Source organism: Oncorhynchus gorbuscha, linkage group LG04 (genome assembly GCF_021184085.1).
Source record: "Oncorhynchus gorbuscha isolate QuinsamMale2020 ecotype Even-year linkage group LG04, OgorEven_v1.0, whole genome shotgun sequence".
NCBI classification, from domain to species: Eukaryota; Metazoa; Chordata; class Actinopteri; order Salmoniformes; family Salmonidae; genus Oncorhynchus; species Oncorhynchus gorbuscha.
Genome location: NC_060176.1, coordinates 45,312,009 through 45,419,806, shown reverse-complemented (window position 1 = coordinate 45,419,806; position 107,798 = coordinate 45,312,009). Strand labels below are relative to the sequence as shown.

Sequence of the window (107,798 nt, the reverse complement as noted above, 5' to 3'; positions counted from 1 at the left end):
ACTTCAATTTGTACACGAACTGTATGATAATCTGTAATAGAAATTATATCTGTAAATGTACATATTCACGTCTTCTTTTGGGACAGCACATTCGACTGAGGTTGGCCCTCTTCATCAATCCAATAGTAGCATGGATGCACAAGCACTGGTTTCACACAGCCTGTGTGTGTGTACTGATGTCTGGTCAGAGTGGGTTTTTTTAGAGGGAAAAGTTGCAACTTTAGGGGCTTGAAAAACAGGACTTCCCAGAAAGCTGCTTTCAGTTCCAGGTAATATATTCTCTTGTCCACAAGATTTATAGAGGAGGACCAGCCTGACTAAATCTCCCAGAAAGTGGTAGTATTTCTCACCGTTAAACTAAATATTCCCAGAAAAAGTCATTCTGGGTATAACTAAGGAGGTGAAGCAATTTCGAGTAAGATTGGACAAAGGGACACAGTCAGCATCCCAAACAGCACCCTATTTCCTTTGTAAGCCTATGCTCCGGTCAAATGTACTGCACTACATAGGGAATAGGGTGCCATTTAGGATGCTGGCACAGAGATAGGACTTTCCCATGAACTCTGAGGTTACTCTTGACCGTAAGAGAAATTCGACCCAATCACCTGTTCTGGTTCCCTGTCCTCTCTCAGGCCGAGCCTGAGAAATACACTGCTGAACCATCCCCTTCAGTTTTAGCACGCACAGAATCTATTCAGCCAAGCCTCGCATAATTCACCTTTTATCACATGAATGCAGCTCTTTGTTACCTCATAGAGCAGAAGGAGATTTTCCCCTGGCCCACGTGTGTCTAGTCAACCGAATGTCTGTCGTTACCCACTGAACTCCGTCTCAAGTTACCTGTGACATTCCCCCTCCTGGTGGCACAGCACGGTAGGTGGTCCTTCCTCCCTGGTTACAAAACAAGCCAGACGTGTGTGTGTGTGTGTGTGTCACAAACGTGTGGTTGTTGCGTGCATGTCTAGTGTGTGTATTTACTTGGTGGAGACATTCTGGTTTGGGGTTTCCGGTCTTCAGATGGCTCTTGCTACCATTATCCGCCCTGGTGGGAAGACGTGGATTAATAGAGAGACTAGCTACAGTATATCAGGGTAATGGGTGGTCTTGGTAGATGGTAAGGGATTAAACAACCACTTGGATATGTCGCCTGCCTTCGCCTCTAACATCTAATCAGTCTGGAGGACTAAAAACTAAAAGTGTCAGAGGGGGTGTTAGGTGTGTAATTGATGGTCCTGGCTGAATCCCATCTTCCAGGGTAGCAGGCAATGAATTGCTGAGGCTAGCTGCTACATCTATATGTGTGTCCCAAATGGCACCCTATTCCCTTTCTAGTGCACTAGGCAACTTTGACCAGGGCCCATACTGCTCTTGTCAAAGGTAGTCTACTATATGTGGAATAGGGTGCCATCCGGTACACAGGCTCTGCTTTAGACCTGGAGCATTTGTCTTAACCAGAAAAGCTGCTTCACAGTCTTCTTAACAGCAGCCCGGTTTCCTGGGGCTGCTGGCGATGAACCTTTATTAGTCCTGCTGCTGAGTAATACAGGGCTGCTTACATTAGCACAGGAGACAGTCCAAACAAAGAGCAATGAGGCCTGGATTTACTCCAACCAATGACAACAGGAAGTCCATCTCTAGTTTTCACTGAACACCAGTTACTCAAGTGAACAGCTCCAATTTAAGTGCATACAATGCTCTTATAAAGCTGTTTTAGTGCAGAAAGTCAAAAACTATTGTAGTACTTCAAACTCATTCTGACATTTGCCTTAAGGACTATTATGTCCGTTGTGGTTCAGTTGATAGGGCATGGCACTTGCGAACGTAAATGTAGAGTAACTGTATTGCTCACCTCTTTAGGTATAGCACAATGCATAATTCCCTAACAAAAGGCATGGATACATACATGATAGAGTTAAACTAGTTGTGAGAATGTTGCTGATGCCACACAGAAACAAAATGTCACTCCTGTTGAACTACTGCAATGTAGATGTTAAAGGACATCCCTTGGCCATACTGTAGGAGTGATAGGAACGTCAGCAGAGCAATGAAGAACAAACTGTAGTGTGTGTAAATGTGACAGTACTCTTCTTGCGTTGTGTACAATCATCGACACGAACTCCAACTTGTAGCACCAGTCATGGAGCTTTATTCTGATAGAAGCAGCACAAAATTGCAAGTCATGCAATGCACAGCTCACCATCCAACTCTGCACGTGATGCACTGTACAAAATAAACCCCCCCCCCCCCACACACACACAGTAATTTGCTAACTAGTATTAGCTGGAATTCTCTACAACAAAATGCATAACAAATATGCACCAAAAACCGCTGCATCTGATGTGTGATGTTCGAATAACATTTACAAATAAATTGATATAAATTGTACATTTAAATCATCACTTGGGAGTATAGAAATCACTTTTGACATGCAGTGCTTTTGCAACCAACAAATTACCGCTGGTTTGGTGCTTGTTCACTGGGACGATTCTAATGAAACATCCTCCCTGGCAAGCAAGCTACGCAAACCAGCCAATAAGATGCCATGTTGAGTAGGTGAAGGCAAGACAAAACTAAAACCAAAAACCCATTGGCTTAACAATAAAGTGGCAAGGGGAATCACCACCTTATTACATACACTCCCCCCTACTGAATTCCACTTGCAAACAAAAATAATAAAAATACCAAACTGCACTGTGCAAACATATCAGGAACAAAGACACAACATATGTACCGAATAATCCAGAGGGAGAATAAAAATAAAGTATAGATATATTTTCATACCTAATAGAGAGAACTAAAAGGTGTGTATGTCGAGGATGCAGACCTTGCTTTAAAACAGTCACTAAATATTCCAGTCATTAGACTATTCTCCTTGAGAATTAGAGTGAAAAGTGGTGGATCAATCCCCTTAGTCCTCATAGGTAAACATGCCTGTTACATGTTTCTCCCCTCTCTCCAGATTAAATCTCACGTCTTGTGACGGCCGGCCGCCCAACAACCTGCCCGCTCGACCCTATCCCCCCTCCTCTCTTCTCCAGACCATTTCCGGAGACCTTCTCCCTTACCTCACCTCGCTCATCAACTTATCCCTGACCGCTGGCTACGTCCCTTCCGTCTTCAAGAGAGCGAGAGTTGCACCCCTTCTGAAAAAACCTACACTCGATCCCTCCGATGTCAACAACTACAGACCAGTATCCCTTCTTTCTTTTCTCTCCAAAACTCTTGAACGTGCCGTCCTTGGTCAGCTCTCCCGCTATCTCTCTCAGAATGACCTTCTTGATCCAAATCAGTCAGGTTTCAAGACTAGTCATTCAACTGAGACTGCTCTTCTCTGTATCACGGAGGCGCTCCGCACTGCTAAAGCTAACTCTCTCTCCTCTGCTCTCATCCTTCTAGACCTATCGGCTGCCTTCGATACTGTGAACCATCAGATCCTCCTCTCCACCCTCTCCGAGTTGGGCATCTCCGGCGCGGCCCACGCTTGGATTGCGTCCTACCTGACAGGTCGCTCCTACCAGGTGGCGTGGCGAGAATCTGTCTCCTCACCACGCGCTCTCACCACTGGTGTCCCCAGGGCTCTGTTCTAGGCCCTCTCCTATTCTCGCTATACACCAAGTCACTTGGCTCTGTCATAACCTCACATGGTCTCTCCTATCATTGCTATGTAGACGACACACAATTAATCTTCTCCTTTCCCCCTTCTGATGACCAGGTGGCGAATCGCATCTCTGCATGTCTGGCAGACATATCAGTGTGGATGACGGATCACCACCTCAAGCTGAACTTCGGCAAGACGGAGCTGCTCTTCCTCCCGGGGAAGGACTGCCCGTTCCATGATCTCGCCATCACGGTTGACAACTCCATTGTGTCCTCCTCCCAGAGCGCTAAGAACCTTGGCGTGATCCTGGACAACACCCTGTCGTTCTAAACTAACATCAAGGCGGTGGCCCGTTCCTGTAGGTTCATGCTCTACAACATCCGCAGAGTACAACCCTGCCTCACACAGGAAGCGGCGCAGGTCCTAATCCAGGCACTTGTCATCTCCCGTCTGGATTACTGCAACTCGCTGTTGGCTGGGCTCCCTGCCTGTGCCATTAAACCCCTACAACTCATCCAGAACGCCGCAGCCCGTCTAGTGTTCAACCTTCCCAAGTTCTCTCACGTCACCCCGCTCCTCCGCTCTCTCCACTGGCTTCCAGTTGAAGCTCGCATCCGCTACAAAACCATGGTGCTTGCCTACGGAGCTGTGAGGGGAACGGCACCTCAGTACCTCCAGGCTCTGATCAGGCCCTACACCCAAATAAGGGCACTGCGTTCATCCACCTCTGGCCTGCTCGCCTCCCTACCACTGAGGAAGTACAGTTCCCGCTCAGCCCAGTCAAAACTGTTCGCTGCTCTGGCTCCCCAATGGTGGAACAAACTCCCTCACGACGCCAGGACAGCGGAGTCAATCACCACCTTCCGGAGACACCTGAAACCCCACCTCTTTAAGGAATACCTAGGATAGGATAAAGTAATCCTTCTCACACCCCCCCCCTTAAAATATTTAGATGCACTATTGTAAAGTGGCTGTTCCACTGGATGTCATAAGGTGAATGCACCAATTTGTAAGTCGCTCTGGATAAGAGCGTCTGCTAAATGACTTAAATGTAATGTAATGTAAATGTACATGTTAAGTACACTCAGTGACTTTTTAAAACATCCAAGTATTAAAATAAACGACCATAAGAGACTATCATATCCGTCACATTACCATCCTGCAACCTCTAATTATGGTCACAATGATGTAAAAGCAAAACAAATAAAAGATGTCAATACCATTGACCCTCTATTCACATATTTAACCTTCAAGAGCGAACTTTCTGCTGATTCATCATCTCAATCAAGTCTTGACACTGATTTAAATAGTCTTCCTGCCCTTGACCTAATACGACCCCGACTACCTTCAACTGCATAAGGGGTAACAGTGTTGTGTACTGTTGCAATAGTGGGTCTGTCAACACAGTCAGTGCGTAACTGATCAGGTAAGGAATGGTCTGTGTTTGGTAGGTCAGTATGGATATCGTAAGCAGACTGGTCAATTAGCTCACTCACTACACTGTTACGGTCTCGGTCAGATTCTTGAAGACTCTCTGATCGAGGCAGACCTTCCAGCTGCAGTATATCATCCACAGAATCCAAAGGTGTAATATCCTGAGCATCCAAGGATCGCACATCACCCTCCAGGCTTGTGTCACCTGTTCCTTCAGAAGGCAACTCAGACACCCACACTTTTGTTCTGTACTCAGCCCCATAATCCACTGCAGTGTCCATGGCAGCTGAGACCAAAAGGCTGTCATTCATGTCCACAGACTCTGTTAATCCAGACATGTCTGTTCCATCATCAACGGCAGCATGGGGAAGAGGAAGACAGTTTACTGGCATTATCAGGTTGCGATGTACCGTCTTCTCCTGTCCAGTGGAGCTGTTCTGAATCTTTAAAGTGTGACTGTCAGCATTCAATCCAGTGACAAGGTAGACAGTATCCTCCCAACGGTCAACGAGCTTCCGCTTTCCCCGCTCCCCCTTGTTCCCCAATCTCCACTGGTGCTCCTCTGACTCTTCTGTCATAAAGGTCAGCATGCCTCTTCAACTGCTTCGCTGCAGATGCCTGTGCTGCATTCATGGCTTCTTTCAGATCTCTCCTCAAAGACTGAACAAACTGGTCATAGTCGACAACTTCTGGGTTCTCTATGACAGAGCCAAAGACTATGTCAACAAGCAGTCCTGGCGTCCTCCCAAACATTAGCAGGAAAGGGGCAAAGCCTGTGGTCTCGTGGATTGTCCAATTGCACGCAAACGTGAGGGACTTCAGCACCTGAGGCCATCTGTGCCTTGCTCTCGTCGGCAGGACCCGGATCATGTTTCCCAACTTCCTATTCATCCTTTCGCAGGACCCGTTCCCCTTCGGATGGTACTGTGTGAGACTTCTGAACACCTGCAACACTCAACAGTTCGGCTATTAAAGCGCCCTCAAAGTTGACTCCTTGGTCTGAGTGTATACGGTGAGGCATCCCGTAGACACAGAAATAGTTGTTCCACAACTGATGAGCTACTGACTGGCTCGGACACAAGAAGGCATGAGCCAATTTGGTAAAGTGGTCAGTAACAACGAGCACATCCAAGGACTTGTTTGAAGAATCGTCTGCATGCACACTATGCACACTAGTTCAAGAGGCTCAGTTGTTATTATGCTCTCAAGAGGAGTTCTTGCTTCCGGATCAGGAGTCTTGCTCACGACGCATCTCCTGCAGCACTTCACATAAGCTTTTACCTCCCTCTTCAGGCCGTGCCAGAAGAACCTCTGTCTTGTCAGGTAGACTGTTCTCTGTTGGCCCTGGTGGCCAGCTACATCATGGACACCCTTCAACACCATTGCGTTCACGGAGGCTGGAACCACATACAGATATGTTTTCCACTTTGTAACCACATTCTCCGAAACACAATACAGTTGTTAAGGGATTTTTTAATCAATAATGACTAATTATGTATACATTTCAATCAGGATGTACTAATCAGAATATTACTGTATATGTATGAATTTTATTTTTAATCCTAGTTAATTAGTACTGAATATAATGAGTGTAAATATAATCAAGAATTAGAGCAATGACTGTCTGTTCCTTGGTAGAAATTAATGAACTTATCGTCAGACTGGCTAGAATGCTTATGTACACAGGAAGACCTTGGCTCAGTCATAAATTATATTAAATTGGTAGGGAGACGATGTGGGAAGGCTTGAGATACTGCCTTTGTACCAGGGTAGGAGAAGAGACGGGACAGTTCGAAAACTAATGACGTCATTTTCAGTTTATAACCTGTGGTAAACTGTATCGTGTTGAGTACTCTCGTGAATAAAATCTGCTGTTTGACTTTAAGACTGGGCTCTGTCCATTACTATAAAATAAGGGTCTTCCAAATCCTTATGAATTGACAGTGTTTAATTTTAATTGGGTGTTAGAGCAATTTAATTCCTGCAACAACAGTACACACATCTTCATGGTCAACTTGTCCCAACTTCTGAGAAGAGCCAAAACCTCAACACTCATGGGCACACTCTCTCCGAGATGGTCTTCTCCCCCTCTCCACAAAGAAGATGACTCCTGCTCATCACGTTGTCATCACACTGCTTACTCATCAGTAGGTCTTGTGGCAGAACATCGCCATCGGTCTGCTCTGAAGGCATAACAGCCTGTGGAAGCTGTGGCAGCAGCAGTGCATGTGAGCCCACTTCACCCACCCAGCACCTGTGTGAATGAAGAACAGCTGCAACTTCATGTCTTGATAAAGCAGGTGGGGGGGGGGGTCAGTCAACAGTAGTCTGACAGCTAATGACCACTTCTTCGGAGTCAGAGGCTTTGTCAAAGGGGTGGCTGGACCAGCGAAACACATCTTGCACTGTCTGTGCGCACAGCGTTAGCTTCAGCTAGTACGGTCTCGTACGGGACCCTTGTCAGGCGATGGAGTGCACTGGGTCATACGAAGGGCTCTCTGCTCAAAGCATCTGCAACAACATTTATTTTTCCAGGGATGTACTTGATGTCAAACTCGTACGGTGCCAGCTTGGCGACCCATCTCTGTTCACAAGCATCAAGCTTTGCTTTGGTCAGAATGGGCCCTTTCCATAACCTCAACTGCTTGGTCCATCATAGATACGCCCCTCTTACGCATGTAAACCATGACCATATCCTCCCACTCATATCCTCCCACTCACTTTTCAGAGCCATCCCCCCGAAAGTATACCGGTTCCCTGATATGACTTCAATACCAGGTTCAGGCCTGACACATCCATACCCCTAGAGCTGCATGCATTCCCCATAACATTGTCCCCAACATGTCCAACAATTGCCTTTGACCCAAAACAGGAGGAAATGTTCTCCCCAATGGAATGACCAATCTGCTGTACTATGTCTGCTATGAAACCCATGGAGACCTCCCCACTCCCTGTATTCGGCAAAACTCTTTCATATATATCCTTGGGCGTTTCCGTGGGTAAACTATCATTAAAACCCTCCAGTTTAGGCATAGGTGTAGAAGAAACTGGAATTTTGGCTGAACCCCTACCAACAGATGGTGACAGATTAAATGTTAGGAAACCCCTACCTCTCCCAACACCTTCCATCTTAACAATGGGAAATCGACACACTAATAAAAATAAAAAAATAGCAAAGAATGTATATATATTTTTTAACCTCATTTCAAAATCTAACCTATATCTAGTACACTGGTAAAACTCACCCTACTTATATCAGATATACGTTAGAATTGCAAGTAAACAAGTAACACAAGTTATATCGTTTATCTGTGGAGAGTTTCAGCCAGAGAAATCATACATTTCGATAATTAAAACGCTGCAGTAGCGCCCTCCTGTGGCAAAATACGATATCGCCATTCCCTGCACCAGCAACGTCTTATTGGATTCTTCAACGGCAACCACGGCGAAGTTCTGGGATGGAAATACAGCGACGGATGATCCGATCCAGAAGAACGGTCACGGCACCACTGTAACAGTACTCTTCTTGCGTTGTGTACAATCAATCATCGACACGAGCTGCAACTTGTAGCACCAGTCATGGAGCTTTAAAGAGCACAGAATTGCACGTCATGCAATGCACTGTTCACCATCCAACTCTGCACGTGACGCACGCTGGTTTGGTGCTTGTCCACTGGGCAATGTAGTTAACAAAATAATATAACAATTACAATATACAATATAATATTTCGAACAATGTACCTGATAGAAACAGCACAAAATTGCACGTCATGTACATTTGTGCAAAATTGCACGTTCCAACTAGTATTAGCTGGAATTCTCTACAACAAAATGCATAACAAATATGCACCAAAAAACTGGGGGATTTTTCCCGTTGGTTCCAGGATTCAAACTGGCAACCCTCCAGTTGCTGGCTCGGCTCTCTAGCCTGCCGCCCCCTGACATGTGTGATGAAGGTGTCATTAGGCCTAATTTAAATGTATAGATCTGAAAATACAACTGACAACTTAGATTTGTTTGCTCATTAAATCTTACCTTTTAATATAGTTAACAAAGAAAATTATGGATTTAAACACTCCAATCAAGTATACAGTTAGCATACATAACATACTTTAGCGATTCAGCTGTCACTGTACTGTACCCTCATAAAACAGAGGATGACAGTTGGGTAGCACCATTATAAAAAGTACAACAAAATAATGAGTCACTCGCACACACATTATTGTAAAAGAAGAAAAAACAAAGAAAAGAAAATCGATTTAAAATCCCTGACTTTTACAACAATAAGTTACTTATGATGTTTGCCGGAAAATATGAGATTGTTCATGAACGTCGAAAAGGAAACAAACAAAAAAACATGTATTTTCTCACTATAAGGCACTGAGGGGGATTAGTTGTATCCCTCCATTTTAACTACCGTACCACCACCACTCTGTTGTGGTGTGGAGCAGACTAATGTCTGCTATTTGGTCACAGTTTTTACAATGGAAAAGGAACTTTTCAGGCACTTGGGACTGGTACTGGTTTTATTACAGGTGTCAGAGTGAGAGAGCGCCACAGAATAACTTCAAATAGAGCATGTTGAGCATACTGATGACATCTGAGGGAGTACCCTGTACCACAGCTGAAAAGATTGGTGAGGGTAACAACACTGCACTTCAAAATGATGTTGTCTAAATTTCCCAAGGAAGAGGAAATCGAATAAATTATTAAATCAACTTGCTGCACAATTCTAAGTGAGAAAAAAGGCACAGGTCATCTCTTGGAATAAGACTGTTTGTTAAACATTTCCCAACAGCAATGCACTTACTGGCAGTTAGTTATTGCATCCTATTATGGTATTGTACTGTACTGTATCCTCAATAAGCATCTTCATTAAGCTACTCAGAGAGTAGCCTACATGAGGCACCTACTGCATAAAGCCATTACAAACTATTATTAGCTAATGATCAATAAAGTCTGTAGTGTTCCCAAATATGCCTTTGTTCATAGTCCAAGAGAGATAATTATTTGTCAGAGATATCCAAACTCCGGGAAAATGACCTTTTGAATTAACGTTTTATCATATTTAAAAAAAAAAAAGTTTTTTAAATAAAGTTCCCAGAATTCCCTTTTATAATGCACTAATTTTGTCCAGGGCCCAAACATAGTGCACTATATAGGGAATAGGGTGCCATATGAGTCTCATCATCACCTCTAGTGGGGAGCAGTGGGGGATGTACATTTCATGTCTCCAACCCAAGCGTGACAGAGAAACTCTCAGTCCCGTATTGACCTCAACCAGAGAGCTGGGACTGGGAGAGGCTACCTGGCTACCCGGGAAGACACAAGGATACATCAAATGGTCTGCCTAAGAAGGAGAGGGGATGTCTGCAAGAGGTGGGCAGTGGGTTGCTTCTTTAGGCATAACCAATGAGTGCTGTCTATACACTGTGGCACTCCCCACTAGGAGGGTTCATAACAGCTGTAGGCGTGTATTGGCAACACAATAAAACAGTTATCCTGGATTGCTGACTGGGAGGAAAAGACAGGGGGAGAGAGAGAGGGGTTTGGGGGCTTTTTGGCAGTCTCTCTGTGGTGGTGATGATTCTGTTCTCCTCTTTCATCCTTTTATCTGTGTATAACCTGGTTGTTCAGTAGCCCAGGGAAGGACTCCTCAGTCTCAGTGCTTAACGAACCACCTGGACACAGGAAAGGAGACAAATGTTCACCCAGTGTTACAATTCCAAATGTCACAACACTCTTAACGCCTTACCCTTTCAAACCAAAGTTCGTCAGACGTCTAAATGTCAAGATGAACGCAAGTCCCACTGTTGTATCTAGCTTAGCTGTAAAAGAACGCACGTCGGCGCGGTTTCACATTGTACGCTTTGTGACATGTGCCACTCATTCTGACAACCCATTCATACGTAAAGCAGCACACGGTCTTAAACCATAACAACCCACACTCTGACGTGCGGCACGTCGTACCAGACATAACAATTCCCCCTCCCCCTCTTTCCAAAACCAGGGACTGGTACCGACGAAAAATGTCCATAGAACCTAGAGTGATACCTGTAAGAAAGAAACATTAACCCTTAAAACGGAAGAGGTAAACAACGACTCTCCAAACTAGACACTTCAGTCCATTAACCTGGAGGTTGGCGAAGACACCGAATGGAGCCTAAGAGGGAATGGAGGTTAAGTAGCCCTCCAGATGAGCGGGGCGAGTTCGTGCCCGCATAGGCCGTTCTTCAGCCGCCACCGCTTGTGGCTCTGGCCCTTCGGGAGCCCACAGAGGCTGGGAATCAGGTGGTAGTAGTGGAGGTCCATTAGGTGGTGTCTCTGTTTGCCTTGTTGAAACCCTGTTTCATTGTTCTTTGGTACCTGCCTGCTTTGCTTGGATGCGCCTAGTCGCCGGTGCTGCTACGCTCTGTGTTCTGAGTCTGTCCAGTGTCAGTTCCATCTCACGACCAAGCATGAGAGATCCCGGGGAGTCCTGTGTTGTTGTGTGTTTGGTTGCTCTGTAGCGCATGAGAGATTGGGTCAAGGCAGTAGAGAACGTGCACCCCTAGACCAGGTGCGCTCTGATGCCGTTCTACAGCGTTTGGTTGAAACATTCCACCCCTTCTTTAGCTTGTTGGTTGTAGTAGGCCGTGCAGATGTGTTTGATTCCCTTATCATATTGCGGAGATAGGAGGAGAACTCGACAGTTAGTTGGAGCCCATTGTCCTTGGTGAGGGTGAGGGGTAGGCCCCACCTTGTGAACAGGCTGTCTAGGATGTCCATGATGGCCTGTGCTGTGACAGTTCCGACAGGAAGCACTTCTGGCCACTGAGTTCATACGCCACCACCAGGAAGCGCTGATGGTGAGGGACTGTGTGCCCATGGACCTCGCAACAGATGTCCAGGGGCGGGGAGGCCATGCGAGAGGCTGCAGGGGGGGGGGGGTTGGGCGGACCTTCCTGTTTTCCCACTGAGGAGGCATGCAGCACAATCCCTAAACAGGGCTTCAATGTCGTGGTCAATGCCTGGCCACCACTCAAGGTCTCGACTCCTTCACTATGCCCAAGTGACCTTTGTGGGCTATGGATAGAACACGCGCATGCAGGCTACTCGGGACCACAATGCACAACCCTCGAGAGCCACAGACGTCTTCCCAGCAAGAAGGTTTGTGCTTCACCCTGGCAAAAGGCACCAGCTCTTCCGGCACACGTGCTGGCCATCCAGTGCGTATGTAGGTGTGCAGGGTAGACAGTGTGAGGTCCTGTTCCGATGCTTGCTTCAGTTCCTCCAGTTCAGTTCTCAGTTCCTGACACGGCTGGCTGAAGGGGAGCGTAGAGCATTTGTACGAGCTCTGACAATCGGAGTAGGAGTGTCAATTGAGCGTCAGAGGAGGTCTGCAACCATGTTATCCCTCCCCAGAGAGAACTTCAGCTGATAGTCATACTGTCTGAGGCGGTTGGCCCATCTGTGCAGCCGAAGTGGCTTGTGGCCAGTTCCTGAGGCTCACAGTAGCGCCGTGAGAGACTGGAGGTCAGTTCGGAGGGTGAACAGCCGGACGTATAGGTAGAGGTACCACCTTGCGCACGCCCAGACACAGGCCAGTGCTTCTCGTTTGACCACAGAGTACCGTTACTTAGTGGGGCTCAGGGCCCTCGAAGCAAAGGCGATGGGCCTCTCAATGCCATTCTGCAGCTGTGTGAGGACAGCTCCTAGTGCTCCAGCTGAGGCTTCACAGGTGGCAATGGTGGGGCAGACAGGGTCAAAGTGAGCTAAGACTGGGGCTGTGGTGAGCTGGCTCTTCAGTGAGCGGACCGCGTCTGAGCAGGCCCGTGTTCAGTCCCATGGCTCGTCCTTCTTGAGGAGCTGGCGAAGGGGCGCTGTGGTCTGAGAGTAGTGGGGCAGAAACCGGAGGTACTAGGCTGTCATGACCAAGAATGAGGCCACCTGAGAGGCTGAGGTAGGTTCTGAGAGGCTGAGGTAGGTTCTGAGAGGCTGAGGTAGGTTCTGAGAGGCTGAGGTAGGTTCTGAGAGGCTGAGGTAGGTTCTGAGAGGCTGAGGTAGGTTCTGAGAGGCTGAGGTAGGTTCTGAGAGGCTGAGGTAGGTTCTGGGATGCAGTGGACGACTTCAATGTTCGATATGAGTGGGCCAATGCCTTTGGCCGACAGGCGGACTCCCACAAACTCAACGGCTGGAGCTGTAAAGGTGCACTTTTCGCCGTTCAGGGCCAGGTTGTTTCACAGTAGAGGACTGAATACATCACTCTGACATTTTATGACAAGTGCCACTCATTCTGACAACCCATTCATACCGAAAGCAGCACACTGTGGTAAGCCATTACAACATACAGTAACATACATAACACCCACGACAGCAGTTGTGTAGATCCAACAACTGCGTATGCCTCCACCAAAAATGAATGGCATATAGCTGGGTCAATATATCTTGACATTAGTCTACTTCTGAAAACATCTAACTTTCATTTATGAGTGAAATGATCTTTTAATTCAAGCAGGGTGGTGGAACAATGCAGTAACACAGAATGTCTGATGTAAGACAGTCGCTCTAGCAATGCTTGGTGCACCATTGCCTCACCATTATGACAGCTGTACATCCATATACGGTGGCCGTCGTATCTGCATCTGCACTTCATGAAGTTATTGGAGTAGTCGGACTCAGGCACCTCATAGTTAGGGTTGATAACAACCTGTGGGACAGAGGCAAATGCTGTGAGTGGCCATATTGACAATCTAAAAAGTGTCTGGCAGAGACAACAAGTCCAACATGGAGATGACGAGGAAGCCAATCCAACTCTACAACTAACAAAATACATAGTTTGCATACTACATGAAAACCTCAATCGATAACATAGAATAATAGTGGTGGCATGACTTTGGTTACGGCCAAAATGGCACCCTATTCCCTGTAGTGCACTACTTTTGACCAGAGCCCTATCAAAAGTAGTGCACTATATGGGGAATAGGTTGCCATTTGGGAGTTTTACAGCATGTAACCAGCAAAGTCACTTACCTGGAATATGTAATCTCCGGGCTTAATGTCTGTGATGTCGATCCACTGGCAGTCAATATCATGTCTGTACGTATCCCAGCAGCCCACAGTGATGCCTTGTTCCCCAAAGTTGGCACACTCATATCTTTTCTCAATACCTGCCAAAGTTATAATCAATCAAAGACAAACAGGTAAGCACATACTTTTGCACGATGGATGCTTTTGTGAGTGACAGTTGGGCTATTGCTCAGAGTTGGATGGATATAGACTGTATTATATTCCGCTTGGAGTGAGGAACACCGAGTAGACGAGGGCTTTCCACACTACTGAGCTGAACAGAGCGTAGCCAAACCTACTGAAAATGCCTATTTATACACATCTGCCATAGTTACTGGAACCAGGCTGAAAGGAACGACACAGTTTGGTTCAGGTTGGCATAATAGTGTAAAAAAGGGTCAAAGGTTGCCGGAGGGTGGCATGAATGGGGAAGTTGCATGGCCTCTGTCAAAATTAGTGCACTGGGGAATAGGGTGCCATTTGGGATGCACACCTGTCTCTCCAAGCTCTTACCCTCTTCACATTCGGTGTCCTCCAGACAGAAGCTGGCCTTGTGTCCCTCTGCCACCTTGGTGCCGTTGAGGCTGAGCAGGTCGTAGTGGGTGAACACCTCCATGCTGTGATAATGGCTGGACACAGAGAGAGACACGTTTATTCAACTAACCTCTAGTTTGCAATCGCCGAGCAATCGCCGAGCAATCACAGTGAGGCGCCTAGTATATTCTCTCTGGAGCAGATAGGTTTTCATACAAGAGCTCGAGACACTGTTGAAACACATGGCACCAAGGCCAAAGAAACCAAAAATAAACATTTATTTTAAAAATGGTATATATTTAGTGATTCTATGTACAATCCCACAGGGCCGTTGGCAGGAGGCTGATTGGAGCGCCACTGCATGCTGTCATGTTTTGGCCACCTGAGGATAAACCAAGGGTTTGATGTGTGCAGAGCTGGTGACTGTGTGAAGCTGCCAACATTGCACAGTTCATCCAATGCCTTGACCACAAGCATCTGAGACGTTTCAGTCCCTGGTCCAATTACAGGGCAGAGAACTTATGGAAATGGAAAACGTTCAGTGGAACTTTCTCTAAACATATGTTTTTTTTGTTGTTGCTTCTGACAGTTATTTCCAAACAGTGTTAAAATAACCAATCCTGTCGAGCGACACAACTGTGAGGTTAATAAATCACCAATTTAAACAAAAAAAAAAAAAAGGAAATGATCGTACAATTTCACAGACAGACAAACAGACAGGAAAATCCATGGAGCTACTTGCCTGTGGCAGTCATGCCACACCCAGGAGTGGCGTTCAGCCTTGGGACGGAAGTCAGACTGCCCGTTGTTGTGGATCTGAGAGGAGAAGCGCAGCAGGCGGCGGTGAGAGGCGGCAGGGGTCTCACTGGAGGTGGTGGATAGGCAGTTCTCCTCATAGGCACACTGCAGCATGAACATGGGCCTGTCCTCCATATAGGTGGTCTGCTCCACTATCTGGGGGTTCAGCACCAGGTCAGGGGCAGCTGAGGGGAGAGCAGGGAGTTGTGGCAGTTACAGGTTCGAAATCAGACCATACTTTATCCTCACAATTTACTGTAACGTGTCGTCCTGCTGACTACGGAAATTACAATGTTACAGATCCGCACTCACAAGATTGAAAGATGAGATTGCAGGTAGGATGAGCCTGAAGGATGCTTATAATAGCCATTAAGTCATAGTAGGCCAGGCGGGACAAATGCATGTTTAAGCATGCAAGCAATCATCCTCTTTCAATGCAAGACATCTAGTCCAGGCAGACGACTGTCTGTGAGGAAAAGACAGTATGAGTTCCCTCTTACTCTCTGAGCAGGAGACTCCGGCAGCATTGCGTCCCCCTCCTTTAGGACAGGTAAGATGAGCTCCATGGTGCAGGCACTGGGAAAGGGACATCTCAGTGCCAGAACATCGCACTCCACTCATCACCACAGGGTCAGCACTCACCTCCCCTGGCCAGTACCACGTCTCCTACAGGACGGGAACACAGCATGATAGCAGTCATTGAGTGATTGAGATCAGACAGAGAATTTGTGGAATTTTGTCATAGGTTGTGTTTGCTATGCTAATATATTATTATATTTATATGTTCAAATAAGTCGTTGGATAATTCAAGAGTACATGTATGTAGATACCAGTAAGTGTAAATGAGTTGAAAAATGTACCGGTAGTATTCACATTCACTATGGATTCAACATTAAAGCTGATCTACCCCCTAAATTAAAAACTTGTTTTTTTATATATAAATATATATTTATTTTTGTACCACAAGAGGGGGCAACCTGTTCATTATCTCTCTAGCTATGCATTAGTGGCACTGTTCCTTGGCTTAGTTCTTCATTTATCCCTGAAGTGTAGCCATCACAAACATTAAAACCAACTACAGACTACAAAGTAGACAAGGTCTAATTGTATTCATACGTTGTGTTATATTGTCATTCAGGAGTAAACAGTAATCATTCCTCATAAATCTCTGTTCTATAGCAACCATCATTACCACCATTCCAAGGTTTACAGAGATTTTCCAAACCCACTATTACTGTTATCAAGCAGTCTAGTAAAAATCCATTTGACACAACAAATACTGTGCTGTCTGATGGGAAGGTCTGCGTCATGCTTCTCAGGTGCAAACAGTTAAGAGATGACGGTCCTACAACACCAGAGGAGGTATTTGTCACCCGTAGCAACTAGAGACATACACACACAGTTTTAGAAGACTGAATGAGGGCCCTAATTTGGGAAAGCTGTCATTTGGAACAGAATTGATGTCAAAAGGACAGATTACAAGGAACTTTTTTGATTCACAACAGGCTGATGATCTTTTTCAGTAGGGTAACTGTACAGTGCTGTAATGCTGCGGAGAGCACTGCTGCATGTTCGGACAGGTCGTCAGAATTGGGAATTTGTTCTTAATTGATTTACCTGTATAAATAAAAGGTTCAATAAATAGACATAAAAAAAAAAACGTTTCTCACCTGGAAGGCATTGCTGGCGAAGCCGAGGTCAAGCTGTCTGCACACGACCATAGCCTCGATGGTGCCCCAGCCATCACTGCACACCGTGCCCCATACCTGGGAGCCGTTCCTCTCCACCAGCACCTCCACACGCCCCTCGTTTGGGTTACGTCCCCCACTCAGACGCAGCTGCACAGAGAGACACATGAGAGGTATTTAGCTACAAACACACAGATAGCAGCAATAGGAATACTACTTTGTCCATTACTGCACTATACAAGAAATGTAATGTAGGAACATTTTCAATCTTATTGACTATAGTGATGAGAACAGCACATACAGTGGGGAGAACAAGTATATGATACACTGCCGATTTTGCAGGTTGTCCTACTTACAAAGCATGTAGAGGTCTGTAATTTTTATCATAGTTAGACTTCAACTGTGAGAGACGGAATCTAAAACAAAAATCCAGAAAATCACATTGTATGATTTCTAAGTAATTAATGTGCATTTCATTGCATGACATAAGTATTTGATCACCTACCAACCAGTAAGAATTCCGGCTCTCACAGACCTGTTAGTTTTTCTTTAAGAAGCCCTCCTGTTCTCCACTCATTACCTGTATTAACTGCACCTGTTTGAACTCGTTACCTATATAAAAGACACCTGTCCACACACTCAATCAAACAGACTCCAACCTCTCCACAATGGCCAAGACCAGAGAGCTGTGTAAGGACATCAGGGATAAAATTGTAGATCTGCACAAGGCTGGGATGGGCTACAGGACAATAGGCAAGCAGCTTGGTGAGAAGGTAACAACTGTTGGCGCAATTATTAGAACATGGAAGAAGTTCAAGATGACGGTCAATCACCCTCAGTCTGGGGCTCCATGCAAGATCTCACGTCGTGGGGCATCAATGATCATGAGGAAGGTGAGGGATCAGCCCAGAACTACACGGCAGGACCTGGTCAATGACCTAAAGAGAGCTGGAATCAGTCTCAAAGAAAACCATTAGTAACACACTACGCCGTCATGGATTAAAATCCTGCAGCCCACGCAAGGTCCCCCTGCTCAAGCCAGCGCATGTCCAGGCCTGTCTGAAGTTTGCCAATGACCATCTGGATGATCCAGAGGAGGAATGGGAGAAGGTCATGTGGTCTGATGAGACAAAAATAGAGCTTTTTGGTCTAAACTCCACTCGCCGTGTTTGGAGGAAGAAGAAGGATGAGTACAACCCCAAGAACACCATCCCAACCGTGAAGCATGGAGGTGGAAACATCATTCTTTGGGGATGCTTTTCTGCAAAGGGGACAGGACGACTGCACCGTATTGAGGGGAGGATGGATGGGGACATGTATCGCAAGATCTTGGCCAACAACCTCCTTCCATCAGTAAGAGCAGTAAAGATGGGTCGTGGCTGGGTCTTCCAGCATGACAACGACCCGAAACACACAGCCAGGGCAACTAAGGAGTGGCTCCGTAAGAAGCATCTCAAGGTGCTGGAGTGGCCTAGCCAGTCTCCAGACCTGAACCCAATAGAAAATCTTTGGAGGGAGCTGAAAGTCCGTATTGCCCAGTGACAGCCCCGAAACCTGAAGGATCTGGAGAAGGTCTGTATGGAGGAGTGGGCCAAAATCCCTGCTGCATTGTGTGAAAACCTGGTCAAGAACTACAGGAAACGTATTATCTCTGTAATTGCAAACAAAGGTTTCTGTACCAAATATTAAGTTCTGCATTTCTGATGTATCAAATACTTATGTCATGCAATAAAATGCAAATGAATTACTTAAAAATCATTCAATGTGATTTTCGGGATTTTTGTTTTAGATTCCGTCTCTCACAGTTGAAGTGTACCTAAAAATTACATCCCTCTACATGCTTTGTAAGTAGGAAAACCTGCAAGATCGGCAGTGTATCAAATACTTGTTCTCCCCATTGTAAAGTGTCCGTTAAAGATAGTCAGGTAAAGAGCACAGGCTAACACACAGACACACGCACACAGACACTCACCCTCTCCTGGAAGCCCATTGCTGGGACGTTACACCTCACGGCTGCATCCTCCTCATGGCTGCAGCCCAGCGACTCTTTGTTGAAGAAGCACTCTGTGATGGACTTCTCAAAGCCAGAGCACTCAATCTCATTCATATGGACTGGGCCCATGCCTGGGAAACACACAAAGGAGAATAATACTGGTAAGAGATGGGGCAGAGACTCATGGAGTTGACTCTTTCCCAGATGTTCAGGGAAGCTAAAACAACAGTTGAGTGTGGCCAAAAAAACGGGGTGGTTCCACGTTGACAGGTAAATGGAACTGCGGTGAATCGAAGTCAAAGTCCAAGACTTGGTGTTTCAGTCAACAAGCTCATAGGAGACCACGCATTTGAATGCATTGCAGGATTGCAGGGTCTTGTCAACACTTCATTAGATGAGTTTCATTATTGAAGGTTAAAGAGAATGTTTTCATGTCTGTTCTAGCTGGTCTGCTATTAAGACGTGTCTTTCTGTAACTTATTTTCCTGGAGGCCTTAGATACAGAGATGGTGTTCCTTTCTCCTTGACAGGAGTAAATCATGTGGGGAAAATATTTTTTTTCCAAAAGGAACAACCAGTCCAGAATTCTCTCTGGATGCTTCTCAAATGGCACCCATATCGTCACTGTCTGATGAAAACCGTGTAATAAAATGTTTGGCGATTTAATTTACTTTTATACATTTATTGAAAGCAGTAACTCCCTTCAATGAACATGTCAGGACTCCAGGACCCCCAAAAAATGTATAAAAAGAAACTCCAAACGTTTCAGAAATGTTTGTTTTGTCAATGGGAAAATTGTATGTTTTGAAAAGTTCCTGTTTTGGAGATAAGAGGTTTTCATCAGACAGCAACGATATAGTGTACTACTTTTTGTCAAAGGTAGGGACTATGTAAGGGATAGGGTGCCATTTGAAACTTAGCCCATCTGCTGTTTCCATGTTCCATAATGTGCCATTATTCTGTAATTTACTACTCCTTTTTTCAGTCTCATGCCTGTGTGGACGAGCTCAGAGATAAAATTAATAATAGCTGTACCTATTCGGAAAACAGCAGTGTGCAATTCCTTTCAACCCTGTTATAGTGTCCCGTGTAGCTCAGCATGGCCCTTCACTTCAGCCTCACTGAAAATAGGTGAATTATTTAAAGACACAGTTAAATCAAATGTAGGTAGGGGTGAAGTGACTATGCATAGATAATAAACAGTGGGTTGCAGAAGTGTACAAAACAAATGGGGGGGGGGGATGATGTACATAGTCCAGTGGGCATTTGATTAGTTGTTCAGCAGACTTATGGCTTGGGGGTAGAAGCTGTTAAGGAGCCTTTTGGTCCCAGACTTGGCGCTCCTTTACCGCTTGCCGTGTGGTAGCAGAGAAAACAGTCTATGACTTGGGTGACTGGATTCTCTGACAATTTTATGGGCTTTCCTCTGACACTGCCTATTATATCAATCCTGGATGGCAGGAAGTTTGGCCCCAGTGATGTACTGGGCCATACGCACTACCCTCTGTAGCACCTTACGGCCAGATGCCGAGCAGTTGCCATACCAGGCAGTGATATAACCTGTCAGGATGCTCTCAATGGTGAAGCTGTAGAACTTTGAGGATCTGGGGACCCATGCCAAATCTTTTCAGTCCCCTGAGGCCTGAGGGGGAAAAGGTTTTGTTGTGCCCTCTTCACGACTGTCTTGGTGTGTTTGGACCATGATAGTTCGATGGTGATGTGGACACCAAGGAGCGTGAAACTCTCGACCCGCTCCACTACAGCCCTGTCGATGTTAACGATTACAGTTACTGTAAGATCTGTTGAATACCTCATGTTGACTGTGAGTCAGCGATACCTACTGTATATGGGGAGGGTCCATGCCTTTATGCCTCCGTTATTGGTCTGCCTCTGCAGATAAAAAACATATCCATGGTAACTAATATCCCCGCAGGTAACACTGAGTGAGAGAAAACTGGTCAATAAATAGTATGTCCTCGTTTTGGCAGGGCCCATGTCCCTGGAGGGAAAGACGAGGTCTAGAATAAGGGAGTGGATACATGATGTACTCTTTAAATATAGTATTTCTCTCCACTACAGCCTTTCAATTACAGTCCTGGAATATGGCCAGTATGGCCTTGCATTGTTCAGCTCACTGTGACTCAGTGAGCCTGTATTCACAAAGAATCAGAGTAGGAATGCTGATCGAGGAACAGGTCCCCCTTTTTCATGTTATCTCAGTCTTTATGATCCAAAAGGCCAAACTTATCCTAGATCAGCACTGCTACTCTGTGAAGCGTTATGAATATGGGCTCCGAACTGCAGAGAACAAATAACAAGTTTAACTGATCCATTCCATTTCTATAACCCAGCCTGATCCGGTCCTCCAGCAGACTTCCTGTTTTTCAGGTCAGGGTTAGTGACGGCTCAAAAAGTCGGCAAATAAGGGATAGTATTACAGACTGTTAGATCTTTTGGACATTTTCCCTTTGCAACATTTGGTGAACACATGTAGTTCTAAATCTACAGTACACAATGAAGCTGTTCATGTAGATGTTTCTTTGTATTCCAGGAATTCAAGTGGTTATCTCAGATTTCTACTCAGACTTTGCGCAGTTAGGCCAATGTTGTTTGATTGACTGTTGATTGAAAATGGTGAAACAAACCCAATACTCTTGGACAGCTACTCTAAAAATGACCAGACAAACTTGCATGACCTCTAATCTAATAACAAAGGTGTGTTTTTAATCTATTCAAGGCCTTTTACATAGATCAAACATTATAATAGTCAACTTCATCTTCAGCCCAGTCCACTGCTAGTCTGACCAATATGTTGGAATGCCCATCATGTACTTGGCCAGATGTAATGTTGTGATTGGCACTGTTATTGTAAGTAGGACTGAGTTCCAACCCCTACCCTGTCCAAGCCGACCACCAGACAGGGCCTCCTTGGCACTCCCGAAGCCCAGCTCTCGACACACCACCGTGGCTGACAGGAGGCTCCAATTATCATCGCAGATGGTTCCCCACTCGCCGTTCTTTAGCACCTCCACACGACCTTCCCCTACGATGGCCCCACCTCGCAGACGCACCAACGTTTGCTGCAGGAACAAGAGGGAGATCAGACCCATAGTAGGCTGAGTTATTCGAACACTCAAAGCAAGGCATATGCATTAAGTCACATGAACACATATTGAAATATGAAAGACAACAGAAGGTACAGAAAAGCGGAATTACAGAGTTCAACTTTCCATAAATGAATGAATCCTTGTAGAGAAATAAATAACTGTCTAGAGGTTGCCATCTATAAAGAGTTACAAAACCTCCGTTTTGAATTGGCTCTTTCCCAGACTTTCTGAGAAGCTAGAAGAATGATTGAGTGAGGGCTGTGAGGCTACAGACTGGGTGGCTCCAAGTTTACACAGTGGTACATGTTACTCCCATTTACAGTTTTGGCAAATTGGAAGTGGACACATTAGTAGCATAACCGTATCTTATTTACTCCGATTTGCAATTACAGACAGCAATGCACTGACACTGATTTGTGGTTTGTGTTCCCATACCAAAAAAGGAAACTCTAACCTATGTTTATTCCCAGTATACATATAATATTCTAAATAGGTATCTGAAAAACATAAAATACCAAAGCCATCATAGAATGTTTACATATTCGAAAGCAGTAAGTATTTGAGTGATGCCTGAATATTTCTTAGGTGAACCTGTGGCAGGGAAAGAGGGAAATATGGTTTTGAAAATGGGATTGACAATTTGAACCAAAGCAGGGACAGGAATAGCATTCTCAAATGTAGAGAATTAGCTTATTAGCAGTGTGCCATATTAGCAGTGTGCCCAAACAACTCTGGCATCACAGCAAAGTCTTATTCTGCTTTGCCACTTGGAACAAACTGGTTGAATCAATGTTGTTTCAACATAATTTTTCAATATATTGTGACGTGGAATCTACATAGAAAATACATTGGATTGATTTGGAAAAAGTAATAAATGTAAACTGTGGTTTTGAGGGTGAAATTTCAACCATACGATTATGTCATCATGGTAACCAAATTTCAGCATAGACAAACCTTGTATAAAATAAGTTGAATTCGTACCTTTAAAACAACGTCAGATCATCAACATTATATCCACTATCAGAAAAATAGACTGAGCAGCACCTCCTACTGGAGAATGTATCTATCTACAGCTACCCTTTGGTCTCCCAAAGGGTTTTAACTAAACCCAGTGCTGTTTATCTTTGATATTTGTCACAGACTATTAAAACCGGTTTTAAAACTTCTTACGGCTGAAATCCAATTTGTAAGTCGCTCTGGATAAGAGCGTCTGCTAAATGACTTAAATGTAAATGTAAAAAATCCCGTTAACAGGATCGATTTGACAACAGCCAGTGAAAGTGCAGGACGCCAAATACAAACAACAGAAATCTCACAATTAAAATTCCTCAAACATACAAGTATTATACACCATTTTAAAGATAAACTTGTTGTTAATCCCACCACGGTGTCCGATGTCAACAAGGCTTTACAGCGAAAGCACACCATATGATTATGTTAGGTCAGCACCTAGTCACAGAAAAACACAGCCATTTTTCCAGCCAGAGAGGAGTCACAAAAAGCAGAAATAGAGATAAAAATTCATCACTAACCTTTGATTATCTTCATCAGATGACACTCATAGGACTTCATGTTACACAATACATGTATGTTTTGTTCGATAAAGTTCATATTTATATCCAAAAATCTCAGTTTACATTGGCTCGTTATGTTCAGTAATGTTTTGCTTCCAAAACATCTGGTGATTTTTCAGAGAGCCACATCAATTTACAGAAATACTCATCATAAATGTTGATGAAAATACAAATGTTATACATGAAATTAAAGATATACTTCTCCTTAATGCAACCGCTGTGTCAGATTTCAAAAAAGCTTTACGGAAAAAGCACACCATTCAATAATCTGAGTACAGCACTCAAAGACCAAAACAAGCCATACAGAAAACCCGCCATGTTGTGAAGTCAACAGAAGTCAGAAATAGCATTATAAATATTCACTTACCTTTGATGATCTTCATCGGAATGCACTCCCAGGAATCCCAGTTCCACAATAAATGTTTATTTTGTTCGATAAAGTCTATAATGTATGTCCAAATACCTCATTTTTGTTGCATGTTTAGTTCACAAATCCAAATTCATGAGGTGCAGGCACTTAGTTCAGATGACAGTTCCATTACAGTTCGTAGAAACATGTCAAACGATGTATAGATTCAATCTTTATGATGTTTTTAACATAAATCTTCAATAATATTCCAACTGGACAATTCCTTTGTCTTTAGAAAGGAAAAGGAACGCAGCTAGCACTCACGGGCACGTGCGACACTGAGCTCATGGCAACTCAAACAGCTCTTATTCTCTCCCCCTTCACAGTAGAATCCTGAAACAAGGTTCTAGAGACTGTTGACATCTAGTGGAAGCCTTAGGAAGTACAATCGGACCAAATTTAACACTGTATATTGGATAGGCAAAGACTTGAAAACCTACAAACCTCAGATTTCCCACTTCCTGGTTGGATTTTTTCTCAGGTTTTTGCCTGCCATATGAGTTCTGTTCTACTCAGACATCATTCAAACAGTTTTAGAAACTTCAGAGTGTTTTCTATCCAAATATACTAATAATATGCATATCTTAGCTTCTGGGTCTGAGTAGCAGGCAGTTTACACTGGGCACCGTATTCATCCAAGCTACTCAATACTGCCCCCCCAGCCATAAGAAGTTAAAACAAAAAACACTCAGAGTAGGTTTTAGGGTGATGCTAAGACACTGCCCAGACAAACTCTGAACCAGGAGTAAAATCAACTCATAAATGTTTATTTCACCTGGTAATCACGACAGTTTGAGGTACAGCAAAGGAAAGATAGTGATGACGGTCAATGACATTGTTGCAAATGATGGGGAATAACCAATTGCAATGAGGCATCGCAAGCTGGGAACTCTATAGCATGCTTCAGACAATCACGGTGAATGTGACTGTACATATTAATGCTGCAAGGGTAAAACGTTTGATATAATTTCGCTTGACACAATCACTTCTCTTAATTATCGCCTAATGTGTTGGCTTGCATAACCTTTTTTTGAGATTTTCTGGTTGTTAAAAGCTGAATTTTGACAGTTTTACCATTATATCAACACACTCATCACTACCGTTTAACCAATGAGGTATATAAACCCTGGATTGCTATTGCTATATATTGGCCATTGAGAGGCTTTGAAGCCACCGGTCAGCCATATGCGACTCATTTCAGGAAACTAGACTTATGTCGCACGTCACTACTTCACAGGAGAGCCATTTGAACGTAAACAGGTTTTTTTTAATGCATTTTTTGGCAGAAATGCCTTCTGGAACATGTGAACTTTCATGTGCCGTAATGACATCGTATGCAATCTATAAATACGAATACAATTGTTAAATTACGAGCCTAGTTGGTTTAGCCGCAGAAAAATACACGATTGGCTGAGATAATGGGTGGGCTGGACATGCCGAGAGATGAGTTCGGATTGGTCTGCCATGTAGCATGCTTCTGTCTATAACATGAGCTGGTCAGTATGTGTAGGTAATCCTTTCTAACGCGGCTTGTTGAAAGATATAACGTAGTAGAACTGCAAAGCTCTCCACTTTCTGGAGGACTGAGTTTTGAAATCAGTGGAATGCACAGTGGAATTAGAGTATGATAGCTTAGTTTGAATGCAAATATGCAGACGGAGTCAAAAAACGAACACCTGTATAAAACTTACATCTTCAAACTAAGGCAACCATGGCATCCATGACAGAGAGGGAGAAATATCCATCCATGTATACGGGCTAGTCCAGCTAGCCTCATTTTCAGATATTACACATTTCTAATTTTGTAAGAAAGTCGTTTTCATTCATTCATTAAAGCGTACTGTTAGCTATCTATCTAACGCTAGCTGGCTGGCTCCCTAGCTAACATTACGTGTATGATTTGTGTAGTAATATTATTTGTATGTCAGAGCCATTTGCATTGCTAGTTATAGCTAACACTGAACCTGGTTGATTAGCTATTTGGGGCGGCAGGTAGCCTAATAATAGTTTTTTTAAAATTCAGTCCAAATTACGGTGTGCCGTGTAAAGGCACGGGGACGAAGGCCAAACAAACACGTACACAAAACACAGGGTTGAAACCCAAACAAAAGTGAATACACACGCGCACAATAATTAACACACAGGACGAGACCTGTAATCATCTGCGCAATCCACAAGGGCACAGAAACACAAAACACACAGCACAGGTACTCACACGCACCAACGGCCATTGTAACAATAATCGATTACAATAATCAATTATTCTCTGCAGATCATTTCAAGCTCTGCCAGGTTGGATGGGGAGTGCCACTGCACAGCTATTTTCAGGTCTCTCCAGAGATGTTATATCCGGGCTCTGGTTGGGCCACTCAAAGACATTCAGAGACATGTCCCAAAGCCACTCCTGTATTGTCTTGGTTGTGTTCTTAAGGTCGTTGTCCTGTTGGAAGGTGAACCTTCACCCTAGCCTGAGGTCCTGAATGCTCTGGAGCAGGTTTTCATGAAGGATCTCTTTTTTCTCTGTTCATCTTTCCTTGATCCTGACTAGTCTCCCATTTCCTCCAGACATGACACTGGGCATTGAGGCCAAAGAGCTCCTTCTTGGTTTCATCAGACCAGACAATCTTGTTTCTTAAGGTCTGAGAATCTTTTAGGTTCCTTTCGGCAAACTCCAAGTGGGCTATCATGTGCCTTTTACTGAGGAGTGGCTTCCGTCTGGCAATTCTACCATAAAGGCCTCATTGGCCTTTAGTGCTGCAGAGATGGTTGTCCTTCTGGAAGGTTCTCCCATCTCCACAGAGGAATTCTGGAGCTCCGTCAGAGTGACCATGGGGTTCTTGGTCACCTCCCTAACCAAGGCTCTTCTCCCCTGTTTGCTTAGTTTGGCTGGGCGGACAGCTCTAGGAAGATTCTTGGTTGTTCCAAACTTCTTCCATTGAAGAATGATGGGGGCCACTGTGTTCTTGGGGACCTTTAATGCTGTAGAAATGTTTCATACCTCTCCCCAGATCTGTTCCTCAACACAATCCTGTCTCGGAGCTCAATTCCTTCGACCTCATGGCTTGGTTTTTGCTCTGACTGTCGACTGTGGGAACATATATAGACAGGTGTATGCCTTTCCATATAATGTTCAATCTATTGCATTTACCAAAGGTAAATTAGGTTGTAGAAACATCTCACGGATGATCAATGGGAAACAGGATGCACCTGAGCTCAATTTTGAGTCTCATAGCAAAGGGTCTGAATACTTAAAAAAAAAAAAAAATGTTTACCCCTTTTTCTCCCCAATTTCGTGGTATCCAATTGTTAGTAGCTACTATTTTGTCTCATCGCTACAACTCCCGTATGGGCTCGGGAGAGTCGAAGCTTGAAAGTCATGCGTCCTCCGATACACAACCCAACCAAGCCGCGCTGCTTCTTAACACAGCGCGCATCCAAACGGGAAGCCAGCCCAATGCGTTAGAGGAAACACTGTGCACCTGGCAACCTTGGTTAGCGCGCACTGTGCCCGGCCCGCAACAGGAGTCGCTGGTGCGCGATGAGACAAGGATATCCCTACTGGCCAAGCCCTCCCTAACCCGGACGAGGATAGGCAAATTGTGCGTCGCCCCAAGGACCTCCCGGTCGCGGCCGGTTACGACAGAGCCTGGGCACGAACCCAGAGTCTCCGATGGCACAGCTGGCGCTGCAGTACAGCACCCTTAACCACTGCGCCACTCAGAGGGCCCTATTTGTAATACGTTTGCAAACATTTCGAAAAACCCGTTTGAGGAAATTGATTGATGAGGACTTTTTTTTATATAAAAAAATATATTTAAAAAATATTTAAAATATTTTTAAAAATCAGGGGATGTAGGGGACGCCATGTGCGACTGACGTGTTTCCCGTTTGCTCCCGTGGTATTCTTAAAGTTTATGTGAATTCTGCAGCAGAACCGTATTTATTTTCAAATATTAATTTGGTGATCTCTTTCTGTAAAAACCAAGACTACTTTGCTTCCGAATGTAAGCATGTCGACCAAACATAAGGCCAAAAGCATAACTTTGAGAAAACCCGGCCTACAAGACCCGCTCTCATCACTGCCCTCTCCTGAGTCTCCTGAGTCTGTGGATAGTAAGTAACCCACTTGTGGTACAATTATGTTTAGATATAACAGGCTAGTCTTGTATAGTTGGTGAAACTATTCAGGCTTATTTGATGTGATCTAATGTTTTGATCATCTAGTGTGCGTGCCTTATCTCGCTCACCTATTTAGTTTGTTTACACATTGTCTCAGTGACCCAAAATATTTTTGGTTATTTGTTTACTGCATCCGTTTGCATTGACCCAGTAAACAGTAAATGTCTCCCGAGGCTACACGGTTTTTGGGGCCTCAATTTAATTTTAAAAGTTTTGAGCGGCATTTATGCCCAGCAAACGTTCAACGTTGTGCACACATAGTTTTTGGTGTCTCAGCTTCAACTAGACTACTAATATAATTACTATTATTCTTGATTGTCTTACTACGATTTCCTTACTTCAAATTAGATTTTTGGCTGAGAGCCTTTATACATTGTATTTATTTTCTCTCTCAATGCCTGTTATAAGACTGGGAATGCAATTATATACATCTACAAGTGGTGCTTTTGTCATTCCGTTTGCACAGGGGATTCGCCTTTTTTAAATTTGAAATACAAATCTTTCTTTTTGCTGCTTGATCCACAAACAAAACGCGACTTTAAAGAGCGGGACTGTGGGTTTAGGTTTAAGACCGCAACCTCACAGACATACTGTGCGAAGAGAACATGTTCTATTTAGGCTTGTACCTCGTTTGGGGAGGTATTGTCTGGGATGGGGGGAGGGGGGGGCAGGTTGAATTGTTCAGCTCTAATGTTGTCATTCTGTCTTTTTAGATTTTTTTCCTGTTTTTTTTCTGTACTTTTTCCAAACATTTACCACCGTACATTATTACTCTGAGACAAGTTATTCTGGGGGTTTTGGGCGCTCATTGCTTTTCCATTCTATGCTCTAATGACAGGGTTGAATAACGGGAATGCCCAGAGGGGCGAAATAATACAATCAAGTACATTTCTTGGAATACCAAAGGGGTTAACAACCCGGTGAAGCGTAAGAGGGTGTTGACACACTTAAAGGGTTTGAATGCAAATATTGCATTTCTACAAGAGACTCACTTGAGGACTGGTGAGCATTTTAGGATGCGTAAGGACTGGGTTGGTCAAGTGTTCCACTCAAACTTTCATAGTAAATCAAGAGGTGCTGCTATTCTGGTTGATACTCCCTTTGTAGCTTCTGAGGTTATTGCTGATCCTAAGGGACGATACGTCATAGTAAGCGGTGAACTGTTTTCTACCCCTCTTGTTTTGGCTAGTGTTTATGCTCCCAATTGGGATGACACAAGTTTAATTTCTGTCTGCTATTCCCAATTTAGATCCTCATTTGTTGATTTTAGGGGGGGATTTCAACTGTAAAATGTCCCCAGTTCTTGACAAGTCCTCACAAACAAATATAGGCCCATCTAAATGTGCCCTACTTATTCAATCCTTTCTTCAGAAATATGCTATGTTTGAGGCCTGGCGTTTCCTACATCCTACAGATAGACAGTATCCCTTTTATTCTAATGTTCATCAAACATACTCCCGGATTGATTACTTCTTTTTGGACAAAAAACTTCTGCCTAACCTTCGGCAGTGTACTTACGAGAGTATTGTTATCTCTGACCATTCACCATTAGTGCTTGAACTAGAGTTTCCCCAGCGACCTCGTATGTGTTATCAATGGCGTCTTAACCCCATTTTACTCTGAGATAAGGAGTTTGTCAATTTCATTTCTTCTGAAATCACCTTATTCCTAGAAACTAATTCAACACCAGGTATGTCCTGCTCTACCATATGGGAGTCTCTCAAAGCATACCTACGTGGCCAAATGATTTCTTATACAGCCAACCAAAACAGAGTTCGCTCCCAGCGACTTCTGGACCTGAGCGAGTCCAATAGCCACACTGGATGAGAAGTATGCTACGGATCCTTCCTCTGATCTGCATAAAGAGCGCCAACTACTCCAATCTGAATTTGATGAGCTTTCTACCAGGCAAGCTGAACAGTTACTCTTGCGAGCTCGATACAAAGTCTATAAACAAGGCGACAAGGCCAGTAAACTCCTTGCGCATCAGATCTGTAAATCTGAGGCCTCACGTTTAATCCCACAAATAAGAATCCTGTCTGGTGCCACCACAGTTATACATAAAGAGATCAATGATCAATTTAAACAATTTTACTCTGCGCTATATACCTCTGAATCCCCTCAAGGCCCCTTGCTGATTGACTCCTTTTTAATGCCTTGAATATGCCTTTAATTGATACAGACTCCCATGACTGTCTAGAAGAAGAATTTACGCTTGAGGAGATTGTTGGACGGTTTTCCAACCGAATTTTACAGGACGTTTTCTGGTCTGCTTTGCCCATTCTTGTCTCGACTATTTGCAGAGTGCCTCAATACTTCAAAGCTACCACCTAGTCTTTATCAGGCTTCAATTTCATTACTACTAAAGAAAAACAAAGACCCCCTGGAATGTGGATCCTATCACCCAATCTCGCTTTTAAACTGTGATTACAAAATCCTAGCTAAGCTTTTAGCCATCCGTATGGAAGGCTTGCTGCACCAAGTAATACACTCTGACCAGACTGGCTTTGCGAGAAATAGGCATTTATTTTTCAATATTAGGCGCCTTATGAATATACTGTACTCCCCAGCGTCGGAGGACCCGGAGGTGGTGGTCTCACTTGATGCCGAAAAAGCTTTTGACCGCATTGAGTGGGATTACCTAACGGCTGCCCTTTATAGATTTGGCTTTGGCCCCAAATTCATTGCGTGGATAAAGATTCTTTATTTTTCCCCCATGGCTTCGGTACGAACTAATAACTTGTCCTCTGACTATTTTCCCTTGCACCGCGGATCCAGACAGGGTTGCCCACTCTCCCCCTTGTTGTTTGCTTTGGCAATCGAGCCTCTCGCCATTGCACTACGCTCTAATGATGCCATTCAAGGCATAATCAGCGCGGGCTGGGAGCAGAAAGTCTCGCTATATGCTGACAACCTCCTTTTGTTTATTTTACATTTACATTTAAGTCATTTAGCAGACGCTCTTATCCAGAGCCAACCCCGATACCTCATTGCCACGTGCCCGATCTGTTCTTAAAAAGTTTGGATCAATCTCAGTGTACAAGCTGAATCTAGGCAAGAGTGAGCTTTTTCCGGTAAACAAGGCTGCTTTAAAGTGCTCTTTTACAAGTTCTCAGTTTAGGATTGTCCGGGATCAATTCACTTACTTGGGAGTAAAAGTGACAAGGAAATATTCAAATTTGTTTCAGGAAAACTTTGTTGCTCTAGCAGACAGATTGAAATAATATTTTACTTTTTGGAATTCGCTACCCCTTTCTCTTATTGGAAGGATTAATGTCATTAAAATGAATGTGTTGCCCAAATTTTTATATTTATTTAAATGTTTACCCATTTTTATTCCAAAATCTTTTTTTATTTCACTGGATCAAACATTCATGCATTTTATTTGGGATGGCAAGGTACCACGGATTGGTAGAAAACATTTACAGAAGCCTAGGTCATTGGGGGGTTTAGCTCTACCAAATTTTCAGACATTCTACTGGGCTGCAAATTTCAGAGCCGTTCTGTACTGGCTGCAGACTGATCCTACTGGCCATAGACCACTCTGGGTCCAGATGGAGTCTGAATCGTGTAAACCTGCAGCACTTTCCTCTGTGCTGTGCTCGTCTCTCCCAGTGTCCCTAGGCAAAAGGTGTGTCAACCCAATTGTAAAGCAGTCTCTTAAAATTTGGAATCAGTTCCGTTTAGCCTTTAACCTCCGAGGCTTTTCTCTATCAGGCCCAATCAATCAGAACATTTTATTTCCTCCATCTTTGAATGATGGGGCTTTTGGCATTTGGCACTCACTAGGCCTCTCCTCGCTAGCCCAATTATTCTTTGATGATACATTTGCCTCTTTTTCTCAGCTGCAGGAAAAGTTCAATCTCCCCCAATTCCACTTTTTCCGCTATCTCCAGACTAGAAACTTTGTCAGGGCTAACACACCTGGATTTCCCAATAGGCCTGCGAATACAGCTATAGAGAGCATCTTGGAGCTGAACAAGCTTCCTAGGGGCGCAATTTCAGACGTATATGCAATCATTCATGACTTACAGAACCTTTCTTTTGTGCCTTTAAAGACTCGATGGGAAAAGGATTTGGGGGAGGAACTTGGGGAAGACACCTGGGAATCTGTGCTGCACAGGGTACACTCGTCGTCTTTTAGCACTAGACACAGCCTCATTCAATTCAAGGTGGTTCACCGTATCCACTGGTCGGGGGCCAAACTTGGAAGAATATTCTCTGATTTTGATTCTACCTGTGTCAGATGTAAAGTGGAACCAGCCACACTGTTGCATATGTTTTGGGGCTGTCATAAACTGTCAGGTTTCTGGGAATTAATATTTAAATGTTTATCTGATATATATGACACTGTTATAGATCCGTCTCCCCTTACAGCCCTTTTTGGAGTACTGCCCATGGGTACCCCCCTATCAAGAATCCAGTCGGACACTGTTGCTTATACAACTCTTTTAGCTAGACGGCTAATACTACAGAACTGGAAGATGGCAGCTCCCCCATCTTATAAATAGTGGGTGAGGGATGTGTTGTGCTCTCTGAAACTATAATTTTTTAAATTAAATTCACATGGGAACCCCAAACTGTTTAATGAGGCTTGGGCTCCATTCTGGTCTTACTTTAAACAGTCCATCCTCTGATGGCATTCCAATTAATACTAAAATAAGTCTGTGACTTAAGGGTTGGAGGAGCTTCTCTCTGTGTTTTTGCTGGGGGGAGGCATTAAGGTCCATGTGCTTATTGATTGTGATCCGCAGATGCCTTGTTCATCTTGCCCAGGCAGAGACTGAAGTGTGAGCTTGTTTTTCCCAGTTATTTGTACATTTTGTTCACGCCTACATGAATAATCATTTTTTATTTGTTATTTTAAAGCATTGTAAACTTTTTTTCTGTCCACTGGATGGTCGGTGTGTGGCCATGACTCTCTGTGAGTGGTTGCATTTCTCCACCCTTATCCCTTGACTGTTTACAGGAACAATGGTGAGGTGTTTGCTCTGTCCCTGTACTATAGATTGCCCTTTAACCTCTGTAGCCTTCTGCCTGGTGTGTTTAACTTGTCTAAAGTATGGTATCTTTATAAAGCAATTTTTTTATTTGTGTTTTTTTTCTAGTTGAGTATATTATTTATATTGCTTTGTCTTGTCTGTGTGTGTGTAAAACTTAATTATACAGAGTTAAAAAAATAAAAAAATAAATTTTAAAATAAGTCTAACGTAACAAAATGTGGAAATAGTCAAGAGGTCTGAATACTTTACGAATGCACATCTCCTTTAAATGTTGATATTAAATATTACTTTTGAAATACAGTAAAAAGCCTAAAGTTAAGGCTATCTTACAAACTCATGCAACATTCAACCTTTAAATGAGTAACACTTTCATAATCACATTTTGAGGTTACTGAAACTATACATTTCTTCCTATGTAATCATATAAAGCTGCATGTTCAAGACAGCGTGCATCGGTCGTCGCAGGTCTGTGGATATCTTCACAATTGTTTTAATAATTTGTTCAGAATATCAAACAGCATTGATCACTTGCACAATGTACTTTTAATGCAATTTCAACTGCAATCCCGGTCATTTGGTTCTGCTATTAGATAAAGCTGTTGTGAAATGTACTCTGGATCTGGACAGCCTTGAGGCAGAGCTAAACATGTATAATGGTAATATACTGCGTCCCAAATCGCCACCTATTCCCTTTATAATCCACTACCTTTTACCAGGGCCCATGAGGCTCTGGTCAAAATTAGTGCACCATATAGGGTAATGGGTGCCATTTGGGACACATCCTATGGGATGTCCCTGGTTATGCACAGCTCGCTACAAAACACTGAGATGTGGAAAGTGACAGAGCAGGCAGGCATGCATTCTAATGTAAGATCTTAATTTGAGCCAGTTTGCTACAGCAGGAAAATATTTCTGCAGCAACAGGAAATGTGAATTATTACGTGGATTATAATGAATGGACATTTTGATACATTTTTCGTAAAGGAAAATCAAGTCTGAAATTTCAAAGTGGAAATGACAAACTTCAGAAGCTTTTTTAAACCTCCAATACACTACAAGTATGACATTTCTTGCATTGTTTTTAAAGTTCTCTTGCAACAAGGTGATCGAATTCAAATTCACACTAGTCGTAAACAACAGCTGTAGACTAACAGTGAAATGCTTGCTTACGGGCCCTTCCCAACAATGCAGAGAGAAAAATATAGAAGGTAATGTACATATACTGTAGGTAAGGGTAAAGTGACTAGGCAACAGGATGGATAATAAACAGTAGCAGCAGCTTATGTGTTGAGTCAAAATAGTTAGTCCAAATTAAGATCCTACATCTGTACAGCACTTGGATGTGCAAAATAGATGTGGGATTCCCACAAGATGTTTTCATTAGACCAGCATGAATGATCTCCTTCCCACAGATCCTGAGTCCATGATGATGAATCACTTGACAGTAAACATACAAAACTGCAGATGGGCTTAACAAAGCCAAGTAGCTAAAGTGTTTCTGAGTGTCAGTGTTTTTTAGTAATGCGTCTCATAAAACTACATTGTCCATCGATCTCTCACAGGATTAATCAGATCAGCGATAAATTAACACACTCATATTGACAGAATATAGTTCGACCCCCACAGCTACAGTATTTCTCCTATCTACTGTATGTTTTATTTGCCATAGCCCAGCAGTGGCACAGCAGAAATCTGACTGAATAATAGAAATAGAATCACTAGAACAGGTATCCCCAGTCAAGTCAATAGGTCTGGCTATATCCGGTGTTGTGATTACATTTCTATAGAAAGAATGCAGTGGTTTAGTAACTCCGTGGTGGAAATCATCTCCAGAATATCGCTATTTTTTTTTTAAACAAGTCATATAAAGCAAGTTTGGAATTTTATTTTAATCCACCAGAAAGATTAGTATTACAACAAATATTATGACTAAACTCATAAAACTATTTTTTTTAAACATTATTTTGAGGGGGGAAAATTGCATCATATTTGTTAATGATATTATAAATAGGACTGGTGAAGTTGTCACACATGCAGCTAACAAACATATATGTAAATTGTAACATTACCGCAAAAATGGAAGAAGCAAGTGGAAGGGAGAGAACATAAGGAACTTGTCTGTCGGCCCTACATTAAAGATCAAAATTGGTGAAAGAAAATTGTGACAAATAAATAAGTATACCAGTTTCATTTAAGGTCCCAAAAATTGCCAGCTGTGCCATACAGGTTGCAAAATATTCGGGAAGAGATTTACGACGTGCCGATTCAATGGCAACATGGTTTATGAACTAATACACAAAACAATGCCAGGTTCAAAACGTAGAGTTTTTCCAATTTAAATTATTATACAAAATGATTGCAACCAATGGAATAAAAATAAATGTATGTGGTGCCTACCTCTTGTCTAAAGGCCTTCCTGAAGCCTGTAATGGGGGTTGGGGAGAAGGCTCTTCCTGGCACACAGCTGACCACCACGGGCGTGCCCCCACCACAGGTGCTATTGGCCTTTGCTGCCACGGCGTGGCCCAGCTTGCAGCTTGACACGTGGGCCTCGTTTCCAGTGCAGTTGACAGAGTAATCCCAGTAAGAGGGCTTTCTCCTGCGAGCAAACATCCTGAGAACACAAGGAACACATAGTCAAATAACAACATTTCATACACAAGGCTGCTATCCCTTTTTCCCTAACACCTATACACCACAGCAGCAAACATAACCGTATGTAGTCAGCCAGTGGGTAAATAACAGGGCATATCCGATTACAAAGGGTTCAGTATTAGGATACAGATGTGCATGTTTAGTCTGGGATGTGAACAACACGTGAGGTTAATTGAGGTCTTCCAGGCCTGTAGGGATGTTAATCCATTCCTTTCCTTTTTAATAGTTAGCCAACCAAAGTGTTTAATGAACGTTTAGGGCAGAACAGCGTGTGCTCATCCTGCGTCTATATCACATGTCTGAGAGGTGTACATGAAAGCAGATTAAAGAGGAGGAGACACGCACACGGCATTGGTTTTCCATTTGGAACCTGGATAAAGAATATTGCCGCTCACTGTCTGGAACCCATCCAAAGCCAGCGTTCATTGAGACTGCGGGCGACATACAGAAGTTGTGAGTGTAGGATGGAAAAATAGAACTTTGGGGGAAAAAGGACCGAAAAAGCAATCGCATGTTTGTTTCTATTGCTACGCTTTAATAGAAAACTGCAATTTACACAGTAATGTGGGGTATTATCAACAATAAAATATTGAGAAAGCATTATACTGCAGCATACTGTAAATCAGGGTTCCCCAAATGGCAGTGATTTTATTCTAAGCAACAAGAAAAACACGTTTTGTTTTTAAATATATTCGTTTTAATTATTGGACATAAATGACTGCAAAAACACCAGCAAATCAGCTCCAAGTGATTTTAATCTAGGAAATCTGTTCCAAAGTATTTCCTCAAATAAAAGAGGGATATACAGTGCATTTGGAAAGTGTTCAGACCCCTTGACTTTTTCCACATTTTGTTATGTTATAGCCTTATTCCAAAATGGATTTAAATAAAAAATCTCAATCTCCTGTGACACGCAATACCCTGTAATGACAAAGCAAAAACTGTTTTTGAGAATTGTTTGGCAAAAAAAAACTAAAAACAACTGAAATTTCACATTTACATAGGTATTCAGACCCTTAACTCAGTACTTTGTTGAAGCACCTTTGACAGTGATTCCTGCTTGGAGACTTCTTGGGTATGACACAACAAGCTTCGTGCACATGTATTTGGGAAGTTTCTCCCATTCTTCTCTGCAGATCCTCTCAAGCTCTGTCAGGTTAGATGGGGAGCATCGATGCACAGCTATTTTCAGGTCTCTTCAGTGATGTTAGATCGGGTTCAAGTCTCTGGCTGGGCCATTGATGGACATTCAGAGATCTGAGAACTCTGAAGCAGGTTTCCATCAAGGATCTCTCTGCTTTTTGTTCCATTAATCTTTCCCTCGATCCTGACTAGTGTCCCTGTCCCTGGCACTGAAAAACATCCCCACAGCATGATGCTGCCACCACCATGCTACACCGTAGGGATAGTGCCAGGTTTCCTCAAGACTTGACACTTGGCATTCAGGCCAAAGAGTTCAATCTTGGTTTCATCAGACCAGAGAATCTTGTTTTTCAAGGTCTGATAGTCCTTAGGTGCTTTTTGGCTCCAAGCGGGCTGTCATGTGCCTTTTCCTTAGGAGTGGCTTCTGTCTGGCCCCTCTACCATAAAGGCCTGATTGGTGAAGTGCTGCAGAGATGGTTATCTTTCTGGAAGGTTCTTCTATCTCCACAGAGGAACTCTGGTGCTCTGTCAGAGTGACCAGCGGGTTCTTGGTCACCTCCCTGATGAAAGCCCTTCTCCCCCGATTGCTGAGTTTGGCCGGGCGACCAGTACTAAGAAGAGTCTTGGTGGTTCCAAACTTCTTCCATTTAAGAATGATGGAGGCCACTGTGTTCTTGGGGACCTTCAATGCTGCAGAAATGTTTTGGTTCTCCACCCTACAGAATCCAGTACAATACCGTATTTTTGGAGCGCAAATTTTTTGGGGTACCACTAGTCAATGCACGCCTCTTATAAGGCACACCTCGAAATATGTGAATGAGCCAGAAACAACAATACCATTATTATATTTTGAGGCATGCCTTGTTGCAACTGTTAGTGTGACTCTGTACCAATTTAACTCATATGTGGTTATAATGCCACATCAATTTATAAAATATAAGGGCCAGATTGGAATGGCAGCAAGTTTTAAATATTTATTGCTTAAGTATTGTGTCATGTCCTTTTGGTCTCTTTTGCACTGCAGTTGCTGCCAGTTTAAAAGCCTTTGTTACGGCTTCTAGAAGTTCAAAGGATCTAAAACACCAAATATTAATTGATATGATGTAATGTAAGCAGATTACCTAGCAGCCAACCTCGCTTGCACCAATCCCCATGTAATTCAGGTGAAATACTGTGAAATCTCCCCCCCAATGAATTTAATTTATCCATTCATGAATGTATTATGATTATGGTAGCATTTACTTTTTTTTACAGTACAATACAGTCAATTCTACTGCATTGTACTGTATGTCATTATACAGTACTCACTTTGATACTGTATTTAGATTACAGGAACTCCTTTAGGGTGTACCTTTCATCAGCTTTAAAGTTTGCAGGTTCTATCATCTATTTTGAAAGATGCATTTTTTAAATGAAACATACCACGGCACGGATGACATGCATCTGGAAGATGTGTACTCAACCCTTATGACCTCCAAATGATTTGGAATATGCTACGTTAAACTAGAGGGCATACAGAGGCATTTGAGCAGAGGCAAAGCTTGGATTATGAAATAACTGTAGACATTGGCTGTGTGCCGCCGCCTAGACCAAATGCCAGACTATAAAAACAATCTGCATGTTTCATGGGTTTAAACCAGGTGCAGGCCGGGAGAGATGGAAAGTAGGGAGCTGCTGTGCTGTGTTTACCTAAGAGGAAACTTCTCTCCTTCTCTACCCCTACCGAGACAGTATATTCAAGGTTGCTTCAGATCTAGAGGCGAGAGCTAAGGTTTGAGTGATTAATAACCGCTGGCTATTCCTCTGCAGGTTTCCACGTGTATGTAAGAGTTAGATCTTTCCCCAGCCCTGTCAGTACCCCATTACGACTACTTTAAGGAATGCACTGATCCGGTATACACAGTATATATACAAAGGGGGGGAAGGTTACTTACAGTTTTTCTCAATTGCATACAAGCAATTTTCTATAGCAGAACACCTATGATCAAATACATTTACAGAATTTCAGAAATGTTCTTGCTTTAGTACCTGACTTGCATATCTTAGGTGCTCTAAGGTCAGGTTGTAAGGCAAGAAAATGACTTTAAATACAAATGTCATCTAGGCAATGGTTGATGATTTTTATGATTTCTTTTTACAATATTGCAGACATTCAGAGATGTAGAGAATGAAGTTGCGTTACTTCTAAGTCATCATCTTCGACATTGTGACCCTCCATTATGGAGGTTTGCTTTGGTGTGGATTGAGGCCTATGCACTCATATTAGTTGCGTTCCTCACATCCTCCATTGTATTCATCTTTCCTTATTACTATTGTGATGACGCTGATAAATTAATCCTTCACAGAATGTGATTTTTTTTTAAATGATTTTTAAAATCAGAAATAATATTTGATTTAATGTGTATGAAATTGTTTGGTGAAGTATGCATAAAAGGAGAGTACTTGCCCATAATTCAGCACCTTTGGATAGTTGTTTTTCCAATTTTTATCATCATGATTTAGTGACTGCAACGAAAATGTATTGATCTACTGAGAGTTTTTAGAGACAGACAATCTTACTGTTTTGTCTGCTAGGACTCAAGAGATAAGTATCGTTGCATGAATCATTTTGAAGGCAGACATGCTCTTTTGATGAATGTACACTATCTGCAATTTTGACTGTATAATATCATTTTGATGAATGTATTTCTGTTTTGAGAAGGCAACATCATTTTGAAAAAGCATTTCATGTTTTGCCAAAGGCCAGAAATGTCTGTGCCGTGCAGACTCTGTTTTGAAAATCGACAACATTGTTTAAAATATTTTTTGAATTATTGAGAAAAACTGTCAATTCTAAGAGATTGTGTGATGTGAAGCAGAATTACAGGATTTTTTTGTATTATTGCTCTGTATTAACCCCCTAGAGTTGATGTCCGCGCCTCGCGGAAATATAATTAGCATTAAAAAAAAAATCCCATCAAAATCCATCTTGTTTAAGCTCGAGATATATGTTTTTTTGCTTGGGCTACGTCTCAATCCGCCAGGTCAGAGTGAGTAGGGATGACCTGTGATGTTCTCTTGATAAGTGTGTGAATTGGACCAATTTCCTGTCGAAATGTAACAAGCACTTTTTCGTGTCAGGGAAAATGTATGGAGTATAAAGTACATTATTTTCTTTAGGAATGTAGTGAAGTAAAAGTAAAGTTGGCAAAAATATAAATAGCAAAGTAAAGTACAGATACCACAAAAAAACCACTTAAGTAGTACTTTAAAGTATTTTTACTTAAGTACTTTACACCACTGATTAAGGCAAATATGTTCTCTATCCGATAAAGTGGAGCACCAATAATAAAAAAAATGTATCCACAGCGAGAGGGTAAGAAGGTTAACGTTCTGGTGAGTTGTACGTTTGGTGAATAATGGCCTAAAGTGTCAGTAGCATATTTGGGTGTGAAAGAACATTTACATTTACATTTAAGTCATTTAGCAGACGCTCTTATCCAGAGCGACTTACAAATTGGTGCATTCACCTTATGACATCCAGTGGAACAACCACTTTACAATAGTGCATCTAAATATTTTAAGGGGGGAGGGGGTGAGAAGGATTACTTTATCCTATCCTAGGTATTCCTTAAAGAGGTGGGGTTTCAGGTGTCTCCGGAAGGTGGTGATTGACTCCGCTGTCCTGGCGTCATGAGGGAGTTTGTTCCACCATTGGGGAGCCAGAGCAGCGAACAGTTTTGACTGAGCTGAGCGGGAACTGTACTTCCTCAGTGGTAGGGAGGCGAGCAGGCCAGAGGTGGATGAACGCAGTGCCCTTATTTGGGTGTAGGGCCTGATCAGAGCCTGGAGGTACTGAGGTGCCGTTCCCCTCACAGCTCCGTAGGCAAGCACCATGGTCTTGTAGCGGATGCGAGCTTCAACTGGAAGCCAGTGGAGAGAGCGGAGGAGCGGGGTGACGTGAGAGAACTTGGGAAGGTTGAACACTAGACGGGCTGCGGCGTTCTAGATGAGTTGTAGGGGTTTAATGGCACAGGCAGGGAGCCCAGCCAACAGCGAGTTGCAGTAATCCAGACGGGAGATGACAAGTGCCTGGATTAGGACCTGCGCCGCTTCCTGTGTGAGGCAGGGTCGTACTCTGCGGATGTTGTAGAGCATGAACCTACAGGAACGGGCCACCGCCTTGATGTTAGTTGAGAACGACAGTTTGTTGTCCAGGATCACGCCAAGGTTCTTAGCGCTCTGGGAGGAGGACACAATGGAGTTGTCAACCGTGATGGCGAGATCATGGAACGGGCAGTCCTTCCCGGGAGGAAGAGCAGCTCCGTCTTGCCGAAGTTCAGCTTGAGGTGGTGATCCGTCATCCACACTGATATGTCTGCCAGAAATGCAGAGATGCGATTCGCCACCTGGTCATCAGAAGGGGAAAGGAGAAGATTAATTGTGTGTCGTCTGCATAGCAATGATAGGAGAGACCATGTGAGGTTATGACAGAGCCAAGTGACTTGGTGTATAGCGAGAATAGGAGAGGGCCTAGAACAGAGCCCTGGGGGACACCAGTGGTGAGAGCGCGTGGTGAGGAGACAGATTCTCGCCACGCCACCTGGTAGGAGCGACCTGTCAGGTAGGACGCAATCCAAGCGTGGGCCGCGCCGGAGATGCCCAACTCGGAGAGGGTGGAGAGGAGGATCTGATGGTTCACAGTATCGAAGGCAGCCGATAGGTCTAGAAGGATGAGAGCAGAGGAGAGAGAGTTAGCTTTAGCGGTGCGGAGCGCCTCCGTGATACAGAGAAGAGCAGTCTCAGTTGAATGACTAGTCTTGAAACCTGACTGATTTGGATCAAGAAGGTCATTCTGAGAGAGATAGCGGGAGAGCTGACCAAGGACGGCACGTTCAAGAGTTTTGGAGAGAAAAGAAAGAAGGGATACTGGTCTGTAGTTGTTGACATCGGAGGGATCGAGTGTAGGTTTTTTCAGAAGGGGTGCAACTCTCGCTCTCTTGAAGACGGAAGGGACGTAGCCAGCGGTCAGGGATAAGTTGATGAGCGAGGTGAGGTAAGGGAGAAGGTCTCCGGAAATGGTCTGGAGAAGAGAGGAGGGGATAGGGTCGAGCGGGCAGGTTGTTGGGCGGCCGGCCGTCACAAGACGCGAGATTTCATCTGGAGAGAGAGGGAGAAAGAGGTCAGAGCACAGGGTAGGGCAGTGTGAGCAGAACCAGCGGTGTTGTTTGACTTAGCAAACGAGGATCGGATGTCGTCGATCTTCTTTTCAAAATGGTTGACGAAGTCATCTGCAGAGAGGGAGGAGGGGGAGGGGGAGGAGGATTCAGGAGGGAGGAGAATGTGGCAAAGAGCTTCCTAGGGTTAGAGGCAGATGCTTGGAATTTAGAGTGGTAGAAAGTGGCTTTAGCAGCAGAGACAGAGGAGGAAAATGTAGAGAGGAGGGAGTGAAAGGATGCCAGGTCCGCAGGGAGGCGAGTTTTCCTCCATTTCCGCTCGGCCTTCCGGAGCCCTGTTCTGTGAGCTCGCATTGAGTCGTCAAGCCACGGAGCGGGAGGGGAGGACCGAGCCGGCCTGGAAGATAGGGGATATAGAGAGTCAAAGGATGCAGAAAGGGAGGAGAGGAGGGTTGAGGAGGCAGAATCAGGAGATAGGTTGGAGAAGGTTTGAGCAGAGGGAAGAGATGATAGGATGGAAGAGGAGAGAGTAGCGGGGGAGAGAGAGCGAAGGTTGGGACGGCGCGATACCATCCGAGTAGGGGCAGTGTGGGAAGTGTTGGATGAGAGCGAGAGGGAAAAGGATACAAGGTAGTGGTCGGAGACTTGGAGGGGAGTTGCAATGAGGTTAGTGGAAGAACAGCATCTAGTAAAGATGAGGTCGAGCGTATTGCCTGCCTTGTGAGTAGGGGGGGAAGGTGAGAGGGTGAGGTCAAAAGAGGAGAGGAGTGGAAAGAAGGAGGCAGAGAGGAATGGGTCAAAGGTAGACGTGGGGAGGTTAAAGTCGCCCAGAACTGTGAGAGGTGAGCCGTCCTCAGGAAAGGAGCTTATCAAGGCATCAAGCTCATTGATGAACTCTCCGAGGGGACCTGGAGGGCGATAAATGATAAGGATGTTAAGCTTGAAAGGGCTGGTAACTGTGACAGCATGAAATTCAAAGGAGGCGATAGACAGATGGGTAAGGGGAGAAAGAGAGAATGACCACATGGGAGAGATAAGGATCCCTATGCCACCATCCCGCTGACCAGAAGCTCTCGGGGTGTGCGAGAACACGTGGGCGGACGAAGAGAGAGCAGTATAAAAAGAAAGTAAAGTAAAGATAGTAAAGAAAACATAGGTTCATAATTTCCACAATGAGATAAATCTTATTTAATTGTTATTTGTTTTGTTATTTTTTGTTGGGGGGCTTACAGGTGCATTATCCATTTCAAATTACAGTATATGTTTATAAAACATGTACTGTACCCATAATCTGCCCTAGCAACTAGGGTTGCTGGTCAGTCACCCATCACCATCGGCAAGGGTACGGATTCCATATTTGGACCATTGGGGGCGATGCAAAAGGCCACCCTCCAGATCGCAAGGGGTTATTGTGAAAGGAGTATGGGGCATCAAATTTAAATTGTGTGCGCAATAGTAGGACAAAAGCATAGTTTACATTGTTTAAGTGATATATCAGTGAAGACCACCTCTTCCAGGGCAATAGGAGACGCCATATCTTTCTATACTCAGCCAGGGGACTGAAGAATCATGTCTAAACCAATTTAGGATGGGATGAAATGCTAGTGCCTGAAAATACCATTTAAAATTTGATATGGATAGTCCCATGTCTTTTCCCATCTACAAGTTTGTTAATTTTATCCTTGTCATATAAATTTTGTAACAAGGGAAGCATTGAACTACAGAAATTCAAAAAAATGCAAAATTAGTGCTGTACTTACATCCCTTCCCAATGAACCTTTGTGAACGTCTGTATTAATCATTTGAAGTAACAGTGGAACTCAACAGACCTCAGGAGGAATACCGTCACAACCAGGTGATTTGCCTTTATTCATGATACCTAATTCCCTTTTGAGCTCATGTTTTTTGACATTTGCGTTTCTGAAACCTATTTTCACTTTGTCACTATGGGGTATTGTGTGTAGATTTATGAGGGCTGTAACGTAACAAAATGAAGAAAAAGTAAAGGGAACTGAATACTTTCCTAATGCACTGTACCTGGCCACCGCGGGGGAAATGTCACCATATGCGCAGCTATGAGCCTCAAATGGGGTCATCCACCGCCATGCCACTCTTGGACTATAGAACACTGCCCATCTCCTTAATTTCCTGAACACCTTACAGTACATGTCAAGCTTTTTCACCCAGAGCAGAGAGTGCCAGGTGAGCAGCAAATGTATGTTCTAATTTGGGCCAACACACGTTTCCATCGGGCTACTCAGGTCAGCAACTGCTTCCATGACTATCCCAGGTTTACAATTCTTTATCTCCCACCATATTGCCAATTCTCAACCCCATTGAGGAGTTGTTTTCAGCCTGGCGTGGAAGGTGTATGGTCGCAAACCCCATGAAGGTATGGCCCTTCTCCAGGCAATGGAGGAGGCCTGTGGTGACATTCCAGCAGAGTCCTGTCATGGGTGGATGCGTCATGCCAGAAGATATTTCCCCCACTGTCTGGCTATGGAGAATATCACGTGTGATGTTGATGGATATCTGTGGCGGGACCAAACAACAGTATTTGTTTCTTGCCTTATGATTGTGATTTTACTGTATTTTGACAGTTTCTTTATCTATTCCATACAATTGATCTAACATACAGTACAGTAGTACAAATAGGACTATTTTTCTTCCTTTGCATATGCAAAATATATTTACTGTATGTTTGCATATTTAATGTATGTGTGCTTATGTAGCCGATGTGAAATTGCTAGCTAGTTAGCGGTGGTGCGCGCTTGTGGCGTTTCAATCGGTGACGTCACTTGCTCTGAGACCTTGAAGTAGTGGTTCCCCTTGCTCTGCAAGGGCTGCGGCTTTTGTGGAGCGATGGGTAACGATGCTTCGAGGGTGACTGTTGACGTGTGCAGAGCGTCCCTGGTTCGCGCCCAGGTCGGGGCGAGGGGACGGGCGTAAAGTCTATACTGTTACACTTACAGTATGCTGTTTGTCATGTATTGATTCATGTTGAAATATAAAACTTGCATTGGTGTTCCTTTCTTGTTTGAGTACATGCAAACAATATACAGTGTGACAACAAAATCTTGGTCTTCACACTGAAATAAGCTCTGATAGTAGGGTTTTGAATATGTCACATCGGTTGTCACTAAGTTAGATACATTTGATGTGTGTGTATGCAGAGTTTCATTTTGAAGATAATAGCTAGTGTTACCATTCTTTTTTATCTAAAATGTAATTGTTATTTTTAGTGTTGGTAAGCCCATGGGTATAAAATAAAAAGCATGACCCACAGGGAAACCCACTCATTGGCCGCTTCCCACCCAGAAGAACCTCTCTACAAATCATCCCCCCCCCCCTTAACCAGCCCCCCTCCGTCCCGGTTCCCCCAATCTGCACTATAATTACGGGGTTGCAGCATAGCGGCAAGTGGCAGCCTTACATATGAAATCTCTTAATCAGCATATTTTTGGTCTTAAGGAAATTAACAAAAAAAATAATACAGTAAAACAAAATAAGTAACCAATTCAGACCATTACAGTTAAGTTGGCAGAATCGACGAGAAAGGGTAATGTAGAAGAAAAAAACGAAAATGAAAACAAAAAGAAGAAATTAACTATATGATTCTAGGCTATTTTGGTCATGGTAAAAATAGCCATGTGTTTTTTTCTCAGTAGTGCAAAAATGATGATCTTTTTCTTAGCTGATACATATCAAACTGGAATAACTCAAATAAAATCAAAGTTTATTTGTCACATGACAGAATACAACGGGGTGTGGACCATAAAGCGAAATGCTTACTTATAAGCTCTTCCTCAACAATGCAGAGTTCAATATCAGAGGTACCAAATAGAAATAGGATCTTTAAAAAAACATGGAAACAACACTAGATCAGATAAAAATAAAAGCACATGAGAAATAAAACATACAAAAATGTAAGCTATATACTGTACAAGGCCAATGTGCAGGGATATGGTGTAAGTTGAGGTAATATACCCATACATGTAGGCAGGGGTAAAAAGTGACTAGGCAGCCAGATAAGTAATAATAAATAGTAGCAGCATAGAGGCGCTATAGGAGGAGCTATAGGAGGACGGGCTCAATGTAATGGCTGGAATGGAATTTATGGAACGGAGTCAAACATCTGGTTTCCATATGTTTGATGTGTTTGATACCATTCCATTTATTACATTACAGCCATTATAATGAGCCCTTCCTCCTATAATGAGCCCACACCAGCATCCTCTAAGGTGTGTGTAAGTGTGTGAGCGCTATGTGTGCGTGTGTGTGTGTGTGTGCGCATGCGTGTGTGTGAGAGAGAGTGACAGTGTGTGTGGATAGAGACCTGAGAGTGTGCATAAAGTCAGTGCAGATTGAGTAAATGCAGCTAGACGATGGATGGGGGATGAGCAGCCATTGGTTAGCTATTCAGCAGTCTAATGTCTTGAAGATAGAAGCTGTCTGTGACCTTGTTGGTCCGAGACCTGATGCTCCTGTACCTTTTTCTAGATGGTACTGGAGACAACAGTATATTACTGGGTTGGCTGAAGTCTTTGACAATTTTCCGGGTCTTCCTCATACACTGCCTGATATAAATGTCCTGGATGGCAGGGAGCTTAGCCCTAGTGATGTACTGGGCCGTCCGCACCACCCTCTGTAGGGCCTTGCAGTTGAGGGAGATGCTGGAAGCATTTTCCGACCTCCTCCCTGTAGAATGCATCATTGCTGTCAGTGATCAGGCCTACTAACGTTGTGTAGTCAGCAAACTTGATGATGGTGTTGGAGTCGTGCGTGGCCATGTAGTAGTGTGTGAACAGGGAGTACAGAAAGGAACTAAGCACATCCCCTTGGGGGGCCTGCGTGTTGAGGATCAGTGCGTGTTGCTTATCCTCACCACCTGGGGTTGACCCATCAGGAAGTCCAGGATCCTGTTGCAGAGCGAGGTGTTCAGCCCCAGGGTACCAACAAAGATGGTTTATCATGAAGATGCCTAGAAACTGCTTCTCCAGTAGAAATCCATGATCACACTTGTAGGCGATGTCCTGGCGATGTTAGCTAGCTAAGCTCATGCGCAGAAACACGGTCATGTGGAACGGTCGTGTCGCACTGTAGTCAAAGATTAATGTTGTAGGTTACACTGGCAAGTATAAGAATACTTGCCACGGCATATTATTGAACTACACAGCGGATTGTTTCACATGGGGGAGATGTGAGAAGCTAAAAGGTTAGCTTGCTTGCTGTTTTTAGCCAGCTAGCCAGCAAGCTACTAGCGGAGTAGCCTACAGCCAACTGGCAGGCACAAAATGAGGTAAAGTAAAAACAAATCTAAACTTTCATTACATCCCACTGGCCACAAACTGGTTGAATCAACGTTGTTTCAACATATTTTGTCAACATATTGTCATGTGGAAAATACCTTGGATTTGAAAAAAGTAATCAAAGTGGTTTTGAGGGTAAAATTTCAATCAAAGGATTATGTCATCATGGTAACCACATTTCAACATAGACAAACTTTGTACAAAATATGTTTAATTTGTACCTTTAAAGATGCAATATATAACTTTTTAGAAGCGTTAGATCTGTTCTATGGGCGCTATTTTTATGTTCCTTGTTCTTAGTTTTTGTTGTTGTTACGTCTTATACTTCCTGTTTTGTAAACCAGCTTCAATACCAGCTTCAGTACAATATTTTTGGTTATGGAAAATATATTTCACAGTGGTTAAGATGGTACAATGATTATCTACACTATACTTCCTTGTTTTGTCACATAAACTACTAGAATTGCAGCAACCAGGAAATGGCGGAGCAATTTCAGCATAGTACATCTTTAAAACAACGTCAGATCTTCAATGTTATATCCACAATTAGAAAAAAAAGCAGTCTGGGCAGCATCTCCTACTGGAGCATTGATCTATCTACAGCTACACTTTGGTCTCCCATCCAGGGTTTACACCAAGCCCAGCTTAGCGATGATCTTTGTCAGTAACTATTACCAATGTGCGATCGTGAAATTGATTGTTAACCTTTCTAGCGCAGGCGTTTCGCTAGCGGAACCCCTCGACAACATTCCACTGAAAAGGCAGCGTGCAAAATTCAAAAATATCTTTTAGAAATTTATAACTTTTACACATTAACAAGTCCAAAACAGCAAATGAAAGATAAACTTCTTGTTAATCTACCCACCATGTCCGATTTAAAAAAGGCTTTACAGCGAAAGCACAACATATGATTATGTTAGGTCAGACCCAAGTCACAAAAACACACAGCCATTTTTCCAGCCAAAGATAGGAGTCACAAAAAGCAGAATATAGATTAAATTAATCACTAACCTTTGATGATCTTCATCAGATGACACTCATAGGACATCATGTTACTCAATGTTTTGTTCGATAATGTGCATATTTATTTCCAAAAATCTCAGTTTACATTGGCGCGTTACGTTCAGTAATGTTATGATTCCAAAACATCTGGTGATTTTGCAAATAGCCACATCAAATCCCAGAAATACTCATAATAAACATTGATAAAAGATACAAGTGTTATTCACAGAATTAATGATAGACTTCTCCTTAATGCAACTGCTGTGTCAGATTTCAATTTTTTTTACGGAAAAAGCATAATCTGAGTACGGAGCTCAGAGCCCAATCCAGCCAAAGAAATATCCGCCATGTTGGAGTCAACAGAAGTTAGAAATAACATAATAAATATTAACTTACGTTTGATGATCTTCATCAGAATGCACTCCCAGGAATCCCAGTTTGACAATAAATAACTGATTTGTTCCATAAAGTCCATCATTTATGTCCAAATAGCCACTTGTTGTTAGCGTATTAAACCCAGTGATCCATCTTCAGGAGGCGCAAGCACTACGTCCAGACAAAAACTAGAAAAGTTCCATTACAGGTCGTAGAAACATCTCTAACGATGCATGGAATCAATCTTTAGGATGTTTGTAACATAAAACTTCAATAATGTTCCAACCGGAGAATTCCATTGTCTGTAGAAAAGCACTGGAACGGGAGCTAACTCTGTCGGGACCGTGCGTCACGAGCCTGAGACACTCTGCCAGACCACTGACTCATTCAGCTCCCATTCCCCCCTCCTTTATAGCAGAAACCTGAAACAAGTTTCTAAAGATGGTTGACATCTAGTGGAAGCCTTAGGAAGTGCAACTTGCCCCCATAGACACTGTGTATTTGGTAGGCCAAGCCTTGAAAAACTACAAACCTCAGATTTTCCACTTCCTGGTTGGGTTTTCTCAGGTTTTTGCCTGCCATATGAGTTATGTTATACTCACAGACATCATTCAAACAGTTTTAGAAACTTCAGAGTGTTTTCTATCCAATACTACTAATGGTATGCATATATTAGCCTCTGGGACTGAGTAGAAGGCAGTTTACTCTGGGCACACATTTCATCCAAAGTGAAAATGCTGCCCCCTATCCCAAACAGGTTTAAAAACAAAATAGATTCACAATGTAAGTTACTCCAAATGGTAGGTTTAACAGAGGAAATTAAATGTGACCATCCTTTATCAATAATGTGTTATCAATTATGCTATTTAGGCCTATATATCATTTGTAAAGTCATCAACAGCTATTGTTTAATTTCAACCCAGAATTCAGCAAAAAATAGAATTGGCCTAGGGTTTCAAGCTCTGGTTGATTTCAAATGTAATGATATTTAGTAGTGAATTGTGTTTGGTTGTCAATGAAACCAAATATCAACATTTGAAGAAGATGTATATTCTGCTTCGATAGGTTTAACTCCAGTTTGTCTACAAAATAATTTATATGTTGGATTCACGTCTCCATCTCAACCAAAAATCTAAATTAAAGAATAGGACTAAATCAAATAAAACTTTATGTAATGTGCATTTAAAGTTTGATTTGATTTTGTCCTATTCTTTATCACTATATCACTTCTGAAACACAATAAATAGCCTATTAACTAACTTGTCTGCAAGGTAACAAATTATATATTGGGAGTCACCTCTCAAACTCAACCAAAAATAAAAGTTAAAGAATGGGATTAAACCAGTGGCTCAGATGGAACTATAAAGCAGTAGATACATCTCCTTTAAATGTTGATATTTAGTTGTGTTTTTAACAAACACAATTGAATATTACTTTTGTAATACAGTAAATAACCTAAAGTTAAGGCTATTTTATAAACTAATGTAACATTCAACCTGAAAATGAGTAACACTTCAATGGACACATTTTGAGGTTACTGTAACTATACATTTCATCTTGTGTAATCATATGAAGCTGCATTTTCAAGATAGCAAGCATAGGTCGATTCTGTGTAGAATCTCAAACAGTGTTGATCACTTGCACAATATCATTTTTATATAATATCAACTGCAATACAAGTCATTTGGTTCTGCTATTATATGAAGCACACTGATAACACATGAATCTAAATCCAAGATGGCGTAGCAGTCAGACGTATTTGTCTTTGTCCTGTCATGTCCCTTGTATATATCTTTTTATATCTTTTCCTTCGAATATCTTTTAAAAATATTTTCCTAAACCTCAACTTCTAAATACTCTCCTGCAACCCACCTCACCCAATGTGGCGTGGATCTGTTTTTTTTCTAAAGTATTTCTATTTACTTCGGATCTGGAATCCCTCAACTGAAGCTAGCCAGCTAACTAGCTACCAGCTATCAGTCAGCAAACCACTGCTAGCGGTTATCAGCTAACCTTTAGCATGGAAAGCTCTCGACTTTGGTGCTTGCTCTCGAAAATGTTCAGAGCATAATGGACCTATTGTTTTTGCTCCATATCCCCGGATCTCTGAACATTTTCATCTGGATCTTAGCAACTAGCTAACCGCAATCCCGGGTGACTACTCCTGGCTAGCGTTTCCATCACAGAGCAAGCACCAATTAGCCTGAAGCTAGCCCGGCTAGGGCTCCTGGGCTACCACTGAAGCCCATTCCCGGGCTACGATATCCAGATCCCTTATACTGCTGGTACGGGGCACGGAACCCCACCGATCCACTACGACTGGAATACCAATATAATCTGCCCGAGGATTCCAACAGGCCCATTCTGCTAACCGCGGCCTGCTAGCTACCTAGAGCTACTTGGAACCCTACTAATTCACGACTGGTCTATCGACGTCACCGCACGAAGAGGCAAAAACAGACATACAGTGGGGCAAAAAAGTATTTAGTCAGCCACCAATTGTGCAAGTTCTCCCACTTAAAAAGATGAGAGAGGCCTGTAAATTTTCATCATAGGTACACTTCAACTATGACAGACAAAAAGTGAGAAAAAATCCAGAAAAATCCACATTGTAGGATTTTTTATGAATTTATTTGCAAATTATGGTGGAAAATAAGTATTTGGTCAATAACAAAAGTTTATCTCAATACTTGTTATATACCCTTTGTTGGCAATGACAGAGGTCAAACGTTTTCTGTAAGTCTTCACCAGGTTTTCACACACTGTTGCTGGTATTTTGGCCCATTCCTCCATGCAGATCTCCTCTAGAGCAGTGATGTTTTGGGGCTGTTGCTGGGCAACACGGACTTTCAACTCCCTCCAAAGATGTTCTATGGGGTTGAGATCTGGAGACTGGCTAGGCCACTCCAGGACCTTTTAAATGCTTCTTACGAAGCCACTCCTTCGTTGCCCGGGCAGTGTGTTTGGGATCATTGTCATGCTGAAAGACCCAGCCACCTTTCATCTACAATGCCCTTGCTGATGGAGGGAGGTTTTCACTCAAAATCTCACGATACATGGCCCCATTCATTCTTTCATTTAAATGGATCAGTCGTCCTGGTCCCTTTGCAGAAAAACAGCCCCACAGCATGATGTTTCCACCCCCATGCTTCACAGTAGGTATGGTGTTCATTGGATGCAAATCAGCATTCTTTGTCCTCCAAACACGATGAGTTGAGTGTTTACTCCCTTATCTTACCTCATTTGCACTCACGGTATACAGTGGGGAGAACAAGTACTTGATACACTGCCGATTTTGCAGGTTTTCCTATTTACAAAGCATGTAGAGGTCTGAAAGCATAGTGATAATACAATGGAAATGGCTGTCTTTTTGATTGTGTGAATATAGGCTGTAATCTCATTGTTTAAAATCTCAACCAAATATTACTCAATTGTTCACCTTGAAATTACGTGATTTGCAGCTATTATTCAAATGTGCAGTTGGTTTAAGATAACAGTGGTGATGATGTTTTCAACGTGATTTTTCTTTGTTTTTATCATCTGCTATCGCCCACAAGTGAATCTTGCTATTTTTGACAGTCTAGGATTGCGCACACCAGCGAGGTACACTACATATACAAAAGTATGTGGACACGCCTTCACATTAGTGAATTGGATATTTCAGCCACACCCGTTGCTGACAGGTGTATAAAATTAAGCACACTGCCATGCAATCTCCATAGACAAACATTGGCAGTAGAATGGCTTTACTGAAGAGCTCAGTGACTTTCAATGCGGCACTGTCATAGGATGTCAGTTTGTCAAAAAAAGTCAGTTCGTCAAATCTCTGCCCTGCTAGAGCTGCCCAGTCCACTGTAAGTGCTGTTATTGTAAAGTGGAAATATCTAGGAGCAACAACGGATCAGCCGCGAAGTAGTAGGCCACACAAGCACACTGAGCTGGACCACCGAGTGCTGAAGCACGTAGCGCATAAAAATCCTCTCACACTCACTACCGAGTTACAAACTGCCTCTGGAAGCAATGTCAGCACAATAACTGTTCGTCAGGAGATTCGTGAAATGGGTTTCCATGGCCGAGCAGCCTCACATAAGCCTAAGATTACCATGCGCAATGCCAAGCGTCGGCTGGAGTGGTGTAACGCTCACCTCCATTGGACTCTAGAGCAGTGGAAATGTGTTGTCTGTAGTGATGAATCACACTTCACCATCTGGCAGTCCGATAGACGAATCTGGGTTTGGCGGATGCCAGGACAACACTACTTTCCCCAATGCATTGTGCCAACTGTAAAGTTTGGTGGAGGAATAATGGTCTGGGACTGTTTTTCATGGTTCAGGCTAGGCCCCTTAGTTCTAGTGAAGGGAAATCTTAACACTACAGCATACAATGAATTCTAGATGATTCTATGCTTCCAACTTTGTGGCAATAGTTTGGGGAAAACCCTTTCCTGTTTCAACATGACAATGCTCCTGTGCACAAAGTCAGGTCCATACAGAAATGGTTTGTCGAGATCGGTGTGGAAGAACTTGACTGGCCTGCACAGAGCCCTGACCTCAACTCCATCGAACACCTTTGGGATGAATTGGAATGCAGACTGGGAGCCAGGCCTAATCGCCCATAATCAGTGTCTGACCTCATTAATGCTCTTGTGGCTGAATGGAAGCAAGTCCCCGCAGAAATGTTCCAACATCTGGTGGAAAGCCTTCTCAGAAGAGTGGAGGCTGTTATAGCAGCAAAGGGGGGACTTACTCCATATTAATGCCCATGATTTTTGAATGAGATGGTTGATGAGCAGGTGTCCATATACTTTTTGGTCATGTAGTAGTGTATCATGTTACAAAAAGGTGCGCGTTGCCTCAAAATATTCGATTCCACCCAAGCGCACGCACACGTGCTAAATAACGGAGTGAAGTGTGTGGAGAGCTTAAGAGTCAAGGTTTCTATGTCGTGTACCAATAATTAATCTTGACTAACATGAGGTATGGGTCTTTTACTGCTTTGTTGCACTGGGCCTAGGAGAGTAAGTGTAAATTATACATTGACCGCCCCAGCCTTAATACATACATGTCTGAAGATGAATAAAGGCCTGTGCTTGATCAAAACAAGGTCTCTCAAGTTGACATAATAAGCATTTTGCAAGAAAAACATACAGTATGTACAGTAGCGTCCTGTCCAGGGGATGTACTTGTACATAAGGCGGCCTCACGCTACAGAAACAGGAGATGGGCCACTCTGGCTCGGACAAGGCATGCTTACTTATAAGTACAGTTGTCCTGCTCCATAACACTCCAATATAATGGACACTGCTGCTGCCACGCCCCATCCATAGAGACGAATACAGTATTAATCTCTACACTCCCATCCCTTTAGTCAAGGACAGGAAGAAACAGAGGGAGCTCATTGTGGCCTTAAGTCCCCAAAGGGGACAAAGAGGATTCAGTTAAGGAAAGTCCTGGCTCTCACTCACTTGTAGACTCTGGCGTTGTACTTCCTCTCTGCGGGGAAACCGAACATGCCACAGATGACTCTGCTGTTGTGCTTGGTCCACTCCACATCACAGATCTGCTTCCACTTTCCCCCGTCCTTCACCTCCACGTAGCCCTCAGTCACTGGGATGCGCTTGCGGTATGACGACAGAATGGCCCGGATACGCACGTCCTCCACCTGAATGTTTAAACTCTGTGAACAAAAACGTGCATATTTGAGTGTCAGCTAATACAATATCTCTGCTATGGCTTTCAGTGATTGAATGAGCAAGGTATTGAGCATATCAGATACGTTAATAGGTGGTAGGGTTCATTTCACATTCACAGACCAAGAGGCATCTGTATTGTAAAAGTGTAAGTCATTATAAATTATAGGTCTCTTCCCCTGTGGTCCTCTATGGCCCTCTCTTACTCTATGGTCTTTTCCTTATCATCTTCAAAATAACCACTCCACATGTGAGTACATTTGGCCGTTTTCCCTTGTTACATAATCGTATACCGAAGGCATCGACCCGCCCCCCGACACTCTAATTGCATTCCCTCGTAAAACCTCTACAGTATACCCAAACCTTTTTACAATCCCATCACCTAATTAATGACAGCTCAGACCCAGCTGTAACTGCAACTGCTTGGCAACAAAGAAATCAAAGGAGTGAACATGGCAACTCATACAACACTTTCTATCACATTTTAAAGGGTGTCACTGGAACGATGCTGGTAGGTGACGAAAGCTCAGTCTGGGGTCAAAACGTTGGCCTATTAAACACTTCCGTAGCATTTTACCAGTGTGCAGATTCATGTTTTGTTCTAGATAGAGAAAAACACCCACAAAGCAGTATGATTGTTTGTAAAAAATCAATGGCAACTCTCCACCAAAGATCTTCCATTTACTGTAATATTACAAGAAATAAGATTTTAATATTGTTCCACTTATTGAACCATCTGTGGTGAGAGTGACATGCTGACTTGCCTGAGGTGTTTCTCTCTTCTCCTGCAAGCATTACCAGATCAATACTGTATCATTTCAAAGGCAGCATATATCTGTCTACATGTCTGTCTGTGTCAAAAAGTAACTTGGAGACCTTCCTCTGTGATGCCTGTTGGGGGGTTTGAATAAACAGCCTCTCTTCCAAAGCCCCAACCCACATTCCTGCGCTATGTGACTGTGTAGGCCATGGGCAACAGAGGAGAGGAGAGAAGTACTGTCTGATGGATATTTGTCTTTTCTTAGCGGATAGGCTGAGAAAAGTCTGGCTGAGACACAAATCAAACCCAGGTCCTGTCCTCTCAGACCTAAAGCCACTGGCTTGTGTCTCAAATGGAACCCTATTCCCAATGTAGTGTACTACTTTTGACCAGGGCCCATAGGGCCAGTTACATCTCTATGGAAAGTTTTTCCTGAAATGTCATCGACATCATTCCACAGAAATGTTCAGATGCCACCAAACCACAGAGAAACTGAAAAAGATCAGTCTACTCTTTCCTCGACTGTTTTTTTCCATAGACGACCACATTAACTCCAACAGTCCCACCATAGTCCTGGTGTGTTTAGGACTTCTAACCCCTTTAAAACATTGTGTGTTTAAGCTTCAGACTTTTGGGTTGTATCATTGGATTTGTCTATTTTCAATTTCATCTGCAACCATTGATACAGTACCAACCATTAGTCTGTTTTATTAATGGGGGCTGAGCTAAAGCGATGTTTGTGAGACAAGGGTGGATCCTGAAGGGGCCCGGGGCCAGGACTTTTTACAAAAACCTCTGTAGAATGTTTTGAGCTACAAACTATTTTACTATCTATGAAACTCTAAGACTCTCATGAACACACAGGTAACATGTTTTGCTCTACGATGCTCAAAAAGGTTCACAATAATTGCTAAACGGTAAGGGGTTCTTCTACATAGAAGATCATAGGAAATCCCAGGACAGTTTCGAGTTTCATGTTTTATTAGTTGTATGTACAGGATACACATGGTATAACACCGTCCAACGAAATGGTTACTTACAGGTCCTTTCTCAACAATTCTACAACAATAAGAAATAAGAAAACATAATAATAGGAGCATAAAGTAAATGGCTCAGTAGAATACAATACATATTTAAGCATAGAGTGCATTTGGAAAGTATTCTGACTCCTTGACTTTTTCCACATTTTGTTATGTTACAGCCTTATTCTAAAATGGACTACATAGATATTTTTCCATCATCAATCTACACACGATACCCCATATTAATACATGTTTGCAAATGTATTAAACATAAAAAACTGAAATATCACATTTACATAAGTATTTAGACCCTTTACTCAGTACTTTGTTGAAGCCCGTTTGGCAGCGATTACAGCCTGGAGTCTTCTTGGGTATGACGCTAGAAGCTTAGCACAACTGTACGTTGCTGCACAGCAACGAGAGCCCACACCTCAACCCCATCAAACACCTTTGGGATGAATTGGAATGCCTATTGCGAGGCAGGCCTAATCGCTTAACATCAGTGCCTGACCTCACTAATGCTAGTGGCTGAATGGAAGCAAGTCCCTGCAGAAATGTTCCAACATCTAGTGGAAAGCCTTCCCAGAAGATTGGAAGCTGTTATAGCAGCAAAGGGGGACCAACTCCATATTAATACCCATGATTTTGGAATGAGATGTTCGACGAGCAGGTGTCCACAAACTTTCATTCGTAGGCTAGGTTGTAGCAGCCTCATGGTGGGTATAGCGAAAGGTTGAGTATCTAAACCTATCAATGTTAATATAAAAGCCATGCTCATAAAAAAAATGTCCTCCCTAATCTTAAACAGCACCCGACCGCCACTGTAGTGTCTATAATACTGTAATAAGCTCACATCGTTGCTGTCACAAAGTTGTCACTGACTACGTGGAGATTAATTTCCCACTGAGCAAACTATTTCTGTACTTACATCATTCATATAAATTCATTTGATCAGGTTCTTGCTTTTTTAATTCACATTTGTCAATAAAACAAATGAATGCAACTCTTTATCTCAAATTGTTTCACATTCTACTTGTAGCCATGGTTGTCCTGAAAAGAACATGTTAAAATACTTCATTGTAAGGTTACATATAAGGACTGGACATGCATATAAAAGAAAGTCAGATAAATGAAAAGCCGATATTTGCTGGGATCTCGGCAGTGATTGGATTAACCAGTGAGTGGAGCGAAGAGATGCAGCATGCTGAGGATGTCAAACTATCTGGGGGGTTCCAACCCTGTGACATGACGACATGATAATTGAGGAAACTGTGGTGATCGTGACCTTGTCTGTTTTAGATTATCCCTGGTTAAAAGCAACCAAGGTTGCCTCCCAAATGGCCCACTATTTCCCCATGTAGTGCAGTTGCTTTCAACCAGGGCCCATAGTGACTTTCAAGCAGGATTCTCGCAGATAACAGACTTATCACCTCCTCCAGAACTTTACATTAATAGTGAACAGGTATAGTACTTAACGATCATAAAATGACCTGACTCCAAAACATATTACAGAGATGAATACACAGACCGAAGATACAACTGCTCTGACAGGCATGATAGAATAAAAATACAATTCCCTCCCAACAGCCAAGACAAACACTATCACTGGCTAATAACGCTAACATACAGGATTTACCTATATGGATGAAGCAGTCTCTCAAGCTGTACTTAAACCTAACAGTCTTACATAGAAGCCAGTCATCAAAATATTATTCTGAATACCCCTCCTCTTTCATGTGTTTTGCTGTGAAAGAAAGGAGTGAACTTGTTTCACTAACTGAAACTCACATGGCAACCCAACCTCCACCTTCCCTCCTTGCTATTGGGTACCCAATGCCTTTAATGATTGACTTCCTGTTTAGAGTTCAAGACTGCACTTTCCTCTGTGCCTCATTCAAATGTCTAGAAAATAAATGCCTGTTGATTGCAGCGGTGGTGTGGTAGAAAAGCACAGCAGAAAAACAGCAGCCTGTGCGATACTTCGAACATATGTGGCTTGTTTCTATGTTTCCAGAAATTGGCAGCAGGGGAGGGGGAGGGTGCAGCAGATGGAAAAGCCACTAGTGGGATACGTCTTTGTGAGGAGGTAGAGAAAGGACCAAAGGAGAGGAAGCTAGTGGCCCCTCTCTCTGGCTGTCTCATTGTTGCTATCATCCAGAATCAATTAGTTCATCTATGATGTCTATATACAGTGGCTTGTGAAAGTCTTCACCCCCCTTCACATTTGTCCTATGTTGTTGCCTTACAACCTGGAATTCAAATTGATTTTTTTTTCGGGGGGGGGGGGATTGTATCATTTACACAACATGCCTACCACTTTGAAGATGCAAAATATGTTTTATTTGAAAACAAACAAGAAATAAGACAAAAATATATAAAACTTGAGCGTGCATAACTATTCAGCCCCCAAAGCCAATACTTTGTAGATCTCTGGAGGACTGAAACAGGTTTCCCTCAAGCATTTCTGTGCATGTAGCCATCTATCATTCATTCAATTCTGACCAGTTTCCCAGGCCCTGCCGATGAAAAACATGGTGTTCTCTGGGTGATGAGAGGTGTTGGGTTTGCGCCAGACATAACGTTTTCCTTGATGGCCAAAAAGCTAAATTTTTGTCTCATGTGACCAGAGTATCTACTTCCATATGTTTGGGGAGTCTCCCACATGCCTTTTGGTGAACACCAAATGTATTTGCTTATTTTGTTCTTTAAGCAATAGCTTTTTTCTGGCCACTCTTCCGTAGAATTCAGTTCTGTGCAGTGTACAACTTAGTGGTCCTATGGACAGATACCCCAATCTCCGCTGTGGTGCTTTGCCACTTCTTCAGGGTTATCTTTGGTCTCTTGGTTGCCTCTCTGATAAATGCTCTCCTTGCCTGGTCTGTGAGTTTTGGTGGGTGGGCCTCTCTTGGAAAGTTTGTTGTGGTGCCATATTCTTTACATTTTATAATAATGGATTTAATGGTGCTCTGTGGGATGTTCAAACTTTCTGGTAATTTTTTATAACCCAACCCTGATCTGTACTTCTCCACAACTTTGTCCCTGACCTGTTTGGAGAGCTCCTTGGTCTTCATGGTGCCGCTTGCTTGGTGGTGCCGCTTGCTTAGTGGTGTTGCCGACTCTGGGGCCTTTCAGAACAGGTGCATATATACTGAGATCATGTGACAGATCATCTGACACTTAGATTGCACACAGGTGGACTTTTTTAAAACTAATTATGTGACTTCTGAAGGTAATTGGTTGCACCAGATCTTATTTAGGGTCTTCATAGCAAAGGGGGTGAATACATTTGCACACACCAATTTTCCATTTTAAATAATTTTTTTAAACAAGTTATTTTTTAAATTTCACTTCACCAATTTGGACTATTTTGTGTATGCACATTACATGAAATCCCCCCAAAAACATTTAAATTGCAGGTTGTAATGCTACAAAATAGAAAAAATGCCAAGGGGGATAAATACTTTTGCAAGGCACTGTAGCAACATAATGACAATTAATTATAATGTAAATGAGAAAAGAATGGCTCATCAACTTTTAGTTTGTCAATCAAATATCATCTTTCAGGAAAGCTCATTGAGCTGTGATTCTCTTTCGCTACTGACTGCTCCATGATATCAATGCAGTGCATTTGTAGGCCTACCATTGGTAGTTGAAGAGAATATGTCAATCAACTAAACAAGTTCAATGAGGTCCCTTGGAATGAGACCAGACTGAGTGTGTCATTCTAACCCTTCAGGCTTGGATTTGAACAGAATGTAACTGCCATGAGTTGAGTCTTTCAACTCATTTTCTGGTGTCAGAATGATTTAGAGCTATCTTACGCATTGACCACAGGACAGAAGAATCAGCCAACCCACTCTGCACACACTGGTTGAATCAACGTTGTTTCCACGTCACTTCAATGAAATTACATTGAACTAACGTGGAATAGACATTGAATTGACATCTGTGCCCAGTGAGAAGCTCCAACCGGAGAGCAATAATATCCCCACAAGGGCTAACACTGACAATTGCAGTATTTGTGAGGGTTTATTATGTAGGCTACAACAGTCCATTCCCGGAATCATACACTAGAAAGTGAGCCTGGGGCATTAGTTCTGAAATGACACATCCACAATGATGTCCGTTGCCCTTGAGAAATGAACTGAAATATGCATTTCAAATGCAACTGAAACCAATAAGACATGCCAATGAAACATGAGGGAAAACGAACGCAAACATTCAGATTCAAGTGTCACTTGCACTCACAGTACTGCGGCGCAATTTCTCTTTATGGCAAGGATGTCCGTTTGGAGCAATTAGACAATGGTGTGACTTAGTGTGTAATCTTCAATTATCCTACTTCTCATCATCTCAGGCCAGACTGTAACCTCAAGCATCCACCAAAACACAGTGCTAATGCCAGCAAAAACAATGGCAATGGAGCCTGCAGCACATGGTTCCAATAGAGACCCTGAACTCCATTGACTTCTTACAGAAATCACAAAATATCCTTGTGAAACGGGGTTACATAGACATTCCCAAGTGAGAGAACAAATCATTTCTCTAGAACATCACAACAGTATTGAGCTAAAGTGACTTCCTGGGATCAAGTTTTCCCCTCCCTGGGCTTACTGCATCTGTTTCAAGATCACATGTGCTGTGCTGACCAGAGCAGCACTGTTGGGTGCTGATTATTCTGTGAGCCACAACACAAATAGATGATTTGTTCTTTCCAGAAACAGTGTTTATGATGTGGCAGTGCAGGCAATTTACCTCACGTCTCTGTTTCACTTGTTCATGCTCCTTAGCAAACATTAAAAGAGCCTTTGTTGACAAAGTGGAAACCGATGTTACAAATCCTGAAAAACTACAGTTTGACTTATTTGGCGAAAGATATAAGGCAATTATTATTTGTAGTTGAATCTGAGATAAATCATAGATAAACTACTTCAATTGGAAGAAAATGTCCTTAACTATTACTGTGTGGCATTTATAAATTAGACACAGAAGTTCATGGTTTGTGCCACACTGGCACAAACTCACACATTGACTGTAAAAACGAATCTTGATTTCCACAGCTATGAGTTGTAAGAGACAAAGGGCTACATTTAAGACTGTGTATTTCAGAGGATCAACTAAACATCCTATTCAGTTTAATTGTATTGTGGGAATGCAGTGCACTGGGGTGTAGACTTTTCATTGTTGTTACGTGGCCAGAGAGCTACCCATCAGTTATGTGAGAAGTTAATTCAGTTGTTCAATTTCAAATGTCAAATTACTTTTTTCAACCCCACATTAGTCAAGTTCATGGTGCCATTCCTATTAGGCTTGACATTACACTTTACAGAACCCTACTATGATGACAAGGCCAGATGTTTACAGGGGAAAAAGTGGATGGTTTGACCTTAAGCCTGAGGGGAAAAACTGAGGTAAGGAAGACGGAAACTATTGCTTTGGGAGAAACAGAGACTTTGTATACACTGTGCGTGAGAGAAGAAAGAAAGACACAGACAGACAGACAGACAGACAGACAGACAGACAGACAGACAGACAGACAGACAGACAGACAGACAGACAGACAGACAGACAGACAGACAGACAGACAGACAGACAGACAGACAGACAGACAGACAGACAGACAGACAGACAGACAGACAGACAGACAGACAGACAGACAGACAGACAGACAGACAGACAGACAGACAGACAGACAGACAGACAGACAGACAGACAGACAGACAGACAGACAGACAGACAGACAGACAGACAGACAGACAGACAGACAGACAGACAGACAGACAGACAGACAGACAGACAGACAGACAGACAGACAGACAGACAGACAGACAGACAGACAGACAGACAGAGATAAATAATATAGCATTCAACCCCAATTAACATTAGGACAGATTTGACCTGTCTGCCACAGTAGCCCTGCCTCCACCTAGCATCCCAGCTTCCCAGCCCCAGCTCATGTCACAGCATGGTAGGAGATTCCTCCAAACCAAAGGAGCAAAAACAAATGGAAGTAAATACATTGAAGTAGAACAAGGTTGTTTCAAGGCATGTTACCACATAAATCATCTAACTACAACAAAAATACTCCTTTATGAACCACCATCACACCTTACTTTACTATATATTACTTCCTTCAATAAACCTCAATCAACCACCTCTCCGGGGGATGTTTCAATAGCTGACGTTCAATTGAGCCCACAAATTTGAACAACCAAGAATAAACTTCTTTCAGACTGTATTCATTCTAGCTTCTAGTAGCCCACAGTACCCTGTTTGTTCCATGTCGGATGCAGAGTGCAGGCAATGAATGCATCTCAAATGTTTCCTAAATTGCTAATGTAACAGAACACATTGGTGTGTACATAAAGTCTGCATTGATAAATGCAGCCCAATGGTAAGCCAGCTAGGAAATGTACATAGCCAAGAATGACCTTTCGTAAACATAGAGGAATGTTCAATGTTAAATCTGGTTGGAGCAGAATGTAGTTCATGTGCTTGATCACAGGTCAGACATCCTCACAAACACAAACTTCACCTCTAAATCATCTACAGTAAAAGCTGAACGGCAGTGAGAGGATACATTCCTAAGGATTATGGAGTAGGACAGGAGTTGTTATGGCACTAATCTTTATATACTGTCCCCAAAGTATATATCTGTGACTATAGCTGAAGGAAATGGTGTATGATAAATGGAAAAGAAACAGAAAATGAATTCCTATTTATTAAGTCTTAACGGAAAGCAAACAGTGACTTCTCAGAGGAGCACTGGATCAAATCAAATGTTATTTGTCACAAGCTTCTTTGTCTTGCAGAGAGGTTGTTGTCCTGGCAGTCTCAGTCGTCAGGCCTACCACCATCGTGTCATCAGCAAACGTAATGATGGTGTTGGAGTCGTGCGCGGCCATGTAGTCGTGGGTGAACAGGGAGTACAAAAAGGGACTAATCATGCACCCAACGGGCCCCCGTGTTGAGGGTCAGCGTGGCAGGTGTGTTGTTGCCTACTCTCACCATCTGGGATCGGACCCATCAGGAAGCCCAGGATTCAGTTGCAGAGGGAGGTGTTCAGTCCCAGGGTCCTGAATCTAGTGATGAGCTTGGGGGGCACTATGGTGTTGAACGCTGAGCTGTGGTCAAATAACAGCATTCTTACATAGGTGCTCCTCTTGTCCAGGTGGGAGAGGGCAATGTGGAGTGCAATAAAGATTGCATTATCTGTGGATCTGTTGGGGCGGTATGCGAATTGGAGTGGGTCTAGGGTGTCTGGGTGTTGATGTGAGCCATGAACAGCCTTTAAACGCATTTCATGGCTACAGATGTGAGTGCTACAGGGCGAAACTAATTTAGACAGGTTACCTTAGCTTTCTTTGGAACAGTGACTATGGTGGTCTGCTTGGAAAATGTAGCTATTACAGACTGGGTCAGGCAGAGGTGGAAAATGTCAGTGAAGACACTTTCCAGCTGGTCAACGCATGCTCTGAGTACGCATCCTGGTAATCCATCTAGCCCTGTTGCCTTGTGAATGTTATCCTGTTTAAAGACATTACTCACATTTGTTTTATTTCACCTTTCACAAGTTCTCATTTACAACTGCAACCTGGCCAAGATGAAGCATAGCAAGGTGAACAGACAGCAACACAGAGTTACACATGGAGTAAACAATAAACAAGTCAATAACACAGTAGAAAAAAGAAAAACTATTTTTCTAAAGAGTCTATATACATTGTGTGGAAAAGGCATAAGGAAATAGGCGAATAATTACAATTTAGCAGATTAACACTGGAGTGATAAATGATCAGATGGTCATGTGCAGGTAGAGATACTGGTGTGAAAAAGTGCAGAAAAGTAAATAAATAAAAACAGTATGGGGATGAGGTAGGTAAATTGGGTGGGCTATTTACTGATGGACTATGTACAGCTGCAGCGATCGCTTAGCAGCAGATGTTTAAAGTTGGTGAGGGAGATAAGTCTCCAACTTCAACGATTTTTGCAATTCGTTCCAGTCACAGGCAGCAGAGAACTGGAAGGAAAGGCGGCCGAATGAGATGTTGGCTTTAGGGGTGATCAGTGAGATACACCTGCTGGAGCGCGTGCTATGGGTGGGTGTTGCCATCGTGACCAGTGAACTGAGATAAGGCGGAGCTTTACCTAGCATGGACTTGGGTCTGGCGACAAATATGTAGCGAGGGCCAGCCGACTAGAGCATACAGGTCGCAGTGGTGGGTGGTATAAGGTGCTTTAGTAACAAAGCGGATGGCACTGTGATAAACTGCATCCAGTTTGCTGAGTAGAGTATTAGAAGCCATTTTGTAGATGACATCGCCGAAGTCGAGGATCGGTAGGATAGTCAGTTTTACAAGGGTAAGTTTGGCGGCGTGAGTGAAGGAGGCTTTGTTGTGAAATAGAAAGCCGATTCTAGATTTGATTTTGGATTGGAGATGTTTGATATGAGTCTGGAAGGAGAGTTTACAGTCTAGCCAGACACATTGGTACTTATAGATGTCCACATATTCTAGGTCGGAACCATCCAGGGTGGTGATGCTAGTCGGGCGTGCGGGTGCAGGCAGCGAACGGTTGAAAAGCATGCATTTGGTTTTACTAGCGTTTAAGAGCAGTTGGAGGCCACGGAAGGAGTGTTGTATGGCATTGAAGCTTGTTTGGAGGTTAGATAGCACAGTGTCTAAGGAAGGGCCAGAAGTATACAGAATGGTGTCGTCTGCGTCAAGGTGGATCAGGGAATCGCCCGCAGCAAGAACAACATAATCGATATATACAGAGAAAAGAGTCAGCCCGAGAATTGAACCCTGTGGCACACCCATTGAGACTGCCAGAGGACCGGACAATCAGCTTTGAAGAGCGAGATCACACAGTCGTCTGAAACAGCTGTTGCTCTCATGCATGGTTCAGTGATGCTTGCCTCGAAGCGAGCCTAGAAGGCATTTAGCTTGTCTAGTTGGCTCACATCACTGGGCAGTTTGCGGCTGGGATTCATTGGAACATTTCTGTATTGACCGCGTAACTGGTACTTCCTTTTTGAGTTTAGCTTGTAAGTAGGTATCAAGAGGATAGAGTTATGGTCAGATTTGACAAAAGGAGGACTAGGGAGAGCCTTGTATGCGTTTCTGTGTGTGGAGTAAAGATGAGAGTTTTGTCGCTTATAGTTGAACAGGTGACATGCTGGTAAAAATTAGGTAAAACGGATTTCAGTTTCCCTGCATTAAAATCACCAGCCAACGAGAAGCACCACCTCTGGGTGTGCATTTTATTCTTTGCTTAAGGTCCTATACAGCTGGTTGAGTGCAGTCTGTGGTGGTAAACCAGCATTTGCAGTGGTAAATAGACAGATACAATTTTGGGGGGATTAAAACTATCGGTAAATAGTATGGTCTGCAGCTTATTACATTTCAAGAAGATTCAATACTTACATTTCAAGTTGGAAGTTTACCTACACTTAGGTTGGAGTCATTAAAACTAGTTTTTCAACCACTACACAAATGTATTGTTAACAAACTGTAGTTTTGGCAAGTCGGTTAAGACATCGATACTTTTTGCATGACACAAGTCATTTTTCCAACAACTGTTTACAGATAGAATATTTCACAATTCCAGTGGGTCAGAAGTTCACATTCTTTTTTACCTTTACTTATTTCAGGGGCAGAACGACAGATTTGTACCTTGTCAGCTCGGGGACTCGAACTTGCAACGTTTCGGTTACTAGCCCAACACTGTAACCACTAGGCTACCCTGCCGCCCCACGTACACTAAGTTGATTGTGCCTTTAAACAGCTTGGAAAATTCCAGAAAATTATGTCATGGTTTTATAAGTATCTGATAGGCTAATTGACATCATTTGAGTCAATTGGTACCTGTGGATGTATTTCAAGGCCTACCTTCAAACTTAGTGCCTCTTTGCTTGACATCATGGGAAAATCTAAAGAAATCAGCCAAGACCTCAGAAAAAAATTGTAGACCTCTACAGGTCTGGCTCATCCTTGGGAGCAATTTCCAAACACCTGAAGGTACCACGTTCATCTGTACAAATAATAGTACGCTATTATAAACTCCATGGAACCACGCAGCCATTATACCGCTCAGGAAGAACACGCGTTCTGTCGCCTAGAGATGTACTTACTTTGTGTGCGAAAAGTGTAAATCAATCCCAGAACAACAGCAAAGGACCTTGTGAAGATGCTGGAGGAAACAGGTACAAAAGTATCTATAGCCACAGTAAAATGAGTCCTATATCGACATAACCTGAAAGGCCGCTCAGACTACGGTTTGCAACTGCACATGGGGACAAAGATCACACTTTTTAGAGAAATGTCCACTGGTCTGATGAAACAAAAATACAACTGTTTGGCCATAATGAACATCGATATGTTTGGAGGAAAAGGGGGAGGCTTGCAAGCCGAAGAATACCATCCCAACTGTGAAGCACGGGGATGGCAGCATCATGTTGTGAGGGTGCTCTGCTGCAGGAGGGACTGGTGCACTTCACAAAACAGATGGCATCATGAGGACGGATAATTGTGGATATATTGAAGCAACATCTCAAGACATCAGTCAGGAAGTTAAAGCTTGGTCGCAAATGGGTCTTCCAAATGGACAATGAACCCAAACATACTTCCAAAGTTGTGGCAAAATGGCTTAAGGACAACAAAGTCAAGGTATTGGAGTAGAGATCACAAAGCCCTGACCTCAATTCCATAGAAAATGTATGGGCAAAACTGAAAAAGAATGTGCGAGCAAGGAGGCCTACAAACCTGACTAGGTTACACCAGCTCTGTCAAGAGGAAAAATTCACCCAACTTATTGTGGGAAGCTTGTGGAAGGCTACCCAAAACGTTTGACCCAAGTTAAACAATTTAAAGGCAATGCTACCAAATACTAATTGACTGTATGTAAACTTCTGACCCACTGGAAATGTGATGAAAGAAATACAAGCTGAAATAAATCATTCTCTCTACTATTATTCTGACATTTCACATTCTTAAAATAAAGTGATCTTAAATGACCTATGACAGGTTCCTTCCAGCGTGGATTCTTTGATTGAACTCGCCATCCGCATAGAACGACGGGTAGATCTTCGTCACCGAGCTCATGGAAGAGAGCTCGCGTTAACTGTGTCCCCCCTCTCCCCGACACTACCATCTTTCCTCACTGACTCAGGTGTTGAGCCCATGCAGCTGGGGGGTATTCGCATCTCGACTAAGGAGAGGGAATGGAGAATCACCAACCGCCTCTGTCTCTATTGCGGTTCCGCTGGTCATTTTGTCATTTCATGTCCAGTTAAAGGCCAGAGCTCATCAGTAAGCAGAGGGCTACTGATAAGCGCTACTACTCTGTCCTATCCGTCAAGTTCCTGTACTACCTTGCCGGTCCATCTACGCTGGACCGGTTCGGCAGCTTCCTGCAGTGCATTAATAGACTCTGGGGCGGAGGGCTGTTTTATGGACAAAGCATGGGCTCGGAAACATGACATTCCTCTCAGACAGTTAGGGGAGCCCACGCCCATGTTCGCCTTGGATGGTAGTCTCCTCCCCAGTATCATATGTGAGACACTACCTTTAACCCTCACAGTATCTGGTAACCACAGTGAGACCATTTCCTTTTTGATTTTTCGTTCACCTTTTACACCTGTTGTTTTGGGTCATCCCTGGCTGTTATGTCATAATCCTTCTATTAATTGGTCTAGTAATTCTATCCTATCCTGGAACGTTTCTTGTCATGTGAAGTGTTTAATGTCTGCTATCCCTCCTGTTTCTTCTGTCCCCTCTTCTCAGGAGGAACCTGGTGATTTGACAGGAGTGCCGGAGGAATATCATGATCTGCGCACGGTCTTCAGTCGGTCCAGAGCCACCTCCCTTCCTCCTCACCGGTCGTATGATTGTTGTATTGATCTCCTTCCGGGGACCACTCCCCCCCGGGGTAGACTATACTCTCTGTCGGCTCCCGAACGTAAGGCTCTCAAAGATTATCTGTCTGTTTCTCTCGATGCCGGTACCGTTGTGCCTTCTTCCTCTCCCGCCGGAGCGGGGTTTTTTTTGTTAAGAAGAAGGACGGTACCCTGCGCCCCTGCGTGGATTATCGAGGGCTGAATGACATAACGGTTAAGAATCGCTTCCCCTTATGTCGTCAGCCTTCGAGATTCTGCAGGGAGCCAGGTTCTTTACTAAGTTGGACCTTCGTAACGCTTACCATCTCGTGCGCATCAGGGAGGGGGACGAGTGGAAAACGGCGTTTAACACTCCGTTAGGGCATTTTGAATACCGGGTTCTGCCGTTCGGTCTCGCTAATGCTCCAGCTGTCTTTCAGGCATTAGTGAATGATGTACTGAGAGACATCCTGAACATCTTTGTTTTCGTTTACCTTGACGATATCCTGATTTTTTCACCGTCACTCCAGATTCATGTTCAGCACGTTCGACGTGTACTCCAGCGCCTTTTAGAGAATTGTCTCTATGTGAAGGCTGAGAAGTGCGCCTTTCATGTCTCCTCCGTCACATTTCTCGGTTCTGTTATTTCCGCTGAAGGCATTCAGATGGATCCCGCTAAGGTCCATGCTGTCAGCGATTGGCCCGTCCCTAAGTCACGTGTCGAGTTGCAGCGCTTTCTCGGTTTCGCGAATTTCTATCGGCGTTTCATTCGTAATTTCGGTCAAGTGGCAGCCCCTCTCACAGCCCTTACTTCTGTCAAGACGTGCTTTAAGTGGTCCGGTTCCGCCCAGGGAGCTTTTGATCTCCTCAAGAAGCGTTTTAGATCCGCTCCTATCCTTGTTACTCCTGACGTCACTAAACAATTCATTGTCGAGGTTGACGCTTCAGAGGTGGGCGTGGGAGCCATTCTGTCCCAGCGCTCCCATTCTGACGATAAGGTCCATCCTTGCGCGTATTTTTCTCATCGCCTGTCACCGTCGGAATGCAAATATGATGTGGGTAACCGCGAACTGCTCGCCATCCGCTTAGCCCTAGGTGAATGGCGACAGTGGTTGGAGGGGGCGACCGTTCCTTTTGTCGTTTGGACTGACCATAAGAACCTTGAGTACATCCGTTCTGCCAAACGACTCAATGCGCGTCAAGCTCGTTGGGCGTTGTTTTTCGCTCGTTTCGAGTTCGTGATTTCTTATCGTCCAGGTACTAAGAACACCAAGCATGATGCTTTATCCCGTCTCTTCAGTTCTTCTGTAGCTTCTACCGACCCCGAGGGGATTCTCCCTGAAGGGCGTGTTGTCGGGTTGACTGTCTGGGGAATTGAGAGACAGGTAAAGCAAGCACTCACTCACACTGCGTCGCCGCGCGCTTGTCCTAGTAACCTTCTTTTCGTTCCTGTCTCTACTCGTCTGGCTGTTCTTCAGCTCACTCTGCCAAGTTAGCTGGCCACCCCGGCGTTCGGGGTACGCTTGCTTCTATTCGCCAGCGGTTTTGGTGGCCTACTCAGGAGCGTGACACGCGCCGTTTCGTGGCTGCTTGTTCGGACTGCGCGCAGACTAAGTCAGGTAACTCTCCTCCTGCCGGTCGTCTCAGACCGCTTCCCATTCCTTCTCGACCATGGTCTCACATCGCCTTAGACTTTATTACCGGTCTGCCTTCGTCAGCGGGGAAGACTGTGATTCTAACGGTTGTCGATAGGTTCTCTAAGGCGGCTCATTTTATTCCTCTCGCTAAGCTTCCTTCCGCTAAGGAGACGGCACAAATCATCATTGAGAATGTGTTCAGAATTCATGGCCTCCCGTTAGACGCCGTTTCGGACAGAGGTCCGCAATTCACGTCTCAGTTCTGGAGGGAGTTCTGTCGTTTGATTGGTGCTTCCGTCAGTCTCTCTTCCGGTTTTCATCCCCAGTCTAACGGTCAAGCAGAACGGGCCAATCAGACGATTGGTCGCATATTACGCAGTCTTTCTTTTCGAAACCCTGCGTCTTGGGCAGAACAGCTCCCCTGGGCAGAATACGCTCACAACTCGCTTCCTTCGTCTGCTACCGGGCTATCTCCTTTTCAGAGTAGTCTTGGGTACCAGCCTCCTCTGTTCTCGTCCCAGCTCGCCGAGTCCAGCATTCCCTCCGCTCAGGCTTTTGTCCAACGTTGTGAGCGCACCTGGAGGAGGGTCAGGTCTGCACTTTGCCGTTATAGGGCGCAGACTGTGAGAGCCGCCAATAAACGTAGGATTAAGAGTCCTAGGTATTGTCGCGGTCAGAGAGTGTGGCTTTCCACTCGTAACCTTCCCCTTACGACAGCTTCTCGCAAGTTGACTCCGCGGTTCATTGGTCCGTTCCGTATTTCTCAGGTTGTTAATCCTGTCGCAGTGCGACTTCTTCTTCCGCGACATCTTCGTCACGTCCACCCAGTCTTCCATGTCTCCTGTGTCAAGCCTTTTCTTCGCGCCCCCGTTCGTCTTCCCTCCCCCCCCGTCCTTGTCGAGGGCGCACCTATTTACAGGGTACGGAAGATCATGGACATGCGTTCTCGGGGACGTGGTCACCAGTACTTAGTGGATTGGGAGGGGTACGGTCCTGAGGAGAGGAGTTGGGTTCCATCTCGGGACGTGCTGGACCGTTCGTTGATCGATGATTTCCTCCATTGCTGCCAGGGTTCCTCCTCGAGTGCGTCAGGAGGCGCTCGGTGAGTGGGGGGGTACTGTCATGTTTTGTCATAGATTGTCATGTCTTGTCCCTGTGCTTTCTCTTCTATTCGTTTCCCCCTGCTGGTCTTATTAGGTTCTTTCCCTCTCTCTATCTCTCTCCCTCTCTCTCTCTATCGTTCCGTTCCTGCTCCCAGCTGTTCCTCATTCTCCTAACTACCTCGTTTACTCTTTCACACCTGTCCCCTATTTTGCCCTCTGATTAGAGTCCCTATTTCTCCCTCTGTTTCCGCTTCTGTCCTTGTTGGATCCTTGTTTGCTGTACTGTGTCCTTGTTCCGTCCTGTCGTGTTTTTGCCTTCTTCAGATGCTGCGTGTGAGCAGGTGTCTCTATCAGCTACGGCCTGCGCCAACCCGAAGCGACCTGCAGTCTGTGGTCGCATCTCCTGTTGCTCCCCCTCTACTGACTAGAGGATTTCAGTTATTCCTGTTTGGACATTACCAATGAAAGAATTCAGGATTAATCGTTGGAATAAACTCTGTTTCTGTTAAGTCGCTTTTGGGTCCTCATTCACCTGCATAACAATGGGATTTTATTAGTAACTCTCACACAGATATCATGTGAAAATGGCATAAGTAATGTCAAAATGTGTAGAACTGCAGGAAATTCGATTTAAAACTGCAAAAAAAATCTCTCCTCCCCATGGCAAAATGTGTAGAATTGCAGGAAATTAGTTTTAAAACTTCAAATGTTTCTCTGCCCCATTGCAAAATGTGAAGAATTGCGGAAATGTTGCTTTTAAACAAAATGTTTAGAATTCCTGGAAAAAAACAGAGCACCACAACAAAAAACAATCCACTGCCAAAAGGGGGAAACTAAAACGGTTTGCCTGCGATTTGGTGGAGGCCTCCCAATCTCGCTTTGGGGCCCCAAAGGCACTGCGCACAAGATTCCGGTTTCACCTCTCTCTTAACTAACTCCTTGAAACATTTTCTTTGTGGTTTCTTTGTGGTTAACTTGCCAGCTATTGTCGTTAAGACATTGCATGTGCCCCACGATGAAAGAGCAACAGTGTCTCTAAACCAGTGGTCACCAACCGGTCACTCGCCAAGGCATTCCTAGTCGATCACCAAACATTTCTGTAAAACCCCCACCGACAAAGCCTTTACATGTTTTTATTATATTTGTTTCACATTGTTGGCAGTAGTTGCCCTTGATTCAGCAGCCCTAGTACAGGGAAGATGAAGTGTTCCCATTTTTAACCATATGATGTGTCTGAAGGTAGAACTCTGCGTACCCGGCAGACCCAAAGAGAAAATCAAGCGCACCTATAGGCCTACCGCTGGCCAATCAGATAGCTCAGATCACCGTGTCGGCACAGTTTCCTCCAGCACACAGTGAAGTTAATACTGTGAGATTTCAAAACGTTTAAAACCATGACTAGAGACGGACCCAATGAATACAGCAAAGAGCCGCTGTTTTTAAGAGTAATTCATGTCGACGTTGTTATTCAGCACTTTCAACACTTTTTAAAACACGTATAAGCAGGACGACGCTGGGCCAATTGTGCGCCGCCCTATGGGACTCCATCACAGCCGGATGTGATGCAGCCTGGTGTATAGTAAATTATTTCGATAAGCTTGTGTAATTATTAGCAGCTTGTGTCTTTTTTTTAACACGAGGAATATTTAACTTTCTCTGGTCATAGGAGAAACAACAAGAATTGGTGCATGAGGCAGAATAATGCAGTGCGACTTGAGTTTCGCCATCAACTGGAAGACTTTTCTCAGCGAAGGGAGGGAGAGCGGAGGGACGGTGAGTTGGGTGAGAGGCAGCCTCATCGCTGCTCTCTCCCTCCTTCCCTCCCTCCTCTCAGACTGACCATCAGATGCAGGCCATCAGTCCAGTCAAATAAAACAATAAAAATGATTGCGCCTCACAAGTAATACAACAAATTATCTATTACCAGTGTGATCATATACCTACATTTTTTAAAAATATAATAACAAAATGGTCTGAGAAGAACAACATTGGCAGGGCAATTATACCATAGCCAATATGCAGTGATAATGTATTGGGCCTATAGCCTACGTACTGAAAAAAACCTCATTGCTTCAGAACTGTTTTTAATAGGTTAACATGGCATAGGTTTACGTTTTTTAAGTCATGTTTAAAAAAAATCTGAGCGGTAGATCTCGGCTTGCATTTTTAATCGGAAAGTGATCTTGACTCAGAAAATGTTGGTGAACACTGCTCTAAAATCCAAAATGTGGGCGGAAATGTTCTCAGCCAAAGCCCCTAATTTGAATCCCCATACCTCTCTCATTATCCCCCACCACAGAACCACACTAGTCTGTCCTCATGGCTAACATTAGACAATGTATGTTCCAAATGGCACCCTATTAACTACAAAGTACAATTTGGGACGCACCCCAGTGTAACCTCAACCTGCAGCTGTGAGTCACCACCAGTTGACCATTTCCAGATGAAAAGGTAAAGTCTCCATTAAGGCTGTGTCTGCACCCCAAATGGCATCCTATTCCCAACACAGTGCACTACTTTTGAACAGAGCCCTATGAGTCCTGGTCAAAAATAATACACTACATAGGGAATAGGATGACATTTGGAATCTGTGTGGAGGGCTTTGCCTAAGCCTGGCTGTGTTTCACAGAGCTTCTGTGTGGAGCTAGCCACACATGCCCCACGTCTTAGTGAATGGAAAAGCTGAGTCTGATATTCTCTCAGTAAATATCACAGCTGGAGAGATCACAAAGGGCTGAGTCTATACGTCTAGACCTCTACAGCACTGCTCTCTGGATCATTATCATCTCTATCAGAGGTGGCCTCACAGGTCCCAGAGTGGTGTGGCGGACAAAAACATCTGGGGCCCGTAGTTCTTCCTTATCTGGTAACCTCACCAGGTAAAACCTTATACGGTATGACGTGATTAATCTGTTGTAAGAAGGTTTAATATGGGATATGATAGAACCAGATTTTTTAATCAGGTCACAAAATCCTGGAAAAACTCCTGGCCTTGGGGAGGATGAAAATCCTGTCAAACTGCAGCAAACTTAATATTACTACACAAACACAGAGAAAGCAACATGATTAGACAATAAAACTCACACAGCTGAGCTTGATTTATGTAGGTTTGCATCGTGTAGTCCGGCCCTAAGCAACTGTAAGCCTAATTCAAAATGATCTCACAGTCTATGTCAGCTATTGTGTTTATTGACTGATTCCAGTGAATCATTTTGGATTGAAAAAGTCTAGGTAGCCTAGTCAGCCCAAGTTTGAAAATAAACCAAATTTGATCCCATTCACATTTTCTGACAAACAAATGGACTATAAATACACATGCCCCAGGACTACCTGACATGATGACTCCTTGCTGTCCCCAGTCCACCTGGCCATGCTGCTGCTCCAGTTTCAACTGGCCTGGGCCCTAGGACCATGTCCCAGGACTACCTGACATGAGGACTCCTTGCTGTCCCCAGTCCACCTGGCCATGCTCCTGCTCCAGTTTCAACTGTTCTGCCTTACTATTATTCAACCATGCTGGTCATTTATGAACATTTGAACATCTTGGCCACGTTCTGTTATAATCTCCACCCGGCACAGCCAGAAGAGGACTGGCCACCCCACATATGCTCTCTCTAATTCTCTCTTTCTTTCTCTCTCTCGTAGGACCTGAGCCCTAGGACCGTGCCCCAGGACTACCTGACATGATGGCTCCTTGCTGTCCCCAGTCCACCTGACTGTGCTGCTGCTCCAGTTTCAACTGTTCTGCCTTATTATTATTTGACCATGCTGGTCATTTATGAACATTTGAACATCTTGGTCATGTTCTGTTATAATCTCTACCCGGCACAGCCAGAAGAGGACTGGCCACCCCACATAGCCCGGTTCCTCTCTAGGTTTCTTCCTAGGTTTTGGCCTTTCTAGGGAGTTTTTCCTAGCCACCGTGCTTTTACACCTGCATTGTTTGCCGTTTGGGGTTTTAGGCTGGGTTTCTGTACAGCACTTTGAGATATCAGCTGATGTACGAAGGGCTATATAAATAAATTTGATTTGATTTGATTTGATGTTACCGCTTCGTTTACCCTGGCCAGAGGGACAGGGCACATAGTAGGCCAGGCTAAGACTATGCAGCTGCTATTGTTGCTTCTGATTAAATCACCAAGTGAGCATTTCTTTGATCTGTTCTTCTGTCCTGCACCTGATGTGAATATTTGGATGTTGGATGTGCATATTTTTCAAAGTACAAAAAAACCCAGAATCACCTTGAGGCATCCAGCTGTTACTCTAAAGTGCTGTCTGTCATCACTTGATTTCAGAGACATTTTAAAAATGGAAACTTATGGTTTGAGCTGAAACTCAGAGAGCTCTGGTCTGCACTCCCCTCATAAGATTGGTATGTGAACTCGAGGGCCTGCAGAGTGAGCAGAACAGCAAGATAACACTCTGCAATTAGCTGTAGGCTTGTAGGACATACTTCCATGAGGTGCGCAATGAAGCCTTTAAGAGCCCAGCAGGATTACACTGACGGTTGTGAGTGCAACACCTATGATTACTTATTTAGTTAGTTACCAGTAGCCTCACTTTCTTTGAAAAACTTCACGTGAGCTAGTGCACATGACTGTAAAGTCATCATTTTGGGTTCACAATTTAGTTTTGGCTTGACTATTCACTTTTTTTGAAAGCCACATGTACGTAATACTTAGATGCTGTCAAAATGTGTGTCTTCACTCTGCACAGAACAGCTCAATAAAACCAGCTGTGAGGGCTTTCTCTGAGGAGCAGTCAGGAACCAAATGTTCTGGCCCAGTGTAAAAACGTCAGTCAACAACGTCAACCAAAGTCAAGTGTCTATGGGGCCGTTTCCTGAACACAGATTAAACCTAGTCCTTTTTCTGACGAGGATTAGCCTTAATCTGTGTCTAGGAAACCACCCCTTTGTGTCTAACTAAGGCAGGCTTTATAGAAGGTAGATTGTTTACCTGCACATTATTGGCCATGGTGTTGATGAATTTAAATCCGGGGATCCTTTTGTCGCTGCACACCACACCTACGTCCTCTGTGTGCTTGCAGTCGGACACACCAATCCCGTTGGAGGTGCACAGTGCCAGGGTCTTCTCTTTTCCAGTGCACTGGACATTGTCAAACCAGATGCGTCCTGAAAAACATCAGGATTCTGAACACACTGTGGACATATCAAAAAGAACTCTGCAGGGATAAATCTCTCTTTCACCTGACCAATTGTAGCTAGCGTGGTCAAACAGCCAAGCGACTTTGGAAAAGTGGACTGGACACTGACAGCAATTATGCTGCTGAGATTGTACACTGGCTACCTTATCCGTAACCGATCTAAGCTACAGATGTGCCTTGTTCATTTCGGTAAAAGTTGAGTCAGAACGTAGACAAAGAGCACTGCCGGTAACCCAAAACATCCAGCATTTATTCATGGAAAAGGCGGCCTGTCAGTGAAATATGTCAGAATAAACATAAATCCAAATGGCCTATTGAAAAGTTTCACCGGGAAAATTGGTTAATCCTGGCAAATAAAAAAAACATCCCTTAAAATAGTCAATTATTTCCCCTTATCTTTACACATATAAAGGTTTGAAGTGCAATGACGGACATCTTACCCTCTCCTTTCCCATATTTAGAGGACGGAAACCAGGAGACAGCCTCCAGGTAGCCCAACTCCCTGCACACCACCTGGGCAGAATGGATGGAGAAGTCATCATCACAGACTGTGCCCCACTCGCCATCATAGAAAACCTCCACGCGCCCCTCGTTGTGCTTGCGCTTGTCCCCTGCCAAACGCAGCTGTATCCTGGGTGTGTCAGGTGGCAGCTCCGGGGCACTGTACTGCTCCTGCTCAGGCTCTGGGTAGCCCTGTGGATAGCCGTGTGGGTAGCCTAGGTGTTCGTACTGGGCCCGGCACAGATCTAACAGGCCCAACAGGATGGTGAAGCAGCAGGGGAGCGACCAGGCGGCCAGCATGGTGGTGTCTGTCAAGTCAGACAGTAGACAGAAGAGGTTATCTATGGGAGAGTAGGCAGAGGTGAGGAAAATAACATTACCCATTTAAAATTCCTTTGGCTACTTTGTCATATGGTTTTTCACAGGGAGACTGCCTGGGGGGTTGGAATTCAGGATTGCAGCAAAGTAGATTAACAAGGGCAGCAAGTGCTTCACCTACATTCAAAGAATTACAGTAATGCCAATTGACCCTTCTCTAAGCCCCTCTTGGTTACTGTTGCAATCTTGGACAACATTTTCCCAGAAAGTCCAATTCACCACTCAAACTACAGGCAAAATCCACTCACAATGATCTCAAACTGTGTTTTTTAAAACGCAATGAAATTAAACACAGACTACCCCTTGCTAATCAGGAGACACTGGTGTGTTGTGGTGGACTGTCATTACAATTGCTTCAAAGGAACCAGGTAAAATTATGCTTGCAGTGTATTTAGCCTCTGAATAGCTCGGCATTCACTGTCAGCAAGCAGTCACAGCTACTAACCATTTTTAAAGCTAACAAGCGGAGGTGGGTAGTGACGCGCTACAAGTAACGCATTACATGTACCTAAAGGCCCATTGCAATCAAAAACTTGATTGTGCTGTGTTTTATATATATTTCCACACTATGTGTGTGGACCACCTTTACTCCACACACAGAGATACAGACAAAGCTCTCCCTCGCCCTCCATTTGGCAAATCTGACCATAATTATATCCTCCTAACTACTGCTTACAAGCAAAAATTAAAGCAGGAAGCACCAGTGACTAGATCAATAAAAAAAGTGGTCAGTTGAAGCAGATGCTAAGCTACAGGACTGTTTTGCCAGCACAGACTGGAATATGTTCTGGTATTCCTCCGATGGCATTGAGGAATACGCCACATCAGTCATTGGCTTCATCAATAAGTGCATTGATAACGTCGTCCTCACAGTGTCAATACAGGACTAAGATCGAATCATACTGCACCAGCTCTGACGCTCGTCAGATGTGGCAGGGCTTGCAAACCATTACAGACAACAAAGAGAAGCACAGCCGAGAGCTGCCCAGTGACACAAGCCTACCAGACGAGCTATACTACTTCTATGCTCACTTCGAGGCAAATAACACTTAAACATGCATGAGAGCACCAGCTGTTCTGGAAGACTGTGTGATCACGCTCTCCACAGCCAATGTGAGTAAGACCTTTAAACAGGTCAATATTCACAAGGCCACAGGGCCAGACGGATGACCAGGACGTATTCTGCTAGCATGCGCTGATCAACTGGCAAGTGTCTTCACTGACATTTTCAACCTCTCCCTGTCCGTATCTGTAATGCCAACATGTTTTAAGCAGACCACCATAGTGCCTGTGCCCAAGAACACTAAGGTAACCCCCCTAAATGACTACCGACCTGTAGCACTCACATCTCTAGCCATGAGGTGCTTTGAAAGGCTGGTCATGGTTCACATCAACACCAATATCCCAGAAACCCTAGACCCACTCCAATTTGCATACCGCCCCAAAATATCCACAGATGATGCCATCTCTATTGCACTCCACACTGCCCTTTCCCACTTGAACAAAAGGAACACCTATGTGAGAATGTTATTCATTGACTACAGCTCAGCGTTCAACACAAAAGTGTCCTCCAAGCTCATCAATAAGCTAAGGACCCTGGGAATAAACACCTCCCTCTGCAACTGGATCCTGGACTTCCTGATGGGCCGCCCCCAGGTGGTAAGGGTAGGTAACAACACATCTGCCAAGCTCATACTCAACACAGGTGCCCCTCAGGGGTGAGTGCTCAGTCTCCTCCTGTACTCCCTGTTCACTCATGACTGCACGGCCAGGCAGGACTCCAACACCATCATTAAGTTTGCCGATGACACAACAGTGTTTGCCTGATCACTGACAATGAAAACACAGCCTATGGTGAGGAGGTCAGAGACCTGGCCGTGTGGTGTCAGGACAACAACCTCTCACTAAACGTGATTAAGACAAAGGAGATGATTGTGGACTACAGGAAAAAGAGGACCGAGCACGCCCCCATTCTCATCGACAGGGCTGCAGTGGAGCAGGTTGAGAGCTTCAAGTTCCTTGGTGTCCACATCACCAACAAACTAACATGGTCCAATCACTGCAAGACAGTCGTGAAGAGGGCACGACAAAACCTATTCCCCCTCAGAAGACTGAAAAGATTTGGCATGGGTCCTCAGATCCTCAAAAGGTTCTACAGCTGCACCATCAAGAGCACCCTGACTTGTTGTATCACTGCCTGGTATGGCAACTGCTCGGTCTCCGACCGCAAGGCACTACAGAGGGTAGTGCGAATGGCCCAGTACATCACCGGGGCCAAGCTTCCTGCCATCCAGGACCTCTATACCAGGCGGTGTCAGAGGAAGACCCTATAAATGGTTTAAAAAACCTCCAGCCACCCTAGTCATAGACTGTTCTCTGCTACTACATGGCAAGCGGTACCGGAGCACCAAGTCTCAGTCCAAGAGGCTTCTAAACAGCTTCTACCCCCAAGCCATAAGACTCCTGAACACCTAATCAAATGGCTACTGAGCCTATTTGCACCCCCCCTCTCCTCTTTTACATCACTGCTACTCTCTGTTGTTATCATCTTTGCATTGTCACTTCAAATCCTCTACCTACATGTACATATTACCTCAACTAACCGGTGCCCCTGCACATTGACTCTGTACCGGTAACCTCCTGTATATAGTCTCGCTATTGTTATTTTACTGCTGCTCTTTAAATACTTGTATTTCTTATTCTTATCCATATTGTTTTAACTGCATTGTTGGTTAGGGGCTCGTAAGTAAGCATTTCACTGTAAGGTCTACTACACCTGTTGAATTCGGCACATGTGATTTTAAACTTACTGTAAAATTGTGAACATGATAATAATGCCCCTTTAGTATAAGAGCTATTTGAAAAGACCGACAGAAATTTCAGCTTGTTTTGGTGGGAGGGAATTTTGGCCTTCCATGGTGACTTCACCATGCAGTAAATTAGTTAATAGACCAATAAGAAAAGACTTCGAAACCTCTCTGCCAATAGCAGCAAATTATCAGTTTCCCCTCCCCACTGAAACCACATCAAGACATCCTAGCAAAATACTTGCTTGAGAAAATGCTCTTTGCTAAGAAAACAATTGTATACTTATGTTTCAAAGTAGATTTGTTTAAGACTACCAAGAATCACTCCGTGTGACCCTGATTTACCCCACTGCAATTAAAGTTTTTAGAGGAACTAGTACTTTTCTAGTTCTCTCTGTGGACTGTACTTGTACTCTTACTCTGCTAAATTGGACCAAATCCCTTCAGTTACGTAGAGTTATATGATTATACAGTGCATTCGGAAAGTATTGAGACCCCTTGACTATTTCAACATTTTGTTACATTTCAGCCTTATTCTAAAATGTATTAAATTGTTTTTTTCCCTCATCAATCTACACACAATATCCCATGATTTTTTATATTTTGGCAAATGTGTTAAAAATAAAGCCTGAAAAAATCACATTTACATAAGTATTCAGACCCTTTACTCAGTACTTTGTTGAAGCACCTTTGGCAGTGATTACAGCCTCGACTCTTCTTGGGCATGACGCTACAAGCATGGCAGACCTGTATTTGGGGAGATTCTCCCATTCTTCTCTGCAGATCCTCTCTGTCAGGATGGATAGGGAGCGTCGCTGCACAGCTATTTTCAGGTCTCTCCAGAGATGTTTGATTGGATTCAAGTCCGAGCTCTGGCTGGGCCACTCATGGACATTCAGAGACCTGTCCCAAAGCCACTCCTGCGTTGTCTTGGCTGTGTGCATAGGGTTATTGTCCTGTTGGAAGGTGAACCTTCACCCCAGTCTGAGGTCCTGAGTGCTCTGGACAGGTTTTCATCAATGATCTCTCTGCACTTTGCTCCATTCATCTTTCCCTCGATCCTGACTAGTCTCCCAGCCCCTGCAGCTGAAAAACATCGCCCCGGCATGATGCTGCCACCACCATGCTACACCGTAGGGATGGTGCCAGGTTTTCTCCAGACGTGACGCTTGGAATTCAGGCCAAAGAGTTCAGTCTTGGTTTCCTCAGACCAGAGCATCTTGTTTCTCATGGTCTGAGAGTCCATTAGGTGCCTTTTTGCAAACTCCAAGCAGGCTGTCATGTGCCTTTTACTGTGGAGTGGCTTCCGTCTGGCCACTCTACCATAAGGTCCTCCCATCTCCACAGAGAAACTCTGGAGCTATGTCAGAGTGATCATCGGGTTCTTGGACACCTCCCTGACCAAGACCCTCCTCCCACGATTGCTCAGTTTGGCCGGGCGGCCAGCTCTAGGAAGAGTCTAGGTAGTTCCTTCAACCTCATGGCTTGGTTTTTGCTCTGACATGCACTGCCAACTGTGAGACCTTATATAGTCAGGTGTGTGCCTTTCCAAATCATGTCCAATCAATTGAATTTACCACAGGTGGACTCCAATCAAGTTGTAGAAACATCTCAAGGATGATCAATTGAAACAGGTTGCACCTGAGCTCAATTCTGAGTCTCAAAGGAAAGGATTTGAACACTTATGTAAACGATTATTTATTTATTTTAAATAACAAAAATTACTTTGTGTGTAGATTGATGTAACTGAACAAAATGTGGAAAAAGTCAAGGGGTCTGAATACTTTGCGAATGCACTGTATATATCGTATTTTTAATACAGACTAGCTAAAAAAATAAGTGAACATTTACCAATTATCCAATGGATTATGTACACTTTCTGGTAAAAAAAAAGTGAAGGTGCAAAAACATAGGTTTGCACCCGTATTTTAATTTGCTCCATAGTTCAGGTGGCCAAGTGTAGGCTTTGGAGAAAATAAATGTAGACTAAAAGTATTAGCATGCCATATCATAGAGGTGTTTAAAAACAAATCTGTCTACTCAGCCAATCACCCAGCAGCCACTGGCAATGAGCGCTCCACTCATACCTACTTTTCTAATATGAACTTCCCCGGGCTCTAGAGAACAACATGAATGAGGCCTGGAAGCCAACGCTTGGGGGGGGGGGGCTTAACAACAACAACAAACTATTACTCCGCTCTGGTCAATCATGGCAGGATGTCATGTGGCATGAAGTCACAGAGAAAAACATTGATTTACACTACCGTTCAAAAGTTTGGGGTCACTGTTTTTGAAAGAAAAGCTCATTTTTTATCCATTAAAATAACATCAAATTGATCAGAAATACAGTGTAGACATTGATAATGTTGTAAATGACTATTGTAGCTGGAAACCCGGCAGAATTTTATGGAATATCTACATAGGTGTACAGAGGCCCATTATCAGCAACCATCACTCCTATGTTCCAATGGCACGCTCTGTTAGCTAATACAAGTTTATAATTTTAAAAGGCTAATTGATCATTAGAAAACCCTTTTACAATTATGTTAGCACAGCTGAAAACTGTTGTTCTGATGAAAGAAGCAATAAAGCTGGCCTTCTTTAGAGTAGTTGAGCATTAGCATTTGTGGGTTAGATTACAGGCTCAAAATGGCCAGAAACAAAGACCTTCTTCTGAAACTCGTAAATCTATTCTTATTCTGAGAAATCTATATGGGACCGCTGTCAATTTCTTGGTCCTTAAGTTAAAATGATATACTTTTTTATTTATTACAATTTTCTATAGTCAATTTTGGTCTTTAATGGAGGGCTGACAGAGAAGTTCTTTACATTTGTACTCATCAGAACGCTTGCCTCTTCATTTTTTTGCTATAATGCTGCAATTAGTTGGTTATAATTTTGAGTAGAGCAGACATTTCCATATGTTTTTGTTAGTTGTATGTGTGACATACTGTAACTCCACCAGTCCTATTTATGATATAATTTACAAAGAATATACCTTTTTAAACCATTTTTCTGAAACTCACCAGTCTATTCTTGTTGTGAGAAATTAAGGCTATTCCATGCGAGAAATTGCCAAGAACCTGAAGATCTCGTACAACGCTGTGTACTACTCCTTTCACAGAACAGCGCAAACTGGCTCTAACCAGAATAGAAAGAGGAGTGGGAGGCCCTGGTGCACAACTGAGCAAGAGGACAAGTACCTTAGAGTGTCTAGATTGAGAAACAGACCCCTCACAAGTCCTCAACTGGAATCTTCCTTAAATTGTACCCGCAGAACACCAGTCTCAACGTCAACAGTGAATAGGTGACTCCGGGATGCTGGCCTTCTAGGCAGAGTTCCTCTGTCTAGTGTCTGTGCTCTTTTGCCCATCTTAATATTTTATTTTTATTGGCCAGTCTGAGATATGGCTTTTTCTTTGCAACTCTGCCTAGAAAGCCAGCATCCCGGAGTCGCCTCTTCACTGTTGACGTTGAGACTGTTACTTGTTATTCGACCCATGCATGCCTTGACCAGTCGTTTGCCTGTCCCTGTCGTTGCAATAAACATTGCTACTTCACACAGTCTGTACTTGGGCCTTAACTTAACTTGATTCCTGATTTCTTTTAAAGCATAACTCCTTTTAAGACTGCAGCAACATTTCACACAAGGCATTAAGCAATTCAACAATATAGTGGCTTTCAAGTGATGTAAACTAAAGGCTATGTATGTCTGGCAGTGGGGGTTGGATCTTTCCATTTTCCAGCATCTTTCTATTTTCTTCAATGTAATGCAGGCAGTTGGTTACACAAGTTACAAAACATAGACGTTACAAAGTCAAGCCCACAGGGTCTGCATCTCCTCACAGCCTAATAACCATTCTAATGTTTTCATGAAACCACATGGATAAGATACACACAGAAGCTACAGTACTTTATGACAAATGTCATCTGGGATCTAAGATATATGACCATATCTTAAATTGAAATTCCATCCTGCTTCAGCACTCAAAGATTTAAGGGCTCAAAGTGGAGTGCAGTACAGTAGCACAAAATTCCTAGCGCAAATGTACGGTAAAGATTCAAAAGTATAAGATGGCCCACCCCATGAAATGGTGACCCCTTGGATCAAACAGAAGTCATTTAGCTTCCGCCAAACAAAGCAAGGTATCCAGGAAGCTCTGCCTCCATTTGGTCTTCAGTGGAAACCAATATGTGCAGGCAGATAAACTAAACACAACAGCATCCATCAACCACCTAGAACGCTTCTTTCACAAGAAAGACAACATTAAATCTATGCTGAGACATTTAAAAAATGGCCACTAGTTTTTACTTGTCATGTTTCCCCTCGAGAATGCTAGACCTAATTTCCACTGACTCGTCGCCGTAGGGCATCTAAGTCATAAGGTGGTGGTTCCGGGTTTAATATGTCAGGTCAGAAAGAGTTGGAGCCTTCCCAATACCTGTGCTCAGGCCATTATAATGTGTAGAACTAACTGGATAATTATAGAAGCACTGAAAGGAGTCTTATCGTGCACTATGGGATGGTGAGAGAAGACGCTATACATGCATTTACATACAGGCAGCTCATAGAATGTGTACCAAAGTTAACCAAACCATCAACTTGAATAGTTATTCACTGTTCCTTCAAGGACAATACAGTAAACTAGAATCAAGCCAGAGAACTCCTGGCACATGGCATTGATTTATAGCACAGAACAGCACATCCAGGTAATAAATAATACATAGGTATGCCATTTAACTAACATTCTCTGCAACCTAATTACACAACCACTATAGGCTATAGAGACTGCAATCACACATCATCATGTGAGAAATCAGTAAGATCAGTGTCCACAAAAGCAGAGGCATTTTGTTTCTCTCGCCCCAAGTAACTGCAACTAAACTGTGGTCGAATACTGTGCACCTTTCATCTCACAAATCCCACAACTATCCATTCCTGGCATAAATATTATCAGCGTTCCCAGAATATGCTGGCATCCTTAGTCTAGACATAGAAACCGTTAACAACCCAATTTCATTATCAACATGAAATCAGAGTGCATTTGGTTATACGTGGCATATATGAACAAGTAGCCAAAGTTGCTTAAATTTAATAAGAAGCACAAAGACCATATAGCATATCAAGCACATTTTTCCAGTAATATCCTTTAGTAACTGTTTCATTAACACAATGTTCAAGTTATTTCCAAAAGAAGCTCTCACCACAGACGATTATCAAAAAATGATCTTGATCCCGTTGAAGACTATATATGGCTGCCTGATCTGATGCCCAAATCACGAATGTATATTTTTACTCCCCAAGGATTAGGATTGCTACGTGACTTTCGGATGGTTTCTAAACTTTCACTCCCCCTTGCAATTTCAATGCCGCTTCCGACAAAGTTTATGCCTTGTGGATCTGCCCAGTTACGCCCACTGCTGAAATGACCTCACCGATGGCCTGAGCAGTGAGCGCTGGAAGTGGAATAGCCGTAATTCCTGGATATTTGGAGCGACACTGGGACGACAGCATCGCAGAAGGACAGCAAAATGCAGCTCAACAACTCTGATTTTGTGACACATTGGTACAAATTGGCACCCAGAACAAAAAAAAATCACACCTTTATCATGAGTCAATGCTTGGCAGAAAACACACCCACATATTCTGTCCATTGTGCCCTACTGTACCTACCCATGCATGCCATTTAGTCCGCGACAGCATCTGGCAGTTACTCTTTGTACTGATCCTTGATAAACTGCTGCCACCATGTGCAAATTATATAGCAATCATGTTAAATGTGTATTTCTTGAATAGGCCCACAGCAGCTGTAGTTTTCATTAACACAAAAGAACAAATCAAATCAAATCAAATGTATTTATATAGCCCTTCGTACATCAGCTGATATCTCAAAGTGCTGTACAGAAACCCAGCCTAAAACCCCAAACAGCAAACAATGCAGGTGTAAAAGCACGGTGGCTAGGAAAAACTCAGATGGACTGGGGACAGCAAGGAGCCATCATGTCAGGTAGTCCTGGGGCACGGTCCTAGGGCTCAGGTCCTCCGAGAGAGAGAAAGAAAGAGAGAATTAGAGAGAGCATATGTGGGGTGGCCAGTCCTCTTCTGGCTGTGCCGGGTGGAGATTATAACAGAACGTGGCCAAGATGTTCAAATGTTCATAAATGACCAGCATGGTTGAATAATAGTAAGGCAGAACAGTTGAAACTGGAGCAGGAGCATGGCCAGGTGGACTGGGGACAGCAAGGAGTCCTCATGTCAGGTAGTCCTGGGACATGGTCCTAGGGCCCAGGCCAGTTGAAACTGGAGCAGCAGCATGGCCAGGTGGACTGGGGACAGCAAGGAGTCATCATGTCAGGTAGTCCTGGGGCATGGTCCTAGGGCTCAGGTCCTCCGAGAGAGAGAAAGAAAGAGAGAAGGAGAGAATTAGAGAACGCACACTTAGATTTACACAGGACACCGAATAGGACAGGAGAAGTACTCCAGATAAACAAACTGACCCTAGCCCCCCGACACATAAACTACTGCAGCATAAATACTGGAGGCTGAGACAGGAGGGGTCAGGAGACACTGTGGCCCCATCCGAGGACACCCCCGGACAGGGCCAAACAGGAAGGATATAACCCTTCCTGTTTATAACACAACATATTGATCGTTTGCATGGCCACATATTGAATGGTCAATAGAAATAATTGAACAGATTCTCAAATCCCAGACTAGCTTTAATGACGAGACTAGCCTAAATGCCATGCCCAACAGCAATGGCAGTCACAAAGAAATGCCATTGAGAGCAGGTTTGAAGCCTCCTCTCTTTTCTCTATCAGCTGTTGTCTTGAAGCAGTGACTGCATGGAAACGTTGAAGTAGGTTTCAGAATATTACATAAAGGAGTTGAATACATCAGTGAATAAATGTTCACCCAGTATGTATATAGAATAGGGATATAACGTAGCTTCTAAAATGTCATTCAAATAACGAATCTGTTGGAGAGGAAGTAGGGTTGGTTCACAAGTCTTTCAATACAGTACTGTACATATAAACAGCATTAAATATGTTACAGCTTTATCCGCATGCAGTGTTGGAAAAATATGATTTGTCTATTACACATCATATATATTGGTCAGGACATCCGACTTGGCAACATGACATCAGATTTGTTGCACTCACCCTGTAGCTCATGTCCTCACATGTAGGCTCTGGTCGCTTCTATTTCTGATTGGAGAACATCTTCAGAACAGCCAATCCAAAGGCTACAATCAAGACTCCTAACGAGTTGGCGACCAATGCCTCAGGTGGCAGGTTGGCATATGGCTGTGTCCCATTTGTAGTTCATTTTCTGTAGAAATATAAGTTATTCTGAAGAATTACACTTTGAATATTTTTGTAATATTGTCAACACAGCTAGATATCGGGGCGGCAGCTTAGCCTAGTGGTTAGAGCGTTGGACTAGTAAAGGTTGCAAGTTCAAATCCCTGAGCTGACAAGGTACAAATCTGTCGTTCTGCCCCTGAACAGGCATTGAAAATAAGAATTTGTTCTTAACTGACTTGCCTAGTTAAATAAAGCTAAAATAAATTTCATTTTTTTGTCGGTGCATTGTGGAAATATTTGTATACAGTACATTGTTTCCTCCAAGTCCTTAACACAAAATATGAAATAAACCTAATCAGGCTCATATTCATAGTCTCAGAGTAGGATCAGTTTTGCCTTTTACATCACAATTTATAATATTGCATGGACAGGGGGACCTGATTCTAGATCAGCGCAATCTGAGACGCTATAAGAATATGGGCTTACATAGTGAACAATGTCTCTTACAATGCTAATAAGAGTTTCTGGTTGATCCCTGAGATGCAGGACACGATTCTGAGTATCAGTATGCTGTCTCCCATCCACACATGGGCACGTTATAGCAGCTTGTGGAATGACATGGGTGAGCAGGGCAGGAGGAAACCAACAAGGGCCACCACCCACTGAAAACAAAACAAACATTATTTCAGCCTCCCACAGCCATAGAAAATGGCATAACAATTCTAACAATCACCATGCATGCCAAGTAAGGCATAACACAAGTAGGTCATAATATGGCCAAATATGAATTCACAGTTGTTTTATGATAATGCCATTTTAATGTGTGCTTTGGCAGTGGCACATATACTAAACGTGACTGGTGAAGAGTGCTTTAGTGCAAATAACAATCCAAGGAGTAGAGGTTGGGAATGTCTTTGGAGTTGTGGAAGTCAAACACAGCACAGAGCCCCAGGACGGAGCAGACCAGAGCCAGTATCATGACACCAGCATGCAGCAGCATCCAGGGCAGTTTATTCTACCCCCAGGTGAGGGGAAAGCAGTACAGCACCGCACCTATAGCTACAGAACGAAAATGAAAAAAACTCACTTGACCTGGATATAAGTTGCAATTTAAGCTTTCTCTTAATTTTCTCAATCTCGTGGCAACATCTCTTAATAGACCACACACTGACATACGTTTTGGCTTGTGCCTAGACAGGTACAGAATAGGGTATTAATATAGTATGCTGCCAAACCAGTTAAGTTCTTGACATGTCTAGGGTGCAAGGCAAAGATGTGGAGGGAGCAGTGAAGGAAGTTTGGGTAGCTTAACTTAGCTTTCTGTGTGCAAAAACACCTATGGTGCATTCAGCTAAACAACCAAGATCTATGGGTACAACTAGTCAAGTAAATGTGTCTGAGATACGAAGAATAAGATCATACACATAACGTTAGCTAGCTAACAGTACACTTGAAATTTAACCACTTTCTGTCAAAATAAAAAATGTGTAATATCTGAAAATCTTACCAGTATGCATCATGGTTGGACGCGTTTCCTGTCTGATGCCATGCATGGTTGCCTTAGTTTGACAATGTAATCCAGACTAGTGGTGTTTTTTGTCCATATCCTTAGCTAACATATCAATTCCACTGATTTCAAAACTCGGTCCTCCAAAAAGTGGAGAGCATACACATAACGTTAGCTAGCGAGCCAGCCTGCCAAAATTAGCTAGCGAACAGTACACTTTAACTTGCCATTAGGTTTATGCAGCTTTACTACGCAATACTTTAAAAAAAAGCTGCATTCAACATGATTACCTAAACTACTCACCATCTGCAATAGACAGATGCGGGCTATATGGCAGACCAATCCAAACTCATCTCTCGGCATGTCCAGCCCACTCATTATCCCAGCCATTCATGGCTAGCGGGAAGGTTGCTCCCTTTTTCTGTGGATAAACCAACTAGGCTCATAATTAAACAATTTTATTCATATTTACAGATGTCATACAAGTTTGATATTAAGGCACATGAAAGTTCATATGTTCGAGAAGGCATTTTGGCCAAAAAAAGTATTTTGATAAAAAACGTTTTTTTTAACGTTCAAACAGCTATCCTGTGAAGCCGTGACTTGCAACATACGCCTAAATCGGGTTACATATAAAATATATTTTGATTTGTTTAACACTTTTTTGGTTACTACATGATTCCATATGTGTTATTTCATAGTTTTGATGTCTTCACTGTTATTCCACAATGTAGAAAAAAGTTTTTAAAATAAAGAAAACCCTTGAATGAGTAGGTGTGTCCAAACTTTTGACTGGTACTGTACATCTGCACAATTTATGAGAATAAAACCAGGACAAAAATCATAATAAACTGTAGTCTACCAAATATTTCAGAAAACACACCATGAGAAAATAAGTGATATACTCCTGTGAAATGGATGAACGTGTATGGAGAACTGAAAAATCAGAAACACAAACAATTGAGGAGGAGAGGAATGAATCCAATTGGATGACAGAAAAAAATGAAAATCAGAAGTTTTCTGTGGAAAGTGAAGTACCTGATGATGATTTTGGAGGACTTGACAGAACCATTAGAACTTATGGGAAGAGACTGCTGTTATACAGGTGAATGAGGACCCAAAAGCGACATAACAGAAACAGAGTTTATTCCAGTCTTTAACAAAAACGATAATCCTGGATACTATCACAGGTAAAGTCAAAACAGGAAAACTGAAACCCTCTAGTCAGTAGAGGGGAACAACTGGAGATGCGACCACAGACTGCAGGTCGCTTCGGGAAGGCGCAGGCCGTAGCTGATATAGACACCTGCTCACACGCAGCATCTGAAGAAGGCAAAAACACGACAGGACGGAACAAGGACACAGAACAGCAAACAAGGATCCGACAAGGACAGAAGCGAAAACAGAGAGAGAAATAGGGACTTAATCAGAGGGCAAAATAGGGAACAGGTGTGAAAGAGTAAATGAGGTAGTTAGGAGAATGAGGAACAGCTGGGAGCAGGAACGGAACGAGAGAGAGAGAGAGAGAGAGAGAGAGAGAGAGGGGGGGAGAGAGAGGGATAGAAAGAGGGAAAGAACCTAATAAGACCAGCAGGGGGAAATGAATAGAAGAGGAAGCACAAGGACAAGACATGACAATCTATGACAAAACGTGACAGTACCCCCCCACTCACCGAGCGCCTCCTGGCGCACTCGAGGAGGAACCCTGGCGGCAACGGAGGAAATCATCAATCAACGAACGGTCCAGCACGTCCCGAGATGGAACCCAACTCCTCTCCTCAGGACCGTAACCCTCCCAATCCACTAAGTACTGGTGACCACGTCCCCGAGAACGCATGTCCATGATCTTCCGTACCCTGTAAATAGGTGCGCCCTCGACAAGGACGGGGGGGGGAGGGAAGACGAACGGGGGCGCGAAGAAAAGGCTTGACACAGGAGACATGGAAGACTGGGTGGACGCGACGAAGATGTCGCAGAAGAAGCAGTCGCACTGCGACAAGATTGACGACCTGAGAAACACGGAACGGACCAATGAACCGCGGAGTCAACTTGCGAGAAGCTGTCGTAAGGGGAAGGTTACGAGTGGAAAGCCACACTCTCTGACCGCGACAATACCTAGGACTCTTAATCCTACGTTTATTGGCGGCTCTCACAGTCTGCGCCCTATAACGGCAAAGTGCAGACCTGACCCTCCTCCAGGAGCGCTCACAACGTTGGACAAAAGCCTGAGCGGAGGGAACGCTGGACTCAGCGAGCTGGGATGAGAACAGAGGAGGCTGGTACCCAAGACTACTCTGAAAAGGAGATAGCCCGGTAGCAGACGAAGGAAGCGAGTTGTGAGCGTATTCTGCCCAGGGGAGCTGTTCTGCCCAAGACGCAGGGTTTCGAAAAGAAAGGCTGCGTAATATGCGACCAATCGTCTGATTGGCCCGTTCTGCTTGACCGTTAGACTGGGGATGAAAACCGGAAGAGAGACTGACGGAAGCACCAATCAAACGATTGAACTCCCTCCAAAACTGTGACGTGAATTGCGGACCTCTGTCCGAAACGGCGTCTAACGGGAGGCCATGAATTCTGAACACATTCTCAATGATGATTTGTGCCGTCTCCTTAGCGGAAGGAAGCTTAGCGAGGGGAATAAAATGAGCCGCCTTAGAGAACCTATCGACAACCGTAAGAATCACAGTCTTCCCCGCAGACGAAGGCAGACCGGTGTGGTCCTTCTGTAGCTCAGTTGGTAGAGCATGGCGCTTGTAATGCCAGGGTAGTGGGTTCGATCCCCGGGACCACCCATACGTAGAATGTATGCACACATGACTGTAAGTCGCTTTGGATAAAAGCGTCTGCTAAATGGCATATATTATATTATATTATAATAAAGTCTAAGGCGATGTGAGACCATGGTCGAGAAGGAATGGGAAGCGGTCTGAGACGACCGGCAGGAGGAGAGTTACCTGACTTAGTCTGCGCGCAGTCCGAACAAGCAGCCACGAAATGACGCGTGTCACGCTCCTGAGTAGGCCACCAAAACCGCTGGAGAATAGAAGCAAGCGTACCCCGAACGCCGGGGTGGCCAGCTAACTTGGCAGAGTGAGCCCACTGAAGAACAGCCAGACGAGTAGAGACAGGAACGAAAAGAAGGTTACTAGGACAAGCGCGCGGCGACGCAGTGTGAGTGAGTGCTTGCTTTACCTGTCTCTCAATTCCCCAGACAGTCAACCCGACAACACGCCCTTCAGGGAGAATCCCCTCGGGGTCGGTAGAAGCTACAGAAGAACTGAAGAGACGGGATAAGGCATCAGGCTTGGTGTTCTTATTTCCCGGGCGATAAGAAATAACGAACTCGAAACGAGCGAAAAACAACGCCCAACGAGCTTGACGTGCATTGAGTCGTTTGGCAGAACGGATGTACTCAAGGTTCTTATGGTCAGTCCAAACGACAAAAGGAACGGTCGCCCCCTCCAACCACTGTCGCCATTCGCCTAGGGCTAAGCGGATGGCGAGCAGTTCGCGGTTACCCACATCATAGTTGCGTTCCGATGGCGACAGGCGATGAGAAAAATACGCGCAAGGATGGACCTTATCGTCAGAATGGAAGCGCTAGGACAGAATGGCTCCCACGCCCACCTCTGAAGTGTCAACCTCGACAATGAATTGTTTAGTGACGTCAGGAGTAACAAGGATAGGAGCGGATGTAAAACGCTTCTTGAGGAGATCAAAAGCTCCCTGGGCGGAACCGGACCACTTAAAGCACGTCTTGACAGAAGCACGTCTTGACAGAAGCACGTCTTGACAGAAGTAAGGAAGAAGTAAGTAAAGAAGTAACAAAAACGATAATCCTGGATACTATCACAGGTAAAGTCAAAACAGGAAAACTGAAACCCTCTAGTCAGTAGAGGGGAACAACTGGAGATGCGACCACAGACTGCAGGTCGCTTCGGGAAGGCGCAGGCCGTAGCTGATATAACACCTGCTCACACGCAGCATCTGAAAAAGGCAAAAACACGACAGGACGGAACAAGGACACAGAACAGCAAACAAGGATCCGACAAGGACAGAAGCGAAAACAGAGAGAGAAATAGGGACTTAATCAGAGGGCAAAATAGGGAACAGGTGTGAAAGAGTAAATGAGGTAGTTAGGAGAATGAGGAACAGCTGGGAGCAGGAACGGAACGATAGAGAGAGAGAGAGAGGGAGGGGGAGAGAGAGGGATAGAAAGAGGGAAAGAACCTAATAAGACCAGCAGGGGGAAACGAATAGAAGAGGAAGCACAAGGACAAGACAGGACAATCTATGACAAAACATGACAACTGCAACACAAGTCTTAGACAATTATGTGGAACCTGTGACAACTGATCCTTTTAGTTTGACAGAGTGTCCACCAACATCAGAGGCAATTGTAGATAACACACAGGATCAAGACAAAATAATTCACATGACAAATGAAATTACCGCTTTTAGTGAAATTGAGGACGACACAGAAAAAAAGGACTGGAGGGTCTGAACCTCTGTCCGACAAGTATGTTGAAGAAAACACTGAAAAAGAGGTGAAAACCTATGGAGAACCCACAACTCTTTCTGCTGAACAGAACAGGGATTATCCAAAGATGTTGATACATCTTGGCAACTTTTTTTGTGGGGGTGTATGTAATTCTGATTGTCTGCATCATTTCCAATCCCCATATATTGTTTTGTAAATATATATTTAAAATACACTACCGTTCAAAAGATTGGAGTCACTTAGGAATGTCCTTGTTTTTGAAAGAAGAGCACATTTTTTGTCCATTAAAATAACATCAAATTGATCAGAAATACAGTGTAGACATTGATAATGTTGTAAATGACTATTGTAGCTGGAAACGGAATATTTTTTATGGACTATCTACATAGGCGTACAGAGGCCCATTATCAGCAACCATCACTCCTGTGTTCCAATTGCACGTTGCGTTAGCTAATCTAAGTTTATAATTTTAAAAGGCTAATTGATTATTAGAAAATCATTTTGCAATTATGTTAGCACAGCTGAAAAATATTGTTATGATTAAAGAAGCAATAAAACTGGCCTTCTTTAGAGTAGTTGAGTATCTGGAGCATCAGCATTTGTGGGTTCGATTACAGGCTCAAAATGGCCAGAAACAAAGACCTTCTGAAACTCGTCAGTCTATTCTTATTCTGATAAATCTATATGGGACAGCTGTCAATTTTTGGTCCTTAAGTTAAAATGGTATACTTTTTTATTTATTACAATTTTCTATAGTCAATTTTGGTCTTTAATGGAGGGCTGACAGACAAGTTCCTTACATTTCTACTCATCAGACCGCTTGCCTCTTCATTTTTTGCTGTAATGCTGCAATTAGTTGGTTATAATTTTGAGTAGAGCAGACATTTCCATATGTTTTTGTTAGCTGCATGTGTGACATACTGTAACTCCACCCGTCCTATTTGTGATATAATGTACAGACTATACCTTTTTAAACAATTTTTCCAAAAATATATATATATTTTTTAAATCAATTAGCATATTTGAGTTTAACTATAATATTTGCTGGCCTCTTAATAAAGAAGGAGAAGAGGAGAAAGAGGACCATAAAGGTAGCGTTACAATCTCCATAGAGCATGACACTGTTTCTGTTGAGCCAATGTTTCGAAGGACCAACTAAGGATGTAGAAGAAACAGAAGACCATACAGACCTAGACATTATTGAAGAGGACAATGTAGACCATGTTTTTGGTAAAGCAACAGACAGCGAAGCTCAAATCGTTTCTGTTGAATCTGATGCCCAAATTCATTTTCAGATGGAGAGTACAGAAAATGCGACTGACCACTGACTGGGATGAAACAAGTACACCAATAGCAGAGTCAACTGCAATGATAAAATAACAGGATGAGGAAAATGCAAATGACATGACAACTATTGGAATGATCAGTGGAATGTCTAGTAAATCTGAGAGCCCACAAACTGATGTGGAAATCAAAGTTCCAGAAACTCTATCCACACAAAGAAATGAGGAGTAAATAGAGACAGAGGACAAAAAAATGCAAGTTTTACAACACATGTCAACAAGTCATTTTCTAACCAGAAATGGATTTGGAGAGAAACAATGTACTGGGTATTCTACATTTACAGCGATAGACAAACATGATGAAGAAGAAAAAGAGGGCTATCAAATTACTGCCAAAACCAACAAACAGGCTCAAACTATACCTGTGTCAGAGGACAGTGAAATAGGAGAAACAGGTTAAACATCATTAGAGACTATTGAGGAGGTTGAGGAAGAAGACGTACAACAACTGTCAGTGAAGCTCTCGCAGCTTCTGTTGAATCTCATTCCCCAGTTCTAGGTAGAGCCACAGAACATTTTGAGAGGGAGAAGACAACAAAACCAATGGTGACTGACTGGGATGAAAGCATGACGAGTATCTAATATCAAAGGCAACTGAAATGAAAGAAAAGAAGGATGACAACCAGAACTATATGACAACAACTGAAACAGTCAGTGCAACATCTAGTAGACGTGTGAGCCCCATCTCCGAAGAGGACATTACGTTTTCAGAAACTCCAACAAGAAATGAAATGGAATACAAGATAGAGACAGACTAAGGCACAACAAGTGTCACTACACTACCAGATATGTGAACAAAACCAGAAATGTCCATGAAGAGCAGCAATCAACAGCAAGGTATCCAACATCTACACATATACACAATCACAATTTAGAGGAAAAGTAAGCTATGGAATTAGTGTTACAACCTACAAAGACTCTGAAGCAACAGCCAGGAAGTAAAGACGAAACAGCTTCTGTTGAATCCGATGCCCCGTTTCTTATTTCAGATGGAGAGTACAACAATCCCACTGGCCACTGATTGGGATGAAACAAGCACACCAATATCAGAGGCAACTGAAATGATAAGAGAAAGGGATGAACACAAGACAAGTGGCATGACAACTACAGGAACGATCAGTGAGATGTCTAGTGGACCTGACAGCCCACAACCTGATGCTGAAATCAAGCTTTCAAAAACTCCACCAACACAAGAATGTGTGGATAAGGGAGAGACAGAGGACAAAACTACAAGTTTCACTACACTACAGGAGAAGTCAACAGGCAATATTCTACCCAGTACAAAATCAACAGAAATACACAAATATTCAACGTCTACAGAGACACAATCAACAAAGAAGCTTCCAGTGTCTCTAGTACTCGTTGAGGATATTGAAAAAACAAAAAGGGACGTTTTTACAGGAAGACTACAACAGCAGTCAGTGAAACTCAAACTGCATCCTTCGATTCTGGTGCCTCATTTTCAGAAGTAACAGCAGAAGGTTCTGAATGGGGAAAGAGCAACGAAGCCCCTAGAAACTGAGACAGAATAATCCACTCCCACTGCTTCAACATCCGAAGGTAATGAAGCAGAAAGAATAAGACATCAAGAGAAAATCTTTCCAGTAATTATTTCTACAACTGAAAAGGCCATTAGAATGTCTAGGTGAATCCAATCTTGAGGATGAGGATAAAGGTGAAGAAACACTTTCTTTCACTGTACCTAAAGAGTCACAGGAAGATGTTAATAGGAGGAGAAACCGTATACAATGCAGGAAACGGACACAGAGTACACAGGAGAGGGTGGGGATATGAACGTTTTGAGGAAGAGAGCAAAACAGAACCACTTGTCACTAAGATGGGTGAAACCCCTACTGGTACAGCAGTACATTAGTAGCAAATGAAAGCAGAGGAAAGGAGGATGAGGATAACAAAAGAAAATCAAGGTTTCAGAAGTGGAGTATCCTGGCTTGAACACAAAGATAGCAAATCCCTTAAAGGGAGATGTTTTGCCGTCTGAGGATGAAAAGGATCACATTGGACCGATAGAGTTTGACTAATCTCAGCTGCATCCATGTTTGGGATTAATTCATTGTACAGCTGCAGGTTTAAAGATATGTTCAGTGAGAATTTCTGCTCACACTGAATACAATGTTACATTTTTAAATTTGATTGAACTTTTCTTTAACTAGGCAAGTAAGTTAAGAACAAATTCTTATTTACAATGGCGGCCTTTTGCCTCCTGCGGGCACGGGGGCTGGGATTCAAAATATAGAACAAAACACGCATCACGACAAGAGAGACACCACAACACTACATAAAGAGAAACCTAAGACAACAACATAGCATGGCAGCAACACATGATAACACAGTATGGTATCAACATCACATGACAACATGGTAGCAGCACAAAATACGTTACCAACATTATTGGGCACAGACAACAGCACAAAGGCAAGACGGTAGAGACAACAGATTATTCTCTATTCTTGGAAATGCTATTACCGATTCAGCAGCAAATGAATTACTGGTTACTGGAGATTGGCTTTTAATATTTCCTTTCAAAGACAATGATAAACCAATGAGTATTTTACCAGAGAATACAGATCAAATTGGTAATTCACATAAGGATTAAGATGGAGACCAATAGGTGGAAGATGTAATACGTGAAGAAGAAATACCTAAACCTAATTATAGTCACAGCCCATTACTGCTCACTAGTAACATACAGTACGTGAGAAGTTTAACACTTTTAACAGTAAGGAGGATGAAAATAACATTTTGATGGGAAGATTAGGCAAGCTGGTGATTCCAAGTCAAGTTCAGAACAGATGAAGCTAAAATACATGAGGAAAAAATATGAATTATACCACAATTGAATCGCTGCTTCTTGCTAACGTACGTGAGCTGAAGAACGCTTTTAAAATTGAGGAAGATGAGAAGAACGGACACTTGTATTATTTTGGTGTGAAAATGAGGCAAGCTGGGGATTCCAAGCAAAGTTCAGCTCATCCATGTGTCGATTTGTATTTCTTATGGATCCCCATTAGCTGCTGCCAAGGCAGCATCTACTCTTCCTGGGGTCCAGCAAAATTAAGGCAGATATACATTTTAAAAAACATTACAATACAATCACCACAGATTTCACAACATATTAACTGTAGTGCCCTCAGGACCCTACTACCACGTACAGTTGAAGTCTGAAGTTTACATACACCTTAGCCAAATACATTTAAAAACTCAGTTTTTCACAATTCCTGATATTTAATCCCAGTAAAAATTCCCTGTCTTAGGTCAGTTAGGATCACCACTTTATTTTAAGAATGTGCAATGTCAGAATAATAGGAGAGAGAATGATTTATTTCAGCTTGTATTTCTTTCATCACATTCCCAGTGGGTCAGAAGTTTACTTCCACTAAAATAGTATTTAGTAGCATTGCCTTTAAATTGTTTAACTTGGGTCATACATTTTGGGTAGCCTTCCACAAGCTTCCCACAATAAGATGGGTGAAAGGCTTTGTGATGTCCACTCCAATACCTTGACTTTGATGTCCTTAAGCCATTTTGTCACAACTTTGGAAGTATGCTTGGGGTCATGGTCCATTTGGAAGACCCATTTACGACAAAGCTTTAACTTCCCATTTTTCTGGGGTCTTATTGATTTCTTTTGATTTTCCCATTTTCCCAATTGTTGGAAAAATGACTTGAGTCATGCACAAAGTAGATGCCCTAACAGACTTGCCAAAACAGAAGTTTGGTAACAAGACATTTGTGGAGTGGTTGAAACAAATTGTTTTAATGACTCTTTTGACTTCAACTGTATCTACAGCACAAAATCCATGTGTATGTGTGTGTATAGTGTGTATGTTATCGTGTGTCTGTATATGTTAGTAGGAAAACTCTCAAATACCATGGTCCTAGAACTAGTTTGCCCTCTTATAAGAATCTAGGAACTGCAAAAGTGAAACTCATGAAGAGTATGGGCCTAAACTTGACAAGGAAACGTCACTCCAACAGATGAGTAAAGGACCTAAAGTATCATTGTCCATGTACAGTATGTTTGCAGATGTCTTATTAATCATGGCAGATCTTTGGCTGACTGTTTATGGAGAAAGTATAAAATGCAAACACATTAAGAATTTGAAGTTGTTCCATCCCTTCTTCTAAAATCAAAAACAGACACATTTGACAACTTTTTCAAAGAGCAAGATAAACATCTAAATATGCTGGATGTGGTCCCTTTTGAACATCGATTACATACAGACTGCTTGTGGATGGATTTGAAGAGGGCTTTGTGTAACATTCTTTAAGATGATTGTGTTGTGAGAATGAAGAGAAGCAGACCTAAATCTCCATCTTGAAAATGTACTTCTTAATAACTGATTTACTAATAGCATACAGTGGTTGAATTGATAACCTTTTTTGAAATGCATCACTTGTAAGTAATGAAGGTTACAGATTTACAGATACTACTATGCTAGTAGATACTGTTATGTTTACTATATTTTTTGGGATAATTTACTAAATGTTAGGTTAACTACAGTAATTATCAAGTGTAATAGCAAACTGTAGCCCGACACAAATCAACTTTGCATTCTACTGTAAAAAAATATATATATTATACTGTATCTTGCTGTACAAGCAATTGTGTGCTACATTAGTAAAGTCAACTTGAATAAACGGTCTCAGTCCACTTGCTTCCAAATAACATTTTATAACAATAATTTTCAAAATCAAGAATGTCACAAAATCATTGAATGACACAAAAGTCGAGAGATTCCTTTTCCATTTCCTCCTTTTCACTTTCTTTCCTGAACTTGTTCCTGCTGCTTCTCCTCCTCTTCCCCAGTTGTGTGTTGTCGACCAATCCTTTTACAAGCCTTGTATTTCCAGAAGACTCTGCTTCATCTGCCAAGCAGGGAGATGCTGGGCACCGTCCATGTTTCCCACAGTGCTGCTTGTCAAGTGCATCACAGGCCTTACTTTGCTTCTTGTCCAAGTCCAAGCCACGTAGAGACTCTTCAGTTAAACTACAGGCACACTCACCCCTGCTCTGGAGGGCAGAATCTGTAGGCTTCAAGATGGGTAATTGGAATCGAGTTGCTTTACAGTGATTGAGAGGTTTTGAAAGCTGATGAAGGGACATCACAATTCTCTCTGTTTCAACCAGATTTGCGTTCTGAGAGAGTGTAAGTCTCTTCAGTCTCAGGCGAGCACTGCGTCGGGGAGCGGTGCGTACTGCAGCGTGTCCCTCACGCATGGATCCTGTGCCCTTTTCCTCAAGTACTCTTCCACTGGGCGTTCTGATGCCGACTAGGATGACACCGTCTCCCCCAGTAGACAATTGTCTCTGTTTGATGAGATCCATGTTTCTAAAGTCCAGTGTCTCATCATCACCCTTGATGTTTTCTCTATGTGTAATGGACTCTGGAGAAGTGGTTTGGCTTGCTTGTCCCAGTTCAACAGGATCATGATTAGCTGTGATGTTACTGCTCTGTGAGGATGATGTGCTCTCCTGCTCGGTTCCTCTAGCTACAGACAGATGGATAGTGTCAGTCCCTGTAGCTACAGACAGATGGATAGGGTCAATCCCTGTAGCTACAGACCCATGGATAGGGTCAGTCCCTGTAGCTAGAGACCCATGGATAGGGTCAGTCCCTGTAGCTACAGACCCATGGACAGGGTCAGTCCCTGTAGCTACAGACCCATGGACAGGGTCAGTCCCTGTAGCTACAGACCCATGGATAGGGTCAGTCCCTGTAGCTACAGACCCATGGATAGGGTCAGTCCCTGTAGCTACAGACCCATGGACAGGGTCAGTCCCTGTAGCTACAGACCCATGGATAGGGTCAGTCCCTGTAGCTACAGACCCATGGATAAGGTCAGTTCCTGTAGCTACAGACCCATGGATAGGTTCAGGCCCTGTAGCTACAGACACATGGGTAGGGTGCTGTGTGCCACTGCCACCTGCTGTTCTGTTCTGAGAAGCCACTTTACGCCTATTTCTGTTTCCTTTCCGGGATGGCCTTGCCAAGGCCTTCCTCTCAGCCTCTATACTGTGAGCCCACCTCCGTTGGTGGTTCCTGAAGCACACTAGTCTCCTGGCCTTGCCCAAGGAAATGCCAGTCTGCTGCATGAGCTCTCTGACGGTGCAGCTGTTGAGGTCAAATGCCCCAGCGTTCTTTGCCATCCTCATACCGAGCGCAGGTGCAGCAGAGACCCTTCCTCTCTACCTCCTCGTCTTGCTTCTAACAATGTATTGAAACAGAATGACATTTTGGACAACACACAATTATGACATCACAGAACATGTCAACCAAATAACAATCAATGTTACATCGCTAAGATGTCACAAAGAGTAAGCTTAGTGACATCATGTGATTGATTCTTGGGCAACATTTGAGCAATATCTGGTTCTAGTTAGAGACATTTTGAAAAGAGCACAAAATATATAAAACCTTTATTTCAAAACTGATGCATTAATATCCAACTTGTTGTGTTGTTCTTAAATAACATTCACTGTAAAGAACATCTACATAAATAATGTGAAATTATAAATTAAAAGGGACACTGCCATTGGCAACTGCACTTTGGCTCCAACTCAAGGGTATACTGACAAGATCTTTAAACTTCAGAGGAGATATGACAAGAACATAATGCAGAGACAGTTGTATTTGAAATAATGAACGCAGTCTTGGGAGAGTAACTTAACTAATTTCATCAGTTGAAAGAGGCCATGATAAATACTACGGAGGATATCACAAAATACAGTGTACAGGACTAAAGGCTGAGGATGTAAGATCATCATCATTAAAACAGCAGAAGACAAAATTATTTCCATAGTGTCCACTAGGTGGAGTTATCTGCTCTGAACACAGATCTGTGCAACATTGCTCATGTTCAAAATGTCAGTGCCATCTAACACGTACACTGAAACATTGTTGCTTTATTTCGTTTGATGGACATCACTCAACATACATGATTTGCTTAAAGAGCAATAGGACTTATTATCAGTGTGTGAAGACAGTGCTGTGGTGGAAAACAAGGCAGCATTATTTCGTGACAAAACAAAGTCTATAGATAGTTTGTACAGAATATTCAGCATCAATAGGTCTGGCTCTGCAGGACCAACATAAGAAAACAACCTTATAGGTAAATACACATTTACCAGTCCTTTAAATGTAAAAATAAATAAATACAACTGTTATACATTCTATGTTGAATCGTACATTTTAATTCAATTTTACCTTTATTTAACCAGGCAAGTCAGTTAAGAACACATTCTTATTTTCAATGACGGCCTTGGAACAGTGGGTTAACTGCCTGTTCAGGGGCAGAACGACAGATTTGTACCTTGTCAGCTCGGGGGCTTGAACTCGCAACCTTCCGGTTACTAGTCCAACGCTCTAACCACTAGGCTACGCTGCCGCCCCGAATCCTGCCTCAGAGCTCTGTAAAGACACACCACTGTTGGGGCACCCCAAATGGCACCATATTTATATATAATGCATTACTTTTGACCAGAGCCCAGGTCAAACGTAGTGCACTATAAAGGGAATAAGGTGACATTTGGGATGCACCCATGCTGTTTAAAATGCATTCAGGATGGTCCATGCATTTCATGGTGTCCTGACCACTACAGCACAGTAGACTACATCCAGTGTATATTCTTCCCTTCTACTACAGTTGACAGTGTTTACTCAACACCCAGGAGCTCTACAGTCGCTAGCATGTGCATAACTTATCATTCCCTCTGCAGTTTCGCACAGTGAACTGATTCAGCAGCCAGACAATAGGCCTGTCGCAGCAAGTACCGGAGATCATTTAACTAATCACATATACGGCTCAGTTATGACTCCTACTGTCTGTATTTTGGGTATTTTCCCCAGAACTCCCTAGAAGCAGGAACATAGTGCATTCAGACCCCTTGACTTTTCAGACCCCTTGACTTTTCAGACCCCTTGACTTTTCAGACCCCTTGACTTTTCCCACATTGTTACATGACAGCCTTATTCTAAAATCAATTCAAATTGTTTTTTCCCCACTCAACCAACTCTCACACACACACACACACACACACACACACACACACACACACACACACACACAATGACAAAGCAAAAACAGGTTTTAGAACTTGTTGCAAATGTATAATTTTAAATATCACATGTATTCAGACCCTTTACTCAGCGTTCTGGAGCAGCTTTTCATCAAGGACCTCTCTGTACTTTGCTACATTCATCTTTCCCCTCATTCCTGACTAGTCTCCCAGTTCCTGCCGCTGAAAAACATCCCCACAGAATGATGCCACCAAGTTTTCCCCATAGGGATGGTGCCAGGTTTCCTCTAGATGTGACGCTTGGAATTTAGGTAAAAGAGGTTTAATCAAACCAGAAGATCTTGTTTCTCATGGTCAGAGTCCTTTAGGTACCTTTTGGCAAACTCCAAGCAGGAGTTTTATTGAAGAGTGGCTTCCACCTGGCCACTACCATAAAGGCCTTATTGGTGGAGTGCTGCAGAGATGATTGTCCTTATGGAAAGTTCTCCCATCTCCACAGAGGAACTCTGTCAGAGTGACCATTGGGTTCTTGGTCACCTCCCTGACCAAGGCCCTTCTCCCCCGATTGCTCAGTTTGGCTGGGCGGCCAGCTCTGGGAAGAGTCTTGGTGGTCCCAAACTTCTTCCATTTAAGAATGATGTAGGCCACTTGAGGACCTTCAATACTGCAGAAATGTTTTGGTACCCCTTCCTCGATCTGTGCCTCGACCAAATCCTGCCTCAGAGCTCTACGGACAGTTCCTTTGACCTCATGGTTTGGTTTTTGCTCTGACATGCACCGCCAACTGTAGGACCTTACATAGACAGGTGTGTGCCTTTCCAAATCATGTCTAATCAATTGAATTGACCACAGGTGGACTCCAATCAAGTTGTAGAATCATTTCAAGGATGATCAATGGAAACAGAATGTACCTGAGCTTAATTGCAAGGGCCTGAATACTTATACAAATAAGTAATCTGCAAAAATGTCTAAAAACCTGTTTTCGCTTTGTCATTACAGGATTGTTTGTTAACTGATGAAGATTTTTTATTTAATCCATTTTATAATACGCCTGTAATGTAACAAAATGTGGAAAAGGGGAAGGGGTCTTTATACTTTCCTAACGCAATTTAAGTTTCTGCATATTCATAATAACCATTTTCAATGGCTTTAGAAATAATATTTTCTGCTGATAACTTTTGGTCCAAATAAAGTAAGGCTTTGATTAGGTCATTTATGTCGGCTTGCATGCCCACCATTTCCAACCATACGTTTAACAGTTCATAGACTCGGTCTTCATGATGGTGTGCAGTGCTTTTTATAGCGTTGTCACAGAGTCCGATGTGCCTGAAGAATCTGTTATGGTAGTAAACATCCAGCTCTTCAAAAAGTTCAAAACTTTTCTTCAAGGACTCGTCACCTAAAGATAAAAAAGAAGGCCCTGACATCAAAGCCCACCGTGCTGTACTGTATTAATCAAGCAGAGCAGAGCGGGTCATAGACAAGGCTAAATAATATTAGTATGTTAACTAGCCTAAATCCATAAAATAGAGGGTATACTCTCACCATTCAAAGGAGCAAGTTTTCTGAGAAGGACATCTTCCTAGAAAACAAATTAAAATAAACACGGTCAGTCACAAATCATAAGTCAGGCTCCTAAACGAGGCCCCTGCACTAGCTCTGAAGTTTGGCTCTTGGAAGGTTGTGCAGGAGGGAAGGACCTCAACAACAGCTCTGGACTTCTTGTCTCTGGCCTTATTCCGTCCTTTCCTCGACCCTGCATTTGCATCTATAAATCACATTAATGTGCTTGGGCCTGGCCACTAGCAATGGTTAATTAAATCTTCAAAAACAAGTGTCAAAACTGCCTAGTAAGTCATCTGCCTAGTAAGTCTTCATCAAGATGGATGGTGGAAAGGGAGTAGCTCTACTTCAAAATGGGACACGGTTGTTTGGGGTCCATTTGCCCACGAGAGTAATTATGAGTTGGGTGAACTAATGCTGTATACGCGTCAGACAGACTGTGGCTTTCAAACAGTATGTAAGTACAGTGCATTTGGAACGAATTCAGTGCATTTGGAACGAACTCTTTACGCCAAAGAGTTCAAACTTGGTTTCATCAGACCAGAGAATCTTGTTTTTTCATGGTCAGAGTCCTTTAGGTGCCTTTTGGAAAACTCCAACTGGACTGTCACGTGCCTTTTACTGAGGAGTGACTTCCGTCTGGCCTCTCTACCTGATTTATGGAGTGCTGCAGAGATGGGAGAACCTTCCAGAAGGACAACCATCTCCACAGAGGAACTCTGGAGCTCTGTCAGAGTGACCATTGGGTTCTTGGTCACATCCCTGACAAAGGCCCTTCTCCCTCAATAGCTCAGTTTGGCCGGGCGGCCAGCTCTAGGAAGAGTCTTGGTGGTTCTAAAACATCTTCAATTTAAAAATGATGGACGCCACTGTGTCCTTGGGGACCTTCAATGCTGCAGAACTGTTTTGGTACAATTACCCAAATCTGTGGGACCTTGAATAGACAGGTTTTGTGCCTTTCCAATCAATTGAACTTACCACAGATGGGCTCCAATCAAAGTTGTCGAAACATCAAGGATGATCAACGGAAACAGGATGCACCTGAGCTCAATTTCGAGTCTCATAGTAAAGGGCCTGAATACGTATATAAATAAGGCATCTGTTTTTATTGCTTTTTATACATTTGCAAATATGTATAAATACCTGTTTTCACTTTGTCATTATGGGGTATTGTGTGAGGGAAAATCAAAATGCAATCCATTTCAGAATGTGGAAAAAGTCAAGGCTACAACGTGGAAAAAGTCAAGGGGTCTGAATATTTCAGAATGCACTGTATATTGAGCAGAGAAAATAAAGATGAACAGAAAGTAAGACCAGATCCAGAAGAAGATGGGAGTTCTAAAGAAACAATACAGATGTGGTTAGAAAAGAGATTGCGAGAAGACAAGGGACAAGGGGTAGGTACGCATGAGCATGCCCTGTGCTGCTGCTCTCACCGTAGCCACAGCGCCTGGCAGCCTCTTGGCCGAAGGGCTGGAAAGCGGGGAGGATGAGGGTAGTGCAGACAAACTGGACTGGGAGGAGTTGGTGGTGTTGTGGAGGCTGTCGCCCAGTCCATTGTCCTCATCGGCTGAGGAGGCGTTGGCGCCCACCTCCTGGGTCAGCTCCAGGAAAAGACGGAGCCGTGTGTCATCCTGCACAGCACTCCGGTTGTTCTGCCTCTCCTCAATTGACCTGTTGTTTTGATCATCCTACAAGATATGAAAAGTTATATGTAGTCTAATGAGGCACATTTGTTGCTCTTCACTTATGTACTTTGCCATGTTTTCACAACAAGTTCAAACCCCTGAGCTGACAAGGTACAAATCTGTCGTTCTGCCCCTGAACAGGCAGTTAACCCACTGTTCCTAGGCCGTCATTGAAAATAAGATTTTTTTCTTAACTGACTTGCCTAGTTAAAGGTAAAATTTTAAAATTCGATCAGCTCGTCTGAGCAATTTGATCAGAATTCATCTAATTCAGTATGCAGTGCCGATTGGCCTAGATTCAGACCAGAGTTAAGCGTGCGTAAATGGAACACAATTCCCTTATCATGCGCATTTCTCTCTATGCGTATTCTCTTGAGTCTGTCCGACAAAAGTCTAATTTGAAAAAGGTACACCGTATTTAAAGGGATGTCTGAAAACCCCATTGAAAATCTGTTGGCCAGCAAGTGGGAGTTTTTCAGCAGTTGAATTAGATGTATTCAGAGTGCGCAAGGTAGTCACACCTGCAGAGAATGTTACACGAATGAATAAGGCAAGTCTGAATATCAAATACTGAGAAGTCTATAGGAAAGGCATGTGTAGGAATGACAAATTCCTAAGTCGGGATCAGCCCCATTGAGTCTGACACCGCGAATGTGAAAATAACTTTGGAATGAGACCGGTTGACTCACCACCTCAATCTTCAGCGTCTCACTGGGATTATTCTGGGACTCTGGAACAGATGAAGTATGAAACACACAGGGCACTTTACTTTCAGGTACAATATTGACATGTTCTGTTGACAGCTTTAAGTGCATCACTGCTGACACGTGAGCTTTGAGGCTCTGTTCACGCTGGATGGCACCTTACCACCTGTATAGTGCACTACTTTTGACAAGGCCCCATAGGCAATAGGGTGCCATTTGGAAGGCATCCCGAGACTTCACTTTTGAAAGAGCAAAAGGTATTTATTATTTGAGATGACCTTACCTCTCCTTTTACAGCAATTTCGCCTCTTCAAATAGACAGCAGCAATTGCAGCAGTGATACCCAGTACTCCCACCACAATCACACCAACACCTGCTGTTTCAACAGAGAGAAATGAATGTTTAATGTCACAACCCCATCCATCCGCTGTTGACCAAATAAGTGGCGGGGTTGACAATTCGTCATTGTTTGAATCCCAGAACGCCCCTTGAAATTCAGAAATAGTAATTTCCCAAAATATACGCAACAATCATAATATTCTATTGCGTTGACACACAATAAAATCCTAATCCATAGTAATAAACAGGAGACAACAGAGCATGCAGCAAGGGGATGTCTGCTGTACCTGGTCTTGTACCTGGGATGGTGCTGGGTGCGGGCAGTCTGGTCTGACAGACAGTGTTGGACGTAGCAGTGCAGTTCTTCAGCCGCACCTCATTCTCTTCACATCTGAGATAAATTGGGGGTTTCAACAAAGTATCATTTTAAAAGCAACATTAAAACCAGTTTAATTCGATTTTATTTATCGATGAATAAATGGCATGTATAGAAAAGCTAGTCACCACTGGGCAATAACGTCTACACAACAGTCTAATGAAGTAAAAATGGAGGTTAGGCTAGATTTAGTTTGAGAGCATCCGCGTGTATGTTCACATATTCTATGGACATACCTTAAGCACTTTTTGCACACCTCACAGGCTTGGTCAGGGGCACAGAATGACCCGGGTTTACACTGGCACTCTCTGTCCTGAGTGATGGTGCATGCCTTCGTAGTCACCTGATCTGTGAGCGGAACATACAGAGATTGTAATGTTAAAGACATAATACATTTTTTTTATTTTTTTTTAAATAATCAGACATGGGATAGATCGGAGCCCAGCCACTTCATTTGTCATTCATTCTAATGGATCATGTTGAATTTGAAA

The 107,798-nt window shown here is 43.3% G+C and overlaps 2 protein-coding genes and 1 pseudogene across 5 annotated transcripts in view; all 3 read right to left on the bottom strand.

Moving 5' to 3' along the window:
• Nucleotides 1-9,044: 9,044 nt before the first annotated feature.
• Nucleotides 9,045-85,334, bottom strand: loxl2b (lysyl oxidase-like 2b). Of its 2 annotated transcripts, none has more exons than XM_046346905.1 (14): nt 85,146-85,334; nt 76,695-77,096; nt 76,047-76,222; nt 54,470-54,681; nt 35,763-35,979; nt 21,990-22,173; nt 19,073-19,224; nt 17,083-17,250; nt 15,913-16,078; nt 15,357-15,597; nt 14,594-14,709; nt 14,045-14,181; nt 13,610-13,721; nt 9,045-10,713 (listed from the first exon to the last, which is right to left on the bottom strand). In XM_046346905.1, the coding sequence occupies exons 2-14, from the start codon at nt 77,053-77,055 to the stop codon at nt 10,643-10,645; spliced, it is 2,313 nt and encodes a 770-aa protein (XP_046202861.1). In that variant the 5' UTR covers nt 77,056-77,096; nt 85,146-85,334; the 3' UTR covers nt 9,045-10,642. The 2 variants fall into 2 exon arrangements, with proteins under 2 accessions (XP_046202861.1, XP_046202862.1); XM_046346906.1 differs by having other exon boundaries at nt 76,695-77,063.
• Nucleotides 85,335-86,705: 1,371 nt separating this feature from the next.
• On the bottom strand, nt 86,706-88,801 carry LOC124032993 (annotated as a pseudogene).
• A 14,726-nt stretch (nt 88,802-103,527) lies between these two features.
• LOC124033239 (tumor necrosis factor receptor superfamily member 10B-like) overlaps nt 103,528-107,798 on the bottom strand; it is a 6,512-nt gene continuing 2,241 nt past the window's right edge. Inside the window, exons 4-10 of one of the 3 annotated variants that reach the window (XM_046345219.1) lie at nt 107,544-107,655; nt 107,219-107,322; nt 106,876-106,968; nt 106,578-106,618; nt 105,637-105,891; nt 104,183-104,219; nt 103,528-104,036 (exon numbers count right to left, since the gene is read on the bottom strand). In XM_046345219.1, the coding sequence (XP_046201175.1) occupies nt 103,747-104,036; nt 104,183-104,219; nt 105,637-105,891; nt 106,578-106,618; nt 106,876-106,968; nt 107,219-107,322; nt 107,544-107,655 (932 nt within the window). In that variant the 3' untranslated portion in view covers nt 103,528-103,746. The remainder of the gene's footprint in view (nt 104,037-104,182; nt 104,220-105,636; nt 105,892-106,577; nt 106,619-106,875; nt 106,969-107,218; nt 107,323-107,543; nt 107,656-107,798) is intronic. The other 2 variants (XM_046345220.1, XM_046345222.1) reach the window with 2 other exon arrangements.

What these genes read in the sequence shown, in the direction of transcription:
- loxl2b (XM_046346905.1), bottom strand. Translation starts at nt 77,055, where the DNA reads ATGCTGGCCGCCTGGTCGCTCCCCTGCTGCTTCACCATCCTGTTGGGC. An exon ending in TAAATATGGGAAAGGAGAGG is followed by an intron (nt 76,223 to 76,694) that starts GTAAGATGTCCG and finishes GATGTTTTTCAG; the next exon opens with GACGCATCTGGTTTGACAAT. An exon ending in CCATGGCCAATAATGTGCAG is followed by an intron (nt 54,682 to 76,046) that starts GTAAACAATCTA and finishes TTTTGTTCACAG; the next exon opens with AGTTTAAACATTCAGGTGGA.